This window comes from Filicampus tigris, chromosome 6, assembly GCF_054856515.1.
Source record: "Filicampus tigris isolate MCC_2025a chromosome 6, RoL_Ftig_1.0, whole genome shotgun sequence".
Taxonomy (NCBI): Eukaryota; Metazoa; Chordata; class Actinopteri; order Syngnathiformes; family Syngnathidae; genus Filicampus; species Filicampus tigris.
In genome coordinates, this window is record NC_141222.1 from 14,701,381 (window position 1) to 14,845,559 (window position 144,179).

At 39.4% G+C, this 144,179-nt stretch overlaps 7 protein-coding genes across 12 annotated transcripts; 6 read left to right on the top strand and 1 right to left on the bottom strand.

Moving 5' to 3' along the window:
* The first annotated feature begins 13,391 nt into the window (after positions 1-13,391).
* Positions 13,392-17,761, top strand: enam (enamelin). The gene is made up of 9 exons (XM_086032809.1): positions 13,392-13,409; positions 13,480-13,538; positions 13,631-13,654; positions 13,804-13,869; positions 13,945-14,016; positions 15,815-15,865; positions 16,389-16,415; positions 16,496-16,591; positions 17,434-17,761. Exons 2-9 carry the CDS (start codon positions 13,485-13,487, stop codon positions 17,725-17,727), a joined length of 684 nt encoding a protein of 227 aa, XP_085888935.1. The 5' UTR covers positions 13,392-13,409; positions 13,480-13,484; the 3' UTR covers positions 17,728-17,761.
* Positions 17,762-19,182: 1,421 nt separating this feature from the next.
* cnga1a (cyclic nucleotide gated channel subunit alpha 1a) lies at positions 19,183-26,111 on the top strand. The gene is made up of 8 exons (XM_086033151.1): positions 19,183-19,350; positions 19,826-19,918; positions 20,027-20,089; positions 20,282-20,338; positions 20,438-20,542; positions 21,317-21,423; positions 22,552-23,162; positions 23,257-26,111. The coding sequence occupies exons 2-8, from the start codon at positions 19,869-19,871 to the stop codon at positions 24,202-24,204; spliced, it is 1,941 nt and encodes a 646-aa protein (XP_085889277.1). The 5' UTR covers positions 19,183-19,350; positions 19,826-19,868; the 3' UTR covers positions 24,205-26,111.
* A 9,178-nt stretch (positions 26,112-35,289) lies between these two features.
* Positions 35,290-62,335, top strand: tacr3a (tachykinin receptor 3a). The gene is made up of 5 exons (XM_086033152.1): positions 35,290-35,951; positions 40,564-40,752; positions 41,011-41,161; positions 59,289-59,485; positions 60,953-62,335. The coding sequence occupies exons 1-5, from the start codon at positions 35,467-35,469 to the stop codon at positions 61,272-61,274; spliced, it is 1,344 nt and encodes a 447-aa protein (XP_085889278.1). The 5' UTR covers positions 35,290-35,466; the 3' UTR covers positions 61,275-62,335.
* Positions 62,336-69,869: 7,534 nt separating this feature from the next.
* On the top strand, positions 69,870-78,725 carry bdh2 (3-hydroxybutyrate dehydrogenase, type 2). 5 transcript variants are annotated; one of them, XM_086032774.1, is made up of 10 exons: positions 69,870-69,890; positions 72,600-72,690; positions 73,798-73,876; positions 74,073-74,169; positions 75,788-75,896; positions 76,206-76,266; positions 76,408-76,521; positions 77,136-77,194; positions 77,280-77,372; positions 78,515-78,725. In XM_086032774.1, exons 2-10 carry the CDS (start codon positions 72,619-72,621, stop codon positions 78,566-78,568), a joined length of 738 nt encoding a protein of 245 aa, XP_085888900.1. In that variant the 5' UTR covers positions 69,870-69,890; positions 72,600-72,618; the 3' UTR covers positions 78,569-78,725. The 5 variants fall into 5 exon arrangements, with proteins under 5 accessions (XP_085888900.1, XP_085888899.1, XP_085888897.1 ...); XM_086032773.1 differs by lacking the exon at positions 69,870-69,890 and adding an exon at positions 71,028-71,142; XM_086032771.1 differs by lacking the exon at positions 69,870-69,890 and adding an exon at positions 71,469-71,551.
* Positions 78,726-79,333: 608 nt separating this feature from the next.
* LOC147145960 (sodium/hydrogen exchanger 9B2) lies at positions 79,334-90,894 on the top strand. 2 transcript variants are annotated; one of them, XM_086032768.1, is made up of 13 exons: positions 79,334-79,426; positions 80,412-80,704; positions 82,373-82,574; positions 82,683-82,853; positions 83,268-83,410; positions 83,869-83,996; positions 84,090-84,265; positions 86,624-86,730; positions 87,187-87,336; positions 87,470-87,578; positions 88,070-88,206; positions 88,302-88,485; positions 89,886-90,894. In XM_086032768.1, the coding sequence occupies exons 2-13, from the start codon at positions 80,546-80,548 to the stop codon at positions 89,945-89,947; spliced, it is 1,728 nt and encodes a 575-aa protein (XP_085888894.1). In that variant the 5' UTR covers positions 79,334-79,426; positions 80,412-80,545; the 3' UTR covers positions 89,948-90,894. The 2 variants fall into 2 exon arrangements, with proteins under 2 accessions (XP_085888894.1, XP_085888895.1); XM_086032769.1 differs by lacking the exon at positions 79,334-79,426 and adding an exon at positions 79,721-80,138.
* On the bottom strand, positions 90,670-93,787 carry cisd2 (CDGSH iron sulfur domain 2). The gene is made up of 3 exons (XM_086032777.1): positions 93,598-93,787; positions 92,468-92,682; positions 90,670-92,195 (listed from the first exon to the last, which is right to left on the bottom strand). The coding sequence occupies exons 1-3, from the start codon at positions 93,698-93,700 to the stop codon at positions 92,106-92,108; spliced, it is 408 nt and encodes a 135-aa protein (XP_085888903.1). The 5' UTR covers positions 93,701-93,787; the 3' UTR covers positions 90,670-92,105.
* Positions 93,788-95,024: 1,237 nt separating this feature from the next.
* On the top strand, positions 95,025-113,791 carry suclg1 (succinate-CoA ligase GDP/ADP-forming subunit alph). The gene is made up of 9 exons (XM_086032770.1): positions 95,025-95,181; positions 96,064-96,164; positions 100,511-100,627; positions 100,818-101,030; positions 101,365-101,422; positions 101,603-101,686; positions 103,603-103,754; positions 107,551-107,739; positions 112,329-113,791. Exons 1-9 carry the CDS (start codon positions 95,148-95,150, stop codon positions 112,353-112,355), a joined length of 975 nt encoding a protein of 324 aa, XP_085888896.1. The 5' UTR covers positions 95,025-95,147; the 3' UTR covers positions 112,356-113,791.
* The last annotated feature ends 30,388 nt before the right edge of the window (positions 113,792-144,179 follow it).

Sequence of the window (144,179 nt, forward strand, 5' to 3'; positions counted from 1 at the left end):
CCCGCACCTGCCCCGCCTCCACTGCCACCTCCACTTCCAGTCACGACCCAGAGTAGAGGCCCGCAGAGCCCACAGACCACAGATGGCCCACGCGGAGACAACAGAGGATTTTTTTTCCTTTCACCCTAAAGTGAAGACAACAAAGCATCCATACTAACAAATAGATTCTGATGATAATTGTATATGTGGAGTGGAATGTTATCATATTGAAGTGATGGTCTGAAAAATTACATGAGAACACTTACTTTGTCTTGAATATCATTCATGAAATGGGACACAGTATGGAAAATGTACTAGTTCTATGCAGTGCCTGACTAGCAACCAAGTGTGAAATTTTAAAAACAAGTACATCTTTAGTTTTGTGCCTGTTTTTGAAAATGTGTTTGTGGATGAGCTGTTTTTCACTGTTACAAAACAGGCAAGCTAATAAACATAACCAAAGACAGAAGGTAAGCACAGCTGCAGTGTTAGCACAGATTTACACTAGCTAACAATGTTAGCATTAGCAGTATTATCTTACCGTCATCCTCGTAATGTCAAAATGACAAGTTTTCAGTCATTCCCAAACAAGTTATATATTGTTATGATATAGCATTGCACATTCACATCAAACACAACTAAAAAACTGTGTTCTATCGCTAATTTAATATACCAAATAAATGGTTATTTACACTGTCATCGATTCAAATAGCACAAACAGAACCAGCAGCAGCCGTGCACTTCAAAGTTTGTGGTCATGCCGAGCCCTCACCGTGGAAAAAGCCTTTTTAATGTCACAAAAGCAAATGCCTGTCCTACGTCAATCAAAATGTCTTTCTTAAAGGTCTTAAAGCCATGCAGTAAATAAAACAATGAGACAGCAAACCCATTGCATTAAACGGATATTAATATGCAAAGGATTTACCACCAAAGCTTACAAAGGTCCCTCTGCAACAAAGCGTTCCAGCGATCAATTTTGCCAAAACAAGTTTATCGATCCTTGCCATTTTCACTCGTCATTGTCGAAAAAACCATCCAGATGTTGAATACTGGCAACAATTACACCAATCAGCTTCTGCAGAACAAGGACATCGATGGAATTTTGCATCACTTCTCAGACATGAGCTGTATTAAAAAACGCCAATTGTATTTGTTCTCAAGCTGTTTTCACCTCTTTATTTAGATTAATATAGTGTAAAAATAACAGACATCGTGGGGAGGGATCACTAATATTGATAAAAAAAATATATATATGAATTTGAACATATTTGGACATATGGGGGTTTCTGCCGGACAGTGACCATATGATAATATTGTTCTAATATTAATTGACGAGCGTATGGTGGTTGCTTGTTGGTAAATGCTTAAATGCTGTATTCACGATATTGCAATTCACTGTCTATGGCTGCTTGCTCTAATTTTGCACTGTCTGGGGTTACGTTTAAATTAGTCAGTAGTATCTTTCCACACAATAAACAGAGCTACATTAAGTTTTTTGGACTTCATAACTTAACGTTAGCTAACAGCGTTTTCTTCTTTCTTTGACACAGTGTTTGAATAGGCCGATACAATACAAAATAGTTTTCTGATTTTGGGCTGGTTTCTACTACTACTTTCACTAGTACTAAACCCCCCCACCCTCTGTCAGTGACGGATATATGGACCGGTCCATCACAGAGGCGGAACATTCAGCTCTGGTAATATGTTGCCATATTTAACATGTCAGGCATGCCCACATAAAAGTACAAGATCAGCATGGCTTCTGAAAGGATCATGTTTGATCCTTTAAACAGCAAAATCTTTTCTTCATCCATCTCTGCATGCTACAGAGCCCCTAAGGTGACATATGGAAGTAAAAAATAAACTGATTGTGTTCCGTCGCAAAGATGTGCATTCCCTCCTAAAGATTGAGAGATAACGCAAAGTTTTTTGCAAGGGAACGCATTTTGTTTTAAATGTGTGTTTATGTACTTCCGGGTCAGTTTGGCAGCTAGCCTAGCCTCTAATGCGCGGCTGTTTGGGAGACGACAGTATGTCGGAGACGGCAAGAATAATGGAGGAGGACTTGGAACGCTCCTTGAGGTCAAGAGATGTCCTCATTTGTTCAGCACTCGCTTCAGATGTCTTTCGCTTATTTGGAAACCGTGCTTAATATCAAGAACAGATTTTATGCATTTGTATTTCAAGCAAATTTCAAAGTAATTCGATTAAACTCACCCACGGAAGAAAATGCTCCCTTTGTTGCTTTTGTTTACCCGGAAAATGACCCGGAAGTAAATAAACATTCATTAAAAAAAAAAAAAAGCGTTCACTTGCAGAAAAAAACATATCTCACAAAATTTGCGAGGGAATGCAAATCTGTGCGAGGGAACGCAATGTTTTTTTGGGAGGGAACACAAAATTTTTTTTTTTTTACTTCCATGTGACCTTAGGGCAGGGGTCTTTAATCCTGTTCCTCGAGGGCCGATGTCCTGTCTGTTTTCCATCTGTCCCTGCTGCAACATGCCTGATTCAAATGGTCAGATAATCAGCTAGGTCTGCAGAAACTGGATAACGATCCTGATCATTTGAATCAGGTGTGTGTTGCAGCAGGGAGAGATGGAAAACAGGCCCTTGAGGAAGAGGATTGAAGACCCCTGCCATAGGGGCTCTGTAGCATGCTAACTCAGCATAACGTGCAACCGCCCTAAACCATACACTACATTTAGCCACAGCAAAGTTTGACAGCATATACAAAGTATGTGGAGCAGTGAAAGAACAATCCATCCCATAAACGCGCAAAGTGATGCAGGCTGTAGTCAAGCCCCTCATGACTGTGCATGTCTAAATGACATCGATGCAATGTGCTTTAGGCAGCTGAGGTCACTGGTTGTGGCTACATGCATTTTGTTAGCATAGAACCACTTGTTTTTCCCTTAAGTCCCTTAATGGCTGTTAAAACTTTGAAACATGAGTCTTTGTTCACTGTAGTGTTTGAGTCCATCACAGAGAACATTTTTGCTTTTTTAATATTAAGTGATATTTTTGCATTACGACTGACACTGCCCCTAGACTTACATTTATTATATTATATGTTATGTCTACAAAATTCCTCAGTCACTGAATTTTGGTTATCTATGCATGAGAATGATTTGTTGAATGGATATTGCAGCTTTTGGCAAGATGAGAACACTGCTGAGTGCACACAGAGGGAGGGAGTCAACACACATACGCACACACCCCCACACACACCCACACACCAATGCACACGCAGACACACACAAAATACAATTCCAGCGCAAATCACATCACACTAACACACCAAGACGTTTTTGTTGAACAGTATTCTTTGGGATGGGCACAGTTTGACATTTCATCCCACCCAGCGAGTTAGGCTGCCCGGATTATTTTGACACCACTAGTGAGACAATGACACATCAGCTGCTCCTGCAGGTGCAGACATGTAATGGTGGAAAACAAGCCAATGGGGGTATTTACTGGATTTTCTCCTGGTTTCCACCTCATTGCTTCACCCTGATAGAGATATAAGTGGCAATTTGTCTTGTGATGCCTGGTTGTTGTTTCACTCCATGAGCAAAGCATAAGATAATGCGCCTGCCTCCACTTTAATTGAATTCACCCTAAAGTGCTCGAAGAGGACGTCCCTTGAAAGCAAGCATTGATCCAGGGCGAACTAATCCCTACTCGATCGATTTTCTGCAGCTTCTCACAATGATGCTTGCAGTCCTGACATGTTTTACAATAAAATTGTGAGGACTCCCAGTGACTAGACCTATCATGTTTCCGCATGATAGGGTTCGCATTTGTCCACAAAATCAACAACAGCTCACAAACACTAATCTTCTCATTTCGATTTTATAAATAATTTCACATTTGTCATAATGTAACCACTGCTATGTTTCCTGAAGAAGGCATTGTTGTCATGTTTGGTTTGTTTTGGATTTGGGCTTTCTTTAGTTTCATGTTTTGCTCAGTGTTCTGTGTCTATCTAGTCATGATTATTGTGTCCACCTGTGTGCCTTCCACTCCTTAGTGTTGGCCAATCAGCTCCCTCCTACCTTGTGTCTCTTGTCAAGGTGTCTCTCGTTGTCTCGTCAGTGTGCTTTTATTTAAGTTGCTAGTTTTTGTTCAGTCCTTGTCACGTCATTATCGTGTAGTCGCTGTTGTCATAGTTGTCCTTGTTTGTTGTATTAGTCTGAGTTGTTGATGCTGTCATGGTGACAAGAGTTACCGGTTATCGTCACCTCGCTAAATCAAGCCTCGTCACCACTTCCAAGCCAAGCCTCATAACCACGCCGAGCCCCAGTAACCGGTCAAGTGTATTTCGTTTCATTTTTATTAAAATATCATAAAGAGTCCTCCTGCCTCGCCCCCCCTGCATTTGAGTCCACCTCCATGCCAAATCCTGACAATTGTTCAAACTCAGGTTAGATGTATGGTTGAAAAATATTTAAAATAATTTGTCTTGGTTGTATTGTTTTCTATCATAAAAACGTGGTAATTAACAAGGCTGGGTCGACTTTTCATATCCACTTGTTTTTCCTCCTGAAGCTCCCGCTTGGATTGCCAAGGACCCTGAACACAACACTTGCAAGTCCACCCTTAAACCCTTGGGTGATGCCAAGAGAAACTTCTTAACTCATTCACTGCCAGACATTTTCAGACCCTCTTTTACCCTAACTTTTGAAAAAAATATCAATAAATTCCTGGGACTGAATGGCTGGACTGTGAAAAGACAAGTAAATTCGTCATTGGTAGTGAATGAGTTAAGATGCATGTCAACCAAGTTAGCAACAAAGGGTGGAAAAAAACCTGAATACAAGACAAACAAACAAAAAAAAATCAAACAAACAGTAAATATATTTCCTCTCGTATGCCATCAATCTTCTTTGGCTCCACAGCATCGTCATATTGTGCTCCTGCAGTCAATGGTAACCTAACCTTGTGTTGTAAAATTGGATTGTCAATCATCTGATAGATTGTCTGATTTCATGATATTTATTTGTATTCACTTCTCTGAACAGCAGCCCTCCCTTTCAGCCAGTCTAAGCTCAGACGAGCTCGAGGTTAGGTTTTTTTTTCTCGGCACGCTCACCCAATCAGCTCAGTGAAATCCGCGATGGTTTATTCTTCATCCTCGCTTGGCTCCAAATACATCTGTGCCCTGCTCCGTGCTCCAGATGGTGGCTCAAACCAGCCAAATGGGTGCCTAACCTGCCTGCGGGTGCTGTTTGGTATGTAAGGCAGATTGCAGGCCTGACTTATCCTGAGCAAGCAAACGGGGACCAGAGGGGATCTCAGAACAAAGACCACTCCAACCCACACAAGGGTACACAATGTTTGCGAAGCAACTTAAATAGGTTGATTTGAAATTTGTTGTTGTTGTCATGTACTGTGCATGCACATTTGCTGTCTGTATTGAACACATCCCAGATGGGAACATTGCAAGCACACTAATGGTGACACACGACAGTAGAGAGCATCAATATCTTTAATTCCATTTGGCTTTTGATGTTATGGTGCACCATATACTCTATGGACTAAAACTTAGATTAGGTCGCTTCATGCAGGTTTCTATCTAGGGTGACCCAATAAAATGGGAAAAAAATAGGATAGCTCCCATCCAATCAACATAGTAAAACAATTACGATATTGACACAAATGTATCATGAACTTCTACACGTTTAATTGTTTTCTTTAAAACAGTTGTACATTGCCATAAATTACGATATGAAAATATTAAAAGAATATAAAGGATTTAAAATAATATTCCATTGAAATACTGTTATTATTTTCTTTCCGATTATTTTATTATAATGATTCTAATAAGTTGTTGAAAAATGTACAAATGTAAGTCTTACTACTTTCCAATAATCATTTGAGTTGAACATAATTGGTATTGAAGATAAGTATTTTATCCTAATCTTGAAATCTGATCTTTCACATCCATTCCTGGTAAATCAGATGATCCAGAAGATTTGCAGTCAGAAAGCAGATCTTAATGCATTGCGACAGTCATCATAATTGTATTCCTTTTGTTCTGAAATGGCCTCAGAGGTAATGTCAATGTGCTGAAACCCTTTTAAATGACTCTACTTTGAAAGGCATTCATGGCGACACCAGAAAAGGACCCATTAGCCACCAGATGATTATGCTTGGACCATTTCTTTTATATACAGGATTTTATATAAACTACGGAGCCAGGCATTTAACTGAGCTTTGACAGTATGTATTTAAATTACACATTTTCAAACTAATTCTTTTCACATCTTTTTCCAGTCTGACTGATTTCCACCTATCGCTCCACCCGCCTCCGATGAAGCCATCAGTGCTGCACACAATCTAAGAAACAATATTGATTTGTGCTGAGAGCTGTTCAAGTTTATTGAACAAGATTTGGTTACCAGCAACTGGCAAGTGTGTGATTACATTGATGCAATAATACTTGCAAACCACTTGAATGGGCTGCAAATTGAAACGTAATTTCAGAGCTGATGTGTTCAATTTTAAGTAACAGTCAACCACTGATTTGCTGAAAAATGCTGACTCATCAACAGATACATACTATGAACCATCTCAATCATTTAGATGCAGTGAGGAAGATAATGATGGCTGCGGCATACAAGTTATTAGGATTTGAATATTGTTGGTCAAAAACTGCTTTTGACCTCTGCTATTTCGGCCAATTTCAGGGTCAGACTGAGTTTAAAGGGCTATATTGTGCAAAATCAACTCCTTTTTTTTTTTTAGCTTTTAACCATGTTAGCTTGCTAATTCCTTCCCCAAAACAACCCCAAAAGTCGTGTTTACCTCCACTAACCCACCTCTGAGCTTTCCTGCTCATTCCTGCTCTCTAAGCACCAGCTCCGACCAATCCAAGAAAATGATTGGGTCCTCAGTCTTTTACGTATAAGAAAGAGGGGGCCATCCCCATACCACCCCTGCAGACAAAACACACAACCACTTTCTCAGAGCAGCGCGGGATGCCCGACAAGAGTATCCGGCAAAGAGGCGCTATGAGCGGCCACCAAAACCGGATGCTCTGCTTTTGCATGATGGTTGGATGATCTGTCTGAAAATGAATTAACCCTTTCATGCATAGTGGTCAATACAGTGGACAGCTATTTAAAAGTTGCTTTCGCCTATATTAATTCATCTAAATTCAAAATATAAATACATTTTTGCAGCTCATGTCTGAGAAGTGATGCAAAACTCCATCGATGTCCTTGTTCTGCAGAAGATGATTGGTGTAATTGTTGCCAGTATTCCACATCTAGATGTTTTTTTCGACAATGACGAGTGAAAATGGCAAGGATCGATAGACTTGTTTTGTCAAAATTGATCGCTGGAATGCTTTGTTGCAGAGGGACCTTTGTAAGCATTGGTGGTAAATCCTTTGCATATTAATATATTTTTTAGATAAATTAATTTAGGGTAAAGCAACTTTGAAATAGATGACCACTGTAGTGACCACTTTGCATGAAAAGGGATAAGTGAATCAGCCATCTTGAATTATAAACCTCCACCGGAGCATTTTCCAAGTTTTTCATTCCGTTGTTCTGAACTGATCCAGAAACTTTACCGATCCCCAACAACTTTGTCTTTGTTAAAAATGACGAGTGTTGTCTTTGGCGACTCTCTTCTGTTTCTTTCCCCAATGAGCAGTGGCAGCTGCGGAGCTTCTCCCCCCGTCACGATCACTCACACTCAGAGCCGGACACACAGTAGCCTCGTGCAACAGCTCCTTCTGCTCGCAAGCTGTACATCATCAAAATGAGCTTCCCCACCTTGTAATTATATCACCCAACATTGACATTATATCACCCATTGAGCATGTTTGGGATGCGCCAGATCGATGTATATGACATGTTCCGGTTCCTGCCATTATCCACCAAATTCACACAGCCATTGAAGTGGAGTGGCCAAACATTCCACAGGCAACAATTTTAAGGCACCCCTGTGCAACAATCAAGTTGTTTAATCAGCATCTTGATATGCCACACCTGTGAGATGAGATGGATTATCTTGACAAAGGAGAAATGCTCACTAACACAGATGTAGACAGATATGAGAACAATATTTGAGGAAAATACCCTTTTGTGTATGTAGAAAAAGTTTTAGTTCTATATAATCTATTAGATTATATACGCCACCTTCCACAATTGCCTTTCAAAATTAAATGTAGTGCTAAATTATGTTATATTTATCACCCCGTGGTAATTAAGTTGCCAGGCAGCATGAAAATTGCAATCATTGGGGAGTAAAGGTGTGAGTTCTACCAGACACTGTAATCAAGCAAAGTGTGCTAGTAAATTTAAGGTAGATAGGTCAGCAGTGTTTTAGGAAAGCCTGAATAAAGTTAATCTATGCTAATTAAGTTTTTCTAGTCTTTTTTTCTAGTCTGTGTTCCATTACCTGCTATAGACTCCAGACAACAGATGCCACCTCCAAGACAGAGTCATACAAATGAACCAGAATTCATGTTATGTTTTTACCCCATTCAGGTAAAAAATACATTAAAGTGAAGTCAGGCTGTGCTGTGGAAATAGTATCTTCTTGTTCTCATTCTTATTTTTTACTCTTTTTCTATACTGTATGGCACATTCTTGTTCATTTATAGATCTATCCCCAGACGTTTGCTGGAGGTGCAGGTTGAGTAAATCCTGCACAAGTGAGTACTTCTTTTGACATTTTTGAGGAATGAAAAAAAAATCCTTTAAAAGTCACACAAAACCTTGTTGGTTGAAACACAAGCAAATCTCGCAAGACTTTAGCTCTTTTGAGGATTACGTCCACAATGTTTTTGTTTGTTTGTTTTTTATTTGTTTTTGATAGCATCACAGAACATTGATCACTGGCACATCACAGTGTGCCAGTGATCAATGAAGACCATAGAACCAGAAAAGCAAATTGTATTATTCTTATATATATATATTTGGTCTCTTATGGAAATATACAATGTGCAATGTGGTTGCCTGTTACATTTCTATACAGGCTGCTCAGCACAGTATGTCAAAGTCAACAATACGTTGACAACATTGTCATCATTAGTGGTTAATTTCAATTTTCACTTGTATGCCAGTTAAAATTGTTTGAACATACTTTGAACATGCAAATACAGTTAATGTAGTTAACCCCCACCTCCACCCAACACGCTTTTCTTACAGCCATTCCCCTTCTCATGATTTCATCAAATATTCTGTCCCACAACCACCTGGCAGGCAAAGTGTGGAAGTGGTAAATATATACACTCATATTCAGAATAGTCCCCATTGGGTCCGAAGTTATTGAATGACTGCAATAATGTTCAGCAAAATAAGCACCTTTATAAAAGCTTTTTTCTCTTTTACCATTCACTGTATTACCCGTACGACTTCTCTCAGCAGCAGGTAAACATGGCAAATTCAGAAAATTCAATACAGAGAATAGTCATGATTGCATTTCAGTGGCACTAATAAAAATAAAGGACAATTATTTTCTATTATTTTTGTTTCAGAGGCCAAATATTTTTCCATTACAGGTGCTACCATTTGTATTTTCACCTCACAATGCCCACCCCCAGCAAACTGTGAATGTGAGAGAACAAACACAAAGATGTTTACACAAGTGTTACTTCCACTTGCGAGGTTTTTCGTCCTCTTTTTTTCAGATTTGTACATCTGACACCAATATTCTGCCATCGCCGGAACCGCAGCAAGTTTTAGGACCAAACCTCACTGAAAAGCAAATGGTATAGCAGTTAAAGAAAAATAGTAAAATATAGATAGTTTGGAAATGCATACATATGGAAAGTGAGATATGCACATGAAATAACATGCAGTTAAATCCAAAATTACTCCAAAATTTGAGTTAAAGTGAATTTGTGTATATTAATTGGGCATCTCTTGGCTAGAATTTCCACAAAGGGGCAAAAGACTAGAATAAGTTGTGTTTCAGATGCACTATTTATAAAACAATGCTTTTCATAGATACTTACAAAATTATTCAAATCACAGATGTTTTTTTTCCCCCACCATTTTAAAGGTTCCTAGGACAAGTAACATGCACCACGATTAAGAGCATTCTCATCAAGTGTACACCTACATTTAGAGCAATGGATATGCTGTAAATACTAAATAAATGAAAAGAAAAAACACTTTTTGCAAAAGATTGTACAGTGGAACATCGGTTCACAAATTTCATTTGATCTGCGACTCTGTTCACGTATCAAGAGGTTTGCAAACCGAGTAGTGTTTCCCACCGAATTGAATACAAATGTAATTGATCTGTTCCAGCCCCAGAAACCGTCAGACGATGTAAGTGAAAAGGAGAAAATCGTTATGAAGAAATAGAATGGCATGCTCCCTAGCAGATGAATTAACAGCATCTTAGCCTTTTTGCATTGGGAACTGCACTGCATTGTTGGATGGGGTGACCATTTCAGCCCCGCAGTATACATGGTGAATGTAAACAAAGCTCCTTCTGGACGGGACGGCTGTGGAGGGCTTTTTGTTTTTGTTTCATAAACAGAGGGGTATCAACAATTTGGATCACATTGTGTAACATTGTCATGTGCTGGTTGGAACGCATAAAACGTGGGAAAAGAGTGTTTGCTAGCTGCTGTTTCTCAAAACAAAATATATATATATATTTTTTTACTGTGTTGAAGGATCGTTCCTGAAAGGTAAACAAAAGCAGAACTACGAAAGCATAAAATGAGACCATCACATTTTCTTTATCATTTCAAACACAGACCTCTTTTTCGTACTTCTCTTCCCCCCATTATGGTTGTAACCATGACAACCAACTCCAAGTGCTTGTAGTACTTTATGCACATATATAGGAAAAACCATATGGAGAGTGTGGGAAATTAAGCCCCTTGTCATCAAGATTCTCATTGTTCCTCTTAAATTCACACACAGTAAAGTAGAGGTACACCATGAGCTGTAGGGTGCTTCATGCTAAAGGATGTTTGCAAAGTAAACTGGCATGTCTCCATTAACCCCTCCAATCTTTCATGTTTCTTATGGCCGTATTGGATATCTTTATTGTTTTCTTTTTCTTACGAATTGCAAGTCTAGGGAGCAAGGGAATGTTTCCTTCAGTCATTTACTGAAGATGCTCAAGTGTTTGAATTGAGGCACACAAGATACCCTTTGATTAGTGGTCTTTTTATATTGGGAAAAAAAACCCACAGGTGCATGAACCACTTCGGCTCGACTACTTAGCAGGATAACTACAGTCATCTCCCTTGAACAGTGTTCAGTGTAGTCTGGGTTTACAGGATCTATAGCGTCAAGAAGTTCCAATTTTCAATAACAAGCTCACTTTGTGTTTTTTTGCTCAGGGAAACTGGCATTCATTTTCAATAATAGCCAAACGCCTCCATGTCTAACTGGACACCAAACGTTCTGTATAGCTAGTGTAGATATGTAATATACTATAAAGTGGCAGTAATTATCCAGATTATATACAGTGTATCGTTGCTGTCGGGCGAAATGAGGGAAAGTTTAGTCAGACTCGCCGACGGACGGTAGATGGCTACTATTTTATTTCCCTCAGAAAAAAAGGCGAATGACGGACGACGGTAGGGTACCCACACTGCAGACGGGTGACGAATAATAGACGCTCTATTTTTAGTAAAATGCCCAGCTCTGCAACTAATAAAATAAAACATATTCATTAATAAATAATCCACAACATAATAGAAACCTTTAAAACATAAATCACATACCAAGCACACTCACACCCAATCATTCACACTTGATGCTCCCCTAAGTCTAGCCACCAGCCATGATAATTCATAATATTAATTTATACAATAATAATAATAATAATAATAATAATAATACACATGTTCCATATATAGCATACATTATAGCATACATAACATAGCAGGTCTGAGTTGTGGTGCAGGTGAGGTAAAGGAATTAGTTTAGTTTGTTATTTTCATAAAAAATTTAACAGATTATTCTTTTAGTCACTTTCTGGACATTATCTGACCTTACAGTTCTGATTAAAAAAATTATAAAGCAGGAGGTACTCACCTGTTTCTCAGTACTTTAATAGTTTTTTTCATTGAGTACATAATATGAAGTCATTATTTGGAGGACTACATTTTATTTGTACTTCAATCATATCATGCCAAACTGACAGTAGTTTAACCTGATTCCAATTTGTGGCTACTCTACCCATCTCTGTTTACAGGAATGTCTGCAAACTACAATAATTATCCATCCACAGCTTACCTTGTCAGGATGAGAAAAATGTAGTAGTCACTATTTATATACTGGGGAAAATGGCTCTGTTGCACCACTCAATAGAAGGAGATGGAGGTCTGATGGGAACACAATTAAAGTCAGACACATTGGCACTATTAAATGAATCCAAAGATTAATTGCAAAGATTACAATACAAGCTAATTTATATGTATTACTTGTATATATGAATCGTGACTATATAAAATACATACAGTACTGTAAAAAAAAAAAAAAGTGTTGACCCTGTAGTCAATATCTCTGATTGAATTTCAATGTGATGAAGAACGCTCTGTGTTATTACTGTCAATGCAGGGCTTCAGTGGCTATTAATTTAGATAATTAAATGATAGCCAATATACAGTATACAGTATCAGCATTCCTTATTCTTTATGCCACCCACTCTGTACAGGTTATATGAATGCATGGACATACCAATAAACTTCACTGTGTCTTTGCTGCAAATGTTTTGACCAGAATGAAAAACACAAGTGTACCAGTACAGTCACCATGGAGAGAACTGCTGACACTTGTTGCCACTCAGGACTACTTGGAAAACCACTTTGGTAGATAGATCTACCGTTCATCATAATGACACACATTGACGCCATGGAATGCAAGTGCAAAATCGCAAAACAAATACCAAGAAAGGCAAGATGATGGTTTCAATTTGATGCTCCCCCCGGGGGAAAACGCTTGTCACAACAGGACTTCTCACATTTTTAAGGGCACAGGCATCATTCCCTCAGGTCACGACTGGTTCTCTGACACCAGCTCACGAAACTTGGAAGCTCTCCTTCGAAGTGTGTCCAGTCATGTCCTGCAATGTGTTTGTCCCACTTCCCTAATTATAAATGCACTAAATCAACCAAAACGTCTTCTCTTACCCGTTTGTCTCAATTGATCTAATCATTGTGCATGCATAATTATTATGTCAGTGAAAAAGATGTGTGTGCTCCTTACACAGAGCATGTAATTAAAGATAAGAAGAGCCTTGACCCCAAGCACCTTATTTTTTTTTTTTCATATTTGAAGCATATTCAAGTCTTCAAACACATTCTTTCTTTGCTCTTGGTGGGATTTGATTGGCTGCATGTTCAGGTACTGTATATAAATGGTCTCCATGTGTGAAAGCAGGTACTTTCCACCCCTTCAGAGACACATCATCTTCAAATTCTCCACGGAACAAAGACGGTGAGACTTTAAATGTGAGACTATTTTATTTTTTTTAAAAAAACAACAGTACTATATTTCTTATCCACAGTCTAAATGGGGCGAGCTGTCATTATGATGTGCCTATTTGTCGCTTGCTCGACTGCACCTGTAAGTCTGTCCTTCATTTTAAAAGACAGCAAATATATGTAATCACGACAATGTGAATTCATTTATTCTTTGCGTATCTTCTCATCCTGTAGGTTCAGGAGAATCAAAGCAACAAGGTAAGTTGGTCTAATCGCTGTGCTTTGTCTCATGCAATATGTCGTATTTGTCAGGCCATTGAACATCACGGGATGATGGATGTATGAAACGGCAGTTGTAATTGTCTCTATTGCACTTGCGAGTCTGGAGCTGTCTGGTATTTTTCCAGCAGATCGAGGCGCATGCCAATGAGGCCCTGAGGTTGATGGAGATGTACAGGCTGTACCAGCAGCAGGTTTGGAAGGGATCTGTTCATTTGAATACAAAAGAAAATAAAAATGTGTCTGCCAATTTACATTTTTATTTTCAGGGGATGGTGGCAAACCCTTTCCTTCCTGCATCTGAAACTCCTGGAGCAGGTGCTGCTGGTGAAGCTCCTCCAGTAAGATTCCAAACTACTTAAAAAGTGGAATCAAGGCAACTGAACTCATCTTGCTTGTTGCATATGCTTCACCTTTAATTCAAAAGGCTTCAGTTATAACTTTCAGGTATCTCTATTAATTTCTCGAGGTGGGAATTGGCGGTTTGGTCCCCTTGGTGTGGTTAATTGGAATGTTTAATCGAATGAGACAATCTTTTGAAACACTTTTGTAAGCAGGTGATAAGTGATAGCTAAAATCTTCTCCTCCAAATTTGAAGAAGCTTTTTGGATTATAGGTGAAATGTTTTGAACCACAAAGAAGAGTTCAGTTGCTGCAAATGAACTATTGTGAATTACCATGACTGGATCTGGATGACTGAGTATCAACAAAGACATTCAAAGCTAAATTCCCCAAATAACGGATCTTGAATGAATAAATGCTAACTCATTACGCCCCTAAACACCATTTCTTCCAAATATTTTAATCTGGAACTAATCTTTTATATAAATGTAAATATCCGACATTAAAAGTGGCCCTGGGCCAGTACAGACTGCCAAGGTGCTTCAAATGCTGTACAAATGTCATAGATGAAATAAACACTATGTTGTAAAATAAATAAATACATGGTGCATCCACATTGAGCAGTCGCTCAAACTCCCTGCTTTCGGCTGTTTCCTATCGGGGAATGCTCGGTTCAGGTTATTTTGCAGCTACGTATGAGCTACAGCTGGCTAGCTAATGTGGCTAAACATGGCATAAGTCACATCGTCTCATCGCCTCCATGGTTGTGATTCAGCACTTCTGACAAGTATTTTTCATCACAAAGGGAGTACAGGGAGTAATTAACAGGAGAAAGATGGAGAAGCCATCCAACTTGCTAAACTATCGTGACATAGACATCAGAGCTGGGCATTTCACTACAAAATGAGCATCTGTTATTCGTCATCCGTCTGCAGCGTGGGTACCCTTCCAGCGTCTTGCGTTCCAATGGGGGTATTTTCTGGGGTTATAGGGCGGTCCTGTCATGTTTTGGTTTTGGTTTCATGTTTTGCTCAGTGTTCTCTGTCTGTCTCATCATTATTAATGTGTCCACCTGTTGGCCTTCCACTCCCTAGTGTTGACCAATCAGCTCCCTCCTACCTTGTGTCTCTTGTCCAGGTGTTTCTCGTTGTCTTGTCAATGGCTTGTATTTAAGTTGCTAGTTTTTGTTCAGTCCTTGTCGTGTCATTGCCGTGTTGTCCTATAGTTGTCCTAGTCCTTGGTTTAGTCCTTGGTGTCCTGTCAACGTAGTTTCTTTGTCATGCCAAGCTGAACCTTGTCACCAAGCCAAGACTCATCACCACGACAAGCCACAGTATTCTGTCAATGGTATTTCATTTAATTTAATTAAAATCTCTTGAACTGTCCTCCTGCTTCGCCTTCCTGCATATGGGTCCTCCTCCACGGCAAACCGTGACAGAATGACCCGACCAACATCGGACCCAGCCAGAGGTGGGCGCGGGCGAACTTCACACTACCATACTGAAAGCTACCCCACTCAGCCTGCCAGCCACCCAGAAAACCTTTCGTATCCTACCCTGTTTTCCTCGTCTGTTTCTCCCATTTCGTCCAATCCCACTATGTTTATGAAACTATTCTCTCTCTCTCTCCATGTGTTTTTAGACTCTGATTTTGATTTAGAACCTGACCCAGACACAGATTTTTGTTTTCCATCACCCGGTCAGCTTTTGTCACGTTCCTTTCCCGATGAGTCTTAGTGTTAGCCAATCAGCTAACAGTCAGTCAATTTAATTTAGTTTCTTTCTCATGGCAAGCTGAACCTCGTCGCCAAGACTCATCACCACGCCAAGCCACAGTATTCTGTCAATGGTATTTCATTTAATTAAAATCTCTTGAACTGTCCTCCTGCTTCGCCTCCCTGCATATGGGTCCTCCTTCACGCCAAACCGTGACAGGTCCGCCTCAAATTTTAAATGGCATCCGTCTGCGATTCCCAGTAAAGTTTCACTAGCACCCCCGGTAACTACTTAACTCCTTAGCCTTGAGCTTCACTGCTAACCACAACAGGAGCACTTATGGTGATCTTATTTTCGATTTTTCAGCTATTTAAGTGCTTCACTTGCATATGTGCCCGCTCAAGTGTTGTATTTATGTTCCGGAGAGCCATGAGCTTTCAGATTTTGTTTTACGGTCTCCAACTTTAGTGAAGTGTGGAAAAATGATTAGACATTAAAAATGGACACCTGGTCCCCTTGACAGTAGAATAAAGACCACTTTATACGGACATATGCATATTTTAGAGCACTGTGACTTTAAATTTTACACAATTTTAGAATAATACTTAGTATAATTGTTTCTGAAGTGAGTGTATTAATAAAAATGTTTTGTCCAGGCTGAGCCGATAGACGCAGCACCCAAGGTGAGTGTTCCCACTGCATTTTATGCAATCTTTCCCAAAATGCAAAGGCCCATGTTAAATGTTTCTTTTTTCTTAAGCAGGTGGATGCTGCACAAGCTCAGGCAGCCACTGCTGCTCCTCCTGCTGCTACTGCTGCTGCTGCTCAGCCGGTTGGAGATGCATCAGAGGAGGAGGAGGTGACATGCAAGCTTGACATTTAGCTCAATATCAAATTACCGCCACTGTGAGCACTTCCTCTTACTGCTGCAAAAGATAAACGTTTAAAACATTTGACATTCAGGAAGAGGACTTTAAAACAATTCTGATATCCAGTTAAAAAAGGGGCACTTTTCAAAAAGCAATGAATACATTCACAGCAGGTGGCACGGTAGCTGAGTAGGTAGCACATTCTCACAGTACTTCTGGTTTATTTATCCAAGGCTGAAAACTATTTTATTGGAAAGTGACTGGATTGTCTCCGTTACGTCCATGTATGACTGACTCTTAATGCATGTCAAGTTGTCTCCGTCGTGTAATGCTAATATTAAATGCATAAGCTAGTAAAATAAACTCAGTTTCTTTGCAATGGGGTAACGGCCCAGTGAGAATTCAACACAAGAGTCTATGCCCAAGAAGATAAAGAAAGGTACATTTCACACACAATACAAGAAGACCTACTTGAAATTTGGATATACGTCGACAAGTGATTCCCACGCACAAAGTAAGCCCGCTCTGCACAATATGCGCAGAGTCAATGCAGACTTCAAAACGGATTCGTCAACGAATGTAAGTCCCTTGAGGGAGTCATACTTGGTGGCCAACAGCATTGCTAAGGCTAAAAAGTCATTTGATATTAGTGGGGAAAAAAAACCCTGTGGATTTGCATTTATTGTAGCATTGCACCCGTCCGCCCCTCTCCCCCCAAGATCACATTTTCTCTCTTTGATTTTGATGAGTTTTTGTTTATTCCTACATCTGAACAAAATGATTAAAAATACAAAGCGAATACATACTAAGATCTCAATTTTCTGGAACCCAGGATGCCAAACCGGCCTCAAAAGCTGCTGCTCCTGTGAACTCTGACGAGGCAGAAGAGGCTGAGGAAACAGAAGAGGCCGAGGAGGCGACTGCGGTCGAGGCAGAAGCAGCAGAGGCGCCTGTAGCGGATCTTGGAGCAGACCCCGCAGCTCCTCCTGATGTGCCAGCAGTTATTGATGCCCCCGCAGAGATTGCAGCAGTTGATGTGGCAATTGTGGACACTGCCCCTAAAGCTCCTGAAGTGGTAGTTGGAGAAGTCATCACAGAAGCTGCTGCTCCACCAGCAGTAGTGTAATTATACCCTGCATATAAATAAAGATGGGAGAATATGCTTTGGTGGGTGCATGTCAACATTGTACAACGGTTACTATACTGCTCGTGTAAAACAAAGACGTTATTGCATCTCTTCATGTTTTATTATAGTTACCATGTACAGTATCATCCTATTAAATAAAGCTCAAATACCATAAAATGTGGTTTTAATAGCTTTTATTCAGACTGGTTCTCTCACGGCACAAACAGAAGGCAAAGGACAAAAGCACATGACACAATAATGCCATTTTGTGTCAGGACATATTTAGACACCTTTATAGATAACCAGCTACTGCTTTAATCATTAAGCTCCATGCATTATTGATTGCGAAATTAGAAAAATGGGATGTGTTGGCAGCACGTGCCAGAAGTGTTCAAGTCTCATCAAAGTGGGTAATGTGCATGTTTTCCCCGTGCTTACGTGGCTTTTCTGTGGGTATCCTATAACATGCATATGTGGCAAATTCAAATGATTAGAGCTGGGCATATTGCCTATGTGACGGACCCGTCCGCCTACCCGCCTATGACGGATAACCATTTTGTAGGCGATGAACTTAAAAAAAATAGTCCGACTAAGCGTAGTCGGAAGCCCATTTTTTTCTGTCTTTTGCGTCACACCCCCGAGGCATCTCCTTTCAGGCTTCATTGATCCGCTGGCTGAGGTGAGGCTTGTAAGGCTTGCTCACGGTGACACTTTGTTCAGCGGGTGGGGGTGGGGGAATTGGTGAGTGGTGTGTTGGTCGGAGTTTGTAGTTGGAAATGCTAAAGGAAGCCCGTTTGAAATTATAGACGGACCGGCCCACAGGCGGGTACTATTTTTAGGCGGATAAATGGACGTCGGGAGGGTACCCCGGCTGTCGGTGGAAGGCGATGAACGGACTGCGAATTTTTAATAAAATGCCCACTCTGCAAATGATCAGCTCTAACAGTAAGCACTGAAGAAGCATGATAATGCCCTGATTATTTGAATCAGGTGTGTTGCAGCAGGGAGAGATGGAAAACAGGCAGGACAGTGGCCCTTGAGGACCGAGTTTGGACGCCCCTGCCCTAAGTGGAAGATAGAAAAGTGAAAAAAAGCCACTGCACTGCTTAACGCTGCCAGAGGTTCACACACCACTTCTATGTCTGTTGCATAAGGAGGGAGGAGGTCGACGAAACCTCCTCTCGCCGGCATGTAAGCCGATCAGAGTTGGGTATGGCTGAGAGTGCTGACAGAGCATACGTGTGTGTGCGTGTGTGACGACAAAATGTTCTGGTGTTGCACATCCGAACAGAAAATATTAGGGAAAAAACAAAAGCTTTATCCCTAAATGGGTTTCAGTACTTTGGTTGCCCACTTTATCAAGGTATCTATGACTGCATGGGGTCTACAAGGTGGACTTTGCCTCCTCTCCTCTCAGCCACCTCTAATCCTCCTAATCCTTGTCAGGGTCAGTAAATCTGTGTGACACTATTAATTGAGCCCCAATGCGTTAGACATGTCAGTGTTGTGTGTAACTACATTTTGCTATTTTGTCCAATTAGATTCAGAGGACCTTGCACAACCTTCTGCACATGTCAGTGCTTCAGGCTGACAAGAAAATGGACTTGTTCGCTGGAGGCCAAGGTAGGTTAATTTTCTTTTTTTTTTTTTTTTTCAAGAGCTGTCAAAAGGGATTCTGTTCTTTTTGTTTTCACGTTCCAGGTTGATGGGAAAGACAAGGCTCTCATTATGCTCTACTTCAAGTCAGGTGTACAGTAACGTACACAAATTCAACCCTATGGCATGATACAAAATTGAAAGGTAGTTTTTAAAGGACTAAAAACGTACTCTAAATGCAGCAATATCTGACTTTTTTATACACCATTATACAAATGAGGGAAGCCAAACAAAGGTGAAATGCAGGTTCTTTTAGACCTTATTTGATACTGGCTCAATAGAACAATACTGCCAATAACCAGTGGTGGGAATAATGATCCCTTTATGCTGTAATACACTATTCTATGACATTACTAATTCCATTTTGTTCATTTTATATATGCTACTATGTTACAAATCTTACAATATATCTGCTTGATGTATTGTTACGGCTACCCTGCAGATCTGCTGCTTTGACCACATCGGCCACCACCCCCAACTTCAGCATGACACTTGACTCAGGACCAGAAGCTGTCCCAAACCGGGGGGTCAAAATGTGAGAGGACCTTTAAGTACATGTTGTATTACCTGTATATAGGCAAAAGGGGCTTTTTTATTCTTATGAGAACACTTATTGACCTTCTTCAAACTACATTTGCTGCAGGATTGCGCCTCAGCCAGTCCCTAATTGCCTGCTCAACATGAACAACAGTAATAACAATGACGAGTAAGTACAGTTTTATAGTCATGAGAAGAGGGGTTAAGATCTTGTTGGCTTTTAAATTCCTCTAATGACTGGTAGACGCCAAGCTAATGCTTTATGTAATTGTGCTCTATTGAGAGAAGTTGGAGAAGTGATTACCTTTTATATTACAAATAATTCACTGCTAACTGTGTTAACTTGTATTCTACTGCACAGAAAGAAGGAAAAACAAGAAGGATCAAATGAAAAGGAAAAAGAAAAGGATGCAAATAAGTCAGTGTATCTTCCATCAGAACTGGCATTATGGTCAACGAATGAGGATTAAATGTGATTTGAATTATGTAGTCATAATGTGTCTTTTTTTGTTGACAGGCCCAAGGAATTATTTGTCATTAACCCTGCTGGAAATCTTTATTACAACTGGCTCTTCATCGTTACATTGCCAGTCATGTACAACTGGACGATGATTATCGCGAGGTGACTACTTTCCCGAGATTTTTAGTGGCCTGGTGGTTTTGTGCTGTTTTTAAAACATATTTTAATGTGAATTAGGTCTGCAAAATGTCATCATTTTAAAGTTTATGTGGATTTTTTCTCTTTTATTGCGCGGAAATTTAAAGTTGCACGCCAATGAGGGACTATAAATTTGTCAGTCCACTAAAAGGGGACATGTAGAAAAAACAATACTTTTTAATCGCTCATGTGCAAATAGTTGGGTCTCTGAAGGGCTTGCCCACCTATCAAGTCTGAAATCAAACAACCAAGTAAAACTAGCGTTGACTGCCTCTTTCCAAAGATGCGTCTTCACAAGGATTAGCCCTTTCTTGTCACAACGTCATAGCTCTACTTTCTGTGATTATGGTAACAAAAGTGTTGACAGAACAGCACAGTGTAAGCAATGGCTCATTTGCATTGAACAGGACCACCCAAAAATATAACAGAGTAATGTCAACCAAGTGTGTGCTAAGTGTGTTGTAATTCATTATTTGTTCTTTGCACATTTTGAGCAAAAGAAATCTCTGAGATATTGTATTAAGATAAATGGGAAATGTTTTATTTTTATGGGAAACATTGGTTTATAAAAGCAGCAAATTGGTCGTCCGCAACTGATTGTGTTCTACCTCAAAGTTTCTACTACATACAGTTGTGTAAATGTTCATATAAGAGCTGGTCATGGGATATTAATTAAAAAAAAGAAAGGTTAACAGCCTGTCATTGTTTATCAACTGTGTTTCTGCTTCCTGCAAACAGGGCCTGTTTCGAGGAGCTGCAGCACAACTACATCCTTTATTGGGTTTTATTTGATTACACCTCAGACCTCATCTATCTGGCTGATATGCTCGTCAGGACCAGAACAGGTGAAAATGACATGTTCTATGATGGGTGAGGTTTTTAAAAAATAACTTAATCCAAGATCTCAAAACTGTCTGTTATATTTGAAATGTGCATATCTTCTTTATCTAATGCTCTTTACTTAAAACGGAAGTCAACTCAAAAACATATTTTTTTCAAAAATATGTTCCCAGCAGGCCCACTATTTGAAACACGGCATTCTGATTAATTTTGCGTTTGTGGAATATAAATTAAGCAGCAAAATGCACTTGTTTTTAGTCATCTCTCGGGGCGGTCGTTGTGTCTTCTGTCGTCTTCTGTCGACTTCTGACATCACAACTGCTCAACCTGCTGACCTGTTTTCTGAATCTGAGCCATGATTGGTCGTTGTGAGCAGTTGTGATGTCATTTTCAGTCGACAGAAGACAAAATGGCCACCCCCAGAGATGGCCAAAAACAATTAAATTAACACTTATTCCACAAACGCAATATTTATCAAAATGCCCTGTTTCAACTAGTGGGCTTGCATAGAAAATATTCTTGAAAAAAAATGTGTTTACGTTGACTTAAATATACAAAGTATTTATCCTACAAACAATATTCTAATAATACATAATGATCTACTAACTTACAGGGGCCACAATGTTTACATCTCTTCACTTGCAGAGTTGCAGGAATGTGATTAGTGTCAGACATTTCCTGATCGCTTTACTAAGAAAACCATGCAGTTATTTAATATTAAATCATATTTAATATATGAGCAATACATAAGCATTCACTTTCAGGAGGTATCTCGGCAGACTGCCAACGTGGCTGTTCTCACATCGTTCAAGTCTGTATTCCAGCTCACATTAGCATCCTATTGTTAGCCTAGCTAGTCGCCAGGTGGCCAGTGGCTCGCGACAACCAGCGGACTGCATTTCACAGGCACACTTATCTTTGGTGCTAATCACCTGACACAGTTGCAGTTCCTACCAATCCATTTTCAACACACCAGGCTTAAAAATCCAGACTTTGACATTATTTTCCATCTCAAGGTTATTCATTTTTTGATTTTGAATGGTGGTCATGTAGGAGGATAGGTGATCCATATGGCAATGTTTACAAGTCAAGTACCCAAATACACTTCATTGATCGACTTTGTACCTTTGAAGGTTACCTTGAGCAAGGCTTGATGGTCAAAGATGAGAAGCTGCTCCGCGACCGTTACATCAAAAGCTTCCAGTTCCGGCTGGATGTTGTCTCCATGTTGCCCACTGACGTCCTGTATCTCCTTCTGGGTCTGGACTACCCAGAGATTCGAGTTAATAAGCTACTAAGGATTGGTCGCATGATGGAGTTCTTCACAAGGACTGAGACTAAAACCAACTACCCCAACATCTTTCGCATTTCAAACTTGATCATGTACATCCTCATCATTATCCATTGGAACGCCTGCTTTTACTTCTCATTCTCCAAGTCGATTGGTTTTGGGTCAGACGAATGGGTTTACCCAGCTCTTGATGATCCGGATGAGCCTGCTTTTGGCCAGCCCTTGAGGAAGTATGCCTTCAGCCTCTACTGGTCCACATTAACCCTGACCACAATTGGAGAAACCCCACCACCAGCCCTCGATTCTGAGTTTATCTTCCATGTGGTCGATTTCTTAGTTGGGGTTCTCATCTTTGCCACAATTGTGGGAAATATTGCTACCATGATCTCCAACATGAATGCTGCCCAAGCCCAGTTTCAGGCTCGGATTGACAACATTAAACAGTACATGCAGGTAGAAAATCTACAGACTTTTTTTAACTTCAAGATTGACTGCAATGTAACGCTGTTGGATTATAACTGATTGCATGAAACTATGTCAATTACAGGTTCGGAAGGTCAGCAAGGAGCTGGAATTGCGTGTTATTAAGTGGTTCGACTATCTGTGGAACAATGGCAAGGCACAGGATGAGCGCGAGGTGTTACGGTATCTTCCAGATAAATTGAAAGCTGAAATCGCGATCCAAGTTCACATGGAGACACTCAAGAAGGTTCGCATCTTTGCAGACTGTGAAGCAGGCTTGCTGATCGAGCTCGTGCTCAAGCTCCGGCCTCAGGTGTTCAGCCCTGGAGACTACATCTGCAAGAAGGGCGATATTGGTCGTGAGATGTATATTATCAAAGATGGAAAACTCGCAGTGGTTGCCGATGATGGTGTTACTCAGTTTGTGGTGCTGGGAAGCGGAAGCTATTTTGGTGAGATTAGTATCCTTAATATCAAGGGCAGCAAAGCAGGCAACAGGCGGACAGCCAACATCCGCAGCATCGGATACTCAGACCTCTTCTGCCTGTCCAAGGATGACCTCATGGAGTCGCTATTGGAGTACCCGGATGCTAAAGGAATGCTGGAGGAGAAGGGACGACAGATCCTAATGAAAGATGGCCTGATTGACTTGGACCCAGCTAACATCAAGCCGGAGGCCAAGGAGCTGGAAGAGAAAGTCAACAGGTTATACAGTACGATGGATTTAATGCAGATCAAACTGAAGAAGATTCTAGAGAAATACAAGAAAACTGATAAGACTCTGTGGCAACGCATCAATGACCTGGAGCGGCTGACAGGGGAGGAGATAGATGATGATGACGAGGGGGAGGAGGATGTCGAAAAGGAGGAAGTTCAAGTGGAACAGGAGAAAACTGAAGATAAAGGTGGAGTGGATGAAGTAGGAGAAGAGAAAAGGGAAGAAGTGAGAGAAGAGCAAGAGAAGGCTGAAGCAAAGGATGATGAGGAAAAAGGCAAAGACGTGAAGAAAGATGATGAGCACAAAGAAAAATAATAATAAAAACCCAAAGTTTACACCAAACATTTTTCTTTGTTGGTAGAACCTTGAACATAAATGTATTTTGTGTATTCAGATCCAACCGCCAAAGAACAGCTGGACAGGGGTAACTATACACAGTATAATACCTATGAATATGGATAAAGACAATTTCATGCATACATATGTCACATTTATTGTCATGACGACTATAATGACCAGAGCTGGGCATTCTGTCTATGTGACGCACCGGTCCGTCTATTCGCCAATGACGGACGTCCGTTTTGATGACGGTTGATGAATGGCGGCAAAATTTAAAATATAGATGGATTAAACATAGTCGGAAGGCCATGTATTTAATCCGCCTTTCGTTTGTAGTCTGACTTTAAACTATTTTTCAAGGCGAGGCTTTGATGGCCGTAGCGAGCGCAGCGAGGAACAATTGTGAGTTGTTGTTGCTTGGGGGACAGATTTGAGTGACGGACTAGGCTGTGAACAGTCTCAGAGTCATTTTGAGTCACTCTTTCGACGCTGGCCGGGAGCTATTGACGTTTGCACTCTGAATCGCTGGTGGAAGCCCGTTTAAAATCAGAGACGGACCGGCCTTTAGGCGAATGATGGATGACGGAAGGATACTCACACTACAGACGGATGACGAATAACGGATGCTCAATTTTTAGTGAAATGCCCAACTTTGGTATTTACTATATCTTGTATGCTGTCATGTCAATTTATATAAATAATATTAATCTACACCCCTACTGTTTGTAGTCTGCAGTCAACCACTGATCTCTATGCAAAGAAGGGGTTGATTGATCAGAATTTTCTGGCCTATCATGGATCCCCGATCTTTAAAATGCCCAACCTGCCGATCCCAATTTTTGCCTATCCCGATTTTTTTCTATAATCAACAGCATACACCCACGATGTTCCAATCTTGTTTTATTGTAAAACTTGTAACAATAGGGCCTACCTGTGAAATAATACAAACTGGTGGTTATGACTGCACATGAAGCAGAGCTGGCCATCGCTTAGCCGTCACGAAGTTCCCGTCTGCATATTTAACTGACCCACGTGGTCCCAGTAGGCCCCTCCTTGGCGAATGCCAATTGGCATCGAGAATTTAATGTACATGTCACATGCAGGCGCCACACAAGCAGACACGCTGCCAAATAAAGAAAAATAACAAATAAAAACAACACACACGGACAGCGTGGTGATTCGTGAAATGAAAACAATACGGGGCACATGTCATTGCATCTGTGGGACCGAAAGGTTTTATTTTTTATTTGTTTGGCTACGTGTCAGGAGAGGGGCACCTGCGTGTGACGTGGTACCTGTTAAGTCTGTTCTAGGTGCTGTTTGGCTGACTGGGAACGAGTGGGACCATGTGGGTCAGCTAAATATGCAGACGGGAACTTCATGACGGTTAGACGATGCCCAGCTCTGAAAATGAAAATCCTTTTAGTCAGGGGCGGAGCCTGTGCACACCCAGGTCCACCCAGATTGACAGACTGCACACCCAGTGAGATTCATGAAAAAATATATACTTAAAAATGTTTTGTTAATTATTATAAAATTATTTTTAATTTGCGTTTCGTTGTGTTTTTTATTTGATTAAATATTAAGAAAGGTATAATTGTGGTTGTCTAAGGAAGATCTGAATTTCATAGTATTCCGTTTGTCATTTTATTTGAACGTACGATGTGTTGGGACAGGAGGATTATGCTCAGTGAGAGAAATATTTAGGCCCACCCATTAGCCACATTCTGGCTCCGCCATTGCTTTTCGTCATCTCATAACAGAAGAGGACTTTGGCGGACTTTATCATATCTCTGCAGAGGGAGATGACATCGTCGGAGATCATTTTTATTTTAAGAGATTGGATGATCATTGATCCCCAAAATAAAGAAAATCAGCATCAATATCGATCCCAGCCAATCGATCGGTGCACTTACAATGCAAAGGACTTAAATCTTATATAAAATGCAACGCACATCTTATAAAACACATTGATAGAAAGTGACTTCTGTGAATGATTTGAATATTAATTTATACAGTACCAGTCAAAAGTTTGGAAACAAGGAATCCTATTTTCTAACTATTTCTTTAAGACATTTCCTGCAACGGTTATGATTGATATCTTTCATTGCAGTCATGTAAGCACGCATTATCTAATCGACTCACACAACTGGGTACATTTTTCTCATCGTCTCAACAAGTACTGTTGCATTTCCATTGTATCGGTATTCAAGTAAGTGTGTGTGTGTGTGCTTCTGGGGATGTGCGCGTGCGTGTGTGTTTAGCATGAAACATACTGTATAATGACTACATTTTCCATGTTTAAGATGTTATGTAATCCAGCTCTCCCAGCTCGAGGTCTGCTTTCAGGCTCCAATTTCCCTGAGGCGAATGGAGAACCCAACACTATTTGACAGTGTATTAGTATAAAAAAGGCCTCTTCCCTTCCCACCTTACCCCCAGTACCCACATTGTCCTTTCTGCAGTTAAGTAAATAAATGCTCTAAGACACTGTGAGAGGAAATACAGTTTACCTCATTGATTTCAAAGTTGAGTTGCTGCTTTGTATGAAATGTGAAACTATCGGCAAAAAGAGTAGAGAGAACAGTACTGTCTCTCCTTCCTTTCCCATTCACAGCTGCTATCCCTTGACTTTCATACATTCCATGTGTATGTGTAGCATGCCCCGCATTGTGGTAATATTCACGTCACGTACACTATGTCGTCATTAAGTCAATTTTGAGAAGCCTATGAGAATGTCCTGGCAGAACAGGAAAGGCGGTGTGATGGAGTACATGCCATTTATCCTGGGACATTTGCTGCTGATTTCCCACAAGACGTATCTCTTGGGAATTCATTGCCTGGAGGGTTTGACTCTATTGAAGCAGTATTAACAAAGCAATAATCATCAAAAGTGGCATAAAAGGCTGTTTACATTAACTAAAGGAGTATTGCAGTATTGCATTCTCTGTTTCTAGCTTTACCCCAATAGGAACTTATGGGTCAATATACAGCAGGTTTGGTTGTCACTGTAAATCATCAGAGGTGCGGCGCTGTAATGGCCACGCCCAGTACTGACAAGTCACAGTATTCGGCATAAGGAATGATTAACATTTGGTGACTGGTGAAATGTAAGTACGGAAGTGCTTTAAAAGGATGAGGACGGACGGGGACGGAGTACGATTATTTTATCAATATGGACAAAGGGACGATGACGGAAGGGTGCCCAAGTCGTGGACAGAGGCCAGACAGCCGAAATAGGGTAAAGTGCCCATATATGATAATTTTTACAAAGAATAAATAGTTACCTAGCTGTGGTGGCTGCTTTGGCACTAAATAGGACCTATATATATTTTTTTAAAAGGGATAATTAGCAGAATAGCCAGTTCACTGTTATTATGTGGAGTGCCTAGGAGCGCCCTATTATTAATATCAGCTGACATATTTAAGTACACGTTTTGGTGACATTCCATCACAATGGTACAGCATTCATACATAAGCTAACACCATTTTGTTCAGAAAAGAGAGCTAAAGTTGCTCAAGCCTCTCCATGTTTAGGAAAGACACTTTGTTGTAATACTGTGTGTGTGTGTGTGTGTCCGTGTGTGAGGGTGTGTGTGTTTTGCTTTTTATTTGCTAGTCAAAATTGTTTACTCCACATCGGCGGGTCGACGCTTCCGTATTATTTCTGCTTAAGTAATGAATGCGAATACTTTTGACAACTCTGGTTGCATCTTACAGTACATACAAATTCAGGTTACTATGGCATCTAGCCATAGGAACAGAACTCCTTCGTAATCAGAGGACCCCCTTTTTTACACCCCTGTACAAAAATGCAAAGAGAAGCATAAAAGAAGGATTTAAGTCAGTGCCAGCATTTCTAATTAATTGCAATTTTGAGAGAATAGCAGCTTCTTTTTTCTTGAAATATGTTATCTTAATACAAAGTTCAAGTCTTATTTTTACAAACACTTTTCTCCATCCTGACATATCGTACTTGTTTTACAACACAGATCAAAGATGAGATAACAATAGCTTAATGCTAATATACCACCTCAGCGCGCTTCTAAAGAATCAAATCAGAGCAATATGATACCATTTTGTGACTGTTTATGTATTTGCTTGGTATAAAAAATCACTGCAAAAAGATTTGAATAGATTGGTGTATCCTCAATTCATTTATTTCAGTGTTTTTAGCTGAGCAACAATATCTATCAACAGTTATGCAATTTCTGAGGAAATTATGATGTTTTACAGGTGTCAAGTATTTTTATTAAACCACATTTTCAGTCAAAGAATGTGCTGCTACAAAAATATCATACAAATATAATAAAAGAGTGGTAAAAATAAAACATGCTCATCCGTAAGCCATCAATGCAGTATGAATCAGTGCTGGCACTTCACTAGTCTGAATCACAAATTTTCTTGATTGGCACTCTTAAAAGTCCTGTTTCCTCTGTTAATGGTTCACAAAAGCACATCCATGATTGTTTGTAAGATTCACAAGTCACTGTTAATAGCATGCATTTAAGACGAATGGCTGCACAGCACAGCAAACTCCAGCTGGTATAATAGAATATGAAAATTAGGGAGTCAAACATCATTCAGGAACTGGACATTTTTAACAATTCTGTTGCCATGGCAGTTCGACGTGAGCAAGAGCAGGCAACAGCATGTCATATCAAAGATGTAGTTGACATTCACATTATCAACAGTAGTTTACATTTAACACACGCACACACCGTAGATTCATTAATACTAGAAAAACAACATGCAATATGGCTTCAGATACTTAAATACAACAGGCAATTTTGAGAGAAGATGCCTGGGCTATTGCTTGGTCAACACAGCTCTTTCGAATAAAGGCTCCATCTGCCTGTGAGCAAAAAAGAAATTACATGCATGGCAGTTCAATTATGTAGACAGTGAGGAAACACAAGAATACATAATATACGGTTACCCTACGACAACACCCTCCACCTCACCTCATTGTGAGAGCGAACTCATAGCTTTTTGTACAAATGATGAAATTGATAAGTTTACATTATGTAGTGCCTTTCCAGCGACCCAAGCTCACTTAATGAATCTACTGTGTGCTAATGTGTACATTTTAATATTCCCCTCTAAATTTCTAAATGAATATATGATGTTCCAATGTTCACTTTTCTCCGACCGTTTCATGATATCCAACTTTATTTCCATCGTAATGACTGGACCAGCATCGCTAGAAGATCCTCCTTTTTTACACACACATTTATGGGGCTGAAGACAAAATGGCGGACAAGACTAGGGCATCGTAGAGTCGAAACGGTGTAGGTCGAGTACCGCGTAACCTGAGGACTGACTGTATTCGGAATAAAGTGTAGAAGAATTGGACCAACAGGGATGTATATATATATATATATATATATATATATATATATATATATTTTTTTTTTTTTTTTTTGCGCAAAAGAAGTCCTCATATTCAGAATCGGGCAACGAAACAATACCTTTAATAAGTCAATTGTTAGATTCTCGTTGAGTGCGACATGGACTTTATGTTTGAAACATTCCTTCCATATAGATGTTAATCTGTCTTTTTTTTCCACTAGGTGACCCTTATAAGCAATCGTAGAAAAATTCTTCCCAAACTTACAAAAAAAACCCTCCACTGCCAGGAAAGCCTCTACCCAGCACGTCTTCCTCTTCTGACAGCAAGATGTCCTGGGATCCACCCGGCTGGTTAGATGGCCGTGAACGTGGCATCCAGACTCAGATATTGTTTTATTTATTTATTCACACAGAAAGGATGTAACCTGATCGGCGTCACAGACGCCATTTAAGGCCTTAATTTTCTCCAAATGAATTTAATGACTGTCAATGCTTTTCAATGACCCGTGGAAACCCTGCAGCAGCCAATTATAGTAATAACATTATTCAACATTTGGTTAACCTTTTCAACCACTTGCTTATGCTCACATATTGTGATGAAAAGTTTCACTCATGTCACTCTCAACTTGATCGTAGTTTCGATATTGATATTTAACTCATTCAGTGCCAATCTTTGGGATTGAATGAGTTAATCAATCAATATTTATTTACTCATTCATAGCCTATGAGATATTTATTTGTCTTTTCACAGTACATTCAATCCCAGTAACTTATTTATATATTTTTAAATATTTTTCAAACGTTAGGGTAAAAGAGGTTCTGAAAATGTCTGGCATTGAATAAGTTAATATTGAAGCCAAAATTCATGAACAATTACGATCATTACAGACTTCCCATTTACTTACATTGATTTCTGGACAAGTCAATTAGAGCCGATTCACAGTATAAAACGCGGCATAAATCCTGAGCCAATTATTACACACTAGGGCTAATTTATTCATGTCACAAATCTCTATTTAGTATGGTCTATTTCAACATAAAGATGGTTAGACTTTTTTGAAACATGCCTCATATTATGATCTCAGGTTTTGTACAGGTGTGATACTGGTTTGGCCGCCGTGTGCATGTCTAATGTTGCTCACTGTGGTCCAAGGCGTGCTCACAGAGATTGTGTGAATGCTCAGACGCATGGAAAATTAGAGGTGACATTGGAACACATACAAACATGTGAGTGGATCTCAGAATGTATGGTCCAGTGGGATATTCAAACGCGGACCCACTTCAAGAGTCATTATTCTCTTGCGTTTACAATCAATCACCAGATTTATTTCATACTTTCAAATATTGCAGACATATACTGCAGAGATAAAACAAACAACTTATATACGTATTTGTATATATATATATATATATATATATATATATATGAGCAAGAGTGCGACATCAGATATGTATATATCTGGAATATATGTATATATCTGGACCATACTTTCTGAGAACAAATCCGATGTGGGTCACATTTGCCTGCGCCGTGTACCTTGCCATTATCCCTTAATCATTATCAATGACTATTATAAAAAACCCAGGCTCATGAGATATTGTTTAGTGCCTCTAATTTAAATAGCAATGCAAGGCAAATTGAAGTTTTGTTTGTTGTTGGCGATGAGGAGCTAATGCAGAGTTTTAATGCAGTGGTAATTCACATTGGCTGGAAGATTGGCAGTCCGAATGAACCTGGTGTTGTGATCTGTGTTTTTCTTTTACTTCAGGTTTTGCAATGGCATTGGTGTGAGACTGGAACAGAGGATTTCTCCTTTTGTGCCCAGTGAATTTGATGGCGTATTGTGTTTGTTTTTGGTTTCATGTGTTCGTGCCTTCCTTGTCAGCTCCTTCCCGACTCACATTCTGCTCACCCGTTGGTCCTTCGTCCTTGTGTATTTAATTCCCCCTTTCTATTAACTCGGGGCTGTGGTCAATATTAAAAGTCAGTCATATATAATGTGCCTCGTGCTCTCGCATCTCAGTTTTAAATATGTCCAGTGCCCTTGTTTGAATTTTTGTGTTAAATAAATACTTCACAGCCACCTTTTGTTTTGCCTAGGCTGCTTTCCTCTACTTGGCTCCACCTGCTTTTATCGCCACTCCACCACCCGAATCATGACACTTTGTGCTAACAAGAAACTCATTATTCGTTTGCATATTGCACTCACGTTGGCACCAAAGCTACTGTGTCATAAGGTGCTCACGCTCAATATCAGTGGAATTGCATTCGGCACAGGGTTAACCTATGAAATTATCTGTTTAATTAAATGTTCTGTCTGACGCTTTCCTGCACAGTGGTCTTCAATTACGTCTCACCTCACACATGGATGGACAAACAAAGACATCACGCCCAACCACAAACACATCCACTGCACTCTGAAGTGAAAGAACTTCTGATGTTAATGTGTCCACTGTCCTAAGTAATTGGTAAATAGTTGAGAGGTATTTTTGTTTGGTTGGCCAATCAGTGGCTAGCCCTAGTACAGCTGCGGTCATCAAGGGCAATTGCCCCCTAAGTTGTGACGCAAGCCATAAACGCTTCTGGGAAAAGAGCTGATGACAGCGCTGCAGCGCATACTCTGACAGTGCTTACAGTGATGAGGTGACATTTCAAAGGGGAAACAACAATAATTACCTGATGGCAATCAGAAACAGGTAAGAACAGCCCCTATGAGCAGGTGGTTTCACAAAGTTCCCAAGGAGAAAATAGTTGGATCATAACACTTGTTAGGTTTTTCTGAGCCATAGCCCATCAGTCTTAAAGCATCATGTGTTTCATTCCTTTTAGACTTACATAAAACCTTTTAGACTTACATAAAAAGCATTTTTGAGTTTTGTTTTTGCAACAAAACTTATGTTATTTCTGCTGACCAAAAAAAAATACTTATAATGAAACTTTATAAACATTGTAGCTTATAAAGTAAAGATTACACTTGGCAGCTGGAAACTTCAGGTCTAACTAATAAAAGTGTTAAAACCATTCACTTTGATAAACATACTACATTGATCCTGAAAAGCAAATTAAGGAATTTTTAAGTGTTTTTTTTTTCTTTTTTGTGGGATTGGCAGACAGGGGTCGTGATTAGAATACATGGGGATCACACTCTTCAGCCTCGTTGGTAAGATCTATTCAGGGGTGCTGGATAGGAGGGTCCGTCGGGAAGTATATATAACACACCAGTTCGCAAATTAAAAATCAACCTTAACCTGACCCACCCATCATCAATTTCGGAAAAGCTGCCCCTTCATAAATAATAAAAGCAAAAATCAAGCAACTCAACAATCCACTCGACCCAGCAAATAGAATTAATGACATAACCCAAAAGAAACATTTAATTGAACTACCCTAATTTAACATTTTAAACACCATTATTGCATTCATTAGTCTACACGGAACACTCAATACAAAATGTAAAAAATGAGACTGCCAAACACAGACACCTGCTCACAATGCACAATAGATTCAAAGGCTGATTACCTTCACACACTCTGTAACTGCCAACCTGTTTACTCTTTTTGGAATTCTGAATTGCAAACACTCTCCACCTGTTATGCCTCTGTGTGGAGGGCCCAATTGCAATGCCCAAATGCAAAGACTCAAGGCAAGTGGAATATACAATGATGAGTTTATTGAGCCAAAGGTAGAGGAGCTTGACTTGGGCGAAGGTGGATTTTTCCAGGTCCAGTTTGGAAAATTAATCACAGTGTTGTTTTGCAGTCGGCAGGGTGCAGAGCTCTGGGATAACGGGCAAGGTAAGGCGGGAAACACGGCAAGAAACAATCTGAGAGTACAAGAAACAAGGCAGAGTCCAAATCAGAAAATATTTGGGTATACTAAGTTAGCTGGATGCACAAACTCTTGTTGGAGAGTGTCGATCTAGTGAATTGCTGAATTGACTGGTCAGGTGATTGGCACGCACATCTGAGCAAACCTATCGAGTAGCATCCATCATTATGTTTACCCAATAAGTGAAGGTCTGTCAGACAGATTCTTAGCCATGTGAGACAGGAAAAAAAATAAGGACAAAAAGAAATGTTACCCTTGGCATAATTTGGATTTGTTTACATCTGGACTGTAAATTTGCCCGTGGGGCCTTAGTGAAGATAGTCTTTGCCTGCCTTGGAATTTTTGTAAATATTTTTATTTTGTGAACCACTTTGTGTTTGATTTTGTATTGTATTTTGGTCCCTGCCTTGTAATTAAGTGTGGTTTCGAATAAAGCTGAATACCGTATTGCGCAATGGAGGCTGTGTAGATCAGTGGTACACAGCACAATTCATGACATCCTCAACCTTAAACTGAAATTACTTAAAAGCGTGGCGCTCACTGCTTGCTTTGTGCTTTTGAGTGCAAGCAACAGTTAGTATGTCACTGGTGGTACACCTTGTGCAGCAATTATTGATGACTCGTGTTCATATTTATGACATCCATCCTCCCTGCTGTTTTTTTCCCGCTAAAATCTCCAGTTGAGTAAAACAACAAGTACTGCCCAGCAAGATTGCACAAAGGCAAGGACTGCTCATTGTGACTCACCAGTTGTTGAGATTGCAAAGGGTCAAAAGCAGCAGGGTTGGCATTTTCACCATTTAGGGTATAAGAGAATGAATGAGAGAATTCAAACTGAAAATAAAGAAAATGGTGATGCAGTGGCATTTGTCTGTGTCGGTTCTCAGTCAAACAGTTCAATATAATCTGCAAAAGTTGAATCAAAACAACTACAGAGAATATGTGCCATGAAAAAATAAATAAATAAATAAATAAATATGGACAAAATACATTCCGGCTTGGATATAGCGAAAATCCACATATAATTGACGGCCATTTTAATGCAGTGGGAAAATTGCAAAGTGTGTGTGTGTGTGCGTGGGTTTGTAATTACTACTGTAATAATTATTACACTACTGTAATAATTATTCCACAAAGGCAATATTAAACAAAAAGCCAATTTTAGGCTTTTGTGGTCGCATAGAAAATAATATTATCAAGAAAATGTTTGACTTGACTTGCACTTTAAAAATAAGGTCTCCCGTCGCAGACAGCTCTGCGAAGCCGCCATTTTCAAGTGCGTCGACACAAGACAGAGCATGCACACTTGCACAGCCTGGCTATTCAGGTTGAACCCTATATAGGACTTCTGTTTGTATTGGCAAAAGGAATATACCACTCCTGTAAATCCAATTGGAATTGACCAGATTCTGCATGATTTTTTTCACTCAAGCCATTTATATGGAACCGTTTCATTTTGTTTGATTCTAATCGGAATATAAGGATCCATGTAAACCTGACCAATGTTACATATTTTCTGTTTAAAGGTCCTATGCCGACACAATATTGAGGTTAGCATGCTAATGTGGCCATCAACAAATTCCAGTTTCTCACTTGGCAACTTTAGAAAATGAACCAATGTGCATCCAGCTGACATTGCCAACCTTCTAAAAATGAGTTGTTGTTGTTGTTGTTTAGTCCATATCATACATCTGATATTGTAGCCAATAATTGAAGCTTCACGCGCGCGCACACACGCACAGCTGCAGTATTTAAATTACCTGTATGTGTCTGCTCCCACACGAGATTAGGTGGGCTGAAAACCACAAAAAAAAAAAAAGGCACTGAATGATAACGCGCTGTTCTGGTTGCATTTGTTATTCATGAAGTTTAAAACAGCAGCCACAAGTGTCGATCAATCTCCTCCAGTTTGTGTGGCCACTCCACTCGTGCGTCAGCGAGTGGCGCACGGCGTCGAGCGTATGCTGCGCTGCTCACATCCGGACCGGCCGCGCGCGTTTTGACAAGAAACTAGACGGCACACAGCATTCTGATGGGAGGACGATGTTCAGTTATGGATGTGGTCCTGTTGCGCTCTGTGGTACCTAAATCTCTCCAGTCCCACTTTGTCGCGCGTCTGTCTTGGTAGCTCCATCATCCGTTTTTTTGGGGAGGGGGGAGGAAAGAAGATTAAAATGGCAGCTTCCCACAATGGATCTAACCTTACCTCAAACTACACGAACCAGTTTGTGCAACCGTCTTGGCGCGTCGCCCTCTGGTCTGTCGCCTACAGCGTGGTGCTGGCCGTGGCCGTGTTCGGAAATCTCATCGTCATTTGGATAATTTTAGCTCACAAACGCATGAGGACGGTGACCAACTACTTTCTGCTCAACTTGGCATTCTCCGACGCCTCCATGGCTGCCTTCAACACTTTAATCAACTTCGTCTATGCGACCCACGGGGAGTGGTACTTTGGGGAGGCTTACTGCAAATTCCACAACTTCTTCCCGGTCACGTCCGTGTTCGCCAGCATTTACTCCATGGCTGCAATCGCCGTGGACAGGTGGGTTCATCACACGTCACTGACTAAATGTGGCATTCGTTCAGAACAATCAAAAGAGATCCAAAACAACAGCAGTTTCAAAAACATGCACAGAGCCAATACTAATATAATTTAGTTTACTGTTGTGGTTTGAGATTGCTGCGATGCATCGTACTGGGAGGTGTTTCTAATATTTTGCCCCTTTTATATAGTAGCCTAATTACTAATAAGGTGGCTGAATGATTGCAAAAACAAAAACTGCATTATTTGGTTTGCTTTAAAGGACTGCATCGTGAGAGTTCTTCCAAATATCCCGCCTATCATATTAGGGACCTAATATTGAAAGAAAGAAAGAAAGAAAGAAAGAACTAATTGTAGGCTATAATACGGAGCACTTCCACAACCACTACAAAGAATCATCAACTGTAACCTAATTACAATTTGTAAAGGTAGACTTTCGTTTGGAGCCCTCCTATACTCAAGTTGTACATGTGTACCTAATATTCTGACAGTGTAGTGTAATGGATATCATTTTAGCATCCATGCCACAATCCGCTGGAAAATCAACAGTGGAGGAATTCTGTTGTCCATATGAAAGTGTCTATTAGAGGCACGTTCACAGAAACAACAGCAGCACATAAATATTTCAAACTCCGAAGCATGTCAAATTGGGGGGCGGAAAAAAGAAAGAACCAAATTGTCACAACTTCAATCTCAGCATGAATTCTTGATACCTTCTTCCCTCATTATTCCTCTGGGCTGCGCCGCTTTTCATCAACAGAGGTATAAAATGCAATCTTGAGCTTCAAAGACCTCAAATTGCATGAAAGCTGCTGTTTGGAGGGTATCTGGTAAATGTGTTGCACAATTTATTCTCATGCTTACATGTGTGCAGTAGACTGGTGGGGTGGGGTTGCTCTTACCTACTGCAGCCTATACACTGAAAAAAGTGCTTGATATTCAGTTGCACATGATCAAAATATGTTCAACTAATACATATCATTTGTTTATTTTTTGAGGAAAACACGGGAAAATGACAGAGGTTTATCGCATTTTAAACATGTGCAACCGATGTACATGTTGGAATTAAGTAAATCCAAAGGATCATTTTTTTCAGTGTATGTTACCTTGCACTGGTTTAAATGGTTTAAATTCATGCAGGGGAGGCAGTTTCAAGTGTGGCTGACCGCCTTCTCACTTACTGTATGAGGCCGTCCATCAGTTATTTTTACATTTCGCTGACACTAATTCATAGTTGGCACTGACAGACTGCGTGTATAAGGGATGGGCATTTCACTCAATTTCCGTGATTAATTTAGGGGTAGGCGGCACAAAGGATGAGTGATTAGCACATCCACTTCGTAGTTGAGAGCCAGCCTTGTGGAAGGGTTTGCAACCAAGTTGTTCCCATGCTTCCTCCCACATTCTAAAGGCATTCATGATAATTGACTGTAAATTGTCCATAGGTGTGAGTGTTATGGTTGTTTGTTTATGTCCCTTGCGATTGGCTGGCGACGGCTGGCTGTGTATCCCGCCTCTCACCCAAAGTCAGCTAGGATTGTCTCCAGCAGACCTGTGACCCTAGTGAGGATTATGTACTTTGGGGTAAAAAAAAACAAAACAATTAATCAGTAGTTTTTTGGACTCATCAAATAAGTGTACTGATGTTCTGTATTTATGACATTGCGTACAGTAGTACACTGGATGTATTTTAAATTTTCTTTTTTAGCTCACAAAGAAGTTAAGACTGAATCAACAGCACCTCAGCTGCTGCCCAGTCGTGCACTCCCTTTTGCCATCAATGGCACACAATCAACAAAATACTTAACAATCAATCAGCTAATGAATCAATTATTATGGCCATCCACAGTGTGTCTCCTGCCCATGTGACTTCAGGTAATGTGGTGATCGCTATCAGTTTGGCTTTCAACTCATCATAGGAGCGTCATCCCTCATGACAGTGGCTTCATCATAATTGTGTGTATATCTGCGTGCGTGTGTGTGTGTCATTGTTGGAATTATGGCGTGAGGCATTGCCCTAGTTGCCACAGAGGGAACATTCCGTTTCCTACAGGCAAGCTCACTGGTTTCTGTATCTTCCATGTATATGATCTCTTGTGTGCTTCTGATTCCATCAGTAAAATAAAAAAATAAAAGAAAGAAAAAGAGCATCAGCGTGACCTGTGTGATGTTATGGCTATGCTTATTTTTGTACTTCGCTCCCCGCTCTCTTGAAATGGCACAAGGCCACAGTTCATGTTCAGACATAGGTTTGTCCCTCCTTTCACCCCTCTGTGGTTGGCAAGTGTGTTTCAGTAGCCAGAGTTTCCAGCAAAAGATGCTAACTTTGTAAAAGGGAGATGTATTTCATGAAAACAGCTTGTGTTCCATCATGCCTGCTTCCTTGTCTTGTTTAGTTTGAATGTGTTGTGTTAATTCCCCAAGTCAGTAACATGAACACTACAGGCAATTTCTCTTTCTCTCCTTTACTTATTTGCTTTCGGCTATTATGAGAAAGTTTGCAACATTTCCAGTGAATTTTCGCAGAAAGTAACAGAGCGACTAAAAAGGATAAAAAAATTGGCATCCCCCATGTCTTCAAAAGCACATCTTTGAAATTTAAATTTTCATATTAAGGGTTGCGGGGACTGTCAGTTTTGCTTTGTGTGGAGATAATCATCAGATGTGACTTTCCTTTTCATCATATTATCTTGACATTATGTTTGAGAAACATAGATATAAGGGCAGCGTAATCAAACTCTTCAAGTCTGTGATGTTGTAAAGCAAGATTGACTGGAGGGTGACCATGTCCCTCAAATGAATGAATTTAGTGTGCTCGCAGATACTTCTGCCGAGCGGCGTAACTGCTGCTAGTTAAACACCAGGCAATGATAAAGTGCTTGCGAGTTGTTACTGTCACGGTGCAGTGACAAGCTTTCAAATGTGATGGTTTTCGAAAACATCTTGTGTCACTTCAGGCATGACAAGATGTCAGGTTGCGATTTAAAGATGACACGGGTCATTAATCTGCCTCTGGCGTGGCTTTTGTGATTACTGTTTTCCAACACTTCTTCAAGTGATTGTGAATGCATTTGCTTCTTGCTGTGGTTTTGAAGTTATACTCGGTAGTCCAAATGTAGTGTACACTTGGTGTGCAACAAAAGTATCTTTAATATTCAAGGACCGTGTGACTCTTTAATTACTGGTAAACAGATGTACTGTATTGTATTTGTGTTCCAGACACTGGGGTGAAAGCAGGTCAGTGGCCTGTTATGAAGACTCAATTAACAACTGTCAGACTGAGCAATTGGAAATCAAATGAATCCTCACGGGTCATTCGTAAAGATACGGTTTGTAACTGAAAAGGAATTTTACAAAAGCCAGACAAAACATTTTTGAACATGGAAGACACATGGGCGTGCGTGCTAAGTGTTAATTAAGTATATCACAACCATAAGAACACTGGTGGTTCATAACATCAATGTCATGCGTATAACAATTCTTAGTTTTTTCACATACAACAGTGGTCATTTTGACATTGTTAGCCAACATTTTTATAAACACACAAAAAAAACAAGCAAATTCAACCAGGTTTTGTTTTGTAATACTACACTTAAATATGGATTACAGTGAGCCACTGCATATTCACAGATTTGTGTGTGTGTGTGTGGGGGGGGGGGGGGGTGATGTCGCGCTAACTCACCTATTCACTGTTTTTGTGCTCAGCCCAAGGCCATTTCTCATTAAAATATTTCTTTGACACTATCTGGTGACACGTTGGCGCCAAGTACCTATGTTGATCTGAGGGGAGGAGCTTCATTTAATTAGGCCATAGGTTTTCCCATTAGCAAAACAGTGCCTTTGCCACTATCTTGTGGCATATAGGCAATTACAAACCTTTCGGGTTAATCAGTTACTCGTGGAGCTTTGCTATTAGCAACTGGGCTCAGTCCACAACCCCCACGAACAGTGGTCATTTGTGAAAAATGAGCTAATGTCCAGGAAGGGCAGACGAATATGCTTGTTCTGGAAAGTCATGGTCAAATGTTTGCATCAAACAAAAGAAAGTCAGCATTATGTGCAAGCATCTATCCATTTTCTCTGCCATATGCTATCCCATTCATAGTCACGGTGAACTAGATCTTATCTTGGATGACTTTGGGACTACATCTGGGACTGGTTGCCAGACAAACAAAGGTCATATAAACAGAGATACAATCACAATCAATCCGTCATTGAGTGGGAAATAAACCCACGCTGCCTGCACGGAATTCAAGAAAGTGAACCATTCTATTAACAGGGACCCTGGCATCATTGTGAACATTGTGTCAAATTCATTACATTTTTGTGACCTGCTAAAGCAAGGTCCACGAAGGCAAGCTTGGACCGGATTGATTTGGAAGGGTCGATTTGCTTTGGAAGCTCTGACCCCCCTCGAGCCCATCAAACACCTTCAGATGAACTGAAACAGAGAATGACAGCATCACACCCGATCTCAGGTTCAACTACAGCGACTTGTCAAATGTCGAGAGATACCCACAAAAAGATCAATTATTGAAGAAATGCAGTGACCTACATGTTAAGTATTAATTAGACTAAGAGTCACTAAAGCGTCTGACTGTTGACCCCATAGGTACATGGCCATTATCCACCCACTGAAGCCTCGTCTGTCAGCCAAGGCCACCACCGGAGTCATCGCCTGCATCTGGAGTCTGGCAGTGGTTCTGGCCTTTCCCCTCTGCTACTTCTCCAAAATTCGAGTTCTGCCTCGCAGGACCTTGTGCTATGTTGCGTGGCCCCGCATGGAGGACGACCCCGTCATGTGAGCGGTCTTTATTTCAGCCTCTTTCAGACGTTCAAATTGTGACATTCATTTACAAAGTCATTACCGGTGTGTATATATATATTTTTTTTTTTTTGGTGTTGTTTTTTGTTTTTAAGATGTAAGACCCTATTGTTTTTTTTCCCTCCACAAAACATTCTCAGCAAACCAACCATGAATTGTAGATGCTAATGTTAGAACACAGCTGTCCATGAAATACCAAGTTAACATATCTTTTTGTTCAAAATGTCCCTGAAGGTACCACATCATAGTGACAGTGCTGGTCTATGTGCTGCCTTTGGTGGTGATGGGCATCACTTACTCTATCGTGGGAGTCACTTTATGGGGAGGAGAGATACCTGGAGATTCATCTGACAACTATCATGGACAACTGCGAGCTAAAAGAAAGGTGAGCATGCTTGAAGGAAAATGTGCACCATGTACTTATACATTCAAATGTACATTGGGACTCGCTAGGTTGCAGGATAACTGTCAACATCTGGAGATAGTTATTTAGTCATTAAAATTAATCATTTTTTATCTGAGATGCTTTCAACCGTGCAAAGAGCACCAGACACAAAAAGCAGTTTGAGCTTTCTTACATTCTCTGAGCCATTCTACTATACAACAACATGGGTTGCAGGATGTCAGATTTTTTTTTTTTAAGTTGACACTAATAATTAGAGGGGGACACTCCGTCAGACTGACGGATCGTTCCATCAGTAAATGGATGGCGGAAGGGTACCTGTAGGCGGAAGGCGATAAACAGACTAGAATCTTTTTTGTAAAATACCCAGTTCTGGCTAACGTCACTAACCACATCGGTCAGTGATTGGACCGACACACTTCTGACGGACTCACAGACTTAACTGACGAACTGTCAATTACAATTCGGTTCATCACCAAAAATGACGGATTGACGAGTGACGGACGGGTACCCAAGCTGCTGACGAATGCTGGCCAGCAAAATGTATTAAAATGCCCACCTCTGCTAATAATAACAACAACAGTAATGCATCAATTTCTATATAGCACTTTTCTGCACATTCAAAGACGCTTCACAGTGTATACATTATTCATTCATTCACATATTTACACGCTGGTGGTGTCCAGCTGCCCTGGGGCAGGCTGACAGAAGCGTGACTGCCAGTATGTGCCTACGGCCCCTCCGACCACCACCAAACATTCACACCCAGCCGTACACCAGTGGGAGTGACACTGGAGGCAAGGTGTATGAGGTGCCTTGCCCAAGTAAACAACGACATACAGTGTGACTCAGACAGAGCTAGATTCAATCAGACAACCCTTTGGTTATTCGTTCTACCTCCTGAGCCACGGCCGCCCCTCTAATGTGATGAAAGTCAATGTCGACCAGTCTCTGTTATGGTATTTTTTCAGTTCAGTACTATAATTTACCCCCCAAAAAATCACAGAAAGAAGGAATGCTTTGCAGTAATATGTATTCACCAATTATACAATACAATACAATTTTATTCATAGAGCGCATTTCACAACAACAGCTGTAACAAAGCACTTTGACAACTCATACGCAGAATTTAAGCAGAACACACATATTAGAACACAAGATCATTTGGCGTAGGATGGGTGAAGTACTCGCCCGCTGTTGCATAACATTATTCGCCAGGGAAAAAAAACTTTATCGGTGTGCTTGCCGTTGGGAGAATCAGGTAACATTTGCAAAACTTAGCCAAATAGGGAAACCCACTTTCGTTCTGATCGCACCACAGCAGCGGTTCTGCATGAAGGGCATTTGCGGTATTTGCAAGTAATTATGGACCCTTTGTGTGCTGTGGAATAATTCCCTGCTCTCCTTCAACTTCCACCAGTGTGTTTAAAATCCTGCTCAAGTGTGGCTTTGTTCCACTTAACTGTGTCTCCGTCGCTTACCAAAGCTGCACATTCAGAAAGAGAAGACAATTTAAGTCAATGAAGGTGGATGACTCATTTCATTCAGCGCACTCACACTGTTGCAGCAAACGACTCTCCGTCCTCCTCAAGCCGGGCGACTAAAGGATAGTCGCTATCACGTTGTAAACGCCACTGTGGAGAAGTAAAGGCGACTAGTCTGTCCAATTTCTAATAGCAGCCTCTTAATCAGTGAATTGGATCAGAAAGTAAATGTAAGAAACGACACAATGTCATACAGGACCTTATACTAGCAAGTGGTTGTTAGATCATCTTCAGCTTTTTAAAACTGTATCATCGTTTCCGCTTTGTCACATTTTGATTCCACTCTGATTTGGGAAAAGCCCATACCAGCCAAGGACAATTTAGATGGTATGGTTCATGCTCCCTCGGAGTGTTTAATCTTCTGGCGTTGTTAATTTAATTCCTCTGTCAAAATATTGATCTTCTCAGAAGGGAATGCCAGACTCCTACAAGATGTAATTAACAGCTTTGGGCCATGTTAATGTGTGTTAAAATAATCTGCTTTTAATTCTCCTGATTGACAACCTGGCGATCACACAGACAGAAAACACAACTAGATATTAAGGCAGTACTTTGTAGCAATGACATTTCATCACGTATTACAGAACTTTCAATTTTTTAAGTGGCCACTTATTGTTTTCCTCCTGGGCTCCACCTGCAACTTTTTAGCAGTTGTGGTAATTACAATGACATGTCTGTCTATTCATTGAGTTCTCTGGAGCTTATCTCAACTGAGAGATGCATAGTAGACCCTGGACCAGTCAAGAGCAAATACAGGGCACATATTGTATCGATAAACAACCATTCACATTTACACTTATTGACACCTCAGAGTTTTCAGTTGCAGGTTTCTGGAATATGGGCGGAAGCTGAAGTACTCCGAGAAAACCTATGCAAGCGTAGAGAGGACATGCAATTTTGACATAAGAGGTCAATATTCAAGGTTCGAAATCAGGACCTGCTGACTGTGAGGCAGACGTGCTAAACGGAATTCTGCTGTGCTGTCCAACAGAGTTTGATGTCCAAAAGCGGAACAACACAAACAAATGAATTTCCTTTCAGTGATTTTTTTTTTTTCAATATTGCAAAACAGTCGCCCACTCAGAAACATCTAACCCCACATTAGAGGTGTCATGGTACTCCAGTATTTGTAACACTAAAGTCAGTTGCCTAGTGTATAGTGAAACCTGAAGACTTCTAAATTGTCCTTGGTTGTAAATGAGAGTGTGATTGGTTTTTTGGATAGGGTCAAGCTCAGCTGCGAACCTTGAACAGGGAAGCCGGTAGAAAATTGATGGATTATTTACAGAAAGTCAATCTTGGAGAAATGCCCAAAAGTTGCAATATTGAATTGTACTGTAAATTCATTATCCATCCAATTATATTCCCTTCTACCGTACTGTTTTTGTTCCTGATTTTTCTTTGCTCTTCATTTTGAAGTAGTTCTAATATTTTGGCTGGTCTCATACAGACAGTACATGAATGTCATATTAATATTACCTTTCTGAATGTGTCAAGCAACGCCTGCATGAGAAACCTCTATCAGACTTTATAACATTGTACACGTAGCCCATAATCCTCTCAGACAGTCTGTCAAAAGAGATTCGATTGGATTAATCACATCAACCACAAATTGTTTCTGGAACAAAACGGCAAAGAAATTCATTTATTATATACTTGGAATAGAAGTGCAATAGTTCAGCTGGAATGTTGGGTTTGAAAAAAGGTATTTGAGATTTCAGTACAGGTCACTGAGTGGGCATTTTCATCTTGATGTTGAGTAGAACATTTTGTGGTGTGTGTAGTGTTTTGTTTTGGCCAAAAGTCAGATGTACATTTGCTTTAGGTCAGCTGGTTTTGTTATGCTTGAGAGTCTTGCCTAAGGCTGCTCTCTCGCTTTTGTAACCAACTCTGACTGCAGCCTGCAGGCCGGAAAAAAATCTTCGCCAACATGACATTCATGACAAAGAAAACCTGCACTGTGCAACATGACCACAAATATGGGGACGACACAGGTTAAAAGATGCTTCAAGACAAGATAAGTAAGATAAAGAGCACTCTGACTAGAAAATACCAGCAGTGGGTGTATAAAACCTGAATTCTTAAAGATATTTTTTATCAATCATCGAAGATACATTATATATTGGTTATTGTCAAAACAAGCTTTGACAAGCTTACGCTTTTGCTGATCTAAATTGACTGATACATGCTGATGATGTCCCATTGCATTATATTTCTTTCACTTTATAAAGTTCAACCAGCTAATTATGCTTTTCTATCAGCAACAGTAACTACTACTTGATTTTTAGTATTCTAATAACTTCATAAAATATAACTAGAAAAAAAATAATCACACATGCACATTGCACACCCGTTGCTACGGTTATGCTATGGGTATGTGGCCTCACTGTAAAAATGACCATAGAATTTACAGGAAAAAATACATTTTAAAAATCACATTAAAACTGAGGAATGTGTGAAATGAAATATCTTTGTTACAATTTAGTTGTTCAAACTATAAATCAGTGGTCTAAACAGAAAAAAAATGTTGCACTCCAAACAAAATCATTTGGTCAAAGTGACATTCAATATTTTTAAAATATATTTCTCCTCAGTTTATTTTTTAAAATCTTTTTAATAAAGCTAATTTTCCCATGCTACCTATAAATAGGATTTAGCTCTATCTTCAGACTTAATTTTAATTGTAGACTTGATAAGGTAGAACAACATAGAAGAAATGCAGTTATCGTTCCTACTCCGTGACCTCTTTGTCTCTGTAAATATACCTTCTTTCTTACATACTGAAACTTCTTGTTTAACCACAAGTGTGAAAATAGATCTCATTCAGAGTGGTTGTTTATGAGGTTTCCCTTTTCTCCCACTGGGTTTGTGAGATTTTCCTTGCAGAGAAAGGAATCTAAGAACGGGAGACACCCAGCCGTTGTTGGATTGTAATTTTTCTTATGTCAAATATATCTGGCATTGGTGTTTCCAAACTGTTCCTGTTTGTAAATCAGTAATATCCGTGCAGCCTGTAAGGAAACTATTGTGTTATTAGGCTGTACAAAAAACATTGATATTGATCTGTTTGCACCTTCTGATGGTCGCCCATAGACATGTCATCACTCAAAACATAACTGACCAACTCATCTTTTGTCTTTGTGCTGCACTGGACTATGGAAAGTAATTTCCTGCAATAATCAGACTTTGGCAAAAAAAAAAAAAAAAATATATATATATATATATATATATATATACATATATATAGAGATAGATAGATAGATAGATAGATAGATAGATAGATAGATAGATAGATAGATCTCTCTCTCTCTCTCTCTCTCTCTCTCTCTCTCTCTCTCTGTCAAAATGACAACTTTGCAGGAGGTTAAAAAAAACGCCAGCTTGTATGAGTTCTCAGGTACCACTTTGTTCATGTTGTACCCATGGGGCCCGGCCGGGCTCAGGCAACGTGGCTCTCCCTTCCCATGGGCTCACCACCTGTGGGAGGGGCCAAAGGGGTCGGGTGCCCTGAAACAAGCAGGGAACTAGCTCATCTGACCTATATGTCATCAAAAGCCCAACCTGCGTTCAACTGCGGGTGGGTGAGTGTGCGCGGGAGACTAGTACATTGTCCGAGAATCTGCAAAGTTGTTTTGAGTAACAGTTGTCTTTACATTTGACTGTCCCACTTAAAACATAAAGCATAAAGTGGGCATTTGCAGTGATAGTAGTAACTCAACCGGTTCATTTCTTATGCGCGGCCATGACGTGACATCATTTTTAGTAGACATCTCCATGAAATAAGGAAATCGATTAGCGTTCTCAAAATATTTCTCCCTCCACTCGTCTCACTACTCTGGTGATATGAGATGATAAAATGAGCCCTACTTACTTCTGTGAGGTCGTGGGTTCGATCCCGGCTCCGGCCTCCCTGTGTGGAGTTTGCATGTTCTCCCCGTGCCTACGTGGGTTTTCTCCGGGCACTCCGGTTTCCTCCCACATTCCAAAAACGTGCTTGGTAAATTGATTGGACACTGCAAATTGCCCCAATGGTGTGATTGTGAGTGTGGTTGCTTGTTTGTCTCTGTGTGCCCTGCAATTGGCTGGCAACCAATTCAGGGTGTCCCCCGCCTACTGCCCGAAGACAGCTGGGATATGCTCCAGCACGCCCGCGACCCTTGTGAGGATAAGCGGTATAGATAATGGATGGATGGATATTAATGAGAACCATCTGCCAGGTGTTTTGGACCAACTAGAACAGATTGAAAAAGGGCATTCTGGTCATTTATTTTGGCTTAATAGTTGACTTTGAAAAAGTTGAAAAAGTGAGGCAATCAGTTTCGCAACTGTTTTTTGTTTTTTTTAAGTAAGCCAAATCAGTTGGAGATTACAGCGTGTGTACCTTGCGGTTGACTGCATGGCTGACTAATCCACGGTGCACCCTGCCTGTCGTCCAAAGTCAGATCCAATTAAACACGACCCTAATGAGGACAGGTCAATTAGAAAATTGATGAATCCATGTTGTAAATGTACAACTGGTTAACATACCAAGATGTCATTAATACAGTATTAATGTTATTGGTAGTTCCACATTTTTTTTTATTGTTTCAGAGGATTTGAAGATATAAAGGGCAAGCACAATGCTATAGAAAGTGTCATACGAGGATTGTTTTACAATACCAATGAAGTGAAAGTGAATTGTGTTAACCACTAACATTTTCAACATTTCACCTTTAATGTATCTTGATTACATCTATTGCAGTCATTGCAGATTTTTGATCATTATCTTTACAGATTTCTCCATTGTTGCACAAAACACTGCCTGGCAGAAACCTATTCCATGGATTTATGCTATACTGTGCTGAGAGCTAATCATCTTACCTCAGGCAATCACATCTGTAAACCAGTCACTACATGAAGTAAGTCAGTGGACAAGATGATTACGGAAGCAAAGGTCACTTAGATGAAGTACCGGTAGATGGAGGGACGTATTGAGGCAAAAGGTGCTCCTGTTTCACCGATGTAGTCTATAAAAATAGAGTTCCTGGATTTTGCCTCAATCACACACTTCTTGGAAGAATGTGGCAGGTCAGTGAGGCGGTCAGTCACCGATTCATTGCTTGTTGTGATTTTTCATCATCTTCACTGATAGACAGAACTAACACAACAGGTTCTGTATTTTCAGCCCATGGCCAGGGCTTGGTATTTCAAATGTCAACCCAGGGTGCAGCACTAATGATGTTATAAGTCTGCCATGGCTCTCCCAGACAAGGACTGCTTGTTATAGGCAATACAGAGCTGACCTTCCCCCTTTGGGATATTTGATTGTGGAGACAACTTGGTCAATTTCCTTGGCTAGAGTTTGATTGTGCAAAGTATGTTGACGGCGTGTTGGACGGTGGCGGTAATGCTATGCATCCCCTGAGGATTTTTGAGCATGCTGCACTTGGATAATGGGAGTGTACTAATCATGACTAAGGTCCTACCTAAGGGTAGGTGGTCATAGCCAATCAATTTGTGATGAAAATCACTGAACAAGCAAATTTAAGGGTCAGGCAGGGATCCACTTGATTTTTCTCACATCTGATTGTTTTCCCACTGTAGTGACTTAACCATAAACCCTCAGAAACAATTAATGGGGATTCTTGACAAATAGCTGTATGAAAAGTAAACAAATAAATAAATAAGTACGGGTGTGCTGGAGTCTATCCCAGCTGACCTTGGTCAAGAGGTGGGGTACACATGTATCTGATTTTTAATGCATTATGAACAGTACAATTAAGATTTTTTTTTCAAATCCGATATCTGCGCCTCTTCCGTATGTGGATATAAATTGGATATGTATCCAATGTGGCAGCACGGTGGTTGACTGGTTAGCAAGTCCGCCTCATAAGGCAGAGGTGGTGCGTTCGAATCCGGCCCCGGCCTGCCTGTGTGGAGATTGCATGTTCTCCCTGTGCCTGTGTGGGTTTTCATCGGGAACTCCAGTTTCCTCCCACATTCCAAAAACATGCATGGTAGGTTGATTGGACACTCTAGGTGTGAATTTGAGTGTGAATGTTGTTCTGCGATTGGCTGGCAACCAGTTCAGGGTGTACCCTGTCGACTGCCCCAAGACAGCTGGGATAGGCTCCAGCACACCTGTGACCCGGATTGGATAATGGATGCATGGATGGATGTATCCAATGTGTCTGCAGTATGAACACTCATCCGTGCACATCTGGACCTATATGTATTAAAAGCTCAATGTCCGCACGGGTGGAGGAGAGTGCTCGGAGGACTACTGACAATTGTCAGTGAATCTGCAAAATTGTTTAGAGTAACAGTGTTGAATTTATATTTGACTGCAATTTGAACGCACCTGTAACATGAAGCAAAAGGTTGACATTTGGGGTGATAGTAACAATACATCCAAACAGATGGTTCATTAGTTATGCGCGGTAATGACGTGACGTCATCTCTAGTAGATGTCTCCATGAAATGACGAGGTCAGGAGCGTCGTCTATATCCCATTATGGCCATTTCTCAATATGAAAAACGAAGAGTATGTTCTTGTTAATCCACCAAATAAGGTCTTCCTAAGAACGTTCTTCCTAGAAACGCAATACTAGTATCTTTGTAAATTTGAACAGCTGTGTAGGCCGACTGACCTATATCTGTGATAACAGCACAAAATACATCTTGGGATATTTTCCTAGCCAAGCCTTTACGAGTATCCAGCCGATGCATCCTTGGTTTAAGATAGCTGACAAGAACAATATCCAGGTATTCTGTGCGTTCTTGGTTTATTCGTCCATACAATTGGAACAGTACTTGGGCTACAACGGATGACGTTTCTAGAGATCACAAGGACTTAAAAGGATCTCTGTCATTCAAAATATAAATTTTTGCGCGTATGCATGTCGCATTTGTTTTTGTAATGTCAATGATAAAAAGACTGAATGTAACAAAAAAATCAGTTTGAACATGCAGATTAGCAGCTAGTTAAATAAATGCTTTCACTTGTACAGTATAGCGCTTTTCTACATAAAAGGTGCTCAAATTGCTTGAAAACAGCCAGGCAATACTATAAACATTTGTCAAGTAAATCCTTTGCTCACTGGACCTACATTGAATATTACCACGAAAAACAGCAGTGTTTTGTGACGGCACGGTGACATACAGTAATTTATTTAGCTCAGTGCCTGGCAGAGGAACACGTAACATTTGACCTCAGCTGCCTTGCCCAACCTGTGTTGGTTCATAAACAGAAGAGCTCTGGCTCTCACCAAGAGGAATACCGTAATCACTTGAGATTTACAAGCAGTAAAACGCTACCAAGGATGCTTTGGACTGAGGTAAATTTGTTGAAAGGCTTTACACTATAAATAGGTACAAATGGAATGAAGTTGAATCTCAACAATGTCAAATAGGCCCCGTTGACTCTGGAAGACAGTCAATGGAACAGTGCATTAAAATCCTCACCCGCTATGAATTGTAATTGCATTGTGTGAGTGAAGTTGATCTAATAAAGGACAAGTGACCAAGATGTCTCTACCCAAAGTATTATAACAAAATTATTTTTAAATTCTCTTTTATTTTTATTACTCCAGTTTCTCTCCACCCACTTAGGTATCGTTATAACGGTCTCTCCTCGCTGTATCACGTTGCAAATAGACTGTAGATGGCTGTACTCATTCTGACTGCAAGATAATTAATGGGTGGTCATTTATTGGTATAATGAACGAACATAAATCTAGTGGTGGAGAAAGCCCCGAGACTGTTTTGGTCAATTGCGTTGTAACTCGGGATCTTTTTTCTGCATTCAAAAGCTCATTAGCATTTGACTTTCATTAGTTTTGTTCAACAACGCAAAGCAAATCAGTATGGTTGTAATATGTTTTCCCTTCTGCTCATATCATTAAAATGCAATAAAATGTATAAAGGACATTATAAGATACTGTATGTTGGGATAACGTGTCATGTACTGTGATTATTTTTATGTCAGCTACAGTGTATAACACTCCTTGTTAAAACATGATGTGCATCATGCAATGCACATTTAAATGACAAATAATAAAGCTACAACGTTAATGAACTGTCCATAGATTTGTGTGTGTGAATGGTTGTTTAGAGCGCCTTGAAAAAGTATTCAGACCATTCACATTTTGTGACCTTACAATCACAAACTTGAGTGAATTTTGTTGAGATTTTATGTAAGAGACCAAACACGAAGTACAGGACTACATAATTGTGAAGTGGAATGAAAATGCTGTAAGGTTTTTAAGTGAATATAAATCAGAAGTGTGGAGTGTATTTGTATTCAGCCCCTGTACTGCGATACTGCTAAATACAACCAAAATTGCTTTCAAAATCACCTAATTAATAACTTAGTCCACTTCTTTGTAATTTGCTCTCTTACATAAATACACCTGTTCTGTGAAGGCCTCAGCGGTTCCTTTGAGAACACTAGTGAAGAACAGCATCATGAATGCCAGGGAGGTCAGGTAACATGAGGGTTCTGCACAGGATCGTCGCTGTTCCCAGTATTACGCTCTTCTACATGGAGATGTCGGATGCTTGGCGGTTAATGCCACCATTGTCTCGATAACCACTGACAGCACTGCTGCCTTTCCCTTCCACATTTTGTCTAGTTCTTCCTTCAGTTCCTGATATTTCTCTTTTCATATTCCCTTTTCCAAAAGTTGCTATTATTCAGATTGCTACATCTATCATGATTGCTGCCTTCTGATGTTTATCCACCACCCTTATTTTAGGCTGGTTGGCTTTAACCAGTTTGTCAGTCTAGATCTGCAAGCCACCATACCTGTGAAGTTGTACACTGTCAGTGTAATTTTTACAGGTGGTAACACCTTTTCAAAACATGTACGCCATATCGCTGATTTCCGCTCACGTGACAGCAACCATTCGAAAATAATGTGTAATCTGTAAGATTATATGCAGATATGTCAAGTCAAATTACAATTTTCGTAGGATTCGTTTAGAGGTTTCTGTCATCTTGATTCTGGTACCCCATTTATGGTACAAATGCTCCAGTACATTATTCCTTCTACCTGGTTATGCCGCCCCATGTATGCCTTGCCTGGCAGCATCTTACACACTGCTGTGATATGCTGCACCATCTCTGGGGCTTCTTTGCACAGCCTGCAACACGGGTTCAATCTGTCGTTGTAGACCCCAGCTTCTATTGATCTTGTGTTTAGTGCCAGTTCTTGTGCTGCCATGATTTGTACCTCCCTGTTGTCTAACAGTCCAGCCTTTTCCAGCCACTGGTATGTTTTCTCAATACCAGCCACTTCTTCAATTTGAAAGACAAGCCATGCAGGAGCTTGTATTTCCATGACAGTCCATCTGGCTCCTTCTCCTTACTGGGCTTCTGTTGCCTGAGGCATTCACTATGCAGGTTGTCCCTGGGGGCAGTCATCTTCATGTATTCTTAGAGGCTTTTTGTTTCCACCTGGATAGTGCCCATGATGCTCACTAGTCCACGGCCCCCCTCTTTCTGCTTTGTGTACAGCCTCAGAATGCTTGACTTGGGATGAAACATAATATAACATAATATAAAATCTCAATTAAAAGAATTGGTTGTTTGTGGTTGCAAGGGGTATGAATACTTTTACTTTTACTTCTACTGTATACAGTATGAGCCCTGTGATAGACTAGCGACCAGTCCAAGGTGTACCCGGCCTATCACTATTTGCGATAGGCTACAGGTCACCTGTGACCCAAATGAGGACACACATTACAGAAAATAGATAGGTGGATGTTTTTTTTTTCTGGCTGTCAAAAATGATGATGAATTAATTGCTGCGGTAGTAGCTAAAATGCCCACAGTGTTGCTTTTTATGACACTGGGCTAATTTGAGATTAACAGTGTCAGTAATGAAATCAAAAACAGATAAAACAATGCTGAAAGAAAGGCACTCAGTGATGTCCAAAATTACACAAAAAAAGCCCAACCGTTCACAGCATTATGCCTAACTAGGATTTCTTTATAGCACCCGGAGGATGGATACTATTTATTGTGCACTTAATTTTTCAAGTGCAGTTTGTAAATGATTAATTGTACTTATCGGCTCTGCGAGAATGTGACTACTCAGAAAAACGATTTAATGATAATAACAAATGCAATCTCTGTGAAATAAGATTTTCCACCTCATTTGCACTAAATCCATGAGAGATCATGAGAGATTGACATTTGAAAGTACATGTGCAGAATTTGTCCATGTTCCAGTGTGTAAATACACGCTTTGATGTCAGGGCGACCAAATGTCTGATGTTTGAGACTTGAAATTAGATGGCTTTTGTTTGTTTGTTTGTTTTATCATTAACTTTTTGGGGACAAATAAGTCAGAGTACAATATAAAATTAAAGACAAATAGTGAATCTTAGTAGTCCCACCTTCATGTGGTCATTGGTCTTGAATGTCAGTCATAGTAGCATCACCACCACTGTGTTTTACCAGGATTAGTATATAATCACTTTAAAAGAATATATTGTGTGATTATTGTTGTGTGCTGTAAAGACAGCAAATTTTTGCTGCCATGGCAGTGACAAAAATGCTATCCTACTTAATACAGAAAGATAGATAGATGTACATTTTTACATTTTGTATGGTAGTTTTCATAAACCGTAATGGATGATTCTCAATTGTGTCCCGAATTGTAATACAACCGGACTGAATAAAATGTTGAAAAATATCCCCTTCAATTACCAGACCCTATGCCCTCATAAAATTCCTTTAATCTCATTCTGTGCGGATTGACAGGTTGAATGAATTATTAGTTTGTTGAATAAATTAGACTATTTCTCACTGCACTGATGAGAGAAGATATGATTGGGATGTGTCAATATGAGGCCAAGTGTCATGCATTTTCCAACCTCCACATTCCTCGTAGCACATATTACGTGGGGACTCGTGTTCCTGTGATGCATTCCGTTAAGCGGCGTGTACACATACCGATTATTTGATATCTTAACCATAAATAAATGGTGAGGGACTCCACACACATCAAGAAAAAAAATGTCAAGTGTGTTCTCACTGTTTCATACTGTGTGGTGGTGAATAGCACTTGAGACTAACTAATCAACATTGACCTGTAAGAGGCACCATATTCCAGACTGCCGGAAAAACAAACAAACGAAAAAAAAGAACAGCTCACTCTTACATATACCACACCGTGGGATAATTGTCCATAATCTTTAGAGACATCAGACAATATGGCCTCTGACGACTTTTATCAGAAGTAAGGGAACATTCTCAAATTAGGCCGATTACCCCCATGTGTGTACCATACTTTGCAGAGATTTTTGATAAAACTTTACTATAACATTTTTCTTATACATACAGTATTTTCGTGTGACTTGTCTTTAAAGTCTAATCATGAAACATGAAAGCCGCATGAAAGATGAAACCTGTCTTTGAAATTCGGGCTACCAATATGCAAAGCTTCATCCATTCACTCATTTTCTTCTGCAGATAGGCTAGATAAGTGGTGTTGAAAATGAATGGATGGATGGATACTATTTGAGCGTGTGAGACAGAGTTTTTACGAACACAATAAGCAACATTAGCACCCCTCCTAGCACTAACACAAGATGACAGCTTTCCAGAATAATTGTGTACGGTAGACCATGAACTGATGAAGCCTGCTCGAATGAAAGGCGAAACATCTTCTTCGGCAACCATCACAGGCCAGTTGTGATTGACTCAATGCCGTGAGAATTAAATCATTGGACGAATAAGAATATTCACAGGCAGTGTACCATTACAGCAAGATATCTAGGTTTGCGACAGGAAAGACTGAGATTATTTTCACTGTATTATATACTTGTCTACCATCCGCATGCTCCTTTTTTCAAAAATCTGTATAAAGATGAAAATGTATGTTTGAAGCAGAAGCTATTTTTTAGTTTTATCTGGAAATTTAATATTTTTATGCTTTCGGCTTTTATTGTTACCTCTGCAAAAGCAAAACAGCTTTGTTAGAGGTGGTTTATATTTGAATATGTCTATTCCATAACACTGTAGCCTATATTCCATCAATTTTGAACATTCTGAGAGAAATGGCCTTTACCCAGAACGGCACTGATTTAAAAATGATTAACATTTACTTTATCCCATTAAAACAATTAATTGGCTTAGTCTGAACATATTACATGAGTGTCTGTACACAATTGACACAATGACACGTTTTTTATCTAGTGTTTATCACATTTTGGAACAGCCTTTTATTTGTACATGCTATAAAAATTGCTATCAATGTTATATAAGACGGATGGCAATAAACGGACAGGCAAATATTAGTAAAATGCCCACCTCTGCATAAACTTTAAACCATTTGATTAACCAGGAAATCTGAGCTGTCGCTAGCTTTTCCAGCAGTACGGTCTGCGTAGTGCTGTCATTCGTTGAGTGACAACTGCGAACACAAAGATAGCGGACGAGTCATCTGAACAGTAAGCACATACACACACATGAACGACAAGAAGGTAAAAATTATGGGAAGCGTCTTTCACAGTTATTTAGGACTTCAGTCAACTCATTAGCAAAATACCCAATTGAATTTATTACTGTTAAAAGTATTATTTGTGTATATAAATGAATGTAGTTTCATGGTGTATCTTGGGTAAAACGTGTATTTTTTAAAATCTTTTTTCAGAAGCTTCATTATTTGTGTGCTCAGATTGTGGTCTGAAGATGTTCTGCATTTGTTCACAGAATACACACAAATTCAAGTACAACTATATTGAACACACATTACATGTGTATGCACGTTTTGCGCAAAAATTGGTGCGTACGCATGTTAGAAAAGGATGGTCAATGTTATTCCACTGCGCCGCTCTGCCAGTCAGCCATGCCCACCTCATTAGCCACTCTGCTCGCCTGGGCACACAGGTGCTTCAAATCAGCAATCAGTCACTATTTAAGCATCTCCTCCTCAATCACTTGTTGCCAGATTTCTCTTATGCAAGACTCTTTAACACACTTCTTTTGGTCGACCTCCCGTTTTCAACTTTGCCTACCTCTTCGTTTTCCTGGTAATCATCTTGGCCCGCTGTCCCGAATTGGCCTTGCATGCTCTCTGTTTACCTGACACTGTGGCTGCTTGGTTGTGTTGCAACGGCATCAAAGTGTGAGCTTCCTTGTTGTGCTACAAGTGGATTGTGGGTCATGTCCAGACTCCAGAACCCTTCCCAAGCCAATAAAGACTCTTGGTCTTCACGTGTTCTCGACCTGCGTTCTAACTCCCTTGTTTTTCTCTGGACCTGTCACATCAGACATTAAAAAGTCATTACGAACACATACCGTGGTTTGGCATCCGTTTCACAAAGCAGGTTCAAAAACTCTTGAGACTAATCCCGAAGTTTCGGTTGATCTACTCTGAGATAGGAAACTCTGAGTTTCTGGTTCCAGAACAGCTGGTTTTAATCAGTTTAATCAACTCTGAGTTTATTCACCTGGAGTAAAGCGCGTTCACCACAACTATGAAAAGACAGCATGAATGGAGTCACTATTTTACAAGTCACCAAGGCAATGGGAAAGAGGGTGGCGTTTTTCAGCCCACTAGAACTTGACATAATAATGCGTTCATATGGTGAGTTTGAACACATTTTGACGAGTATTAAGTGCAACACCGCTGTAGCTGCGAAAGAGAGGGAGACAGTGTGCGAGAACATTGCCGCTGCCAAATTTTCAATTTAGTCCTTTACAATCTTGCGGGGGAGAAGTGCACTTGCCAAGAACTGAAGATGAAATATAAAAACATTGTTTAAATTAAGACCTCGGCATAATCTCATGGGGGTACTTCATTATGAACACGTTTTACATTGTAAAGTATATATTAAGTGGCTGTTTAACTGTGCAGTTGTTTTATCCCCGACATAATGCTGATTTCACACACATAAATGTCTTCCTATCTATGTCATGTTCTGTTAAATATTGGAGCCGGTTTAAACTAACACAGACTTATATTCAGCCAACAAAAAGAAGGCAGATGCCCGCAAAACGCGTGGTGTTCTATCTCTCGACGAATATTTAATACTCTGCGTAGTAAGGCAGCACCTTCATCCACATCCGGGATCATTATCAAGAGAACGAGCCACATTTGTTTCCACCAACACTGAAAAAATTGTGTGTTCAATTTACTCACTTTTACTTCCTCAAATGGTTGCACAAAATAAAATCATCTGGATCCAGATACATTTATTTAGTATAATGTATAGTCCACTTAAAAATGTATCTAGTTGTGCTCATTAATCACTGGCTCTCTGCCCTCAGGAAACACTCCTTGGTTTGTTTGTTTCTGGTTTTGTTTGGTTGTTGCATTCACACACTATCGCACATTCACTTACATTCATCCATGCATTTTGCACACACTTCCTTTATTTACAAACTCACATCCCATACACCTTTTTATTGTTTACAGTTACATATTAATTATAAAAAAAAATCAATTGGCCTATGTTGTTTTCTGCGTCCCCTCATTTTTGCCAGAGGCTTTGAGCCGACCTGTGACAGTACCGATACTTATATCTGCATCAGGTGCATCCCTGATTAAATTGTTTGGAGTTGACGGATTTTAATATAACCTTATTCCATTGTGAGCTGGGGGATGTCACTTTTGAATGAAACAACTCTACACTGTTTTCATTCGAAATTGACTTTTGACAACTTTATCCATTGCATGACTCTTAAGTCTTCACTTATTTTCCATCAAAATCTTCCATCTTCTTTCCTACTACCTCAGACTTCACAGCCTGGCTAGTTTCATGCGCTGAATATTTGTCAAAACCACGGGTGCGTGGTCTGCACAAGTTTCTGAACGAGTTTACATTTCAGGAGGGACGCGCTGATGTCTGTTTTGTCTCTGGTAGCCTGCTTGTGAGCAGGCCCACGGTATTTACCAAGAGTGTTTTGCCAGGCATCAAACAGTTGCGATCCACAGATGTGACTTGTTGAAAGCAGGTGTCAGAACACCGGCCTCATGATTTAATGTTGGAGCAGAAAACATGTCCTTGTGAACACATAGCTCATTGGAGGTGATCTGGAACCAGTATGGATTGTACAGCAACAGGTTGTAGTGATGCTAAACACAAACCCAATTTAATAGGAACAATATTTTTTTCACTTTGGAGTTTTAAGCAGGAATGTCCATTTAGCAAAGTGAAAAGTACAATCCATTGTCATTGTACATGAAATGTGTTTTTGCACAGTATTTAACTCATTCACTGCCAAAGACAAACGTATTTGTCTTTTCACAGTCCAGACATTCAACGCCAGGAACTTATTTATATTTTTTCAAAATGTTTCAAATGTTAGGGTCAAAGAGGGTCTGAAAAAGTCTGGCACTGAATGAGTTAAATTATTTTGATAAATGATTCTGATGTGGGCAACAGGGTGGACTGGTGGTTCGTCAGTATATCTGCCCAATTGTGCTTGGGGTTTCTGCAGTTGCTCCAGTTTCCTCCCTCATTCCCAAAACATGCAGGTTTGATTAATTTCAATACCCTAAATTTCCCATGAGTCTGAATGTGAGTGTGAATGGTTGTTTTTCTATATGTGCCCTGTGATTAGCTGACGACCATTCCAGGATCTACCCTCCCCTCAACTGGGATAGCATCAGGCTTAACCAGATCCCTATGAGGGCAAACACTACAGAAACTGGATGGAGAGATTGAACTTGGTGTATTCCATTACCTTTAAAGCGGAAATCAACCCAAACACATTTTTTTCAAGAATATGTTCCCAGCAGGCCCACTAGTTGAAACACGGCATTCTGATTAATATTGCGTTTGTGGAATATGAGTTAAGCAGCAAAATCCACCCCTTTTTAGCCATCTCAGGGGGCAGCCATTTTGTAACTGCCCAATCATGGCTCAGAAAACATGTGAGCCGTGATTGGTGTTTGCATAGAACGAACATATTCTTGAAAAAAATATGTTTGGGTTTGAAGTCCACTTTAATCCTATTTAATTTATTACAATGTATTTTTTGTATGTATCATTTAATGTGTTTTTTTTGCAATTGACTAATGTGGCCTTGGACTGAAGGGGTTCTTGTTTTATTCCCCTGATCAGCATATGGATATAAATGTAATGAATAACTATAAATTCATCTGCATGCATTAGTTTCATGTCACACATAGACTATGCAGTATGTGACAATAAACGTTTTGATCTATTCTTAACCCTTGCATCTTGTCCGGGACTGTGGGACTCATGTTCAGTTTTTATCAAAAGATGACCCAGAAAATGACCCAATGGATATATGAAACCTTCTCCTCATGCTGATAAAACAATGTTATGGGATTTTTTTTCAATTTCATTTTATTCAAAAACAAACAACAAAAAAAGGGAGTAGCACATTAATTCATACCGTATTTTCTGGAGTACAAGTCGCACCAGCCAGAAAAAGCATACTATAGAAGAAAAAACATATATAAGTCGCACTGGAGTTTTACACATGCTGAAGTTGCTTGTAAAATGAGTGAGTTCCATAAATATAACAGTTCATTACTGCTTACTACATCCAAGATTTGACCTGTGGATATCAATAATCTGCTCCCTTTGTTTTTGTAAACCAGGTGGTGAAGATGATGATCATCGTCCTGGTGACCTTTGCACTCTGCTGGCTGCCCTATCATATCTACTTCATTGCAACGGGCCTGAACAAGCATTTGATCAAGTGGAAGTCCATCCAGCAAGTTTATCTGTCTGTGTTGTGGCTAGCCATGAGCTCCACCATGTACAATCCAATTATCTACTGCTGCCTAAATAGCAGGTGAGTTAAAGTGCAAAAGTTGCAAGCTACATTTTTACAGCCTTCAAATTCAGAGGCGTTTAGCATTTTACTGTTTTATGTTCATTTTTTATGTTTACAACAGTATTCGACACAAACTAAAACTTTATTTCCGTCTTCAATTTTGACACATTTTTAACATTTTTGCTAAGCGATCCAAAGGTTGATGAAACTGTCATCATATTTTGGAGGGAAATGCATGACAAAATACAATTTGAGAGGTGGGATTGCATTGTGGTTATCCACAACCATTTAAATTTGGTTCCACAAGAGTTGGTACAACAACTAAGATCACATGCTTCACCAAAAGATTATGTTATGTATGGCTCCATATGTCGTTTGACGATGAATAAGTTGGGGGATTTAATCATTGCATCCTAATGAAAAGGGAAAGGGCTAAGTGTATTATATCTGGTTGGATTGTCTGTGTGCATTGACTTGGAAAGTAGAAGGGCACTCAGCAGAGCGTAGACCACCGCCAAAGCCAATAATTCAATCTTCTCTCTTTATACAAACTGTCACTTATGCCAGAATGTATTTCCATAAGTATAATAAACATATCAGATTTTATTTTTTGTCCTTGAAATTTATTCTGAAAAATGAAACATGTCTCATTAACCCTTTATTACTATTCATCTAAACTTAAGGTTTTATATTTGATATGGTGACATAGTCTGAAAATATACATGACCCTCGTTAGGATAAGCGGTTTGGATAATGGATGTATGATGTATGATATATATATATCAGTCTCACTGTCAGTCTCACGTCAAATCAAAGCCAAAGAATAGAAAGATGAATTTGTCATGCCATGTCATCTTCCAAACCGCTTATCCTATACAGGGTTGCGGGGAGGTGCTGGAGCCATCCCAGCCATCAACGGGCGAAGGCAGACTACACCCCGAACTGGTCGCCAGCCAGTCGCAGGGCACACACAGACACCGCCACTGAGCGGGAATCGATCCCACGCTGCCCGCACACAACTCGGGCGTGTGTACCACTACACTATCGGTGACCTAAGATGAATATGTATATGTATATATTTTTTTCATGTCATTTACCTGACATGTTTCGTTGGAAGTCTTTCGCCTACTTCAGAGTGTCACATGATGTAACACTTAACATAAACTTTCTACCCGTATTTGTCTTGGTTTAACTCCGCTCACAGCAAAAGTGGTGGTTCTGTGTTTACATAAAAAATCAATACATAACTGCAAATCGTTTTAGGGGACACAATAAAACAATCAAAACCCTTTTATTTATGCATCTCAGTTGAAATCTTGCCACAGCCCTGCTCAATAGTCATTGACCGCAGAATACATTATCATATATAACAGCCACACATGAAGCTTGATTTATCTTGGCCTTGTCATTTTCTCCCCACTCTCTGATTAATCTCTTGCCTTGTAACAGTTCTTGTGCTCTCTCTGCTCTCTGATGCCGCATCAGGTTTCGTGCTGGCTTCAAGCGAGCTTTTCGCTGGTGCCCTTTCATCAAGGTGTCCAGCTACGACGAGTTGGAACTTCGCTCGACCCGGCAGCACCCGATGCGGCAGAGCAGCATGTACACGCTCTCCAGAATGGACACCACCATGGTTGTGGTTTACGACCCCGCCGACGGTGATGCCAGCGGCCCCGGAAGAAAGTGGTCCCTGTCCTCCAGGAAGAGAAGCTACATCACGTCTCGCCACACGCCTGCCTCTAGCAGCATTGGAAGCATAAAAACCCCAAATGGCGGCGCCCCGACTCCTCAAGCTGAGCAATTCTCTTGAGTGGGACTGTAATTTCTTTAGAATATCATGTGCTTGTGTTATTAGTGTATACAAGTGTATTATACGCCCCCCAAAATTGCCCATCAAAAGCTGATTTCATTTGTACTCATGTATTATGTGCCCCACAAATTTTTAATCCACGCTCAAAAAGTGTTGTTTTAGGTTGGGATTTCTTGTCTTCCGACCTGATTTTTTTTTTTTGTATATAGAGAAGTTCTCTTACCGCGCTAATTACAGTTTTGGCCGGCAACACTCATCACAAAAAAGAAGAAGAAAAGAAGTCCCAGATATGTGCTGAGTGTCTCCAAAGATGGCCAAACATTTTGTTTTTTCAAAAAATGTGTTCCAGCGAAACAATATATAATTGACATGAAGAAACACTGAAGACATGTACATTTTTTTACACACTTGCATGATCACTATATACACAATCAAAGGTGTTTGTGAATTACATTTAATGATGTTCACAGCTCTTAGCTCAAATGATACTGCACATTACTGCATAAAGTTTCACTCCTAATCAGATTGAGTGCCACCTGTAATAGTGAACTCCTTCTCAGCAAAAACCCTGATCACTAATTAACATGAAAGTGTTAATTGTGCCGCTATTCTGGGAACGTCTCAGCACCGTGGTTCCAATTATTTGTTTGTTCTGCTTGAATTTACACAATTAAAACACTGCGCATGCTTGACTGACATAATATTCTCAGCGGGTTAAATCAGACAGTAAGTCATTGTGTTTGTAAATACTGTACGTAAGTATGGAAAAGTTTACTTTCCAGTCGTATTAACTGTGAACTTTATTCGACGTGTGGAATTACTGTGTTTCCCTGAAGAAATGAATGTCGAATCACTACATGAACAGGTCTCTTTACATGTAAATGAAGGAGAATTAGATGAAGTTGTGGAGCTGTTTGGCTGCTGTCTTTTTCCGTGAAAAAAAAAAAAAAAGGCAACCTGAATTTTACGCAAACATCATTCTACTGTGCTGTGTGCTTCCTGTGATACAATGTTAAAACCTATCAATTGTGAGGGTTTACAATAAAGTTAAAAGAATGAAACTGTGCCATGCAATTTGATACATGTTCTGCTTAGTCTTTGCACAAAAGTAGCTAAGAAAAGCCTCTATGTGGTGTATCTATCTTTTTTTCTGCTGTAAATAGATGATTATTCATGTTAAAATAAGGAAAGAAAAGAAATCACCAGTAATGCAAGAACTAAAAGGTTAGCTATTGTTATTGCTTCGGTCAAGCCCTTTAATATATGCTGTGATGGGAGTTAAAGAAAAAAAAGTTAGTTATTGTTCCAGCTGTTGTCAAGCCCTTTAATGAGTTTGGAATGTTTTGAGACTTCTTGAAAGTATGAGCACCAGAATGTGAAGTAAAATGTTTCGTGTATTTATGTCAAATGTTTGTTTTAAAAAAAAAAAGTGATTTGGTATGTTTTGTATGAATTTTAAAGTATACTGTGTGTGTCTTTCTGTGGTAAATATTATTTGTTGTATCTTGGATGGTAGCTATTGTGTTTTCTGCATTGTAAGAATTGATTTTTAAAAAATCATGGCATTGCTTGTTTGAAATCCATTATTAATTTTAAGAATAAATAATATAATAATGATCAGTAATATAGATGAATAAACTTTTATTGCTGCTGGTATTCTGAGTGAACAGTAAACACTGTTCCATACCGTAAACCATAAAACGTGATCATTACACTATTATATTTACAATAGTATGAGTTCAAATGACATCCAAATGCTTTAGTAATTTTCTACCAAAACATATTTTTTCAACATTCTACATTTCATCATTGTACATTCTTCATCGCACTCATCAAAAATTAAATAAAGTGTATGACACCAAAAATGTTTTGGTGAATTTATTACAAAGCTATGTAGCGGAAAGACAGTTCTCATATGTCATCACATTTGACAAATAATTAAGAGATTACACTTTATGCATTTACACAGTAGTATAGCATCATGAGGAACATTTCCATGGCCATGGTAAATGAAATGAAATTGAAAGTAATCATGGAATTTCCTCACACTTTACTATATGAATGCAGGCTGGAGTTGGGGTTTTAAGTTATTACAACATACAGTCCGTAGACAACTGAGCAATTACAAGATAGCCTACCACACTTTGGAAAGATTGTGACCATAAAAAAAAAAAATCCTCAACACATTGCATTACATTCTTTGATTAAATTGAACAAGGTAGCAAAGTAGCAGTTACAGTACAGTATAATAAACTTCTAAACTGATTAACTATATCAATCAATAACATTTTATTTATATAGCACTTTTCATATATGAAAATGCAGCTCAAAGTGCTGAAGGATTTGTCCCATATTAGAATCAGGCTGGTAAATACTGACTCTAGATCAGGGGTCACCAACTCCGGTCCTCGAGGGCACCTGTCCTGCAGGTTTTCCATCTCTCCCTGCTGTAACACACCTGCTAAAATGATCAGGATCGTTATCAGGCTTCTCAAGAGCTTTCTGATGAGCTGATCATTTTAACAGGTGTGTTACAGCAGGGAGAGATGGAAAACCCGCAGGACAGGTGCCCTCGAGGACCGTAGTTGATGACCCGTGCTCTAGATGGATGGCTTTCTATTAGCCAATATGTTAGCCATATGTTGATCAAACGGTCATTGCATGACACATTTATGGTCACCACACACAAAACAGCTAAATGTCTTTACACATAAGCACTGCTAGTCATATAACAATCAATAAGGAAAGAAAGAAAACTCTTTGCGTCTTGTGTATCACACGCACGTATACTTACACGCGCACACTAACAGGCATTCACATAAGTGCACGCATACAACTTTATCTAGTGAAATGGAATGTGGCTTTGAGGGATATCTGACAGGGGTAGGGATGTCTGCAGCCAGATGGCCTGGTTCTTGAAGTGATAAACCATAGATGGGGAAGATCAGAACCAGGTCTTTTGATTAGACTTATCTGTCAGGACAACACTATATATGTGAGGCTTGCAACTTCGACAGCGCCCTTTTCTCACTTCCCAGAAAGAAACCCAGATCTGACCTTGTCTGATTGCTGTATTTCAGAGATTGAAAGAAACAGAACAGCAAAATCAGTCAACTTGTGTGAGTCTTTATTACATTGGATGCCTTCTTGAAGGATTAAACGAACACGCATTAGAAAATAGTTGTTTTTAGTGAACTAATAATTGAGCTTGAATCGCAAGTGAGTGTTGATGAAATTTCCATCAGTGCTGTGCAATGAAAATATCCAAAATACAACATAAAAAGAAGACCTGCTAACACCTTCCCTCCCAACATACACAGACATATAGCGACAAGCACAACTGCACTCACACACAAAAAACACACACATAAACACAATTTAAACTGCAATTTAAATTGAAGATTTTTCTTCAACTTTCACAGTTTCTATTCCACTTTGTGCTTTTATTATATTTAAAGATGGATCTAATGGTCTCATTTTTGGAAAATATTTCAACATAGTACGGCTGTATGTCGTACTGCAACATACAGCCCTCTCTAAGCTGTGCGTGTGCACACTGCTCTCAGACATACTTGAGCTGACTTGATATTTGGGTGAGACACAGCCAGTGGCTTGTTGGCCATTGTCATGATAATTTGGAGGAATTGGATTTCATAAGCTTTGCTTCTGCCCTTTCATTTCAACTTGTGCATATATTTTTTTCTGCCCTTTGTAAGTCTCCCTACTGTAGTTGGATGAAATATTTTTTACTATTACTTCTACTAGAGCTATTACTATACTAGTGTGACTACTACTACTGCCGCGACTACAACTGCAAAACTTTGTTTGTGTGTGGGTGCGGGTGTGTGTGTGTGTGTGTATACCAGATGTTCAGTCAAGAAGGCAAAGTGCACTTCCAATGATTGACATCGGGCAGTCTCTCTTCCAGTGTCCGTTCTGCCCACACTTGTGACATGCATTTGGATTACGTCTTCTGTTCTGCATAGCGACTGCTCCATTCCAGAGAAATTCTGTCAACGCCTTAGACATCCTTAATTTGGTTTCCGCCTGCATTTGTTGACGCTTCCACTTTTGCTCGTTCAATTTCTTTTCATAATGTCGAGCATAACTGGAGATGGTTTTCAGGTTTTCTGCTTCCCAAACGCATTTTTCTTTGATCATTGCGGATAATTCTGGATTCATGTTGTCCAGGAAGTATTTCGTTACAATGTATTCATGTGTATTACCTTTATCCATCGCTCCCGGTGGATTTATTCCACTGTGAGCGTGTATCACCTCAGTGAGCCGATTCAAAAAGGTAAATGCGTCTTCATCAGGCTTCTGGATGCAATTTAAGATCATTTCAATGTCGCAAATGATTGGAAATGCTGTTTCGATGGTCTCTTGCAGCTTTAAAATGGAATCTCTGAATACTGCATTTTCATGATGCTGATAATTGGGGTGTGTCAGCTTCTGTGCCATGCGCTCATTGGTGAAAAAAGTTGACAGCTTGTGGAACTGGTTTTTACATGACTTCAACATCAATCGTCTCACTTCAAACATGGTCGGTCGGAGTACTTGGATGAATTGCAGGAGTTCCCTATTGAATAGTTTACTGCTTTTGTAGTATGTTTACAGCTTTTGAACAGCACTGCATGTGAAAATGTGACCAATTGTGAAGAAAGTTGGACACAACTTGAGACAGGTGCTGAAACATTTCACATTCCTAAACATAATACTGCATATACCGACACTATTTGCTGATAAAAAGTGAAGGATCTGTTCGATATTAGAGTCAGGCTGGTAAATATTAACTCCATATGGATGTTTTTATATTAGCCATTATGTTAAAGCGGAAGTCAACCCATTAGTCAATATGTTAGCCATATGTTGATCATACAGTAATTGCATTACATATTTATGCAATGGCATTACACAGTTATGGTCATCACACATCATCACACATGTTTACTGAATAATGTTTCAGGTTTGCATAATGGTGAAGAAATGTTTGACAGTATACATTTCTGTTATAAAATTCTAACAAAAAGTTCAGGGAGCACCCAGGATTGTCAGCGTGTCTTAAAAAGGATAAAGGAAAAATTAAACAATAGCTCCATGTAGTTTTCTACAGTAAATGAAAATTTCAAAATGACAGAAATGTTAAACTTTCACCTATCTTTGTTTTGATTTCCAGTTTTAAATTGATTTAGTATCGGCCAGCAGAGTTTTAAAAGAGGTCGATGCTGATATTCGTCAACAAGCCAAATATCGGTGCCGATAATCGGCCCGGCTGATTAGAATGTTAGTTAAATAATGTTTACAAGAACAAGGGGATGCTTTTGGAGTTAGGATGACCTGGTAAAGCAAAAAACACAGCTGGCAAGGACGAGATCTACAGACATCCAATCTTTGTTTAGACTTATTGTTGGGACAACGTTATAAATGTGAGGGTGGCATTTTAGACGGCGCCCTTTTCTGACGTCACCTTCCACGAGTGTGAGCGTTCGCGAGATAAGAAAAGCAGCCCAGCTCTGATTCTGTATGATTCTTGAACACCAGAAATTGTAAGAAACAGATGAGCAAATTCAATCAACTTGTGCAAGTTTTTACTTCCATTGAATGATCACGCATTGAGTAGATCGTTTGTAAGTTGATAATTGGGCTTATGTCCTAGTGACCCGCTAAAAAATCCAACAAAAGGCTTCTGCTCTTCTAGGAAAATTTTCTCCACAGTCAGGGCTCTCGTGTTCTTCCATACCAGGCTCCTCCACAAATGTTGTACCTTTATGGACATTGCTATGCTGGAACAGAAAAGGGAATAAATTGTTCACGCCAAGTTAACGTCAGGAGCACCTTACACATTGGCCATCTAACACCCAAGGCATTTGTGTTGAAAAGCAATTGCTCTAATTACCGTAATGCCCCAAGCAGCAAAGTGCAAACATACAGTACGTACTCTTGTGACACAGCAATGTTCCGCTTCAGCAAGTTGTCCCTTATAGATTTAAGGCAAATACTGGCTCTACTGTCAAACGCAGCGTGAAAGTACTTTGAATTGTCCAAAATATTTTGGGGACCCCTTGGTATCTAAGGGGTTTGGTCGTTTCAGCAACTGCCCCTGAGTTTACAGGTACTGTATATACATGGGTTTGATATTCTTTTTGTAGTTATTGATATGATTATATATTATTATATTATAATAATAATAGTAATAATATTATTATCAGTGAGCATAAGTGGTTCAGAGAATGGATGGTTGATGGATATTACAGATTTAAAAAAACAAAAAAAAATGAATCCTTTATCGACTTGCAAAGTTGTGGTAATGCAGTCTTCAGGTTCTAGAAACGCAAATAATTTCGACCAGTGTAGAGCGTGTCAAGCAGTCGGCAGCCCCCTGTCCTTTTACATCTACTTGCACCTTTGCCTGATACAATGAATTGGGCATCTCTTTGAAGTAGATTAAAGCATTCCCGTTTCACCAAAGGTATCAACAACAGTGCACTCAACCTAATGCAATATAAACATGAACATCTTCAATGAGGAACTTCATTAAGCCAGGGCAGGCTGACCTTAGGACACAATTGGTTTGAGGGAGCGGAATTTTACCTGCCATGAGTTTCAGCCTGCATCTGGTCAGTTGTATAGTTAGCTGTCTGCTGGTGGCAGTGACCAACCTGGTCACAATTGGCATTGTTTTGGTTCGTATACAGTAGTGATTAATTTAAAGAGTCGTTTTTAAAAAATCATGTAAGTATACAAACAAACAAACTTACAAACAGGCTATTCAGACAGTATTCAATTTCTTTAATTGTCTCCATGGGCCCTATTAAAGCTTTAGCCAAAAATCTCTGCCAAGCAAAACGTTTCCACACAAAAGTCTGTGTGACACAAAAAAACAACACAAAAAAATGAACAGATACTTAAAAACACTGACAAAAAATGTACAAAATATCTGCCAATATGCAAACTTGCCTGTGCTGAAGTGTTAGTATGTGTGATCCACTGTATTGCAAAGGTTTTTTTTGCCTTAATGTCCACTTTAAAAGTGACATCCATGCAGTTCAGACTTAAGTCCTCTTGGGGTCCCTCAAGATCAGAGAATTATTCTTTGACAGGTGGGTGCCAAACGTCTTTGGTGTCGATAAGACGTTGATGCTGATTTTGTGATCTTTGATCTATTGTCAAAGAAGGCATCTCCAGTTGAGAGGTGTCTCTACTTGTCGGGAATTGTGCTTCGGTGCTTACTAGGAGGCATAGTTCCAAGAGCCCCTTCTCCCCCCTTTTTGTACCACCCGGCAGTCTGGGGATCCCAGGGGGAATCATCTGTTCACAGTTGTATTGAGGAGAGCCTTTCATGCTAACGTTGGGGACAAAGGAGGTTTATGGTACTTGCGCTGATAGAAGCTCTGATCTATAGACCTTGTTATCCGAAAGCAGATCTTTGCTGTAACAGCAGGGGGTCAAGACAGGAATCCACGTCCAAACAAATATATCAATGATAATAACAAAGAAAGGGTTTTAAACTCACCAAGGTCACTACAGGCCGAAGCTGTGGCTTAGATGGCTTCGACTTCTTTACTTTTTTTTGCTCAGTGGTTGCAATCTGACTGCCTGCGGAGTGAATCTCAATGTTTTTCTAGTGAAGGAGGAGTCAATAACAGCAGAGTGTTTAATGGCCAGTAACTGGTTCTGACCAGCTCTGCATCATGACTACAATATGATCACAAAAACATGTAGTGTAGAGATGCGCTGCTTGAAATCATTTCCTCAGCTAATCTTTCCTTGGATTTTTTTGGTACCCTGTTGTTTTGTTATTTGTAAAGGCCTTTCAAAAATAATGATCCATGCAGTCTCACTTTGCAGGAACTTGTTCTTATTGATTTGACATACTGCAAGAGTCATAACCAGCAATTCTGTTACACAATGACATACATTTATCCCTGATTTCAATTGTTACCTTTATTAAAGGCATCCCTTAGCAAATCACCAGGCTGTAGAAAAAAATAGTGTAGCAATATGGTGAATTTGAGAAATCAATGGCTTTCTGACTGACTCTCCTTTCCACTCGTAAAAAAGTGTGTTGCTTATGAAATCCATGCAGTCCATCCATGTTTTAGAAAATTACCTTTTTATTTATTAAATTAACACATTTTGAACTCTTACCAAAAAAGCTCAAAGTTGAAGGCCTCTTTCAAATGAATTAAAAAGCTGACCTTAAATTATCCATCCAGCAAACAAAAATGCCTGATTTTAAAAATACAGTGGAAAAAAGATCACCATTTCACTGAAAAATGAAAATAAATATTTGCAAAATAATTGCCTGAGTATTTATTTTACCTGGTTAATGGGAATTCTGCTCCTTAACCTTTGCGCACATGTAGCACCTGCAAATCAGGGCTGCGAAGTCATTTTTATCTTTACGCAGGACTGTAAGCTGCCATCTTTTTAAGGAAAATCTTTTTTTTGTGTAAGCGTTCATATTACATTATAAATGCGACCTCGGTCCCTTTTCTCGTGTGAACATAATTGCGCCCCTAAAGTGACTCGCATACGTAAAAGATGAGTTGTTTACGGAAGTAAATGTGGTGCAGCGTGTCGGGGCATTTCAACAGTGGAGCGATTCGGTCAGAGGTAGAAATACAGTATTTGAGGGAAATGATGAGGCGAGGCTTTTTCGATAACATTTCATTGAGAGGTCATTAAAAATGACGTCACGTCATAACCGCGGGTAAAAAATGAGCCGATCGAGCCATGACTGAATTACTACTATCACCGTAAATGTCAACTTTATGCTTCATGTTTCAAGCGGGATTAAATTAAAGTCAAATATAAAGTCAATACTGTTACTCGAAACAACTGCAGAGTCGCTGTCGCAGTACTGAATCCTTCACCCGCGCGGAGCACATTTTGGACTCCTGATGTCAATGTCGCATCTATGCATCCTGGAGGTTCAGACTGCAGTCGCATTGCAAAAAAATCCGATAGCTATTCAATCTAGGACCACATATCAAAGGTTTTGACTTACTAAGAAGACATGATGTGCATTTTTGAGACAAATGATATGCACTTCAATCGGACACTTATGATTTATTTTCCCAATTAAGCCACGCAGAGCCGCAGCATAAGGATGAAAAAGCCGCATGCGGCTCCGGAGCCACGGGTTGCCGACCCGTGCTCTAGCCTATAGCTAAAATAAATGCTTGTGCAGAGGCTTTCTGTTACAAATTTCCCTGGAATTCTACTTTAAGTGAGGGGCTTCAGTGCAGTGAGAAATTCAATAAACCGTTTAACCTCAATTAATACTTCTGCAGAGACCTGGATTTTAAAAGAATCCTTATGGCGTGATGGAAAAAGGTTGCCAAACTGTTGGTAAACCTGCATGCAGGCTTCCCTGCTGGCAGAAAGCTTTTCATAAAACTACAGCTGCATTTTTATTATCGCATAGTCTCCTAAACTTATTGTTTACTTTTAAAAAGGAAAATGTCAAATAAATTGTTTATACTGCATACATATAAATCAGTTGGAATACAACACTTCAAAGTATACACAGACAAAATGTTATTATAGTCCAGTGTTATATCTGTTGTGCTTTGCTATCATTCGCTGATTGAAGTGTTTCCCTCAGAGGTAGCACAAAGGCTCCTAGGAGACTCATCTGTGATGTTGACAATAATGGGGTGTCTTGACTCCCTTTCTCGCTCATTCAAATACAAAGTACAAGCTGTGCTGATCACGTACGCAAAAGGGCAAATGGCTCATGCATGTGACACTCCTAACTCAAAAGTGATAGCTGAGCATGATGGCGATGAGCATGACTTCAATGGCTTTTGCTACTATCCTTTTTTTCCCCTTGTACCCCCTGAGAAATGCTTAACTTCTGCGAGTAAGTAGCATTAGTCCAGTCATATCTGTGGGTTACCCCAAATGCGGATGTGATGAGCCCATTATGGAGGCAAATTATAACGCTTTTTTCTATGACTCAAATAGACTCTAACAATACTGTATACTGTATACCGGTATATGAAACATGAATATATGCGTAGGTATTACAGTATTTCAAAGTATGTCGCACGATAGATAGATAGATAGATAGATAGATAGATAGATAGATAGATAGATAGATAGATAGATAGATAGATAGATAGATAGATAGATAGATAGATAGATCTCATGCTTCTTTCAGATTACTATTCACTGCGAGTACTTCCGGGTTAAGAACCAATAGCAGCAAGTTTACAACAGAGTCACGCGTACTGTGTTGCTGCGAAATTGTCGGACCTACTCCAGACTAGGTGAGTCTCCAACGCCGAATTTCTAAAGTTAGTGCCCAATTTGGCCACCTTTTCATTTACTCGTTTATAAAAACCTAGCAGTAAAACGTTCTCAATTGACTCGTTTTAAGTTACGAAGCTGCCACATGAACAATCACATTGGGAACAATTTGGGACCATATATCCGGACTGTTATGTTGTGTGAATATTTAATTTGAGAGCCTTTCAAATGCTTAGAGGAAATAATACCCAAATTAACATTTACATGCAAACGTTGCCGTCCAGCACAGACTGTCATCCGGTTTGTACTTTGCACTTAATGTCTTTTAGTCAGTGGTGTCACCACTTTGTCACCGATTTAAATGTAAATTATAGTACTGTACTATTAAGTACAGTTTACTATTGTATTAAGTAGTTATATTTATACGTACATAACCCCATAAACACCCTAGTACTGCGTGACCAAAATACAATTGGTACATAATTTAAATAAGCTCCATTCCGGTCAGTTCTGAATGACTCACTGACTGCGTCTACTAGGTGATATATTAACTTTAACAAATTGCGTGTACAGTAATTCATACGTGTATATGAACGCCCAATGCAGAGTGAACACTATTAAACTGGAGCACAATTACAATCAGCCTGATTTGGGTCGGTTCTGACTTATTGAATTGGGTATTGCAGTTCAAGTTTTGTCATGACTCAGTAGACGCAACCTAATTTGCTGTTACCTTATTGATAGTTGTTGACTTATTGTGTAATTTTAGCCTTACGGTACTGTACTATTGCGCTTTCCCGATGCCGTAAGTTCCATCCTTGGTTATATTGTCGTCATCGCACTTTTCAACAGGTACCATTATGTTGTGGCATCAAAGAAAAGCCAAAGAAAAATAAATGCTCACTTAGCTGAAGTTGCAAATTCAGGTTGAACCTCACATTGTAACACTTTAGAGTGATTTGCGGCTTCCACTGTATTGATTCATAGCTTTAACAGCTAAAGGCAATGCCTTTATGAACAAAACAGACCTGTTGTCAGTTGTCGTTCTATGCTCTTGTTTTCATACAGCAGCTGGAAGCAGTGAGCCATGGGCCGTTTAGATGGGAAAGTGATTGTGTTGTCAGCTGCTGCGCAGGGGATTGGACGTGCTGCTGCAATAGTAATGAGATTTAATAAGTATTTCCCACTGATATGTTCCACATTATCAGTGCAAAATGTTTATTTAATAGGCTGCTGTATGCCAGTCACCTCTGTTTCTAGAGCTTACTTGCATATTGCAACTGTATGCAAGCAACACATATTAATGTTTTCCCATTATGTGGCATATTGAGGAAACCATTTGGAGTGATGAAATGTATGTGCTACAGCAGTAGATTATTATTATTTTTTGTATAAATGGCTGAGCTTCAAAACAAAACTGCAAGTGGTATACATGTTTCTCAACATTACACCAAGCCATTATCATACAACAATAACAGTTTTAGTTTATGACATCTGTTTTATTGCTTGCATGGCAGTGCTGTTAGGATCATTCAAACTAAATATATGTGATCTTGTGATCCTGTAGATGTTGCAAGAAGCCTCTTCATGTCACAAGACAAGAGTTTGGAAATGTCCTTATTAAGATTGGTCAATTGTATTTTACCTAAAGCAATACCCTCGTGAAAGTGGGTGAAGTAGAGCATTGCAGTATTTCATGCAGTGTGAAGGATTTAACGAAGAGAGAATGCATCCAAATAGTCGTAGACCATTTGGTGTGAAATGCATATTATTAAGCATGGCTTGGTCGTGTTGGGGTCTGTTGAACATTTCAATTTAGTCTATGATACGAGAAGGTCCTCTGCTGTTAATGACACACTAACCACACCACCTGGTGGGAGCTAGAATCATTTTAAATTGAGGGATGAGGTATTAGGTTTACAAATTGGCATCATGTGACTAGGCAAGGGAAGTTTATTTGTATAGCACATTTCATGTACAAGACAATTCAAAGTGCTTTACATAAAACATAAAAAAGAAAACAAATATCATTAAGACATTGCAAAAATAATAAAATCATCAAAACTAATTAGATTAAAATGATTAAAAATATAGAATAGTAATGGAGTTTAATAAACACTCTGCCTTTATATTGTTTCCAAAGGTGGGTTGAGTTCAGTGACTCTCCTGTTCCCTGCAAAAACATGCATTCAAGTTAGAATTTGGGGATTTTAAACATTTTTCCTTTGTACAGCTTTTGTAACGGATTTGTCTTTTAAACTGACAGGCCTTTGCAAAGGAGGGGGCTCAAGTCACTGCAACTGATATAAATGAGGAGAAGCTCAAGGAACTGGATAGTATTCAAGGTAGAGACTGTCTAATATTGCCGCCTGCTGGCGAAGTACTGTATTGCAATGACAAGAGTACAGTACTGACAATCCATACTAGAGATTTATGAGATTTAAATACTGTTTATGATTTATATAACATCATTGCAATTACTGGGTTGCAAACACTTTTAAAAAGACGATTTGTCATTCTGCATTTTCTTTTCGCGAGCAGGGATTAGGACCAAGGTGGTGGACGTAACCAAGAAGGACCAAGTGGAGGCCCTGGCTAAAGAACATGACCACGTAGATGTCCTGTTCAATGTCGCAGGGTACTTTACCTTTTTCCAGAAACACTAACATTGTTGTGTAGTTTCCCAAAGGAAACTGCCAATCTTTCTCAAAAATGAATTTGAAGGATCAGTGCTATCACAAAATATATTTAATGATTGTAGAGTGAGGTGTTTTGTTTCTAATATTTTGCCCCTTGCCTTGCCAACATGTAATATGTTCTAAGTCTAAATGTAGTGCTTATATAAAAAAAACAAAAAACATAATGATGTGATTATATGAAGTCATTTTATCAAGTTATGCCATACCATTTTATTATTATTAGTTTTTAACATCAGATCTGACTAATGGTGAAGACTCACGCCATGTGTGGGGCTGTCACCAGGCCAAGTTGAAAATATGGCCATTAGTGTTTCAGGAAATAATCGTAAGGATAATCAGAATCCAAGAGTGAATGTCAGCCTTTGATAAAATGAAATTGCGCTGCATGTGTAATGCAGGTATGACAATGATAAGTGGCTCTTTTTCGGTTTGCTGACAATAAGAAATAACCTGCACATCAATACATTGTCTATGGTGCTTTTCGTCATAAAGGCTTGCTGGTGAGTTGGGGCCTATCCTAGCCCACTTGGGGTGAAAGGCGGGGTTAGCCCTGGACTGATCGCTAGTCAATCCCCAGCACACATGGACAATCAGCTATTCATACTCACATTCACATCTCTGGACATTTTGAGTCAGTTCAGATGCAATACTTTAAATAACAGTAGCCTAACTACAGGTTTACTTGTGCAGCCATCGTCTTGTTTTACGGTACTTATATATCCATCTCCCACTTTACTATGTATCGAAAATCCCTATGATTCAAGGTTTAACCTTCCCTTGACCTTTGCTAAATCTCCTTAACATAGGTCATACTCTGACATTAGCAGCTTGGTAAGATGTGTAACATGCAAGGACACAATTTGGACAGCTGTATAATTTTATAATGAATTTTAGTTATGTTGTATGATTCTATCTTTAATGGCTACAGCTTTGTCTCTCATACACCTAAATAACATTCATTCATTCATTATCTATACCCCTAATCCTCACAAGGGTCGCGGGGAGTTCTGGAGCAGTCTTCGGGCAGTAGGCGGGGGACCCCCTTAATAGGTTGCCAGCCAATCGCAGGGCACACAGAGACAAACAAACATCCGCACTCACAATCACACCTAGGCGCAATTTAGAGTGTCCACTTAACCTACCAAGAATGTTTTTGGAATGTGTGAGGAAACCGGAGTACCCGGAGAAAACCCACGCAGACACGGGGAGAACATGCAAACGCCACACAGGGAGGCCAGGGCCTGGATCGAACACACGACCTCTGAACTGTGAGGCGGACGTGCTAACCAGTCGACCACCGCCCCACCTAAATAACAGTATAGACATTATTATTATTATTATTAAGGTCACAGATGGTGTAGTGGTACACACGCCTGAGTTGTGTGCAGGCAGCGTGGGATCGGTTCCCGCTCAGTGACGGTACCTGTGTGTGTCCTCTGCAACTGGCTGGCGACCAGTTCAGGGTGTAGTCTGCCTTTCGCCCATTACAGGATAAGCGGTTTGGAAGATGACACATTATTATTATTATTATTATTAACGTTTGTGTAATCATAATAGGTTTGTGCACCATGGCTCTATCTTGGACTGTGAAGAGGCCAACTGGGATTTTACCATGGATGTGAATGTCCGGAGCATGTACCTTATGTGCAGAGCTTTCCTGCCAAAGGTGACCTTTGCCCTCTTCACTAAATGCCTAATCCACTTGATCCTGTTCCATTGCAGCTGTAAATTGACTGACATATGCTTATTTATTTTGTTGTCACCTTTTGTACACTGAGATAAGCTGTTTTACTCTGAGCCTGTGTCATGATGGGCAGTAACTGCTCAATGACTAATCCGCGTTAATAGACCAAACTGAAATTGGAAATCTATTTTTGATAGCAAATAAAATGTACCTACTAATACTTTTTATTTCCATTATTCCATATTATTATATGTGTTAATTCCATCGTGCAAATACATTTTGTCTTAGCAGATGTTGGCAAGAAAGTCTGGAAACATCATAAACATGGCTTCCGTTGCATCAAGCATAAAAGGTGAAGCAGCCTTTTGATCCACTTGTGTAACAAATGCTTATTTAAAGAGACATTAGGGCACTGTTGTATGACCATGTTAATCCTCTTATGCCAGATAACAGCTTTGCGGGCGCGCGTGTGACATATGTTTCCTTGACACAGGTGTGGTGAACCGGTGTGCATATAGCACGTCCAAGGCGGCTGTGATTGGCCTCACCAAATCCATAGCTGCCGATTTCATTGAGCAAGGCGTTCGCTGTAATTGTGTTTGTCCTGGTAAGTCATGAACATTAAGTAAATAACACAAAACATGTCACTGTGTCCTGTGAGTGTGAGAGAGTAACACCATTCAAATGGTAGATGCAGTGTATATCAGAAGACGGAGTAGTATTTTTTATTTTTATTTTGGTATTTGGTTTTTAAATTGCCAAGGCTGCAATATGGGATTTAAAAACAATAATAATTTATTTTGTTCAGTCGGTTTATTTGATTTAGGTATATTCTATTTATGTAGTGTCTCGATAATTTTGGTGCTTAAGAAATGTAGTCATATCATTGTTTCAAGATACATGAAAGTAATTGTTTGCATTTTATATTAATTCATGGTTCATAACATTTTATTTTAGTGTGGGCCAAACCTATAAGGCTTTTATATAAGAATTTATGTGTATTACATCCAATATTGTTTCTAGTAATACAGATTAAATTATTGTGTTTCTTAAAAAAAAACAAGAAGAGGACCTTGAAAAAATAATCTCATTAAATTACAATCGCAATATTGAGGGGAGAAAAAAATCACGATTAGATTAGATCACAATCGTTTATGCAAACAACATTAATCAGGAAGAAAATGTGCTTTTTGAAGCTCTGTGAGCTAAATCTTTCCTCAGGTACTGTTGACACTCCATCACTGAGGGGTAGAATCCAAGCTCAACCTGACCCAGAAAAGGTACTGGTCACTTTATTTATTGTTTGTTGTAGTTATGATAATGTTCTGATGTGGATACATGCTACTGCGCAACCCCTTTCAACAGGCTTATAAGGATTTCATGGCAAGGCAGAAAACGGGCAGGATGTGCACAGCCGAAGAGGTGGCATACTTGTGTGTCTACCTGGCCTCAGATGAGGTGAGTATGCCTTGGATATTTGCAGTCTTGGGAGTTGACTTGACACCATTTTGTAACTGAACGCAGTTCAGGGCCACTTTGAAAAGCTCTATCGCCATCACATTGATTCAACGCCACAACTACATACAATTTACGATATTCACGGCAAATTTCTTAAAACACGCTCTGTTCTTGGTAAACCACGCAGCGGAAGGCCTGCTACTACCCACAGTCATGAAAACACCAAAACCTTAGCACAGGCGTTCACGCAAATCCAGGGAATATTGCACTGGAACTCTGTATGCACAAAAACTTGATTCATCAGATGCTTCCAAGTGTGATAAATTTACCCATACCAACTTCAGGTAGATGAGCGTTAGAATGTTATGGTTGTTTTGAGCCTCATAATATTCTGCTTGAAACCTTTTAACAACCTGAAGTTGGTATAGGCTAAAGCTTTTTTGCTCTCCAAAGCGGCCTTCCAGATAGGCTTTCTTTGGCTTTGCGTGAACACCTGCTCTTGGATTTGGGCATTTTCATCATTTTGATAATAGGAGGACTTCCGCTATGTGGTTTGTCGAGATCACTTTCTGTTTTGAGAAACTTGCCAAAGATGGCATAAATTCTACTACAAAATCAGGGTAATGGCCATAAAGCTTCTCAAAGTGGCACTGAACTGCATTCAGTGATAGAAAGATTTCTTGCCTGGTGCCAATTTTATTTGTATTTGTTTATTTTATTACTACAGATCCAAAAACAGATGCAAAAAACCCAAAACAAAAATCACAAGTGAACGCACCGGAGAGGGACTGCCTTGTGCAGTTCTTTGCAAACATCACTTTGTGAGCTTCTCTAAATCTTGATAGTGAGCTAAATCCAAACAGAAAGTCCCCCCCCCCCCAAAAAAAAAAGAATAAAATAAAAGAATCAAAAGCAAAGTAAGCCAACATCGAGCTAGCAAGAAAGAAACAATCCTTAAAGCGGCTTTGGTGAATGTTACACAGTACACTAAGTTACATTTAAAGCATTTTTGGGGCACACCTTCTATTAAGTATACCCTATATATACCCGCTATATATAGTATAGTATTGTTAGTGCAATTCATTAAATTATGCAGATGTACCTAATGTGTCTGGTGTGTGTGTGTGTGCGCTTCTCCACAGTCGGCCTATGTGACTGGCACAGAGCAAATCATCGATGGAGGTTGGAGGCTTTGAAGAGCATTAATCAAGCTTGTCCTATTACAGTAGTTATAGGTGCCACTATAAGATTGGTGGATTCATTATGTAAACACTTTTTGATTATATTGATGTTTACAGAGAGGAAGTCTTTGTGCCTTGTCAAATAACAGATAAAGAAACCAAATATGACATAGATTGATGAATTTTCTTTCCTTCTTCCAATCTTTACTTTCATCTTGTAATGTGTTTATATGTTCACTCAATCAATTTGAAGACAAAACGAGCACACAGTAAATTGTAGGAATAGGTAATTAATTGGGGTTTATGCACTGGTGACCAGAATTTTAACAATATGATAAACAATGACGCACACATGCATGCATAGCCACCCCTGGACATCCTTCACTGAGGTGTTGTGTCACCCTGGTCACCCCACTGAAAATTTTCTGGATATAACATCACTTATAGACATACTTTGCGAACTTCGATCTTCAGTATGGACATCAGCGATTTTTGCTCCCGGAATGTCAACTACTGTGTGCACTTCTCTTGTTCTGCATTTAGAGGGGATGAGGGGAACCGCTTCCATTGGCCGGAAAACAAGTTGTCTGTGTTCTCTCCCACAACGGCGCAAACACCAATTTCTGCCTGCGTTAATCTATGAAAATGCCAAAAGAAAGAAAAATGAGACTTTCGCTGGGAACAGAAGTATAGTAAATACTAAATCACAATAAGTGTACTACCAAATGTGTGTTCTTGACCTCCCCTCTCCCAACCTTAGACCAATAGCACATGACATCACTAATCCCTCTTATTACCATTTCCCTCCCGGCCAATCTGCTAGAAAGGCTGCCAATGCCAGTTCCCAAGCGTTGACAATGTTTATGGTGTGAGGTAAGTGTTTTTTCTACATTTAATTCATCATTAATAATCTGGAAACGTTAAGACATTTACGATGCTACATGGGCATTCAATGTACAGCGTGCATCATCCCTTATCGGACAGGAGGTTCCGTAATTGACTCACTAACACAAAACTTATTCCAGTGATTTCCATTATGCTGGAAAGTATGGTTTAATCGTGTTTGCATAAATGTATGTCTTAATCTGTAGATGTGTGTGCTCGTATAGCCCTTAAAGTCCAGTAGGGTGATTTATGATCGCTGATCTTTTAGTCCGATACACAACTTGCCTGCTTTCAGTGTTTCGTGACAAGCTAATACGCTAATTGGTTGTTACTGTTGCTAAAATCACACCGACAGTACTGTTGTAAGTCTGTAATGTTACAACGTTGATGTGTGCCAACTGACGGCATAGAGACGCTTTATCGACGATGTCCATAATGGATGTAAGCACCTAGTGAAACCAGAGGCGTGAATTCACGCACAAGGTGAAATAACGCGGAGCTAATTTAGCCGGTTAGCATTCCATGTTACTACGCCCATTAATGACGTAGCAGTTGTACATTAACCCATTCATGTAAAGACAGACCCTCCTCAAACTAGCCAAGTTAGCAAGCTGTTAGCGTAGGCTAGGTGTGCCGATAAACAGAGGACAGACTTTGGTTCACCTACTTCCACTGCTAGTCGCGCCATATGGCCAAGCATGTAAGCATCGATTAGTGTGGTCTGTTGACAATATTGGATTAACCAAATTCTGTTGCCAGTGCCACCAACTAGTGGTTGACAAAACATTGTAGTATGTGATGCTTGGGGGCGGTTTCTACGACTCGTTTTTTACATGTTTAAATGTACATGTTTTTAATACAGCTTTACCAGCAGAGCTAAAAAATCAGCAGTGATGAAATGGACATGCACATTGTTCCCTAATGTGATTAAACTCCACTGACACTACTGTGTTCTGTGTTGTTGGAATTAAAGTCAGAGGTGGACACATACAAGTTGAATTGGTGGAACTGCTCCATCTATGGCCGGCAACACCGCCCCTCGGTTGAATGTGCTGTGATAAAAAAAAGAAGAAAAAAAAGAGTGGACCAGATATTCTGTAGATAACTATGGAGGACACCCGGTCCAAACATGCCACTCCGGTGCCCAGTCCTGCACCGAGCCCTGCACCGAGTCCTGCACCAAGTCCTGCACCGAGTCCCGCACCAAGTCCCGCACCCAGTACACTTCTGGACAGAATCCCTTTGCCATCAGGAAACCATGTAGAGGTAGTCTTTACTTTTATTTCTTATCCTTTACTAAAATATGTAATTCAGTAAACATTAATGATAATCAATTACGTTATATACTGTACTAATGTGCTTATTCTCAGCCTATTCCTCTGCTTCTGTTTGTGTTTTAGCAAAATTGTTCCCAGAATCAAGCTACAGTGCTTGTGTGAAACACTGTGAAACCACAATATAACAGCTGAGCACATTCTGAAAGGTTTTAACGATTAACATAATTAAGACTAAAACACTTGTGTGTGTTTTTTTTTTGCGTTTCACCTCATTTCTGCAATCAGCTGCATGTGTTCTGACAAGAACAAGGCAATATATGGCAATGACTGGTCTTTATTGTAAAGCCACACAAACAATAGTCCCTGATTATCAGCCAGTTGGCAACATGAAATCTTAAAACACAACATGGTACGAATGTGCCTGCATTATTTGCACACCTAACCCAATAACGCGAAATGCACCTTTATTTATAGAGCACTTTAAAAAGACATTAATAGGATATTATTTTCTAATAAAACTATACTTATTATAAATAAAGGTGAGTTGAGTGAAATAAAAAAAACAGACAGTGACATTAAAACACTCCTGCAGCGCCTCCTCTGTGTCAAGACCAAACTGTCACAGTCCTCCAACTAACAAACAACATAACAATTTGGAGTAAATTTTCTTTTTGACTCTATAAAATAACTGAGTGTTTAGTATAAATTACACTACCTTAAATAAGTAGCGTTGTTTTTTTTCAGAATGCCACTGAATTAGTTCTTTACTTATGTTTTTTGTTAATGTATTTTTTTTACCCAAAACCCTGACTCACTGTCCTCTTTCAACTGATAAATATATGGGGGAACAGTTCAAGCACAAAAGTTTGCAGCCAACCACCTGATTCTAAGGTTTGTAGTAATTAGGCTTCTATTTCTCAAATGCATTTGACCACATGATGAAAATAAAAATGTTTTGATGGTTCTACACATTTTTTTTCATTCAATCTAATACATAAGCAACATATCAACAAATATTTATGAGTCGATCCAAATATAAGTGCATGCGAGGTTGTGGGGGCAAAGTTATGAAGAGGAACAGTGTTGATTACATTTGACTTAAATCTCACTTAAAACAGAATTAAGTGGACATATGTGTCGATAGTAATAATTGAACCACGGAGACGGTTGGTTTGTGACACAAATCAATGACATGACATCATCTTAAATTGCAGTCTTCGGGAAATGACGTCTACGGCGGACGGTTGTGTAATTTCTGCAAACATTTGTCCCTCCTCCTGCCTCACTCTTCTCTGTAGGGACAATATTTGCTCGGGTACCAGTGACGCCGCAGGTGTATTTTGGTTCTGGTCCTATTTCGTCACGTCAAGGCACCTATGCTCAGTTCAGCAGGCCGTTGACGCATGCTTGCGTCATCACAGCATCCTGTTTCAGCCGTGTCATTTTGGCGACAAAAGTCTTTAGGACCAATGTAAAAACTGCATTTTTGGGCAATCTTTGATGAATTTTCAGTGCATCCCAACATGATGTATTTTCAGTGCATCCCAACATGCATAGTGTTTGAAGTACCTGCTAATGTAATATAATCATGATGATCTAATTAGACCTTTACAATAATCTGCCAATTTTGTTCCAAGCTCTGTGTCTCTCTTTCCAGCACCTTAATGTGAACCAGATCCAAGTAGTGGTCCGGCGTTGTTCCAGTCCAAATGTCACAGAGGAAACAACCTATTTTCTTCCTCGCAACCCTGTGGTGGATGCTGGCACCAACACAGAACCACCACTTGTTTGCTGCCCCTTGCTTCACAGATTTTGCTCTTGTCCCCCAAGGGGTCTTGTAGCCTCCATCATTACAAAAGGTAAGAACATGTTATCATTACCGTCAACGATAATCTATGACATTGTAAAACCTGCTTCCTCAAATTACAGCGATAATATCTTTAACTGTTGTCTTGTGTCTTCCCCAGTCCTCTTGGCCGCAGTGCTCTTTGGAGTGGTGTGGTCCGTCACAGAGGATGAATGTCTTCCAGGTGGTAACCTGTTTGGCATTACGGTGCTTTTCATCTGTGCAGTCATTGGTGGCAAACTGGTGGCTCTGATCCGGCTGCCCAGACTTCCACCATTCCCTCCACTTCTTGGTAGGAAATTAAATATAAGGTGCCATATATACTGGATATAATATTTAGTCCATCAATTCAAAAATATGTTTTTCTTAAAATGTTCAATTTGTTTAATCTTGCTTTCTGATCTTTGCAATGCTGGGTTGAACAGCTTGTACCTACTGTGTGTCATAAACAGAGATTTGAGATTGTATGGTGGAATACATTTTGGTTATCAATGATGATGCATTTTAATTTCTTTTATTTTCAGTATTGTGGAGTATAGTAATGGTTACTTAGGTTTGCACATTTTAAGCGGAAAATTAAACCTGGAAAATACATTTTGATTGAATTTACAGTTTGATTGTTGAGCCTCAGGTGTCCTTTCTGAGACTGAAACAATGTGAACAGTGGGAGTATCAAATTATGAGCAATATCTCTTTCCTATTCCAGGTATGCTACTCATGGGTTTCACGCTGAGAAATATCCCAGTAATAACAGACGGTGTGTACGTTAACTTCAAGTGGTCCGCTTCTCTCAGGAACATTGCGCTGGCGGTCATCCTAGCCAGAGCCGGTCTGGGTTTGGATCCCTCGGTAAGATATTGTATTAGTTCAGTGTAACACTGATTAGGTTTCAGAGATACAAAAAAAAACGTGTTTATGTTTTAGTTTTATAAATGCAAAATACGGCATGTGGTTTGGAAAATTATAATACTCTCAATTGACGATTTTTGACAAATGTTCAAATTTAGTCATATTCTATATATGTTTTTCTTTGATGGATGTTCTACCACCATCATTTGATTACAAACCTATAAATAAGACGGATCAGCCTAAGATAGATACATTGATACTTTATTCATTCTCAAGAGAAATTCACTGTTCCAATCGCCCCAATAATCTCCACAATAAGAACAACACAAAGCAAAACATCATGACATGAAATGTAAAAAAAATAAACAGGATATGAAAAATATTAATCATCATGTGAAGAAGTCTTTTTCATACTTAAAAAAGTTTAATATAACCATTTGGATCTTGTGTTTTGCCAGGCTCTGAGGAAGCTAAAGTCTGTGTGCATGCGTGTCGCAGTGGGTCCCTGCATTATTGAGGCCTGCACCATAGCTGTGGTCTCCCACTTCCTCATGGGTTTCCCCTGGGTGTGGGGCTTCATCCTTGGGTAAATATCGTCCCCTCTCTATCTGTAACTGTTCAACTGAATATGGTAGAATGTACTCCTCCATTGAGTAGGGCCGTCTCTTTCACATTGCAGCTTTGTGCTCGGTGCCGTGTCTCCAGCAGTGGTGGTCCCCTCCATGTTGTTACTGCAGAAGGATGGTTACGGCGTGGAGCAGGGCATTCCAACCGTATTAATGGCAGCGGGCAGCTTTGACGACATTCTCGCCATAACAGGGTTCACTACATGCTTGGGCATAGCTTTTGCTACAGGTAATGAGGGAGGATGAAACAAACATTTAATGTAGCTCAGGTCAACACTGGGATGAAAAATGCTGAATTTTAAGGTAGAATTTTCAAGGTATGTCACAAATTGTAACTTTACATTCTCACAGAACAATTTGTTCGTTTAAGAAAAAAAAATGCAGGTGCGTAAATGTTAAAATATGTTGTATTTGTTCTATTTATATATTATGTGTCATATATTTGAATATCATGTATACAGTATGTACATGTGTATTTTTCATACAAATATTCAGAGGTGGGCATTTTACTCAAATTTGCCATTCCATCAATTGTCATCCGTCTGCAGTCTGGGTACCCATCCGCCATCCGTCTCTTTGTCAAGCCAGACCAAATCGTAATAGTCTATCGGTCAGTCCGTCTATTATTTTAACCGCTCTTCCGTTATCGCTTCAGTGTACATAGACGCGAAAATCCACTTCCGCCTAGGCTACATCCGTCTTTTTTTTTTTTTCTCAAGTTTTTATCGTCTATCACCTTCGAAACAGGCGGCCGTCATAGACGGACCGGTTTGTCGGTCAGACGGAATGCCCACCTCTGCAAATATTCACTCAAATTCTGACTTTACTACTGAGTTAATATAGGTTAGTGATAGCTTAAAGCGTGTTCCGACTTAAAACAGTTTATAAATTTGGGTCACATTGCCACCTTTGCATTAAAACTACATATTGAACAAAGGACCCCTGTAAGTTACCGCAGACTTTGCTCGTGACAGTCGGCGGACGTTTGCAGTCAGAATCGCTTAACGGACGCTCCGGATTAGAGCCGAAATGGGCAAGACGAGATCGGTCTAACAAAAAACGAGTTTTAAATTTTTTTTATTTAAAAATTTTTTAAAATAGTTATACGGCGTACACAATTTGAAATGATCAAAAAATGTATAAAATACGGGGAAAACGTATAAGTTGACAGGTATGCATGAGTATCCCCTCAGTCATACATGTTGATCATTTTCCAAAAGGAACACAACTGTTAATTGAACTCAGGCATTGTGTTCTTTTTAACTCAACGTAAATATAAAAAATATATTTAGCCTTGAAAATGAATAAGTAATATAAATTAAAAAAATATTAATTGTTTTTTTTCTTAAACTACCTTTGTCATGTATGACTCTTAAAACATTACCACAAAAGTGGAGCCTCTTTGAATAAGTCCCTTTTAAACAGGCATTTAAACTTTAAATATCTGCAACAAAACACTTTACAAGAATAATATTCATATCAACTGTTGCAGTTTTACTTTCTTTTCATCTGTCATCTGAGACACTTGAGCACCACTGCTCTTGTTATTTTCGCACAGCTGTGCCACAGGTTATTGTTTCCTCAGGGAAACAAGTTGTAGCACACACATACAATTTTATTGGCAGGCTTATGCAGGGTTCCCACATGTCCTGGAAAATTAGGTAAATGACTGACCTATTATCCAGCCGTGGAAAACACATGGAAAAGGAGGAAAAAGTCAAATGACCTGGAAAATTATTTCTCCTCCCTATGCTTCTCTCTGTCTTGTGGGTGAACGCAAACGGGTTGAATAGACATACGTATATGTCTCTTTTCAGCTGCCTTCAATGGGCAGCATTGAGCTGTAGTGCTTTTCTGCTTCTTGCCGGCACAGCACCCCACATGACGCTACCAACCAATCAAATTGCATATTCCCTTAGAACAGTTCTGCAGCCCAGTGTTTCCATATGACTTTGTTGCTTGATTTACTGACTTTTCAGACCCAAGTAAGGATTTAGGACTTGCTCCATTGTCCGAGAGCCGAAACAGAAAATATGTGAATGAGAAAAACTTTATGAGCTCTACTAAAATGCTTTGTATGCGCACAGAGAGCAGAGCTCAAACATTTCACGCATTTTTATCTAGTGTTACACCCCAGGGCTAGTCAACTTGGCTGTGGCGATGCCATTGGCGCTTAGGATGGGCTTTGGCCTCTCTCCAACCCATCAGCAGCTCATTAGTCAATCCGCTGTTTTCCATCATCTTGGTTTACCTAGCAATTAAAGTAATTTTAATGTCAACATCCATGATATCTTACATTAGTGTTGGATTGTGACGTTTGCAAGTAAGCCATTTTTCTGAGTGACTTTTTTGGGGTGAACGATGAGAATCTCTTCTTTAATATTTTCTTAGTTAGCATTAAAGGTCATCTGACATCTGATTGTTTTTACTGTCCATTTTTATAATAGAAATATTTCGTTTTGTCAATTACATCACTGCTTTCCGCACCAAAGTTGAATTGATTATTCTTAAAACACATACAAAAGCCCGTTTTGCTACCAAAATATGTCATTATTGAATTTCTTGTAAATGTTGCTCTTTCTTGTAGGTTCCACATGGTACAACATCTTGAGAGGTGTGCTGGAGGTGGCCGGTGGCTTGGTTGCTGGGATCCTTCTTGGCTTCCTCATCCAGTACTTTCCCAGTCTTGACCAGGTAGACATGCAAGCGTCTTGCAACACCACTACACTTTGTGTAGTGATGTTGCCTTGTATATCCTTGGTTATTGAGCCCAGACAGTTAGACCAGGCTTCGAAGCACGGCTTCCCACTGGGGCTTGAATGTCTTGGAAATTCAGTTTTAATTCAAGGTTTGAAAAGAGGGACAGAGAAAGTGAATAAAACATATGATTTTAACCATATAAATAAGATATGCATCTCCTCCCTTTACATTTCTACCACCTTTCTTGTTTCCGAACATTTTTGGGTCCTTAGCAAAATACAGTAGACAAACTACAATCAACAATTTATTTTCACAGTGTCTGTGTATTTTTATGAACCTCTTAGCTGCGCAATTTTGGAAAGACTCAAATTAACCTGAAAACTGTGATCGGCTAACATGGTGTATAAAACACAAAATATCTACTCACTGGCTGTGATTCTTTCCTTGTAGAAACACTTGGTGATGAAACGATCCTTCCTGGTGCTCGGCCTGTCTGTATTTGCTGTGTTTGGCAGCGGTGTGGCTGGATTTCCTGGTTCTGGTGGACTCTGCACTCTGGTATTGGCATTTCTGGCTGGTCTCGGATGGGGTACGGAAAAGGTAACCCTGTTCATAGCTTTTAGCATTTTACTGACAATCATCATTGGCTATACACTAGTAATCCTTTTTCTGCTCAGCTACATGCATGCCAGAGACAACAGGAATTAACACCATGTTCTGTGTGTCTGTTAAGGCACGTGTGGAGGAAGTGGTGGGCTGGGCATGGGACGTGTTTCAGCCTCTTCTGTTTGGCTTAATCGGAGCAGAGATAAGAGTGTCGGAGTTGGAGGGACACACAGTTGGTGAGAGCACCTAATAATCTTCACCAGGGTCCTAACAGGGTCTTGAAAATGCTGAAGTCTTAAATATAGCATTTTTCTGTTTAAAAAAATATTATTGCTGAAGTGCTGGTGTTATGAATTGTTGTCACATGGAATAGTGATAAAATATAATATACTAGTCAATTAGGTCCAGACCTAATTCAATTGTGATTTATTTTTTATTTTTGTCACAATGGTTTTGGAATAAAACAGTGATGATGTGGTTAATGTAAACGCCTTTAGATTTTTATGCAAGAGGTTTCATTAATACTTGCCATTTATGATTTGATGGTTCAGTTAATCTCCTTATACTGTTATATTTATTACTGATTTTGGTGTGTAAGGTGTTGGTTGATAAAGCTTGAAAATTGATCTAGAAAGCTGTATACTTTAACCTTAACATTATGAGGTGGCTGTTGTCATCAAAAGTTTCATTAAGTGACAGTGTTGTACACCTGTGTTTTCTTGTACAGGTCTGGGTATTGCTTCTCTGCTCATTGCCCTGCTGGTTCGTCTCCTTTTCACCTATGTTTGCGTGTTGTTTGCCGGCTTCAACATTCGAGAAAAGCTGTTCATCGCTCTGGCTTGGATGCCCAAAGCCACCGTGCAGGTATAATCTTAAACAAATAAAAATAAAGAATTCAGACGTTTGCTGGTTGTTACATGAGGGACTGCAGCGTTTAACTGATATTTTTAAATCACCAGGCAGCCATTGGCTCCACAGCTTTGGACATGGCCAGGACAAGGCATGATAATCAGATGCAGAAGTATGGCATGGACGTGCTGACTGTGGCTGTGCTTTCCATTCTTCTCACTGCACCTGTCGGAGCCCTGATCATAGGCCTGTGTGGACCATGCCTGCTGCAGAAACCAAAGAACTCAGCCTGTGGTGAGCGAGTCAAACCGAATTTATCAGCTTTTTTCTTAGGTAGGTAATGTGCCTGCATCTGTATCAACTAAACCCAGCTCAGATTTCAACACCCATGTCTCGTAGTTGTGAAGTAGTGAGTAAATGCAACAGGAATGTAGCTTGGCTATCTTTCCTTTCAACCATTGCAGCAATGTCAGTGCAATAGAATAGTTTCTTATTTAGAAAACGGACTACTTAACCACCAAAAAAAATCCTGCAAGCCACCTCTATCACATAGAAAAAAGTAGGCCTACTTACTCCTGTGTTTTGGGACCAAGCACTGCCATAAATAGTAGAAACAGTGAGTAACTGGTTGAACCTTTAAAAGATTTATAATGGACAGTAAGTGCGTTGACATGGTGGCAAAGCACTACATGAAGCTCCCCAACCTCAACATAGTTTGTTGGCAATATTCTACTAAATTAGAAATTATATATTATACACGATCGACTGAGCACTAAACTAATGACTAGGTCAATTTTTCAGCAAATAATGGGCGATGGGTTAAAAAACAAGTCTATGAATAGGTGAATCCACGAGAAACATTTTAAGGGAACGCTGTACTTGAACTGTATACAGTGGTGGTTGTTAGACAATTAAATCACTTCAAATTTGACGTAAAAATTTATGGAAATAATAGTCCAAAAGTGGAGCAAGATTTCAAAACTGCGTCAAAAAATTTGATAAAAAGTATAAGACAGTTGCGCCTCCTCGCTTCTAGCCCATATTTTTGTGTTTAACACTTTTTCTTTGAAATGTTTTGTGCGCGCCTCATATTCTTTCACTAGGGTACCTGTGATGACAAGCCAAAAAGCTAAATGGTGATGATGAAATAGTTGAAACACAGCACTCTGATTAATAGTGTGTTTGTGCAATATGAGTTAAGCAGCAAAAGCCATCCGTTTTTAGCCATCTCAGGGGTGGCCATTTTGTTATTTGTCGACTGAAAATTACATCACAACTACACAGGGCTCCTGGGAACGACCAATCACAGCTCGCCTTTTTTCTAAAGCTCAGCCGTGATTGGTCGTTACTCGTTACCTGAGCCCTTGGGTAGTTGTGATGTAATTTTCAGTCGACTGAAGTGACAAAATGGCCGCCCCCTGAGATGGCTAAAAATGAGCGGATTAACTCTTATTCCACAAACACAATATTTATCAGAATGCCTTGTTTCAACGAGTGGGCTTGCATAGAACATATTCTTGAAAAAAAATATGTTTGGGTTGATTTCTTCTTAAGACATTACCGGTTCAATACAGGTGTCACAGATTTGACAGACTACAGGGGCTATTCTGGAACATACTTTGAGAAGAAGTAGAAAAAAGCTAAAGACAAAATCCCAACAGCTGTTGTCTGTGCTCCCTCTGCATCTCCTCCAGGCACTGCGGCAGGTGGCGATGACGACAATGAAACGCCGGTCACCTATGAAAGCACTCTCTGACCTCACCAGTCTCAATGCAAGCAATGGGATGTTGAATCAAATATTCTTTCAATTTAGATTTGAGGGCATTTGTCTGCAACCGCTGCAACACTATCAGATGGTCTATTATCATGGAACTTCTCACTGTTAACATCTAATTCTGTATTTATTCTCTACCGAACATGGGACTCAAGTTTTAATTTGAAACAAAAGAAGTGGAATGACATGTTGGATATGTCAGCTCTCCTTTAGCCACTGAGTGGCCTACTTTGTCTTGTGTCTCCAGACAACTCCTGCTATTCTGTCTCCTGCAGGAGCACACGTGTGAATGACTTCTGTATTTATAGCCACTGGTTATTTCCAGGCCTCAAACAAATGTCCCACATCTGAGCATGTGTATGGTCATGCAGGATATGAGGGGTATATTCAGTTCAGATTCAAAATGTCCTTTATAACTGAATGAATTAGTTTCATGAATGTGTTTACCTTTTTTTTAAGATTGTGGTTGTTTCGATTTGTTAAAAGAAGGGAATCTGGCTCATGGTAATACTAATAATTACAACTACTAGCCTATTGATTTAGTTACGAAAATGGGAGTTACTGTAGTGTATTTTTTTAACAGGAGCTTATGTCTGATACTTATTTTAAGTACTATTTTTTATCAAAATGTGTAAAAACTCAGGAAAATGTATATTCAGTAATCCAAATAGTTCCCTTTGCTGTGAAATTGAAGCTGAACCATATTCAGACATAAAATCATCTTTTATTAGTCCTTTTTATCACATCATAGTCATTTTTGTTACTTTATTACAAAAGTATGCAGTGTAAATTTAAGGCACTTGAAGATGTTCATTTAAATTGTGATGTTTTTGTGCGCAGTATTAGAGTATTTATGAAATATATATGTAACTGAGAATTCGTTTTGTTTTTACTAAATATTTAATAAAGTTTTCTTTTTTTAAGTTGAATCTCTTGCTTCGTTCTTAAGTTTTAGGTTTAGTTATTTTGTGATAATTATCAGCACTGTGGCCCAGCTGTTGACAGTATAAACAGTAGTGCGTCCACTCCAAAACCTTTGATTTGTACTGTATTATCAGACTAACATTAGCTCAAAGCATTACTGTGCCAATAATATATATGTATGCTCAAAATACAGAAGAATAAATTAAATCAAACCATGCTCCAGGAAACATGAAAATACAACGGTGATTATGTCAACATTTATGCAAAAATATTGGTAAGTATTAGGAATTACTTCAGAAGGAAGTAAAATATTTACAGTCATTGTTATGGTACAGGGCACAAAAAGAAACAGGCTGAAAACAACAATGCTTCTTACATAAACCTCAATAAGGCTTTGTAAAACTACTACAATGCTGATACAACTCGACTGTGCAATGGTTTGAAATGATTGAGTAAAATCACCGGCCACATCAGAAAGGTTGCAAGGGGCTTTAGTATTTCATATTTTCCATCCATTCATCCTCTGAACCACTTATCCTCACAAGGGTCGCGGGCGTGCTGGAGTCAGTCCCAGCTGTTTATGGGTGAGAGGCGGGGAACACCCTGAACTGGTCACCAAACAATCACAGGGCACATGGAGACAAACAACCATTCACACTCACATTCCTGGACCTGGAAAAAAAACATACAGGCACAGCGAGAACATACAAACTCGAATCAGCAAGGAACCCGGATTTGAACCCACAACCTCTGCACTGTGAGGAAGATGTGCTAACCAATCGCCCACCGTGACGCCTATTTCATATTGTATGATAAAATTACATTTGGTACAGGACACAATGAAGGAAAGAGAGACCCTGTTGTCACAATAATGCAACAAAGTTGCTAAAATTGAAGGCATGTACAACAGGATTATAGATTTAGGGTTTTACTTCACGTCTGATAGAGGGAAATTGTTGCCCTGTCGGGTTTATACTGATTCAAGGCCATAAGTAGTCTTAATGATTTATGAGGAGGCACTAAAATCAAATTTACAAATATGCAAATTGGGCTGCTGGAACCACAAAAGATTCCTTTGTCAACACATCAGGCCTACTTCAGATGATGACTGCATGACACAACATTTCTGACCTGCACATGCAAATAAACTATTCCAAAGTGTAAATGAGTGTAATGTAAATAATGAGGGGGAGGGAATCTCGTAGTAAGTTATCTATTATAGGATCTTCTTCTTGAGTATGAGTGGTCCCACGTTGTCTCCGGTCAGCTCGTTGTGCTTTAAATGTGACTTGTCACAAACAGGAAACTAAAAAGAGGAAATGCATTCATGTTATTAGACAGCTGCTCAACCACATAGCTTCTGAGCTGAGGAGGGTTAAAACCTAGAAACATATATACTGTAGACAGAAAACATGATCTAGCCATTTGGCGATTTTCTAAACTTCTTACCCTCATCAGTGAGCAGGGGAACATAACTGACTTTGGGTTAAAAAGCAGGCTCACTACACCCTGGACAGGCCGTCAGTCATTCATCACAGAAGGCATACAGAGGCAGCCAAAATGGCGAAATTCACTTACAGTTTTGGAGCGCCAACAGCGACAGTAGCACACGTTTGCACTGTTAAGGTCCTCAATGTCTATCTCGTTGACCACTTTGGGATTCTCCTTCTGAATCTTCAGGTTGATCAGACAGTCTCTCTGCTTCTTCTTCTTGGGAAAGAAGGGCCGAATGGTCATGTAACCCAGCAGAGCCAAGATGCCCAGCAGAGGTAGCAACCGCAGCCATTCAGACACTACGGACACAGGTATGTACACAATTGATAGGAAGGATGACGGCACACAAGGGGAATGCTTTTTTTCTCTGCAAACAACAGTCACTGCAAACTATATATCCAATTTTAAATTGATTCCGTTTCCGTGTGTGTGCGTGTATGTATATATATATATGTATATATTTGGGTAATAAAACCAAGTAGCCAGTTTGTCAAGTGAAATCCATGAAGACTCATTTTAAATATAATAATAATTATTATTATTTATGTTAAGTCAAAAAAGTAAAGTAACTAAGTTACTTTTTCAAGATAACTGTGGCAACACTGGTAGAAACCTAGTATACTTGTACCGTGCTTAAGTCTTAGTTTCCCTTAGTGTGCTTCTACTGCTCTTTATGCACTCGTATAGAATTTGTTACCCTCTGACCTGCATTTTCAGTGTGATTGTGCCATGCACCTGTTTTGAATCATTTGCAAAACCTAGCAGTTCAAATGCCACACCGAACATGGAAATGATGGGAGTGACTATTCTACAGTTTAGAGTAGATCTTCCATTCCAAACATTAATGATTTTAATGTATTTAGAGAAATGCATGTCTACATTGTTTGGTTTAAAATGACACTCTACAAATAATGCAATCGGGACGGACTAATATCCATTGGAAGTTCAAAATTGCATATAACAATTTCAGGGCTTTAATTCATTCACGGTGATCCATGTTAGTCGTAATAATGACTATTTGATATTAGGGTCGTGCATTATTTGGTCTGCTTGTACACTGATATTCTAATTTACAGTGACCGACTCGTTGGACTTGTTTGTATGCGTAAATGCGGTGCAGGTTTGGCGCTTGGAGCGAAAAAGTGTCCCGATTAGTCAAGAAATCATCAAGCAGGGCATGCAAGAGTACTGCATTACAGCTGTTGTTTATTCACCTGTTAACCTTACAAATCCGCCGATCGTCTCCGGAAGAGGAAGCTTCTTCAGGTATGCTGGGAGCTGAACTTTTATTATCCTCGAAATCGTTTCTAAAACCATTTTGAAATTTTCAGTGCAGCAGATTACGAGTTTGACTTGAATAGTCCCTACGCTTCGTTTATGACTATGCGTTCTTTCCTCAGTAGAATCACTTACCGGTACGTAATTCTTCTGCTACAGTATTTGTGAGAAGCAAAAAAGAGCGTAATTACCGTCGTGAATACTTCTCGAACGACTCGCGCAACCAATCACCACCCGAGGAGTTGGTAGATTTTGATTGGAAAGCAGTATGAGGGCGGTGCTAAGAGGTTAGTTCATGAAACTCGGAAATTTTGACTGCCGGTGCCAAACAAAACGGCCAATGTTTAGTAGTTTGCGGTTCTGATTGTGAAACTGGTTGTATGGCTCAGACCCAATGTGGAACTTATGCAGCCGTATTTACGCTAATATGCATCTTAATCATAAAAATATTAACGAACGTCAATTAAAACTGCCAGTTTAAAACACATATGACATTAAATGCATATTTTCAATAGTGAGACTGCGCGCTCCCAGCATGCTTTGTAGCACCTCGTAAATAATTGTAGTCAACAACTCAACTCAACTGTATTTATAGATGTATGTATGATAAAGGAGTAGCATTAGCTGTTTTTCAAAATCACACAAGGTCTCGTGTTAGTGCATGGCATAGACAGCGACAGTCTTGTTTAGGAATGTCTTACCTCGCATTTACACCGCCATGCTGATGGATCCTTTTTCTGCCGTTATGATGTACTTTCTGCGACCACAATGGGACATATACAGGACCAACACGTGCATGCAAAACTTTTATTGTATAACAGAATGTGTTCTAGATGAAAGATGAGGGCTATGTGTTTCATTGGCAAATACATCCCCAAGTCGCATTACAATCAGAAATAGCTGAAATCTGAAAAGTAAAGGTGACAGGACTCTACCAGTGTGTGGCAGATGGCGCAACACAAGCCAGAATACCCATTGAAACCTAAAATTGTGCAAGTCCAATGTGGTACTATGTATAGCGAATAAATACTTTTAAATAATTAATGAAAAATTCAATTAGTTATTATTTAACATTCACCAATGTTCTATACCACTTGTCGTCATTTTATTCACCAAACACTAGTGCGGCGTGACGAGAAGCCGAGTCCTATTCGCTTGCATTTTGCGCCCTCGAGTGTTAGATTTTGATAAATGTAATTTTTCTTGTAACACTACAATACCCAAATTGCACCAGCCATACGCAGAAGCTGATTCTATGCCTGAAAATATAATACGTTTTATATGTGATGCCATTTTAGTCCATGAATAGCCCCAGAAAATGCCTTAAACCATATATCTATATGCCTAAATAATACTCTTTATATGCAAGAATAAAAGTATTGTCACGTCAATCGAATAGTTTTATTTGAAAACGGGCATATTTATGGGCAGCTAATATCCGTGCTAAAGGTCCAGAGCCTAGAGTGTCATTGGCGAATGACCGAATATGTCCCACTGCAGGTTATTTGCCAGGCTGCTTTGTAAGTATTCACCATTACACATTCATCGAATTACTGCTTCATTATTGCATAACTGTACTTTGGCTGTTGTGTGTCAGCTGGGTTCGTTTGCGCTTTTATTTCGCTTTTGTTAGCAATAGTACATAAAAGTTGCCTGGTTGTTAGCATGCTAGCAGGCAGGCAAGTGAATTGAGTGTGAAGGCACTGTAAGCTTACTAGCTTGTTTATGCTAACGCTCTGCCACAACCTAACTTTAACCTATTGACAGCTGCTTAAGCAGCTGAGAATTCACAGGACAAGTTAGTTTTCACACTACAAATGTACACTATCAGCTACTTTTATATTTAATGTGTAGCACATTTGAATGTAATTGTTTTTTTCTTCATTCAATCAGTGTTGGTAGCCTGCTTTACGAATTCGTGACAGCTACACTGACATTCTCATCACCTTTTCGAGTTTGCAACTGAACTTTGCTCATTGTCATTGAGGAGCTTTGTGTATGAGGTGCAATCGACCAAAGTTCAGTCGTGAGTGCTTTTTTTTACACGCCTGACTGCCTAATGTCACTTAAGATTTGATTGTTTTAATAACTGACCGAGTAAAAAAATAAAAAGCTCTGTTTGCACACATTCCAATTTACCCGAATGCCTTATAACTTGCATCTGTTAATATCCGTTCATAACACGCATGCACAACATCCTTCTTGTTCAAGTATGCAGACATTGGTTTATATTAAACCAGATAAGCCAGTCAGTGGCGTTGCATGCTATCCCTAATTAACCTAAATTACTACCGCTTCTTAATACAATGTGCTTAATTCACCTTTGAAAAAAAAAAGTGAAGTTGTTGCAAATTGCGAATGATGTGTTGCAATTTGTTTTTGTTTTTTTTGTCTCTGTTCAGTGCAGCAACGTGGCGTCAGGCACTGTTATACAGGAACAAGACAGAACCTGTACATCACCAAGAACACTAAGGTCATCTGTCAAGGTTTCACAGGAAAGCAGGTTTGTTTTGAAAAATCGGAACAGTGTTTGCACCACTCATTATTCACAAAGGAGAGATTTTCGAATGTACAGTTAGATGTAACACCCAAGTTTCTTGTTTTGCTTTTTCTTTGACTTCACCACAAACAGATACCAGTGATGGCCAAGAAGAAAATGATAATCATAGAACCAAAAATGGAACTTACTGCGACTGTGCGACATACACTACAAGAAACTTAGAGCACTTACGTTCACCTCGAAATAAATGTTAGATTTTTTTTCTGCCTAAATAACTACAAGTGTTCATACAAATATGAATACATAACCACATGTATTCTTTCACTAACTGGGACAGTTTATTAGCATATTGAAAGCCTATATCTATTGTAACCACAGCATTAGTAAACATGAGTTTTTCCATGCCAAATCACCCAAAAAATCAGAACATTTTAACGAAGCAGATTTTGATTTTAATGAATCTTGCTGTACTTGTTTATAGGGATGGCACACCACAATCGCAATTTTACATCAATCAGAGCAGGGCTTTGGGAGAATGGGCTGCCGAATTTTGACATTTTTGGCAAAATGGGCGTGGCTGCCTTCCCTTGAACCCTCATATCTCAACTACTGAGTCAATGTTCACAAAACAGGTATTGTTAGAAAGGGAATTTGCCATAGGGAAATTTCTTTGAAAATTAACCCATTAAGGCCTAAAGCGCCTGGCGCAACATCTCCCTAAAACCCAAGGGCGACATCAGAATCACCCTAAAAAAAATCAGAAGTTTTCCCGGGAATTCAACATCTGCAAAATAATTGATATTTCAGTCCCTGTAGCAGATAGAAACATAAGTCCAAAAGAATTTGAGAGCTGGGACATGTGGATTTCACACAGGGCTGAGTTTACTATTATTTACTATTTCAATCAAAAATGTAAAAATAAAGTGTCAGGGCAAGAGAAGCTCTTTTTTCAATTAAAAAAAAAATAGAGTGGTAATTACCATCCTCTATTCTGTTATAAAGCCGTCGATATCGTCATTGTCTACAAACATACGGTATATTTTAACCATATATCACATTTGACTGGTTCCACTGGTTCCACGTCCACAAGCGCGATGCCTGTATCTCTACCGGCACTTATTTCAGAGCTCCTGCGGTCGTCTGCGTCCGCCATTACTGCTCCCAAAAATTCTGGGACATCCTCCGAGGGCGTATATATCTTTTTTTAAATTTATTTATTTTTATTTTTTTAAAAACAATTCTTGGTCTCTTAGCCAATGAAATGCATCAGAATATACACATATATGATAATGTGTTATGCGTTAGACATCGCACCATTTTTAAGAAAATATGAAAATTAAATGCGTTAATGGCAGGTTAAAATCAGGTCATGTCGTTAATGTTTGTCAACTGTGGGCTTTGAGACTTTTTCGTCATCAAGTGCTATATAAATAAATTTGACTTGACTTGACTAACTACAAAGCAGGCCACAGCTGTCCAAGTCCTTGTTTCAATCAATAAAAAGCACTTGGACAAGACTCTGTTGATACTCTCTGAACATGTGTGCTCAAGGAGAATAACAAAATTTAGCAAATGTCTTTGGCAGTCCAGAAACATGAGTCTTTACAGATTTATATCCCCCTTTGTGCTTGGCAATGTGCCATTTTTCATCCACCCCTTTGCCCTCAACATAATAAAATGTTTCCAATGAACACTTCAGGTAATTAGAAAAGGATGAGAAATGAAGCCAGGGTTATTGAGAATACATTTTGTGTTCGAGCTTGATAAGCAAGCCATTCTTCAAATTTATTGTCCCATTTGCAATGATAATGGTGGTGGGGGAAAAACAGCCAAGTGAGCAGAGAGGAGATATATATTACATTTGAATGGAACTGCTGATTCATAGCTTCTAATTCGTCTTAATAAGGCAGTTGTAATCTGCACTCGAAAATCAATCGTTTATCTTCTTACTATTTATCTTCTTTATCTTCTTCTACAGTATGACCCTTTGCCACACTACATTGTCTCAGTTTCCTCAGTGATAATTAACAGATGAATGACTGATGGGATTTGAGCTAATTCACAATGGCAAGAAGAAAAAAAAAATCTCAGTAGTCATTGAGCAGTTTCTCATGTTTATTTTCAATAAAAGCAGTTGGGTAATATTTGTACCTAATAAACAAATTACTTAGAACAGACTTGCTTGAAAGGATTACCTCCTTTTGAGTAATTAAAAAAAAAGACTGCCTAAACAGTTAAAGTGTACTACAGTTTTGATTCAAATAAGCAGTTTTAAACGTATGTTATTGTTCGCTAACCGGTGATAGTAATAACTGTGTTATAAGTAACGGTGTTAATAATGTGCTTGACTTTTTCAGTAACACATACTCTAATTTAATTACTTTTCAATCATGATTACGGCATTATCGTTAAGCCAAATTGGCAAAATTATGCAGTTTTTCTATATCCTATAATTCCTTTAGTTCTAGGATCATTAAAGCCATTTACATCAGACCGGTAAGATGGTCTGCAATGGGGATGGGCAATTTAAATGATGGAGGTGGGACCCCAATTTTTCATCAGCACTACTCAGGGCTCCAGACTGCCCCTAAATAATAACTGCCCCTATTTTGCCCCTACAATACATTTCCTTCCAAAAGTATTGAATTGGCAGGGTCAATTCATTTTCTTTTTGTTGTATACTGAAGACATTTGGGTTTCAGATCAAAATATGAATATGAGACTAAATTGGAGAATTCCAACTTTTATTTCTTGGTATTTTCATCTAAATTTGTTAAACAACTCAGGACAGACCACCTTTTGTTTGAAACCACCCACTTTCAACTGATCAACAGTATTGGAATGGACATTATTAAATGAACTTAAAGTGAATAACATTTAATATTTTTTGGCATAAACCAGACTTGCAATAACTCCATCAAGCCTGCAACCCACTGACTTCACTAGACTGCTGCATTCTTTATTTGAAAATCTTTTCCAGGGCTTTACTGCAGCCTAGGTCTCCTCCCATGTAGTACCAATACTGAACTAAAAGTGTTGCCAAACTCATGGAAAATGCAAAAAAGAAAGGAATAGTAGTAGAAAAAGCTCTGATAACTTTTCTGGATGTTTATTTATTGACTTTTCTGACCCATCATAGGAATTTTAAAAAAAGTGTTTTAAAGTGCAACTTTAATTCCCACTAAGAAACAGACTACATGAGCAGAATCATGTTCAAATTGTTGCCTGAGCACGTTGGACAGCAATCAGCCACTTGTGCTGAGCGTTGCCAAATACACGATGGCTGTATTTACAGTGCAACAGCGGTCATTTTATCAACATGTTATGTGCCTGTATCGACCTGAGGTAACAGCTCTACATGTGGGGGGCGGGGGGGGGGGGGGGGGGGGGGGGGGGAGTGTGAGAGCGCTGGAACGGATGTTGTTAAGCTTTGACCATGCATTTTGACTGCTCATTTTGCTATATTGTTAACATTTAAAATTTTTATTTATAAAGGATCATGTTTTTTCCAAAAAGACATGTTTTTTCCAAAAAGACATGCCCAATTTATCTGGAAAGAAAAAAAGATTAAAGTTACTGTATGTTATTTCTGTGGAAGTTGATGCAAGTCACTCTGAGGAAAAAAAAAAAAAACTATAGCCAGAGGAAAAAAAATCAATACTTGCTTTGTGTCTGGAGAAATCAACTAAATACGAACAAACATTTCAATATTTCTTTAGTTTCAGGAGAAATCAACTAAATACCAGTCAAGCCAAATTTATTTGTATAGTCCTTAATCACAAGAGTCTCAAAGGGCTTCACAAAGATTAGTGACATCCCCTGATCTAAACCCCCCAACCGGGCAAGGAAACACTCAAAACTGCATTTAAAGAAAAAAAAGAAACCTTGAAATCAGCAAAAAGCATAACTTTTTTGGACTGTCAATTTCATTTGTGTTTTCTACAAGTGAAGGAGACAGATTGAAATTGGAAATTCTTTGTGTGTGAGTCCGTTTTAACTTTAAGGCTCTAAAGCCAAGCTTTAATTCACATTACAAACAAGAATGTGAATTATTTTATAGGTGTGTTGTACATTTTTGTCATCAAGTGATTAAACCGCACCCATATCATTATTTCTCTGCCGAGATGATTTCATTTTCTTTTTACTGAGCATTTGTACCAGCATCTTCGTCAATAGACGTACTTTGATTCTCTCTTGTGCCTCCTTTAATGCAGCCCTGGTGAAAGATGCGAGAGGATGCTGGATGACACATTTAGTCTCTTGTGAATGAGTTCTCTGAGTCAAACACTGCAGCAGCGAGTTATCCTCATCTCGCACTCATTCACACACTGACTTCTCTTTCCACCTAGGGGACATTTCACAGTCAACAGTCTCTTGACTATGGGTCGCAATTAGTCGGAGGTGTGTCTCCTGGCAAGGGGGGCAAGACTCATCTTGACCTGCCTGTCTTCAACTCGGTCAAGGAGGTCAGTGTGAATTTGTTCAACACTAATTACAACTTTCATGTTGTTTTGCAAAAGCCAAACATTCATTTTGGACATCAAAATGTGTGGGTGTTTGGACTCATTTTTCTAAATAGACATTAGATGGCAGTGTTTAACAATTTCACAGTTGCCATGTTTAATCCACCTCCAACGCCTTTATTTCTTACCTCAGGCAAAGGAAGGCACGGGAGCTGATGCCACCGTGATATATGTGCCCCCTCCGTTTGCTGCAGCTGCCATCATTGAGGCCATTGATGCCGAGATTCCCCTGGTGGTGTGCATCACCGAGGGCATCCCCCAGCAGGACATGGTGAAAGTGAAACATAGACTGCTGCGCCAAAGTGCCACTCGTCTCATCGGCCCTAACTGCCCAGGAGTCATTAACGTAAGCACATGAACATACTGTATTTGTTTCTCTATCTGTTCACAAGGCTGAATGCACGCATGCTAAGGGTCTTGACATTAAATACATTGTCTGGTGATAAGGAACATGAAGGATTCCAAGTCATAGTTTGAAGATTATTTGTATGGATTTTTGCTGTGGAAACTCAACAGTGACTAGCAAATTGGATGTTTTGCCAAATGTTTCATGAATTGAGCTATATATGAGGGAGTGACATTGACACTTCAAAAGGTTGAGCTAAAACAGTGTTCTGTCTTTTGATCTGTTTTTTTTTCTCGTTTGATTGAAACTGTTTATTTACATGTTTTATTTTTAGCCTGGAGAGTGCAAGATAGGGATCATGCCTGGCCACATTCACAAAAAAGGAAGGATCGGTAAGATTTCCAGATTTGTATTTATTTAGATCGGATTGAACTGTAATTAAATTAAATATTGTTTAACCAATTCCTGAATTTAAATGTAACCTCAAGCAGACATCTGCTTTATACTTAATCAAACTTATATACGTTTGAGTTTTTCTCCCACATTTTAACATCTTTCTGCCTTCTTACCAGGTATTGTGTCTCGATCAGGAACTCTGACATATGAGGCTGTGCACCAAACTACACAAGTTGGCCTTGGCCAGTCCCTCTGCATTGGTAAGGTCAATGTGATGTTTTCTCCTCTTTATTTATGCGACAAAAGACTCTTTTAGTGCTCTGCTGTTCACACTTGAATGAAATATGCTGATTTGTTTGCCAAATCACCCCACTGTGCTAAGAAATTAATGATCAAGTCAAACATGAACCAGTCCATATTGTCACTTTGTTGAGACAGTTCATGTTTGTGCTCTCGTAATATTCTCTAGAGGGATTGAGTGCGTCGGTATCAATTGTCCATAATGGCAAGTTCGGTCACTTCTTGACAGCACAACTATTATTTACTATTAAGAAAATGTGTTATTTTATACAAAAAAAAATATTTGGCCAATTTATCTCCCAACCGATAACATAGGTCAAGTCTGACACCCCAAATAACACAAAAACAACTTGGGTTCATTATGATTTTGACATTTTAATTATAGCGTGTCCTCCAGTATGACTTCATAAAGGCCGCTGCTGCAGTGGAGTTTAATGCTGTAGAGTTTATTAAAGTGGTTTATTGGTGGTACTGCGACAGAATCTTTAAAGTATGACTCTGACCTGCGGGTCTGCAGCAAATTACCGTTGGTACAATATTTAATATCACAGTCATCTGTTTTGCTGTTAATGTGCTTCGCTTTGATTATTATTCATAACTTTTCTTCTTAAAATTGGTGGTTTTTTTTTTTTTTTTTACGATACACATAAGTTTGTTGATATTTGCCTGTGAATATGGGGCTTCAGGAGTTGTAATCGTGCAGTGGAAATACTTTTAGAAAGCGCTTAATGGCTCTCATGCCTGTAGCGATCTTTTTGAAGGTGAAAGGAAACATTAAAGATAAAGTGCGGTGGAACCAATAGTCTGTACCACTAAAGAAAAGTCCTGTTAACCTTTTTCTTTTTCTAGGGGGTGAAAGAAGTCAACTTTTTCTGAACGTCTAGCTTGTATTTAACCACATCCTGGCTCGATCTTCATTGTTTGAAGTAGACTTGACACTAGCAACATAAATTGACCTGTATGTTCTCTGAGCTAGTGAAATCCTGCAGTTGAATTTCTTTTTTTTTTTTTTGTAAATACAAACAATAGACTTGGCCTCTGCTAGCTGTTACGAGGAATACAGATCCTATTGCTTTAGGGTTTCTCTTTTCATATCCCTTTGTAGTTAAATAATATAGTGTAGGATCGATCTTATGTGACAGTCCCCCTCAGTGTTTGTTCAGCTATGCCCACCCCACCCCACCCCACCCCCATTTTAGATTAATGTTGTATTGGTAAAAATGTTTTTTTTCCCTACTTAAAAAGCACACAGTCCAAGTTTTTCAGTTAGTATTCAATTCTGAAAGGGGCAGATAATTCCCTCAGTGATATCTTGATGGACCTGTAAGATGGTAATTGTTAAAGTAAACATCATCTTGTAGGCAGAAACCAGACTCTAAACACCATTAAATTGCGCAACATCCTAATGATAGGGAATTCAAAAGCAATATTGGCAACCTAGAGTTTGTCATCTTCTCTCCAAATTGAATTGAATTGAAATGAAAAGAATTGCAGTGTGCAAAAGGTAAGGAGGTCTTAATACTCTGGGAAGTCGCTAAACGTAGGCGTCGGTGCACTGCCTGATGAGGCAGAATAAAGAAATACACTTGAGATGAAGAATACACAAAAATCACGCTCAAAGTAAATCCATCTATTAATATTTCGTTTGCTCACCAGAAGCAATTCCGGCTGTGCTGAATTGTTTTCACAAATCCCCAATGAGGAGCCATGAAAGAGCTTGCTACCGCTGTGATGATCAGGGGGTATGGGGCTTAAAGTTCCTTTTGCCTGATTTGCATTCCGTTCTCTGGCTGCCATGTGGTCTTCAAATATTCACGCCGATGCTCCTGAGAGAGCCACGGGTACACCACACACATTTGCTTTCTCTCCTGCATAGGTATTGGCGGGGATCCGTTCAACGGTACAAACTTCATAGATTGCCTGGAGGTGTTCCTGCAGGATCCCAAGACAGAGGGCATAATCCTGATTGGGGAGATTGGCGGCAATGCAGAGGAGAATGCAGCAGAGTATCTTAAACAACACAACTCGGTAAGGGACACCAACTTATTTGCTTACCCGTAACTTTCTTTCTTATCCAGCGCCTCAATATAAGATATCTTCTTCAATGCAACGTACATTGAGTACAGCCTAACTGAAGATCACAATATGATCTCTGATAGTGTTTCTTCTTGATCGCTGCTTCAGGCCTCCCCCTTTTTGTCCGCAAGGTCTGTGTGATTAACATGATCAGGATAAAGAATGGCAGATGTGTGCTTGAGCTTTCTACTCACGGGGCATGTTTTGCAAATGTACCGTGATGGTGAGCAACACATCTTTTGTGACCACATAGAGCAGCGAGATGATTCGCTTGTGCAGCAAGAAACTGTAATTGACATTTTTAAATCCAGGCAAGACCCGCACTTTTGCTACTTAGTGCGGGTGTGCGTTTTGTTTCCGTCTTTCTTTAGTGTGTTTATGGTGCGCTGAAGCTGAGAAATTGATTTGATTTACCTTCAGTAACTCTAATGCATGCAAATCTCCTGCAAGCGTCTCGGGAGAATAACTTCTCTCTCTCTCTCTGGCTTTCTCTAACTCGCTCTCCACAAATAAGTACAAACAGCAACCAACACAGCCCCGTCACCCAAAGTGTTGACAGCGAGGCGCAGTTCAAATGAAGCAAGCGAGAAAGTAGGTAACATAACCTGCTCTTGAAGCCGAATGTGTCGAACATCTCACACGAAGTGTTGTACTTAACAATTAGGAACAGACAACACAAGCTCCAAGTTAAGATTTTTGCAGCAAATGAAAGTTACTCCGTGGCTCATTTTAAAGGGACTATAAGAAAAAGTCCGACGGTACAAACAAGAGTCGGTGGGTTGGATACAAATAAGTCATTAATAACCATGGATTAACTCCAGCCTTTTAGTTTTCAACATTCACCCTAAAACACAGAAATAATTGTTGTCTCCTTTTACTCACTTACTTTGTATGTGTGAAATCTAGACCCGTTCAGGTATAAAGCTATTACACCGTAGTATGACTGGTGACAGGAGACACAAGAGTCGTCGCTTCAAGTCGAAAAACATTTAATCTACAAGCCTTCAACAACACTGCCTATTTAGTATAGAATGGCTTAATAATTAGAACTTGTTCAAAGTCATTTTTTCATGAGACCACCTTAAAAGTAAACTGTACTTTAGAGCAATGTTTTTCAAACTGTGTGCCGCAGCACACTGGTGTGCCGTGAATTATTGCCAGGTGTGCTGTGGGAAATTATCTAATTTGTGTGTCTGTGCGGTCTAGCGCTCGGCAGCGTAATCATGTCTTGACTACATTGTAGTACTCTTCCATACCAGCAGGTATCAGCAGCAGGTAGCAAATTGTCTTTGTTTAGAGACAAGCGCATTAGTTTATTTTAATTCCTATTCAAGACGTTATGATATGTCATTCTTCAATGTTAAAAAATGTTTATATAAACAATATAACACTTATATTGTTAAAATAAGCTTTTTTTTTTTCACAATTTCAGATGCTGGTGTGCCGCGGGATTTTGTCAATGAGCTTAACTCAAAAAAGTTAGAAAAACACTGCTTTATAGCATTTAAATCTCTGCATTCCGCACTAGCAGCAGAGAGTGCAGACTACATTTTCTGCCAAATCATCTGTATTTATGACTCATAGTTTTGTTTCGCGTTGGGGGGGGGAACAAAGCTTCATTATTCATCGATTTAAACGGCTGGAGACAGAGTTAATCTGTCAATACCATAATTGTGTGAAATCCAAGAAAACAACCTTGTACCTCCCTCTTGGTTCTGCTGTCAGATTTCATAATGCAGGGCATATTTCAAGGTTCACCGGGTATCAATTTCTGCCGTGCTTGCCAACATAATATGGTATTAAAAGTCACTTGTATCAAAGGTCTTCCAGGCGTTGCTGTGGTTTTGCTGGATTCTTGAATCCAGAAATAAGGTCTTAGACAGGATAAGCGTATGATAATTTGCTTGAGTATCTTTGGCCCAAGCTTCCATGGAGGTTTAGTGATATTTCTTTCATCTCATTTCAGCTTCATGACTTTTAGCCCAGCTTGTCTCCCTCAAGCTTACATAAACCCTTTTGTAATTTGGGGGAAACAACACTGCATAGTAATTTGAGCTGCATGAAGACTGAGCTAGATAAATGCCAGGTTTCCAATGTGGGTGCAACCGTGTCAGTATTTCAGGTCATATTTGTGGTATTAGCCTCACTTTTTAATCTTGTTTGTTGAATAAACCACTCCCACCGAGTTACCCTAACGGAACGGCTTACTTTAGTAGAAAGATCCAAAAAGTAAAATCATTGTTGGTGTGCTACTCCTTTCCAAAAGTTTTAGTGTCTATTTTGACACATTAATTGAGTAATTAAATCACGTCATACAAAGAAGACTTGACTTATGATAATTGTAAGCGTGGTTAGATTGTCAGCATGGGATTTGACAGAAAGTACAAGTATTGTGCCTTTTGTGGCAAGGTGCTCTCTCCTCCAGGCACAATACTCTCGCTACCGCCTATCCATGAATTATTCGGCAGCTGTGCGTCATTATATTCCTTAGACGATGCATTGTAGGAACGTTGTTACTTCCTCACCGCCTCAACCGGATGCTCCTCAAAACAATCAATTGTTTGAATGCTGTCTGGGAAAAAATGCGTGAAGAACCACAACCATGAAAGATTCCCGTCCAAAGATGCGATAGTTCGCGGAGACTAGGGCTGAACGATATATTTTATCCTCTCTATCTAGAGATTAGCATTCAAGATGTTTATCACAATATCAACGAAAGAGATTTTCTCCGCTTTCAGTCAACAGCAAGTGGCAGTACAAAGCAAAATGGCAACCTGCTAAAATGCATAAAAATAGGGGGGATTTTTCTGCTTAATTCTTGTTTCACAAACACAATATTAACTCAGAATACCGTTTGGACTTGTGGGGGCGTATAGAACATATTACGTTTTTTTTTTTTTTTTACTTGATTTCATCTTTAAAACAGAACTGCAGTAAAAATGTTTGATTTCTATATTTCTACGTATTTCTTTTACTCATTCATTTTTTTCTGAAGAATTGCTTAATTCTGGCATTAATAGGTTATATGACGTTTTGACCACATTGTTCAGCCCCCCAGAATTAATCAAATTCACAATTTGACATTGAGTGCATTCAACTTTAGAGGTTACACCGTATCTTTGTATTTCTATGCTTAGTGTGGTTGTTCATGCATTTTTTTTTTATGATTCGAACCGCATTATTAGAGTCCTCACACTGTCCCTCTTTCCAGTTATGATGTTATTGCGATGGATGAAATATTAATGCTCCTCACCTTGGAAATGATCTATTGAGCGCAACATCCATCAAGGAGCAAGCAGTGTAGACAGACAGGCGCTGAGCTAATCAGTGGCTGCATGACTAATTACCATCTCAGAAGTGAGATGATTTGAGATGGCAGGCGCCTTGGCCCCTATCTGGTCATCCTCCAACCCATGCAATTAAACTGCTTGATTGACCCTTTGTTTTAATAATGCGGTCTGAGACAGAGACGGCTGCTTAGATAAGACTCTTATCATGAGGGCCCTGTAATGGGAGGCCATGGGTTGTTTAATTTGTAATAAATGAATAAAATGCAGGTGCAGAAAACAAATTGCCCTGATTTATGCCCACTCCCTCTCCTATATTTCTTTCTTTTCTGCCTATGACCACGCCATTAGAATGTTTTGTCCAAGTCCTCACGCTTGGAAATGAGATGATATCCTTTTTAGTGGCTCTTTTCATCTCCTTTTATTTTCCTTATTTCTCACCTTGCTGGTGGTATGTCCAGGGTGCAAAAGCCAAGCCCGTGGTGTCCTTCATCGCTGGGCTTACCGCTCCTCCCGGGCGAAGGATGGGTCATGCCGGTGCTATCATTGCTGGTGGAAAAGGAGGCGCCAAAGAGAAAATTGCTGCCCTGCAATCAGCTGGAGTTGTAGTCAGCATGTCCCCTGCCCAGCTCGGCAGCACAATGTTCAAGGTGAGTCTTGTTCTAAAATGCAAACCGTAATTTTCATGGAGTACATGGGCTATTAAATCCTGTTATGTACACGCTGATGAATCTCTAATTTTCATCTAAGAGGACTCGGAAAAACTTTAGGGTGCATCTTTGAATTCTTTTGTTTTTCTCCTTGAAAGTAATCATAGGAGACACAAACAGGTGTCGGGTAGGGGTAGGCGATATATATCATCATCGATATCGTCAACGTTGCTTTCAAGTAAAAAAAGAAAAAAAATACATAATGAAATACTGTACTGATTATATTTATTAATATTTTCAATTCAGGGGTAGAATTGTATGATCTGTTCAACTGAAGATGTAAGATGTATTTTTTTTCATAATGAGATGATTTAGGCAAAACAAATTTGGCAAACAAATATTTTTGCCATTATTTTTGAAAGGTGATAAGACCAGTACAGTCCAAAAAAATCTACATATAAACTGCGTAGCTGTAACTGTATAACATATACACTGTGGTTTTACTCCCTTGCACCACACCAAGTAAAAAACAAATGATACAAAATGCTCCCTTGTAGATTTACTTTGAACTGAGACTATATCATCTAGTAGTAGAAAGTATGATCAGGAACTTTTAATATACCGGAAAGAAGGTTAGAATGTAATATAATTATGCATGTTTGACAGTGGCTGAATTAAAGCTGCTGTGTCTCTATTTCAGCACATGTCAAAAGAAGCGTTCTTAAAAGGATATGTAAAAAGTGGAATGCATGCATTACATTCATTCGTCATCTTAAACTTTCATTACCACTGCTAGCTCTTCCGCTTGTGGATATTGATTTACACACGCACACATTTTTTTCCCCTAAGTTTAATTCATAATCATTGAGTGTAATTGTGAAAAATGCGCAATGCACATTTTGCCTCCCCTCCCACAGTGTTCATACATCTCTGTTAATCTCATAGACTGCTGTAATGCAAGTGGTTAAGACATACTAAGATACAAGGGGACTATGCATTGAATGTGGGACCTGTTTAGGTTGTGGGAAAACCATTGTCCCGCAACAGCCCCCGAAAGTAAGATAATATCCATGTAAGTGTAGAATAAGACACTTGTATTAAAAATGGGTGCTGTGTGATGCAGGTTCATCAGCAAAATGTGCCATCTAATTTGCAGGCGTCCATATACAAAACTCATCATCATATTAAGCCGCGATACATGCCACTAGGGCTGTTCAGTTTTGCCTAATAAGAAAATCCCGATCTTCTGTCAAACCCGATTTTATGATTACGATTTCTTTGCAAAATAATGAAAAATGAAGTATTTTGAATGTCTTTTATTTAACTTAATGTTTCTTTCTTTGAACTCAAAATGCCAGTCAATTCAATTTAATACACACAGAGCAATCCATCGGGATTAGCAGCGTTTTACTTAAACAATAGATTTCAGATCTGTTCTTAATTAAACCAATAATGAAAGAAGAAAGTGCATATACCATCTGAAACGAAATCATCAACATGAGTCTGTAAACCAAACAGACAGTCTGTCAGCAAGTCATTTTGGCAACCAGCTAGTGACTGGCCTTTCACCTTTCTCCCTGGTCTTACTTAAACATAAATCAATGATTAGTGCAAAACGGCCCCCCAATAAAATACGGATGCATTGTCCGCCTGCACCAGAGGTCCGTTGTAGAGGAGAACACAAGGGACGCCTTTCAGACATTGAGTTAATTGCTCACAAGTTGTATTGTACATGCGGGGCACGCACTACTCTACAGATCTATTTTTGCCCGCTTTATTAACTAAACGCTCACTTGCCTGAGCAAAGGTAGCAGAATCGCCGGTAGGTAGCCATGGATGCTATTCTTGTTTTCGGACTGCGCGCTCGTAGGAGAAAGCGGAAATGCAGAGGAAACTACGGTGGCTTAGATACACCAAAAATAACAAAATCGAACGTGCCGATTGGAACGTTTATAACATCGTTTTATCCAGAAAATTCGGTTTCGGTTCAAAATCGCTTAACCGAGCAGCCCTACATGCCACTAAGTATATATTTTTATGACCTTGTAAAAAGGGCAATGGTTTTTTCCCTTGCTTTTCTGATTGGTTAATGTACAGACAACAAATGTGAAAAATGATACCCATTCACATGGTTTGTTAAAAACAACAACACTGAGGTGTGGCAAGCCAGTAGTTGGTGATGGCGCATCATGACTTGTGATACACTACACACATATTTGCTCATTTACGTGATCGACTTTGGGGTCGGTTAATAATTAATTACTCTCTTAATTGTCACCTCTCAAACATTTTGGTTGTTGCCTCATAGCGTATGCAATGTCACCTCAATTGCTTCAGGACACGATGATGAATCAACAATCAGTTTGACATAGTTAACTGGAATATTAACTATCACTTTCTTTTCGATTAAGCTCCACCTTTGTGATTATATGAATGAAGACATTACCTTGGAACTATGATTATGTTGGACCCAGTAGTGGCTCATTAAATTTACACCCGGCTGTAGAAGATACACAAATGTTTCATGGTGGGGGAGGGCCATATACACAACATTGTAAAGACAATTTTTGACTTGACTTCATCGTTAAATTTGCATCACAAGCCATTCAACTTGGGCAGTGCACAATCCCCACATGCAGTCCAAATTTATCGGAACTGGAAAATGGATAGGGCGGCACGGTGGTCGACTGGTTAGCACGTCCGCCTCACAGTTCAGAGGTCGTGGGTTCGATCCCGGCTCCGGCCTCCCTGTGTGGAGTTTGCATGTTCTCCCCGTGCCTGCGTGGGTTTTCTCCGGGTACTCCGGTTTCCTCCCACATTCCAAAAACATGCATGGTAAGTTGATTGGATACTCTAAATTGGCCCTAGGTGTGATTGTGAGTGCGGATGTTTGTCTCTGTGTGCCCTGCGATTGGCTGGCAACCAGTTCAGGGTGTCCCCCGCCTACTGCCCAAAGACAGCTGGGATAGGCTCCAGCACGCCCCGCGACCCTTGTGAGGAGAAGCGGTACAGATAATGGATGGATGGATGGATGGAAAATGGATAGTATATAGAGGGTCAGACATAAGAAGAATGCTCTTCTAAATGTGCCTAGTTTCCAGTTATCAAGTAATGGGTTTGTGTAACATAATTTTGTACTGCGCACTCGACTTTCATGAGCGCAACAAAAACAAAAAAAAGAATATACACGACTTCAGTGTATAATTGATGAATGGTTTTCATGCGCCTGATGAGATTTTAATTTGTGCAGCAGTAATTTAGATGTTTGTCCAAAATTCACTAATTTATGCAATTCACTTTCATATTTCCCAAGCTGTTTGTGGATGACATCGTTTGAAACTAATTCAAATATGCAATATTTACTGTGATAGCCGCCGGAATTAGCAATGCCTCTGGTGCAGGAAGGCGATATCAGAAACCGTGTTCGTCTGATGACTTCATTAATATGCAAGAATAATTACAACCTTCTTAACTTTTGTTTACAAACACTTGCCCGAGTCAATTTCGCTTCATGAATTTAGTCTACTGCACTCGGGGTCCACCGTCACACTTTGTGGCGCAGTTGGGTCGAGCGCTTGCCATTGCTCTCCTTTAAATGTGTTGCACTTGTTTCCTGACATGTTTTCTTGCTCTTGCTGCTGTTTCAATAAAACGCGTTGTCTGCTGTCACTTTTTGACTGGCATCCTCCATTCCCTCATTTTTACTCCTTTACTTGTCAGGTGTCGTTCTCCTGTCAAAGTCCCCCTCCCCCCCTTTCCACAAACACTGTGGTTTTACTCCCTCGCACCACACCAAAGCATCTGTGTGCAACACAGCCATCCCTTCCTTTTCTATTATTCCATATTTTCGTGCCGTTACATTATTTCTTTAAAAGCCTCGTCCCAAATGACTGGGCCCTGCTGACTCCCTTCTAAAGCAGCTGTTTGCAATCAAGCACAACTCCCATGTTGACCCACCAAAAGGTTTCTTAATTCGTTTGCCCGCTCCGAGAACAACAAGAGGCTTTAAAGGATTTGAAGGCATTTAAAACATTCACCCAATGCCTCCTCAGGGTGGCAGTATACCTTTACGTATCTCCAATCCTCATTGGAATGGGCCATGCGGTGAGTCCTAGTGTGTTCTGCGGACCTGATAAATGGCATTTGCATTAAGTTACCGCCCCACATCCCATGGAGAGAAGTTTCCAAGGGAAGCGCAATTGTACTTTTTGTCTATGTCTGAAATTGAATATGTAAATAGCTACTTTTAACAAATAAACAACACTTAACGTAATGCTTCTCATTTATAGTCACATGATGCGATTTTACATATAAAGCAACCGTAGGCTCACATCTACCAGATTATTGCCGGTGCGAGCTGTCTCGATCAATTGCGCAATGTGAGTAGTTTTCGCAGCAGCAACTTGGTCATGAACCTGCAGGCATCTGAGGTCCACTTTTGGGAAAATATAAACAGGCTCTCTTCTGCTCTCGCAGCCTGTTTCCCCACTTTCAAAAGAGCTGTGAGACATCAACACAAATAAATAATTCCCTTCTGTCTGTGTCACGTCATTCTCTGTTGCTTTACTCCTTCCTCTCTTGTCTTTTAGGAGTTTGAGAAGAGAAAGATGCTGTGAGAAGATGCGTGACCTCCAAGATGAACAACCCGATTCTGGATGTGCATATCCCCCCCTGTTCTCTAACCCTGGTTGTCTCAGCTACCATGAGCACACATTCAGTGTTTATGTTGTCATTCTGTCATCAACTTGCAAATGATGAAAGAGAGAGAGAGAGGAAAAAAAAAAATGTCTTGCTGGTATTTTAAAGAGGCCATTATGCACCATGTAAAAGCTTTGCAGGTTTTATTTACCGGTACCTTCTTTCACTTTTGGTTGACTGCATCTGTTGTAAGAATTGTATCCCATCATTTGTAAACACCTGGCAATCTGAATAAGAAATATTTCTCATCATCATGCTGCTTCCCTGTTTTTATGCGATACCATTATAGACAGCAGTCCTACATATCGTCGCTGTCCTGTGAAAACACGTATCTCCAATTTTGGAAACTTTGTTAATTTTCCACATTAATGTGATGTCTGTAATGCACAAACACCATTCATGTAAAAATAAGAAAAAAATGAAGATGTTTTTCACATGACAGCGACGATATGCTGTCTTGTGCTTTCAATTAGTGTTTTTTTTTTTGTTTTTTTTAATTTTTTCTTGTTTTGTACCATTTGAAAGCATCACAACTGACACAGCATTTCAAATACTGCATGTTAATTTAAAATACAAAGGCACTCACTGAGTTGGTGTGATTATTATCACAACTTGTGCTGCTGTATGCCAGTTTCACATTTAGAACCAATTGCAGGGTAATGACTTGAGGGGAATGTTTCATTTCCAGATACAGCACATGTCAAGGCTAAATCTTAAAATGTTAAATGGGATTTCTGCATGGCATTCTGAAATTTAGAGGAACTGTTCTTGTCTTACACAAATTAAACCATTCATTGACTAATGCCAGCGACCAAGACAGTTTTGACCTAATGAGGAGTAAATCACCCCAAAAAAGTGTGAATGCAAAGCCTTTATTATCAGAGATGTAACATCTCGTTGTTAAATCCTGCAAACATTGCCCATTTTTAGTGAGAACTTAATGGGCTAGAACACCCAGGCGTGTGTGAGACACTTTAACTTTCACTCATGTCATTAAGGACAGAACCTTTTGAAACCCATAACAGACATTAGTTCTCAGTTTTGATTGACACAGCCCTAAATGAATTACCGGTAATTTAACAAATATTATTATTGAGGTAATTTATCATGGTCTAGATTCGAATTAGTTTGGTTAACTTAAACTAAACAGATAAGAGGGGCGCCGTATTTGACAAGCTAATCAGCACGAGCCATGCACAAAGTCTCCACAATTAAACTAGTTCAAAAGCTACTGATATGTTAATCAAATTTGTTGTGGTGATTATCAGTTTGTCTTTTTAACATTGCATTTGTGTACTTCAGGTAGCCTGTTAAAATGAGTTCTGTTGAATAAAGTCTGTGCCTCTCAATCAAACCACAGATGCATCTTGATGCACTTTGACATGTACTGTACGATTGTAAAAGCAGCAACACTAACACCCTGAACATTAGCCGAGGAACTATCTGACCTCTCACCATTACAGAGAGTGGGAGAAATGGAGAACAAAAACGTTCTTTAGAGCTGAATACAATCTCCTGATTTACCAAATCAAAGTATCCCTGTTTTATCACCAAAGTAAATATAAACATTTTAAACCGGTATAGATAATGGATGGATATATTTTTTTTCTCACAACAGGTAAATGTAAGGCAAGGCAGTTTTATTCATATAGCACATTTCATACACTAGGCAACTCAAATGTGCTTCACACAAGCAAAGACACAACACCTACAAGCATTTAGAGATGTAAAACAAACAAACATAAACATCAGAAAAAGACAGCTACATCTTCCGACCACTTGTAGGAGTATTGTGAGTTGATCACTTTAATGCCTAGAAAACTTGAGTGTTCAAAACTACTCTTGTTAGGTTTGACACTGCCATGTTCGTCTGCTTTGCCGTTGAAATTGCAACCACTGCAGTAACAGTGTCACTGCGGAGTAAACTGCAGTCGCATCATTACTTGTTGCAATAAACTGTCTGATGGAGTTGTATCTGCAGTGTTTGGCAGCTGATGTGTGTTTCTTCTCCTTTGTGGCTTTCCAGTGCCGATTCATTCCATGCTGGTTAACGTCAAAGGACTTGGAGCAAATTCTGCATTTTTCGCGTGTGTCACTGGTAAAGGACTTTCAGTAATAAAGTTTAAACTTCTCCACATTTTCTCATTGTTGGAACTACATTTTGCTAGCATTTTGTTTGCAAATATCCAATTTGAGCGGCGATTGCTTGAGAGTGTCGGTCATTGCTGTGCTTGTTTGCTCAATGCTAAGTGGACTGTTGCAATGAATTAATTACGTTACACCATTCTATCCACACAGACCAAGAAAATGCATTTCCAACTTTTCCAGATTTTCCATGATCGGAGGAACCCTGCACACCAAATTAACTAGTTTGCCGTAACCGCCCCTGAAATTGGCCGAGTGACGTCACTGACACAGATGCAGCAAAAAATACAGAATTAAGTATTGTATGAAATACATACAATGCCTTATTATAGTCAATGTGTGCAAACTCACCATTTTGTAATCATTTCCACTTGGTTGGCCATTAATGTTCTTTTCTAATACATTTGTTAACTTGTAAATAGCTTTTGTGGACATGGGTATCCCTTGTGTATTGAAAAATCCAGATTAGAGTGTGAATTGTATAACGTTGCTCATATACAGTGTGTATACTGGACCTTAGTGTTAGCAGTGGCATGAAAAGTGGTGGGGGGGCTCAGCCTTCCACCACCTGCATTACACATGGGGCCATCCAGCCTAACAGACAGCAGCTGGCTATCAACACTAAGCTTCCAAATTGGCTGTCTGCGGCCCCCACAACCCTGTTGACAAAAATTGATCATTAATCATTTTTCAATGTTAAGTCATAATTCTAATGAAAAAGAAACATGTAACTAAAATGCAAATGCAAAAAGGGTGGTTTATCATGTAATTAAGGGAAAAGAAATCCATAGGGCCGGCTTATAGGATAAACACATCACCATTACTGTACACTGGGTAATAGAAAATGTAGAGGTAAGATAACTTTACTGCTGTTTTGCTCATGCAAAATCTCTTCAAATGAACTAAAGAATTTAATGTAGCATACAATGCCTTCTATTAAACAATCTGCAGCTTATTCAGTATTTATCGTCACAGTAACCAGGGCAGATTAGCCTGTGTATGCAGTGTGAAACTGTTTACAATGTATTTCTTTTGCTTACTTTTTAATCTGCCACAGCAAATTAACATAATGACTGACAGGGGAGCTACAGGCCTGCTGTATTTGTATCAAATTTTAGAAGTTCTGACTTTTAAGTTAAGAGGCTGAAAGGAACGGCTCCCACTGTCTGTTGTAAAGAGCATATATTAACCTTTGGTGGTGTTTAACTGCTTTAAACACGGCTTAATACAACTTTGCAGGATTTAATAGCAAATGCAAACCGTAAAATGTTCCAGCGTATTTACGTTAAATTAACTTTTAGTGATTCAAGATCTGAATACTGGGTATTGACATAAAATCCTGCTGCAATATAAATAGATTAGAACTCCAAATTATACAATATTTTCAATGTTAGGGGTTCCATTGAACATACGTACACAATGTGGCAACATTTTTGATATGGCTCTGGCATTGAATTCCATTCCATTAACTATATTTAAAGGGATGGTTGGGCCGAGATGGCCATGTTTTCATTAACAAGTTCATTTTATATATTTTTTGATGAGGAAAAGTAAAAGGATTGTCATTTTCTATTTTATCAATAAATTTGGGAGAAATTAGGAAATAAGTAACTCCATGAATAACGCCTCTTGTTGATGAGGAGAATGGCCGCGCCCCCTACCGTTCAATCCTTGTTCGGTCGGAGTCACTGGAGGGACCGATTACACACTCTCCATTGGAAATCATTGTACTTTCATTGCTTATAACGTCCAAAAACGGTGATCAATTGGCACCAAAATTTATATGTACATCCCTACTAAAGACCACTTTTAACATATCAAAAGGATTAACCTCTCCGTGGCTGATTTATATGAGGGTGAGGAAATGTGGAAGTGAGCAGATCGACAGAGATTTATGTTGGGACAAGCGCACACTGCTTCTTGGCTTATATAAAAAAAAAATTTTTTAAATTGCTTCTTTGCTGATCACGGTTAGGACGAACGAGGCATTTAACACCAGTCAGTATATTTACAGAGACTGAAGTGGGAATGAGGAGACATGCACATCTATTTGGATGAGGACTGGCCCCAATTTTTCGACCCACAACACGCTGTCCAACTTGGAACGTAACAGCCGAAATGGTGCGTTCCAATGCGGCCACACTCGGCTGTGGAGTCGGATGCGCACATTCAAGACCGCCCTGGTGTTCGATGAGGTCTTATCTCAGTCTGACGCTGCTTCACTCTCGCGGCTGCAAGCGGTGTCTGACAACGCACGTAACTGCTTGGGAGGCAACCCCGCGACAAGAAGACGCAGGCTCATGATCACCTCCACACGCTGCGCAGACAGTAAGGTGCTAATGTTCTTGTGCTAACGCCTTATGCTTTAACGGCCTGAAGCTAGTTGCTGCTATTAGCCGTCCCAATCCTACCTTTAGCCGGGGAGGGAAGCGGGGGGCTCCAATCTGCCTGCTGCCGCTGCAAGCCGCCGTCTCTCTCCTGAGAGTTGACACGAGTTTAGCGTCGCTAAATGTCCGAAATATAACCAGCCGGGGTTCGTGTGCACATTGATGCTCTTGTCCGCTTCAGTCTGTGGAAGTGGAGAAGCGATCGACACGGTATTTTTGTGGAGGTAATCATAATGAGATCACGTTTTATGATAATAAATCCAAACACTTTCATACTTTCACAGGTTGAAGTGGACAAGAGTAGTAATGTGCATTTGCATTTTTGTGGCGATCGGTTGCCGTTTTAGACAACAGAACTGACAAAGCGTCTGAAAAAGTCTGGTACTGAATGAGTTAAGGCAAAAAAAAAAAAAAAATCTGACAGTGAGTAAATCTTCCTCGGCAGTAGTTGGCGCTATACTGCTGCAGTTTGACACATCTGTGAACCATCATCTGCATCAAAAATGGACTGTTCACAATTTTTCGTTATTGTGTTACATGACGTTTTCTATATCAAAAGTATTACAGGTATTGGCACTATGCACTGCTGGGAGCTTGAAGTGTCCAACCCAAACGTTTTTGACCCAAGATCTACTTTTTAAGCTGCCAGCGTCCCATGATCGACCATTTTGCACACGCACACGCATACACATGCATGCAATGATGAGCAATAGCCAAAACAGGCCCTAACATGACCATTTAGGAGGCGGGGAGATCTTAGCTTCTTGAATAGAAAAGCAGTAAACCTCAGAATTTTAAACATGTATTTGACAACGAGTTCAGTAGTATTATTAAGAAATACTTGACAATGTCCACCTGTTAATACCACCACTGTAATGTTGCAATTATAGAAACCATCAATACTATAGGAAAAAAAAACAACAACAACGCAATATAACAGAATGCAACTGCACTACATTTGTCAGCTGGAGCTACAATCAATAATTATCTGACAACGTAAAAACAGTTGAAAAAATAAGTCATACATAGATGCTGATTCAGTATTACTGTATGTGTTATACATGCTTCTCAATTGTCTGTTCTTCCTTTTATGCCCTTCAAAGTCCTGATCAGTTGCCCAAATCTGCCGTATACTAACAAAGCTCCACAATATGGGAGGCGATGTTAATGTTGCGAGGATAATAGAATGCTTTGCATGCATGTATGCAAACACCCAGCACATAAGATCTAATTAATGTAATGAGTTATTGAGTGGCGCTAAGATGACAAAATATCAACCGGTAAATGAGTCATGCTGCTCTCAAAGGTTTTCAGTTAAACACACAAGATGCAAGTGAGGTAAAGAAAAGTGTTGTTTGTTTCCACCCTCATTTCAGCTTCAGGTTCATGGATGAGTAGAAGCTAACTTGGCGTGTGTGGTGGGTCATTAACAGTTGCTAGCTGCAATAGCAAACAATAGCGCATGCTGCCACCTGCCAAATGGGTAATTAATTTCCAGTAGCAACATGTTGTAGACTGGAAAGTTGCATAGGTGATCTTAGATTTGTTGCCCTTGTCTTTAATTACATGCTTTGTTTGCACCCACTCTCAATTAACAGTTCATCCATTCAGTGTCACCATATACTCATTTTACACGGATGTGGGCCAACGACCATTGTCAGATTGTTTTATAGATATCATTGATCCTACCTGATGGTGCAAAGTTTGCACGATGTGCTCTCCATTAAAGCATCGAGCTGTTTTCAGAACAAGAAATAAAACCAAGAGGCTTGACAGTAGCAATTTGCATGAGGCTGTGTTGTTTTAATAGAACCACTGACTTGAGATTGCTTTGGGAATTGAGGGCAAGAATGAGGACAGAGAAGGCGATGTATAGGCGCCGAAGACTAAAGCCACTTCCGTTTTGCTCTCAATCATCTGTAGAATTGGGTTCTTCTTCCAAAACATGTATTTGTGGGCTGTATGACGATAAGATAACACCATCTATCAAAAAATTTATATGTTGACTCCAATCATTAGTATCTCTCTCAATGAAGGAGAGCAGGAATGTGCACTATGCAGTATAGTTATGTAAAATCTGCAGCCAATGCAATCATTTGCATTTTTTTTCTTTCCATCGCTGCTTTCTAACAAGGCACATTTAAAGAAGTACTGAGGCAATTTAGCAATGAATTTTCATGAGATTGGAGATTTGCAAGAAACAGACTGAGTCACTTTAATGTCTACAACAGAGGCTCACACAAATCAATGATTTACTTAGCTCTTTTATTCTATTAAATACTATTTTTGCACAAAAGAGTTTATACCACTGGGTGATCAGGGGTTGAACAAATGGCTTTTTTCATTCAAATGTTTTAGTAATTGTTATAGTGTGTGTGTGTGTCTGTGTACGGTGAATGCTAAAATTAATTTACTGTAATTGTATGAAGTTCAAATTGAAAAAAAAACAACACATGATTGCACATGATTATTTCAGGATTAATGTGTGAAATTATGGTTATGGTTGAATGTTATGCTTGGTTCATTTCTAGTTTCTCAAAGAAGCCCAGTGAGCTGGCTCAAATTTGGGTATAACCGGGTGAATTTAGTTTGAAATTGCTCCTTCCTGTTCAAAGTGGTGAAAGGTTGAGAAATTGAAAGAGTCCACATAAAAGCATGGCTGCATGGTCTCGCTGTATTCATATATTTACATTTTATATTCAAGACACACACAACAGGCGCAGTACAAGGCCAATTTGGAGTTGTGGGTTAATCGAGCATTAACAATATTTATGGCTTTATAGGGAATTTGCATTCCTATATTATTTTCGACAGCCCTAATGTATTTGTATGTGTGTGTGTGTGCATATACACAGTACTCTCTCTCTCTCTCTCTCTCTCGCTCTCTCTCTCTCTCTCTCTCTCTCTCTCTCTCTCTATATATATATATATATATATATATATATATATATATATATATATATATGTATGTATGATACTGTATAAATATTGCATGTGCTTGTTTGTGAAAATCTGTCTGTGGTAAGAGGGGGTTAAGATTACTACTACTAACAAACAATAACGTTCTAAGCGTTTGAGTAAGTGTGTGGCTAAAACACTGAGGTGCGCAATGAGTCAGAAGCGGCGGGCAAATCAGGCAGTTGCAACTATCCATCCATCCATCCATTATCTGTACCGCTTCTCCTCACAAGGGTCGCGGGGAGTGCTGGAGCCTATCCCAGCTGTCTTTGGGCAGTAGGCGGGGGACACCCTGAACTGGTTGCCAGCCAATCGCAGGGCACACAGAGACAAACATCCGCACCCACAATCACACCTAGGGCCAATTTAGAGTATCCAATCAACTTACCATGCATGTTTTTGGAATGTGGGAGGAAACCGGAGTGCCCGGAGAAAACCCACGCAGGCACGGGGAGAACATGCAAACTCCACACAGGGAGGCCGGGGCCGGGATTGAACCCACGATCTCTGAACTGTGAGGCGGACGTGCTAACCAGTCGACCACCGTGCCGCCCAGTTGCAACTAGTGATGGGGAAATGAAGCTTCTGGATGCTTCATGAACCAGTTGTTTAATATGTTTTGACTCCTCTAGATGGCACTGTGGGTTTCATCCATCCATCCATTATTGATACCGCTTATCCTCACAAGGGTTGCGTGGCGTGCTGGAGTCTATCCCAGCTGTCTTCGGGCAGTAGGCGGGGGACACCCTAAATTGGTTGCCAGCCAATCGCAGGGCACACAGAGACAAACATCCGCACTCACAATCACACCTAGGGGCAATTTAGAGAGTCCAATCAACTTACCATGCATGTTTTTGGAATGTGGGAGGAAACCGGAGTACCCGGAGAAAACCCACGCAGGCACGAGGAGAAGTCAAGTCAAATTTATTTCTATAGGCCTTAATCACAGGAAAGTCTCAAAGGGCTTCACATGCCCATAGCTGACAGCATATAAACGCAAAGCATCTTAACATCAGCAAACCTCTCTCTCTCTTTTTGTGTATTTGTGTGTGGGTGTGTGTGTGTGTGTGTGTGGGTGTTTTATGTCTATACTATCTTACAAGCTTAGTAAAATTAAACTTAAAAAAACTGCATAACGTGGTTGATTAATATTTTTTTTTTACTCTTAGTTACAGGACAACCAACTAAAGTTAAAGGTCTTACAAAAAAAAATACACTACACTAATAACCCATGTTATTCAAACAAGGTAAGGAAAGACAATCAACTATGACTCATATATATATATAATATATATATATATTATATATATATATATATATATATATATATATATATATATATATATATATATATATATATATATATATATATATGTATATATATATATATAAATATATATATATATATAAAACTATACATATACACAGCGCTACACTTTTGTCCCAATCCGATATGGATTCCGATACTTGGGTTGCGTTCCGATACGTATTACGATACTTACTTATTATAAAAATATATATTAAAAAAATCTATGGGTTTAAAGAAAGGAATTTAAGAAATGGCAAGTCAGTGTGCTTTCAGCCCGATGTTGAACAGAGAGTGCTATCTAAAGGAGTCAAAAAATACAACTGGTTGATGAAGCATCTTGAAGCTTCATTTTCCCATCACTAGTTGCAACCCGAATATATAGACGTGTCTAATTTACTTCCTATATGCACACACTTTTACTGCCATTAAAACAATTAAAGGGAAGTCATGAGTCTACTACTGAGTCTACAATATCCTGTAAGTTTTTGAGAATGTCTTTGTATTTTATTTCCATCCTAAAAGAAAGTTCAATCGGACTTTTTTATCCCCGTCCATTTTCTTTACCGCCGGCCTCTAACTCTACCTTACCAATTGTACAAAAGTAACTTTTGATTTGCTTACCCAACTGTTCAGTAGGGAGCTAGACATTTGTAATGAACGGACACAAATTTCCATTCTGTGCACACATTATATTTATTCCCGCAATAATAAAAAAATAAATTCCATGTGCCCCCTTTTCAACTTTGCACCTGCCCCTCCCTGTGGTGGACTCTTAATATGTATTCTATTTCTTGTTCCCTGCATTATCCTTTATCCGGTTTTGCTCTTCAATCTTAATGCCTTTTCATATCTTGTCCCATGTAAATTTAGCAGTTGTAATCCAAGATTATATCCCGCATTTCAATATTGATCCTACGGGGTGACAGCACATTTTTCTTCCCTGTATAGGGATGTGTTTACACGCGTCTCTATTTGCAGTAATACCTTCAATGTTCAGCACCCATGCACAGTTATCACATCCCGCCAGCTATTGCAAGACTCCTCATCAGGATTCCCCCGATTGGGATTGTCAGCATGTGTGTCCTAATCCCACCGAGAAATGAGTTTTGATGTGCAGAGGTATATTTTGTGGTTTGAATTCTCTTTAGTTTGTCAGCTGTTGTAGAACACAAGGCACATTATACAGCATATTAATTTTCCAAATTAACAGATAAACAAAACATCCCGGCCCACGAGGGAACCATTAGACATTCTGATGAAAAACCTTTCAACTTCGTCTTTTTTTATACGCCGGCTTCTTGTTGTGGGAGTGAATCCTTTTAGTCAGTGTCCATTTCACCCAGGGCCTTTTAGAGCACCGCGCTGATGGTACTATAACTTCTATTTCGCACAAAAGATGTAGAAGGAAGATGATTGCTTCAAGCGATTGGTTGTCATATTGGTCGTCAGACAGTTCTTCACAACCCAGACTTAATTTTGCCTGTGCTTTTGATCAACTTCAAGCTGAAGAGCTTTTTCACATTTTTCTGTATAATGACTTCCTGTTGTGTTTTCTCAGATGGCAGACTTCCTGCTGCTTCACTTACAGCATACTTTTTAAAATTACCATCTCTCTGCTGCCTTTCCATCAAACGCTAGGTCTTGGCAAGAGGTCTACTGCTTTGAGATTCAACACAATTTTGTCTTCCTCCTGTTAATGCCATTTAATACCAGTGGTTGTGTGGCAGAGGGCACGTTGATAGGAAGAGCAAAATCCAGTTTATAAGCAGCTCCAAAAGAACAACAAGTTGGAAACGGCTGAGGATGAATCTCCAGTGATTTAAAGGTCACAGGTTGGAAGACTCCGAAATGGGGTCATTAAAGACTGCTGTTGAAACCCAAAAGAGAGACTAACCCGGCTTCCAGGTCAACTATATCTGAGCAATAACCGGTTTGTAAAACTCACTTTACTGGTGGGTTGTGTCGTGTTTTGCGAATATAAAAGAGAGTTCTGCTACGACGAGGTCCAATACTGTAGGCTTTACTTTACATCGGCATTCACGGAACTCGCTCTCCTGCTGAGCCCGCCCTTCCAACTTCTTCGGGGCAATGGACTATACCAAATGAAAAGGGGTGTCCGGGCCAAACTATTATAGTGCACCTAACAGATCACACCACAGGTCGTGTGTGTAGGTGTTACTTTTTATGCCGATACGAAGTATTAATACGGTGATGAAGTATCGATACTTTCGATACCTTATGTTGTGTTTTGCATGTTCTATTTCATAGTTTGGAACATTTGAGGTCCTTAAAGTTGAGCTTTGTCAATGGAGTTTTATATATTGCACTCTTCTGTATCAGGAACAGTTACTGGAACAGTTTATTCACTTTTCAATCGTAACACTTGAATAAATGTCAAATGGTACTTAAGTTAAAACTTTGGAAACGCATGCCTCAGTTTTTACGTATCGGAATCCATGTCGGATTGGGACAAAAGTGTAGCGCCGTGTATATATATATATATATATATATATATATATATATATGAGTCATAGTTGATTGTCCTTCCTTACCTTGTTTGAATAACATGGGTTATCAGTGTAGTGTATTTTTTTTTTTTTTGGAAGACCTTTAACTTTAGTTGGTTGTCCTGTAACTAAGAGTAAAAAAAAAATATTAATCAACCACGTTATGCAGTTTTTTTAAGATAGTATAGACATAAAACACCCACACCCACACCCACCCACACCCACACACAAATACACAGAAAGAGAGAGAGACAGAGAGGTTTGCTGATGTTAAGATGCTTTGCGTTTATATGCTGTCAGCTATGGGCATGTGAAGCCCTTTGAGACTTTCCTGTGATTAAGGCCTATAGAAATAAATTTGACTTGACCTTGTCAAGTCTCAATCACTTTCTCTTACGGCTCCTGTTAGCCTTTAGATAAAAATTTTAGTTGAATTACATATTTGGTGGGCGGCACGGTGGTCGACTGGTTAGCATGTCCGCCTCACAGTTCAGAGGTCGTGGGTTCAACCCCGGCTCCGGCCTCCCTGTGTGGAGTTTGCATGTTCTCCTCGTGCCCGCGTGGGTTTTCTCCGGGTACTCCGGTTTCCTCCCACATTCCAAAAACATGCATGGTAAGTTGATTGGACTCTCTGAATTGCCCCTAGGTGTGATTGTGAGTGCGGATGTTTGTCTCTGTGTGCCCTGCGATTGGCTGGCAACCAATTCGGGGTGTCCCCCGCCTACTGCCCGAAGACAGCTGGGATAGGCTCCAGCATGCCCCGCGACCCTTGTGAGGATAAGCAGTATCGATATGATCCGCAAGCCATATCAGTTGCATTGCATGTTTGATCCATCTTCCTTACAAGCCAAAGTTCCAAATCAGTGTGGTTATTTTGTTTGTGTGTAGGAAAACTTGCAGTGTCGTACGTGACATTTTATGATTGCCAATTCTTTCTTAAATTAAATGAACATTTTTAGCTCTCATGCTGTCACTGACTCCGATTATACAAGCAAAGTGAAATTGCTCTAACTAATTGAATTGTATAAAATCAATGGATGTGTTGTTCCATATTGTGAATCTTGAAAATGATCTACAGACCCAGCGTCCCCCTTAGCCTTTCATACAGGCTAACGGTTCATTCCTGCAGTCCATTGTTTCGCTGTTGCCCTCAATGTGGTTTTCTGCCAAAAATGGCAGATGTTTTCAGGAAAAGACAACAACAAAACACTGCTGCTCAGTGCCAAAGCGGCAAACAAGGACGATTTACAGGAGGATAAATATTGTATTTAGATTCACCAGGTAGACTAAAACATGATCCCAGTGTTTGTCCAAAACTATGGGATGTGAGACTCTGCAACCAGATGTTCACTATACTGATACAATATAACATTTGTGATGTTTTTTGTTAAAAGGAGATATTGTGCACTTTTCACAATTTAAAACAGTACACAAACAGAAAATACAAAACAGTTAATAATAATAATAATAATAATAATAATAGGAATCGGATCATGATTTACGGAACACTTAACACACAATTTTTCAGTCTCGCAGAAATTAGCCTACTATATTTATTTGATACCGGCCTCATGCATCTGCAAAGGTTTAGGCAGATACCCAGGGACAAAGGCTAGGGTGTTGCAAGCATGCGAGCAGCTACTTGTTCTTAAGCATCCCACAGTCTGGAGAGAAGAGCGAGTCCCCTTAAAAGCTAAGTAAAAGTCTTATTTATTGCCTTATGTCAGGAGGCAGCATTTCATCACCAAGTTACCAAATTACACAGACACATCGGAAAAACATCTAGTAAATATCCAAACGCTGCTGTTTTGTTTTTCAGAAAAATATATTTGACTAAGGTCTTTTAAATTCACTAATCATTTTCACATAAATAAGCTCTGCTATCCTCTACCCTGGCTGTTCAATCGTCTTAACCTGAAGCTTGGTGTGACTTTTCTTTTATTCACGTTTGAAAAGTCAGATGAATTGGCCTTCTCTTTTTAGAATAAAAGACCATCCAGGTTGAAATAAAATATGGTAATTGTCCTGTGAAAAACACGCATGTCCAGTTTTTTAAGTTTGGAAAAAAAATCATGTTAATGGGATGTTTGTAAAGTGGAAACGCCATTCACGTAATAATTTTTAAAATGGACATACAGTATGTACAGCATTTATTTTTATCCAATGCTGTTCCTTACATTTCACTACAGCACTGCAGCACTGTCACTTACATAGAGTATTTTTCCTCTGTACTATGTACAGGCCAAAATGAGTGTTCCTCATACTTTTTATGTAGATGTATGCTGGTGTGTATATACATGTGTATATACACGTTACTGCTTATACTTATATTTACATAGGTTTGATCCCGAATGTTTGCCGTCAATGTTATACATTAATGGCTACATTATGCCGCCGTCCCTGTGTGACCTATATCTTTGCTGCTGTAACAATGAAAATTTCCCCACTGTGGGATCAATAAAGGCATTCTTATCTTATCTTATCTTATCTTATGTGTTTTTCACATGACAGCGAGGATATTCAAGTACTGTAGATACACATAACAAATGGTTATGTGTGTATTTCTGAAAATGTGTGCGAGCAAGCCATTGTCATTTTTGCCGAACTGTGATGTAACAATTCAGCGAAGCTGCGCCCCCAACACACATCCACACACCAATCTTTTCCGCCCAAGACATATACCTGCTTGGCTGGGCAAAGACAAGGCTCTGGCCTGGGGCTCTGGGGTTTGAAACACCAATTCCAATGAAGTTGGGATTTTGTGTAGAGCAACGTTAACCAAGGTCATCGAGCAAACCCTCGTGTCGGTGCGCGTAGGGCTTTAAGAAAGTCACGTGACAGATACAGCAAGCGTTTTGAACGGACAGGTACGTGCCAAACTGCCTTTATAAGGAAGCACAACTCAGGATGCATCTTCCTAAACCTCTAACCTTTGGCATTTTGTTTTTTTTGGGGGGGGTGGGGGGTGACATTCAACACGGATCATGGAGCAGAATCCCAAATCAAAGGCCTCTGCCGTCCCGTCACCATTTTGATCTCATGCCAGACGATAAGGTATTCGTTTTAATTTCCTTGTTACATCACATTTCTCTCAGGATCCATTTGACTGAATTAAAAAAAAAAATTGAAGTGACTCACTGTAGATTTACGATTCATATTATTATTTTTTTGTTTTGCAGGTTATGTCGCATTTGATCGATGTAATATAATTACACATTACTTCACCTACGATTACGGTATATAAAAATAATTACATAGAATTTAGAAAAATTACATATTTTTAGCATATTGTTGAAATGAATAGTGGGTTTTTAAAATGAATGATCATTGAAAAATCAAAACATTCTACACATTGTCCCTTTAAGTGTTCTGTGATTTTTTTACTCTGTGTATTTTGGCAGAAAAATGTCAGTGACCTTCTGCTAGATACCTGTGAACTGTTTTAAACTAAATTAATTTCATAACATGCTTCATTCAACATTAATAATGTGTTTACATGTGTTCACACATAACCATGCTGCTTTGAGTACTTTGAAAAGCACTATCCTCTCACGATATTACGGGACAAAGTGCGTCCCTTTACAACTCAATGTTTCTTAGACGAGGAAGCAAGGAGTCTTTTTAGCCCAAAACGTCAAACTTAAATAGCGAGATTTATCATATTGTAGCGTCTTCCAGAACCACGCCGTCAGACGTAGTTTAATTATCACGTTTTTATTAATCAAAGTACAACTGCTCGCGCTATTCTTTCTCCGCTGCTCCACTCGCTTGCCGTACGATGCATTCATGTACCTTGGAAACATCATAACTCAGCAACACACGTATCCGACCACAACACAGTTAACCCAATTCGTTACAATATGCTGTTGAACATTCAAAGATTTCAATGCCTAAAAAGTTTATACAATTTCATAAAGAGTTTAAAAAAAAATCATTATAAAAAGAGTTTTAATATGGTTAGCAATAATTGTAACTGTTATTGTATGTATTTTTTTCATCACAAAAAGTGTATATGTACTGTAATGACAACTTGTCTTCAAATTGAATACTTAGGTGTGTCATAGGCTTTTGCTGCTGAGTGTTTAAAGATTTCAGTGTCTTAATAATTTACAAAATTAAGAGATCTTTGTTGTTAGTGTATTTTTTATTCTGGTGTAATTTCTTAGAATATCACCCGAATGGTTCGCTTTTATTTATTTTTTCTAAAAAATGTACCATTTACTTGTCATCTTTTCAAAATAAACATATTAAAAAAAAAAAAAAAAAAAAAATCTGTTTTTTTTGTACCGAAAATATACCAAACTGAAGTCTCCAGAAAACCGAACCGAACCGAAATGTGATTTAGCGTACCGTTACACCCATACGGGACGATTCCGTTTTTCAAGGGACGGTTGGCAACCCTATCTCTATGGTAACTTGTTTCAAATCATTTCCCACATTTGCATGAAAGAGGAGAAAATGCTCGGGTGGGGGCAGACAAGAGCAAGAGAGCATTCAGCACTCCAATCGCTTTTGAGATGTTTTCCAGCCAGCAGTTATGGATCTAAGGCCATCGCTTACACTCACTTAAGAGCTTATCAGACATGAAATCAATCAATGCATCTCTATAAAGAAAGCAGAGACAGAAAGATCTGTTGTGTTGTCAACAGTATTTTTTCTCCAGTGTATCTTGACTTTATAATGTTTTAAAAGTAGTGTGTCTCGCAGGCCTCACTGTGCTTATCAATGGCAACTAGAGGGAAAATCCATATTCTGGTTGGATGTCTTTGGATGTTGCACTTTCCTCATGAATATCTCCAACCCTTGCTGGATATTTCCAGTCTATTTTACAATTTGCTGTGTTGTTGAGATACAGGGCTTAAGTGGGTGTGCCGAATAATCTATGTGTTCACTAAATTCTGCTTTCATACACCAGGAAAATGAATTCTAAACCAGCAGTGCTCAGCGAAGTGCGGGACTTGAACTCCTGACTCTGTTATCTCTGGAGCAAATATTTGTGTCGCGCACTGTTCCAAGAGGTTCCTGCAAGATAGAGGATATTGTTTGAAGGTTTGACACATTTATTTAAATCCACATTTTCAGTGCACTTTGTCCTTAAAACTCTTATCCAAGGGACTATTGCTTCCAGATGCATTCACAGATGACATCTAGTGTGTACAGAACGTGTGGCTTCAGGACTCTCAGCAGATGTTGAATAAACGGGTTATTTCAATAAACGTCTGTTTGGTGCTCATCATTTTAAATGATGTCTTTCATTATAAGAAAAATATGAAGCTGTGATCAACTGTCAAACAACCCAGGGTATAGCAAACCTCTTGCCCCAACAATTACAAGAGTCATTCTATAGAAAATGAATGAAGGAACAAACTAAGTGAGTAAATAATCAAGCAACATCTACACCTGCTACATAAGCCCGAACATGAGAGAGAAGCATATCAGTGTACAAGATATATGGACAAGAGGTGGAAGTACGAACTTGCCTCAAATTTGTTGGCTTAACAAAATCACAATGAGGAGTACAGCCAGGCTCGGCCACGCACCTTACAGGAAATACAGAAGTGAATTCGTAACATTACGGGTGGATTTATTTTTCATTTGGTTTGAAAAGAAAAACAAAGTAAGTAACTTACCGGTATGTTGTCGTGCCATATGGTAGTGCTTCCACGATAACTCAGATGCAGGATGACTGTAGAGTGTGAACCGATGTGGCAGTGCTGGGATGAACTGAGCTGTGCAGAAGACTGGCTCATACTGACCTCAAAATGTTTGTCACAAACAACCAACCACCCACAAAAACCTGACTAAGTCTTGCTTTCCTTAATCTCCAATGTCAGGGTTCAGATTACATAAAAACATGTTGTCTTATTACCAGAGTATTGTTGACAAAGCCATATTCTACCATGTAGCTACGACAAGTCAAGTACTGTAAACCGTTTTTATCCCTAAACTGCTGTTACATCACCAAAAGTACAATGACCTGTGCTGTAGTGTTCCTCATACCTTTTCTCATCGCTGGTACCAAAAAATAAAAAGTTGAAGTAAAAGCAAAACATGTAGGTAATCCTTTTGATGCTCACTGATCTAAAAACCTGACGAGAATGCAGAGGGTTCGCATGATGAAATGGATGGCAGAGGTTTACAAGATGACCATCAGCAGAGTGAAGACTTGAGGAGATGAGATGGACTTTGTAGGAATGTAATGAACATGCATTGTGCTGGGTGAAAAATCCATCTCACTTGAAGTGGTTTGTGGGTTTGAAAGACATATTTTCACCTTTTTGTCTTCAAATGATCCGGTTGGGATTGAAATTTACACATGAAAAGACGGTGCACCTTCTGATCACAAAACACATGATCATACTTTGCCAAGGGGATGAAAACTACCAATTAGTATGCTCACCAAGATGGTGGAATCTGCAGGACAAGGTGCAGAATGTTTAAAAGACCCATAGAGGTGTTTCTTTCTTCAATGAACTTTGGCCTTTAATCACTGGTAAAAGAACAGCAGTATAGCAGCAGCTGAAGATGCCGATAGTAAAATGATCTTGTATGTTCTGTGGATACAACCATATTAGTTTTACCCCAAATTACTCTGCTTTCCGCATTGGCCAATCAAAATCATTTGGCTATGAGATAGCGTGTGCCCAAAGGGAGTTAGTTATTGGCAGACTTTGGAAGGAGTCTTGCTGACTGTTCAAGTGCCTTTATCTGTGCATTTCCTAATGGCAGATTGCGCAAACTTTCATGTTAAAAAAAAAACAGATAATGTTCAAAGTTGTTTTCCCCCACATGACTTAATTAGTGATTTTTACCACCACCATGAAGGAGAATGCTTTGAGACTCATCAGAACTCTTCATTCAGCCATTTTGCTTGATGTGAATGTCTGTAATTAAGTAATGAGTGAAAAAAAAATAGCAAATTGACGCAAGCCAATTCCAGTTCTGCAGGTCACTAAAAACAACATTAAAATGAGCATGTTAGCTTCAATCAACAAGGTTGGTCTTCAAATTAATTTTAAATGAAAGCTCAAGTGGGATTACCTTAGTATGCATACTTTGTTAGAAAATACTTCATAGTGAACAATTCTTTTCTCTCACTGTAAAAGCCTCTACTGTGATTGGCTGAAATTAGCCTTTTTTTTTGAAGGGTATAATCCTGTCTCATGCATATGCTATTGTTACCATGACGACAAGGGGGTGATTGCTTGCTGAGCCCCTAGACCAGGCCTGTCAAACTCATTTTTGTCGCTGGCCACATCATAGTTAGTTTTCCCTTGGAGGGTCATTATGACTGCGAACCCATATAAATGTTTGATTGTCTTATATCATCACAAATACACAACAAATAGTTTGAAATCAGAAGCCAGTAAATGGTTCAACTATTTTACAATTCATTTTAAAAGGGGGATTGGTAACAAATATCTCTTGCAATATCTCGTATCTCAGTGTTGTTAAAAATGAAGACAATTTTCAAGAAACATAAAGTTGACATACATAATTTGAAAATGATGTCGGGCCTTGAGTTGGACACATGTGCCCTAGATGAAAAACTGGGCGCAATGTGCGTGTGAGCTCCCACAAAGGAAACATCTGTATTTTCATTCGTGGTTTCATCACTTTATCAACAAGCCATCAAATTGCACTTGTCAATTAGTGTAGGATCTGTGCATTGGCACACATCGCGCACATCGTCAAACACACATACTTCCCCAAGTCCTCCACACAATGTCAATCTTCACTGAACAATAAAGCATGTGCTGCTTATCAAGAACTAACCCTTTTGACTAATGCTAGTGTGTACATGCAGCAAGTCAGTGCAGCTCTGCTAACCTTTAGAACTACATTTGGTAGTTAGAACTACATTTATTTATTTAGAACTACATTTATTTATTTTTTAAAATATAATGTAGGCATCTACATGCTTAAAAACGTGAAATATTGTTCTTAAGAAGTATTTAAACTAGTGCTGTCAAATGATTCATTTTTTAAAATAATTATTAATATAATTAATAATAATTAATCGGGATTAATCGTAATTTTCAACTACAATTTTTTACAAAGCTTGGAACCAACATTTACTTCAGTAAAATCTTCGAATTAATATGGAAAAAAATTAAAAGTATATTCTGATTCAAAGACTGTTCTAATACCTTTCTTTGATCCTTGAATACGATTCTTTTCCAGCATTTGATCCAACGTGAGACTGAAGGTTTTCTGCTGTTTTCCGGTGTCTATTGTATATAGTATTTTGAGTTTCCATTTATTGCTTTCACTTCTTATATTATTGCTGTTTTGTTGTTGTCATGTAATGTGCTTTGTTACAGCTGTAGATGTTATAAAATGCGCTATAAAAATAAGGTTGTATTGTATTGCATAAAACAGACCAGTTGAACAAACAACAGTTGCATGAAATATAATCATCTGAATCCAGATACATTTTTTAAGTAGATGTACACATCTACTTAAAAAATGTATCTGCCTCCAGATTATTTTATATTGTATAACCACCTGACGAAATATAATTGAGTAAATTCAACCATGATTTTTTTTCGTATACCCCCATGAGATTATGCTGAGTTCTTAACTGTTTGAACAATGTTTTTGTATTTCAGCAGCTGTTAAGTGCGCCCGCCCTATCCCCCGCAAGATTGCACCTAAATGAAATAAATAGGCAGAAGCCAGCAGTTTTCCTCTGTTGTATTATTGTGAATGCATCCATCCATCAAAGGTCTTGAAACTTCCGAGCAGCAATGTTCTCCCACGCCCCTCCTTTGTTGCCATGGTGACCCTGCGAATCGGGGCTCCATTCATGCTGTGTTTTCATGGTTGTGGTGCACATGCTTAACTCCAGGTGAAGGTACTCGGATTCAAACAATTAGAGATGACTTATTTTCCTATTTTTGATCAAGCAAATGTTGGAAATGCACAACAGACCAAAGAAATGTCATTGAATGTGCACTCTTGTGTGATGGGTGACACTGCTTGCTTCAGTTAACCCGGAATCATTAATTGGACCAGGATTATCACCCAGAATTATTATACGGTAGCCTACTTGTTGCCTTGTGACTGTTTGAGAGAAAGATAAAAAATATCCTTCCCTTCATTCAGAGTGCTTAAAAGACATTCTGCCACATTCTGATCATTTATTTAATGTAGAATATGGAAATCCACAGTGCTTAGACTGCGCTCAGACCACAAATATTCTCTTTTATTACTATATTAAAGTGGAAATCAACCCAAACACATTTTTTTCAAAATATGTTCCCAGCAGGCCCACTAGTTGAAACACGGCATTCTGATTAATATTGTGTTTGTGGAATATAAATTAAGCAGCAAAATCCACCTCTTTTTAGCCATCTTAGGGGGCGGCCATTTCATCAATTCTGTCGACTGAAAATGACATCACAACTGCTCAGGACTCACGGCTCAGCTTCAGAAAACAGGTCAGCCGTGATTGGTCGTTACCTGAGCCCTGAGCAGTTGTGATGTCATTTTCAGTCAACAGAAGTGACAAAGCCACCAGAGTTGGCTAAAAGCGGGTGGATTTTGCTGATTAACTCTTATTCCACAAATGCAATATTTCTCAGAATGCCTTGTTTCAATTAGTGGGCTTGCATAGAACATATTCTTGAAAAAAATATGTTTGGGTTGACTTCTCTTTAACTGCAAACAGCCACATGAAACTGTATTGCACATACCTGCAAGAGAACTCTGCCCAAAACAACAATCAAAACATAAAACTCCTTTTGTGGAGAAAAACAAAAAACATACATAACAAAATACATAAATCCACCTACACAACTACATTTCAGCATGAATGTATTACATTTTCCTACAGAATCAATGTTGAAGCCAGTGTACATTAGCTATTCCAATTGAAAAAGTTACATTGTTTTGTTGCAAAAATCCCTCGATCAACTGCTAAATGTAATTTTTGGAAACAGTGTCCCTGTGACAGAGGACACCCCCCCTGAAAGGTTCCCTGTCCACAGAGAAATATTTATCAAGGTTGTTGTTGGTTAGCCCATCACAGAATCAATCACCACTGCTGAGATCACAGGGTCTGGAAACATTGCTCAACGCATTTCTGCAGGAAGCAGAGGGACTTAATGGTGTGTCTGTGATAAGACATCCAACCTTCATCTCTGCCTGCATGTGGCACCTGGTGATAAAGAGTGAGGGCCACACTGGGCTCACTCTTCTTTTGTTTTAGGAAGCCACAATGGAGAGGTGCTCGCGATGCATACCAGATTTAACTTAACAGATCCGCCAAGCCTTTTTGTTACAGGACTAAATGGACAGTCTTTTGAGGAGCGATTCTTCCCTTCGATGATCAAAGACACTTTCAAGTACAGTATATCAAAGAGGACCTTTTAGTTTCAAAAAGTCAGCGCATTTGGCAGGCAAACAAGTGAAATTATTGGAGTGTCCTCACTTAAATGATTCACCCTCTTATGCGCACTTATGGAAGAGATAATGTGACTTATTCTTATGGAGTAGGTACTGACAGTGATAAAACATGCAGCAAGATATGCTTGGGAAACAGATGATCATACTGTCATCTTTACAGATAACAACCAGGTCCACCTTGCAGGTTTTTGGACAGCGACCACCTGTGTCCTTTTGTTGCCGTTGATAAATATTTTGGCAACCTGACAGCAATTCCTGCAACTATAATGGAGCAGACGGATTTATATGCGCTCTAAATTTACTGCTGGCAACCCATTGAATGAAAAAGCCGACATCAAGTCGTAATGGGTTAAAGGCGCTCTCGCCTAATAAACTGTTTGCAGCCTTTCAAGCATGCCAACAATTAAGTTTTACTTGCTCATTGGAGCTTGGCTAAGCTGCATACAAATATGTTTCATGTTTGAACGGCTACAATTTAATGCGCAGCAACTTTTGAAACGGTAAATCCAGTGGCTTCCTTCATCAAGCAAAGTTTTAAGTTCATTGTGATCACAACTTTTATTCACCTCCAAATGTCCTCGGTAATTATTTAGATATCTTTTGAGTCGGAGAATTGTTTGGGCAGGAGAGACACACCAACACGAGGGATGAGATTATGCTTGCCAACAATGGTGCGTTTGAAGTTGTCGCTACCCTTTGAAATATGAATAAAGAAGAGTGTTAACATCAAGCAAACGCTCCTACTTTTCACAGAGAGTCAGCAATAAGGAGTGCATTCCTCACCTCATACTTCAAACAAAGTATAACAATGCAAAAGTAGAAAATATCACATATGAATAGTATCTTTTCAAAGCTTTTTTCCCAGCTTTTGTTCTAAATGACATTTTGTCATATGGGAAAATGATCTGTTTTGGTGTCTGTGAACCTAGAATGTTTTATTTTTTAAGCTTTGCCAAGCGCACCGTGAAGGCAAGAGGTATTTATTTATATATTTTGACTTCTGTAAAAACTGTCAAGGAGTCAAGACCTGGATAAAGCAATTTATTTTCACCTTTTGACATTTGCAGTTTCAGTTTAATTATTTACCTTGGTTGGGCTTACTTATATGCCCGACTTACACCTAAAATATCTTGGTCCTTTGTTATCCTTCAAGAACCTTAAACCTTAAGGGGGAAGCAAAATCACCCCCTGGTGTTCTCCATAGACAAATGGCTTGTTCTCTGACTTTATTACCCAGGGAATGATCTGATTACAACCGGAGAAGTATCTTACAGTACAGTGATCCCTCGCCACTTCGCGCTTCAACTTTCGCACCCTCGGTGCATCGCTGATTTCTCAGAAGCCTTCATAACAAATTAAGAATGAAACAACGCAGCCATATCGGCAGCTATATTGCAGAAAGACGCATTGTTTCAAAGATATGAGTTGACTCTGAGGCTTTGTACATACACGCGGGCACTCATAAAAGGCGGTGACTGGTTCCCAGCGCGAGCTCGACCAACGAGGGCACAAGTGGATTTACTTTTTCCACTGTGTACTATATGTGTGCTGACTGGGTGCGCATCATCGTAGCCTCTCACTAGTCTCGTCCACTATTCAAATGTGCCGTTGATTTGGTCAGAGTCAAGCCGGATACTTTCTCCTCCGTATTTGTAATGATGTGTTTGATCTAATAAAGTTTTATAAAAAACGGATAGTACAGTACAACAGTTGTGTTTATGTCGTGAGTGCAGCGCGCTCCCGGCCGGCCGGCCGGCACGGACGACTTAGACATCGCCAGATAAAGCGTGAAAGTGTTTGATAGTTTTGTCTTAAAACAACTTACCTTAACTACAATCCCTCGTTGCATTTTATCCAAAGGACTTTATTGATGTTATTAAGTCAAACTAACATAAGGGCAGACAAATCCACACAAATTGTTATATTAATGGGCTAGTTCATCCCATTACTATAATTCATTTTGAAGATTTCCATCTGTTAAAGATAGAATAGTTTTCAACTGAAGGACATCATGAAAAATAAAATTGGGCTAAAATCCATCCATCCATCCACCCATTATACTAACCGCTTATATCCTCACAAGGGTCGCGGGTGTGCTGGAACCTATCCCAGCTGCCTTCGGGCAGTAGGCGGGGCACACCCCACCCCGAACTGGTTGCCAGCCAATCACAGGGCACACAGAGACAAACAATCACACCATGCATGTTTTTGCAATGTGGGAGGAAACCGGAGTACCCGGAGAAAACCCACAGAGGCACATGCAAACTCCACACAGGGAGGCCAGAGCCGGGATCGAACCCACGACCTCTGAACTGTGAGGCAAACGTGCTAACCGGTCGACCACCGTGCCGCCGGGCTAAAATTCTATTTAAATTAATAGAGTAAGGCAGAAAATGATTCCAAAATTGTCTCCAACGAAGAATCAAGCAAAGATAATTGAGAAAGGTAATTTATTTAGTTGATTAAAAGTTTCATAGTGAATTTAATTACCGCCAAGTGGATAATTTCCTCAAGGTTTACTAATTTCACTGAAGCAGAGCCGTAATTCTCGACTTAAACATGGCATCACTGTTTTTTTTTATTCACTCACCCTAACAAAGCTAATTACACACTCCTCTCTCGGTTGTCCCCATCCACTGGCTTATTTTACTTTGCTGGTGTACAGTTCATCTTGTTCTCTCCAGCCAATTTAAAAGCAGCCTAATCCTGTGGAGAATATTGCATCTTGCTCTCCTGTGATTGAAGCTTGCTAGGATCAGATTTAAAGCTCTTGGTTGTATTAAGACCATATTCATATGCACGTATAAATGTCAGATGCCCCACTCTATAACAATGGAACTTTTAAATTAAAATATGTTGGGAGGTGGGAGGAATTGTACAAGGAGGTACAATTTGGAATTTTCCATCAGCCTGAACTACCGTCACGCATGATGTCATGCAAGACCTCAGCATATGTTTTGAGACTTGGGCAGCTTAGTGTCACTCATTAGTCGTTGTTTTAATATAACCGGTGCTTAAATTTCACTTGACACTCTTTTTTTTTTTTCTTAAAGTATGTGTCGTTTGCACATGTTTTGGCAGCAATTTCGCCTTCCATTGATTGCTTCCATTTGTTTTTCAGCATTTCCTACAGGGCAAAGTGATTTTTAATCTGAACAAACAATTTGGTTGACCCTAGCAATTCTATTGTATATCGTTAAAAACAGAGATGGGCTCTCATTCAGTCACTGACGGATGCCCATTTTGCTGACGATTGACGAATGACGGGACACTTTTTTAAAATGACATACTGACAAATGACGAAAGTGGGATTTCATCCACCAATGTAATCGTCACTAACCACTATTGGCGGACGCCCGTTTTTCTCACGTTTTTTGACCAGAGCTAAACATACAGCCTATGTAACGGACTGGTCTGCCTATCCGCCTATGACAAACGTCCATTTTGTATGCGATAAACGATAGACGGGAAACTTTAAAAAATAGTCGGAGTTCGAAGCCCATTTTTTTCCTATCTATGTAATCGTCTATTTTCGCATTTTAAACTTGTAAACTTTTGGGCGTTTTAAGTTTGAAACTAAAATAAGTGCATGTGAGGCTTTGTAAAGTTATTTTGGCAGAATGGTGTAGATACACAAGATAACTGCATAATAGTGCACTCTGTTCAAATATGATCTGATTTCTTTTCTTTTTTTTTTTGGTGCTAGGGTAGGTGAGATTAGACGGACAGAGGAATCAAAATTTAGTGGTAATTGGTCGCAGTTTGTAGTCCTAAATGCTAACGGAAGCCCGTTTCAAATCATAGGCGGACCGGCCCAAAGGCGGGTACTATTTTTTCCCGGCTGGACAAAATGGCGGATAAACAAACGGCAGCAAAAGGCGACAAAAGGACCGCAAATATTTAGTAAAATGCCCAGCTCTGCGTCTGACGGACCCACAGACTTCTGACGGACTGACTGACGGACCCACCGACTGACGATTTCAATTCAGTTCGTCACAAAAAATGATGGACTAGCGAATGACAGACGGCTACCCTGGCCGCTGACGATGATGAATGATCGACCAGCAAAGTGCAGTAGAATTTTTACCTTCGGTTAAAATTTTTAGTTTATGTATAGATTCTTGTGGAACCTGCCCACTAATAACGTAAATGAAGAAATAATCATTAAAGTGTCATGAAAGTGTCAATCTGCTGAATTTGGACACCAATGGCCTTTGCTTATTATGATGTATTAAAGTTGTTGTGATGTTGTATGTAGCACAATGATCGCACACACGCACACAGAAAAAAAAAATCAGGAACATTTTTTCATTTCATTTTTGTTTGACAGATTCTTGAAATATGATCCAATTTTGTCATAAATATGACTCTTCAGAAACATCTTTTGCCTTTTGAATCAAAACAAGAATGAAGATGAAAACTGAACATTTTATGTGTAGAATAGTATGGTCGAGTAGAGAAAATATATCTCACCTTACTCAATAGACGACATAGAATATGCAAGGCTGCACTGATAATGGCTAGAAGTAGCAGGTAGGGTTTTAAATTGTTTTTATTAATTAAAAGGCAGTTTAGTAAACCATTTGTTCTTCGAATGGGTCCCTCATTCAAGGGAAAACTTTTATTTAACAAAGTATTGATTTAACTACTTTAGGAATCTTCCTTGCAATAGATATATTTATCTATAGGGTATCTTGTCTTCACTCCGTTTCTAATTCTTAAATGATCTTCATCAAACTTTCAGCAATAAATGATAATTATGTACGGTGGAAACTCTAATTCAAACACATAGTCAGTAGTCGGCTCATCATAATGACAACAAAACTATGAACGACAATTACTTTTTTAAATGATGTAAAAATATAGGTGTAACAAAGGTAGCTTTCACATTAACATTAGTTTAATTGGTATTTTCAAAAATGCCAATTTTCTTGGGATGTAATAATTCACTCAAGCCCCGATTCAATTCGATTTTCAGTTCCCGATTTTTGATTCGATTCAGTTTTTTAAAAATTGCTACCATGCTTGTCTCTGTGCACTAGTGTGGTTCTGCAGCCATCCACAAACGCAATGCGCAATGATGTTTGGCGCAAAAGCATAATTTGATCTACACACTCAAAATGTGCTATGCATCTGGAATGAAAAAACTTTTCAAGACATCATTTTCTAGATGAATTTAATCAATTCGATTTTCGGTTGACGGAATCAATTATTCGATTAATCGGGGCGAATCGATTTTACATCGATTTTGATAAATGCTTACATCCCTACAATTTACCACAGTATTTTTCTAAGTCTATTTTTAATTTGAAGGATACCATTAACTATAAATGTAAATGATTATGATCCTAAAACATTCAAAGCAGTACTTCACATTTAATTTGCTAATGGAATTTTGAGTATTCAGATAGTTTTAGCATCCGCCACAAGACATTCCATTACATCTTATATAATGCAAACAAATGTGTTGTGGTGGATCAACACTGTTGACTTTGCTTTTTCCCCGCCAGGAAGAGTATGTGAAGTAAGCTAAGTTAATTGGTTCTCTCAGGACAAGGTTTACGGTCTTGAGCCACATTTTCGTAAAGTTGGCTTAAGTGGAACAGAAACATGTTTGTCATCTATAGTCCCTAATGTATTATCAATGCAAATCCTGTTAAGCGAATGTGCATACGGAGGCCCAAATGATAATTTAATCCTACAGTAAGTGTTTCTGGATGATGCTATGAGTCCCAATGTGAATGTTAAATGAACTCTCAGCGCTGTCTTATATCAGAGTTCATGCCAAGCATCTAGTGGCCAGACATTTTTCCCACATCCTCACCATTGAATGTGTGTTGGGGATGATGCTGTGAGTTCACATGAATAATAAACAGCATTTCTAATGACTGCTGTGCTCTTGACTTGGGAGCTGATTGTACTGCAGTGGGTGGTCTTTCTGCAACCCACCTGACACAAATATCACACAGCATTCTCATCTACTCTTTAAAAGCTTTGCAATGTCATCTGACTGCGCCAAAGTACAAACAGAGGTATTGTATTTGATTTTGAAGATGACTAACAAACCAAGGCTGGAAAGTTGAAAACTCGAAGATAGAATACAAACTTTTCTTCACATACACTGGAATCTCTTAAATTGAATCCCTCTAAAATGCTCTCAAGGATTAACAAAAAAAAGGTGGTTTGCGTTTTCTTTTTAGATTTGTTTATGCCACCACATTTAGGTATGACTGATGACAAAATTGAAAAAGGGACCTATTAATAAAACATAAGAGCTCACGTGCACAGCAAAATGACCTATGATTGTCTTGTGAAATGTAACACTTCCGAAGCACAAGCAGTAATTGTCTCATATCATATTGGTCAGTAACGATGGCTGCAAGCAGAACGTGATAAACGGACCAGGAAACGTTAGTAAAATGCCCATTCTGAATAATACGGTCCGCTAAATCACATTTCGGTTCAGTTCGTTTTTTTGGAAAATTCGATTCAGTATATTTTCTGCACAAAAACAGATTTTTAAAAAAATATGTTTATTTTGAAAAGATGACAAGTAAATGGTACATTATTTTGAAAAATAAAATAAAATAAAAGCGAACCATTCCGGTGGTATTCTAAGAAATGACACCTGAATAAAAATACACTAACAATAAAGATCTCTTAATTTTGTAGCTTATTAAGACACTGAAATCAGCAGCACCACTCAGAAGCAACAGCCTATGACACACAAGTATTCAAGTTAAAGACAAATTGTCATTACAGTACATGTACACACTTTTTGTGTAAAAAAAATACATACAATAACAGTTACAATTATTGCTAACTATATTAAAACTATTATTGTAATGCAAAAAATAGAGTAATTTTAAAAAGTCTTTATGAAATTGTATACACTTTTTAGGCATTGAAATCTTTGAATGTTCAACAGCATATTGTAACGAATTGGGTTATCTGTGTTGTGGTCGGATTTGTGTGTTGCTGAGGTGTGATGTTTTCGAGGTTCATGAATGCATCGTACGGCTAGAGTGGAGCAGCGGAGAAAGAAGAGCGCGAGCAGTTGTACTTGGATTAATAAAAACGTGATAATTAAACTACGTCTGACGGCGTGGTTCTGGAAGACGCTACAATATGATAAATCTCGCTATTTAAATTTGACGTTTTGGGCTAAAAAGACAGTCGGATGATGCCGCGCATGTTAGACGTGCTAGCTGCAAAATAGCCGCCGATTTCATTTAGCAATGTCGGCACACAACTTTCGGACTTATCCACGCACCCTTCCCCATTTCCGATGGGGAACCGGAAAGCCAGAATAATGTTCCCAAACAGGAGACCGCAGTGTCCTTCCAGCTCTGGCTCTTTTCTGGCTCTCTCTTTTGTGCCGCCACCCTCCTCTCCCGCGAGCAACAGTCAATAGCGTCCGTGCGTATGCTCGCGTTAATAAGTGGACCGAACCGAACGCAAGTGGACCGAACTGAACATGCCATACCGAAACGTATCAATACACCCACGTGTACCGTCACACCCCTAGTACATAGTAATAAAACATCTAGATGATAATCAATCTCTATGTTCTCATGACCACCTTTAGACAGCATGTGGAGCCAAAAATATCAACACCGGGTAAAATGATCTGACACTGAAGACGATTCTCAAGAATAAATTTGAGTTTTATTTCTCAGAAATGTGGTTTTTATTGCTTGTGCTAAGGCTATGACAGAAAATGTTGCAGCTTTGAGACAACCAATGCCATTCTAATTGGGCTGGCTGTATGATGACAAAATTGTTCTTTTGTGCCTTTCCAATCAGTTAATTTGGATTTCCAACTAATAACAGAGATGATTTTATCACCCTTCAGAGAAAGAAGTACCAAAATCAAAACACAACATATTCTCAGTGATACTTCTTTGGGACTGGAATAGCAGTATATAAAATAACGCCGTACATTTATGTTTAACTATACCTTATATTTCTGATTGTAAGGACAACATATGCTGCACATCTAACCTTGTCCAGACGATTAGATGGTTTCAGATAACAAATCAAAATGTATAAAAGCAACATGTGTAAAGCAATCCATTCTTTTGGAAAGTGGCTATCCTTGACAGACCCATTTGACCTTGCTGCATGGGGTGAGAGAGAATCTGTCATAAAGAACAGCTACAGAGAATCCATCTTTGCTTGATCTATAAAGTGTTTGTGTGAAACTCATAGACTGCTTGTCATTGTGACGAGTGATCTTAAAAACGGATGGATGGTTGTAGTTTGCAGTGGTGTACGAATTGTATCACATAGCACTTTCTAGTAGGTATGGGTTACTTTACCAGTACCACGTTTTTGGTCTTGCAAAGATTTTTTTGTGAAAAGCCGCCAATGTCCTGGTGTCATTTAACTGAATAATGGAGATATGTCTTCATTTGCCATAGTTTTTGGATGATATGTTAATTTTTTGCCCCCGTGTCATGTGGTTGCTTTAAAAACAAGTCCATATATGTTAATGTGTCTCCGTTTTATGCCTGAGTTCTGAAGTGATGTGAGGGCCGCCTCAAATCTGTTATCATTCTCTATGCCTTTAGAGTACTTCTCTGAATGTGCCTCTTGGTGCTCGATCTTGCAACCTCCTGCTATTATGACAAGAATGGAAAAATGGAACAGCACATTTTAACCAGGCTTCACTATGTGGTTCCCATTATGCCGGTTGTGCTTAAAACACAGTTGCTGACCTCTCTTTCTCTCTCTCTTTTAAAATCTACTAGTCCACCAAACTGCCAGTATGCTAGTCGACTACTCACCAACAGGAGTCGCAATTAGTCAACTAAACAGGCATCGTGTAACACGATGTCAGCGTAATTAAACAAGAAGTCAACCCAAATATATTTTTTTCAAGAATATGTTCCCAGCCGGCCCACTAGTTGAACCACGGCATTCTGATGAATTTTGTGTTTGTGGAATATAAGTTAAGCAGCAAAATGCACTCATTTTTAGCCAACTCTGGCTGATCTGTTTTCTGAATCTGAGCCGTGATTGGTCGTTGTGAGGAGTTGTGATGTTATTTTCAGTCGACAGAAGACAAAATGGCCGCCCCCACAGATGGCTAAAATTGAGTGGATTAACACTTATTCCGCAAACGCAATATTTATCAGAATGCCCTGTCGGCTCGGCCTACAGACAATTACTATTCGGCTGTAAGCCGAAGGTGATAAATAGACTGCGAATTTTTTGTAAAATGCCCAGCTCTCTTTTTGGCATAATGACAGGCTCATTGTTAAAGCAACACTGTGTCATATGTCAGTTTTTGTTGATTATGGCGGCGCCATGTGGACAAAAGCGGTGGTGTTTTGACAAAAATCAACCACATTTCCCATGCGTGCCAGCGCGTAGTGTCGTGAAATCCTGAGCCGTCCTCATAGCGAAAGGAGGAAGTGAGTATGCCATAAAGCATTTCAGGACATTTATATTTTTTTGTGTGCAGGGTTGATCCCATCCTCCTCAAAGTTGCTTTGTGCCAGTAAAAACAATACAGACCTCCTCAGGACATGAAGTCCCATTCAACTACTGTACTTGTAAGTCAATGTTTCATCCAAAGAGTTGTGAAAAAAAATTATTAATGTCGATTTCTTGCCCAGTGCTGCTTTAACTACCCAAAGCGCAGTTTTGATTATTGAAAGACTCTCTGACGTTCTCCTGGTCTTTGAGCAAGACATACTGTAAAGAGCAATTACATTTACTATTAAAATGACTATTGGTTATTAATGAAAAATTTGTAACAATAAAACGGCTGCAAACAGGCTAGATGGCGAAAGGAGGGTAGCGCGACAGAGAAGTCATCGTCATATCACTCGGCATCCTTTGGGTAACCTTGGTAACAGAGCAAATTGCAACATTTTGTCTTTTCTTTCATGACCCCAATTTATCTCCCAGCACTGGTCCTTGCTGACTCAAATAGAGCTTAAAAAGAAAAGCGTGTTTTTTTCTCATTTTATTTTGTCTATCAGCACTATTCTAAGGTTGGGGTGTTGGGTTACAGCT

What these genes read in the sequence shown, in the direction of transcription:
- bdh2 (XM_086032774.1), top strand. Translation starts at nt 72,619, where the DNA reads ATGGGCCGTTTAGATGGGAAAGTGATTGTGTTGTCAGCTGCTGCGCAG. An exon ending in CTCAACCTGACCCAGAAAAG is followed by an intron (nt 77,195 to 77,279) that starts GTACTGGTCACT and finishes CCCTTTCAACAG; the next exon opens with GCTTATAAGGATTTCATGGC. An exon ending in TCTACCTGGCCTCAGATGAG is followed by an intron (nt 77,373 to 78,514) that starts GTGAGTATGCCT and finishes GCTTCTCCACAG; the next exon opens with TCGGCCTATGTGACTGGCAC.
- enam (XM_086032809.1), top strand. Translation starts at nt 13,485, where the DNA reads ATGGGGCGAGCTGTCATTATGATGTGCCTATTTGTCGCTTGCTCGACT. An exon ending in TCGCTTGCTCGACTGCACCT is followed by an intron (nt 13,539 to 13,630) that starts GTAAGTCTGTCC and finishes CTCATCCTGTAG; the next exon opens with GTTCAGGAGAATCAAAGCAA. An exon ending in CGATAGACGCAGCACCCAAG is followed by an intron (nt 16,416 to 16,495) that starts GTGAGTGTTCCC and finishes TTTCTTAAGCAG; the next exon opens with GTGGATGCTGCACAAGCTCA.
- suclg1 (XM_086032770.1), top strand. Translation starts at nt 95,148, where the DNA reads ATGTCCCACTGCAGGTTATTTGCCAGGCTGCTTT. An exon ending in GTTATTTGCCAGGCTGCTTT is followed by an intron (nt 95,182 to 96,063) that starts GTAAGTATTCAC and finishes GTCTCTGTTCAG; the next exon opens with TGCAGCAACGTGGCGTCAGG. An exon ending in ACTGCCCAGGAGTCATTAAC is followed by an intron (nt 101,031 to 101,364) that starts GTAAGCACATGA and finishes TTTTATTTTTAG; the next exon opens with CCTGGAGAGTGCAAGATAGG.
- cnga1a (XM_086033151.1), top strand. Translation starts at nt 19,869, where the DNA reads ATGACACTTGACTCAGGACCAGAAGCTGTCCCAAACCGGGGGGTCAAA. An exon ending in AAAGAAAAGGATGCAAATAA is followed by an intron (nt 20,339 to 20,437) that starts GTCAGTGTATCT and finishes TTTTGTTGACAG; the next exon opens with GCCCAAGGAATTATTTGTCA. An exon ending in GCTCGTCAGGACCAGAACAG is followed by an intron (nt 21,424 to 22,551) that starts GTGAAAATGACA and finishes GTACCTTTGAAG; the next exon opens with GTTACCTTGAGCAAGGCTTG.
- cisd2 (XM_086032777.1), bottom strand. Translation starts at nt 93,700, where the DNA reads ATGGTTTTAGAAACGATTTCGAGGATAATAAAAGTTCAGCTCCCAGCA. An exon ending in CGGATTTGTAAGGTTAACAG is followed by an intron (nt 92,683 to 93,597) that starts GTGAATAAACAA and finishes CTGTGTCCGTAG; the next exon opens with TGTCTGAATGGCTGCGGTTG. An exon ending in GCTGTTGGCGCTCCAAAACT is followed by an intron (nt 92,196 to 92,467) that starts GTAAGTGAATTT and finishes TCCTCTTTTTAG; the next exon opens with TTTCCTGTTTGTGACAAGTC.
- LOC147145960 (XM_086032768.1), top strand. Translation starts at nt 80,546, where the DNA reads ATGGAGGACACCCGGTCCAAACATGCCACTCCGGTGCCCAGTCCTGCA. An exon ending in GTCTGGGTTTGGATCCCTCG is followed by an intron (nt 83,411 to 83,868) that starts GTAAGATATTGT and finishes GTGTTTTGCCAG; the next exon opens with GCTCTGAGGAAGCTAAAGTC. An exon ending in GTGTGGGGCTTCATCCTTGG is followed by an intron (nt 83,997 to 84,089) that starts GTAAATATCGTC and finishes TTCACATTGCAG; the next exon opens with CTTTGTGCTCGGTGCCGTGT.
- tacr3a (XM_086033152.1), top strand. Translation starts at nt 35,467, where the DNA reads ATGTGGTCCTGTTGCGCTCTGTGGTACCTAAATCTCTCCAGTCCCACT. An exon ending in GCTGCAATCGCCGTGGACAG is followed by an intron (nt 35,952 to 40,563) that starts GTGGGTTCATCA and finishes TTGACCCCATAG; the next exon opens with GTACATGGCCATTATCCACC. An exon ending in AACTGCGAGCTAAAAGAAAG is followed by an intron (nt 41,162 to 59,288) that starts GTGAGCATGCTT and finishes TTTGTAAACCAG; the next exon opens with GTGGTGAAGATGATGATCAT.